Source organism: Telopea speciosissima, chromosome 10, assembly GCF_018873765.1.
Source record: "Telopea speciosissima isolate NSW1024214 ecotype Mountain lineage chromosome 10, Tspe_v1, whole genome shotgun sequence".
Lineage (NCBI taxonomy): Eukaryota > Viridiplantae > Streptophyta > Magnoliopsida > Proteales > Proteaceae > Telopea > Telopea speciosissima.
In genome coordinates, this window is record NC_057925.1 from 30,181,897 (window position 1) to 30,326,075 (window position 144,179).

Here is a 144,179-nt window from a genome sequence, read left to right on the forward strand (position 1 = left end):
GCATAAAGAATATACTTTAAGACTTAAAATTTGCAGTTGAAATGCCTAGATGGAATGATCATGAGGCAGGGTTAAGAAAATGTGTACCTGCATATCCTAGTTTAAACAATGAATTTGGTCCGACCATCGATTGAGTAAGCTCTCGACATGGATAGTTTGGTTTTGGAGGTAATCTATTCTCCTTTTAATTACACAGAAGTCTCTGGCTATCAAGGTTTGGTTATGATACAATTGGGTCTTAGATCAAGGTTCGGTTATGGTACAATTGGGTCCATAGGTATCTACAGTCGTTGATCATCATTTCAAGCTTATGATTCAGGTCATGTATATTGTTATTGTCGTAATAATATTCTTCAATCGGTCTTAGGTTATAATTCATTTGCGACCCCTTTTTGTGGCGTTAACCACCAATGGGGTGCGTAGGTGTGTTGCTTTGCCGCTCCTGGCCCTAAGGAAGGCATTCAAGTTAGTAAACATACATAGCTTTTCTTATGCTTATTTTTGAACTGTGGGGCTCACACCCCAAATCAAATCATTATTATTTCCTAATATTTTTACTATCATTATTATATATTACCTATTATTATAGTATTTTTTATAATTGGTCATAAGTTCACTATAGGGATGCACCTATTAAGTACTCATATGCTTACACAAGTGATTTGGGGGTCCTTTCATTGTATAACACAAGGTAGGTTGAGATTATATATAAAAGTTTCAGTCATACTAACTTGGGTCGATGTCTGCTATTATGCCTGCACCCAATCCTAACTTGAACCTTGGTTGTAGGTCTGGAACCCGAGGTCATCCACCAACACGTTGTGGTGCATTAATCCAGTGGTTGAGAGAAATGATGTAACCCCACTGGTAAGAGTCTACACACCAGTGAGCAGGTAAACACCATCTCCTTGCAGCTGTATAGTTTACCATCAGATGTACAGCTTATGGTAAGTGCCACTCTTTAATTTTCCTAATCCAACTCAAATCTATGACTTATCGGACCTAAGAAACATGTAGGGAAGGTTAATATGTGAAGGCATTAACAAACGGGGTGATTCGACATTGATTCAGCAAAGAAAAACACTGAGGTCGATTTGAATCAACCTGAGTTGTTGCATTGTGTAATTTTGTCCTATGAATGTGGGACCCAGTGTTGCATGTCAGGGATCTCGTTGTTGTGCTCGGGGACCTAGTGGGTGTAATTCCCCCAAGAATTGAGGTGAACGAGACCCGCATAATAGCTGGTGTACACGAGAATTAGGAAAATAATGTGATTTTGGTAATTGGACCCCTGGCCAAACAGGCACTTAGGGCACTTAATATAAAAGCCAAAATCATGACTGAAATCCATTTTCAATTGAAAACATTGGGAGAGAGGGCTGAGAAGAAAAGAAGGAGAAGTAGAGGAGAAGAAGACAAAATTGAAGAGAGGAAGGCTTGGATTGCACAATACTTAAACTAAGGTGAGAATTACCATCCTCTTCACCATTTCTTCCATCTTCATAAGTTTTTTTTTTTTCCTCTTCAAACCCTTACTAAATCCTGTCTTCCAACTATTGTTCAGTTTGTATGCAAAGGATCAAACTATGAATTGCATCATTTGCCTTCATTTTCAATATTTGGAAGGTAAAACCCTAACCCACACTAATTCCTTTCTTCTTTTTCTTTCCTAGAATTAGAACCATGTACAAATTCTAAATTAAAACCAAGATTGATTCATCTATCTTGCACGCATGTGTAATTGATTTGAATTGTTGTAGTTGGAAACCCAACCCAATCATGTATGCCCCAAACCCCATACGTGGATCAACAATCTCCCACCTTATAGACCCAAATTAGGGTGTTAACTATGTAATTCAAGCCTGTGATCTTCTTTGTAGATCAAATGGATTGATTGGAAATCCTTCAAGAAGATCATTTGGACTCCAACAAAGACTGGCAAGAAGAAGTGGCTTCTTTCCATAATGAAGACCTATTCGAAGAAGTGATCGCTACACTAGATGGTGATGAAGATTGGAATCTAAACCTGCAAGCAATGATTTACCCAATTGAAGGAGCTATACCCAATTGGACCCAGTTTTCAAAGTACCACTTCTATAAAGGCGTCGTCAGTTCTAGTCCTAGTCCTAGTTTTCATTTCAATTCTTCTAGTTCCAGTTCTGAGTCCGAGTCCAGTTCTTCTTCTAGTTCTTCTGAGTCCATGGCTGAGTCTAATGTAGATGATGAATTTGATTTCAATGAATTAATTTCTTCTGGCTACATTGTACCACTTCTTGCGTACATCAATAAGGATGAAATGTTTAATGATCCTCCACCTGATCTCCTAAAAATAATACAACAAAATAAAGAAAAAAGAGCTCAACCAATCACTGAGAGCTTTAGAATCATCAACTTAGGATCAGCAGAATTGCTGAGAGAAATAAAAATAGGCTCTTCTTTGAATGAATAAGAGGCACAACCTCTGATTGAACTTTTAAAAGAAGGATTTTTGCCAAATGCCCCCTCAAAATGCCCATTTGTACAAATGCACCCCTACAACTTTACAATTTCCAAATGCCCCCTACTTTCAAAACATTGTAACATTTTAGTTCAGTCTATTAGTCTCCTAGTTTTTTTTTACCATTATGCCCTTGATATGATAGAATGACCAAATTTCCCTCATTAATACTCAACCCTGCAATTCATCTTCCAAGCTTTAGCTATCTCTTCTCTCTTGGCAAAAGTATAGTTGGAATCCAATTGTCTACACCACCGCTTCCAAGGGTTTCAAGGATCATCTACCCAACATCTCCACCCATAATGCATGATTTGTCGTTGTCTTTATGCATGGAGTTTTTGCAAATCTTCATCTCTCAATTGTCAAATATGTCGGCCAATCTAGTCAACTAAGTCGTCCACTCTCTCTATACAAATCTCTAAACACAATCCCTAAATTTAAAATTAACAAATTACAAATTGAGTTGAAATAATTTAAAATTAACAGATTATGAAAGTAGTTTTCGTGAATTTCTGTCTTTCTCTTCTTTCTCTTCTCTCTCTCCGATATTTATTTCTTCTGTTTTCACTTTCCCTTTCTTCCACCCGCTAGATTTTTGGATCTAAAACGAACTAAGATCCGCTGCAAGAACAAAATGGAAGCTGATTTGGTAGCTCAGAAGCAATTTTGTGGAGCTCTTATTAGTCTTCTTGCTTAGAATTGCTTTGCGACATTCATGTCCTCTGAATCAGCCAAGCTCGTGAGTTCTGAAGGTATACACTATGCAGAGAAATTCTAATTTCTTTCCTTCTGTAATTGAACTTTTATCTATATACTTGTTTAGTTACTATTTTTTCTCAATTTTTTTGTTCAAATTCGAAACACTAGAAGCTTTGGGAAAGATTACGAAGTGATTGGGGAAGAGAGATTGGGATTTTAGTGTCACACCCCAAACCACCCCCTGGGAGGATTAGGTAGGTGACCCGAATTGAGTAACGGCAATCCGCCAAATCCCACGGATCTAGAAGCAGTTATTACATTCACGGTCCCACATTCATCACTTTACCACAAGCAAGATCAGAGTGCTGTAGATAAACTACAATTATAATAATCAAAGAGAAAGCATAGCAATACGGGAATGAAGGTGATATATACATATACAAAGTATTTTGAAACATTCCCACCCAGATACAACCCACAAAGAGAAACAAAGCTGACAAAAGTTAAAAGAAAGAAATACATACATATATATACACAGGGTGAGATAACTATACCCCAAAAAGAAAAGAAAACTAAAACTGCACCACAAGCAAGACGGGGATAAACTCCTAACAAAAACAAAAAGGAGTCCCTAAGACAAAAAGCATCAAGTGCACTCTTCACTGGTCTTCATCCATGACCACCAAGAATGTACGCATCATCGGCACGACCTCCGTCGGGGTCCACACCAATACCATCATAATAATCAGGGCTCTCCTCCTCGTAATGAACCTCCATGCCACAACGGCATCCACCTGCAGAATCACCTAAAGAAAAACATGTATAACAGAGTGTGAGCCCCCACTGAGCTCATGAGCGAAACATATCATCATGCATGCACGTGCAACCACAATCCACATGATCCTACATGATATGCAAGTCCAGATTATTCATTAGCCACCTAACAATACAGCTAAGTTAGGTTAGTGCTACTACAATCCCCAATACATGTATCCCTGGTGCAGGCTTGGTTACCCCTTCCCGCGATACAACCATTGAGTTGTCGGAGAAGATCAGTAGGCTATAGCATCTCCCTACCTAGGTCAGCCCAACCGATCCTCTGGATTGACTCCTGTGAGGTAACCGACTCAATATCAATTCACCCAAACCAATGCATAATCATCATATGTGGCATTCCGCCAAAAATTCACCATTCGGTGCTTCCCAAGCTTATAGCCTGAGGGTTCCCAACAAATCTGCCCTGGGGCATCCTAGCTGTGTTGAGGCTTCCCGACGTAAATGCCTCTAGGGTTTTACTGTAGTCCTCACAGTTATCAAACACCTTAACCCCTATTGGCAAGGGTGCATAGCACGGGTGATTAAACTCTAGCCCATGTCTATATGGCATCGTATGAGTCGGGCGGTGTCAACCATATCCTATACTACATGTCAAACCCTGCTCCTGACTGGCTGGAATTTTGATTGAAGAACAAGAACCCCTGACCAGGCAACCAGGAACACTATGGAGCATCACTCCAGTGACTGGGATTAATGAGGAAACTCTGTGCATGTTCCCCTATATACCTGTCAGAAGGTGGACAGCTGACCCCTGCAGCTACACAGCTCATAGCATTATGTATGACCTGGACCCTAGGTAATCTCTCTCCTCCCCATAACTATGGGACCCACCTCTGGAAAAGTGTGTAAAAACCTCTAAATGGCGTGTGGGGACAATGCCCTAACCAAGGGTCAAACCCCTATGCAAGCCCCACTGAGATTCAGCCTTGCTGAAATCTCTGGGCGATGGCACTGGGTGATGCATACAAGGCCCAGAGACATCGCTCAGTGAGTAAAACAGCATATTTTATTGGATTTAAATTATGGGGACCAGCTATAATGGACATGGGCACCCTCCACAGATAGAGGGGAGTCTAAGGGACCACCTCATACCCTTGGTTCACTGTGGACCCCACCAGTGTGCCCAGAATCACTGAAAAATAGTTTAAAAACTCATTCTCAAAAGGGGCCTTAGCAGCCAAACAGACCCTAATGGGGGCTAGGCCTATAAATAGGAATGCCTTGAGTTCATTTAGAGCCCTTAGCACCATTGGAACCATGAGGAGAGAAAGGAGAGAAAAGAGAGGAAGAAGAAGAAGAAAGAAGAAGGAAAGGAAAGAGAAGAAGGGGGGGAAAGTGCAGCCTCTCATCCAAGGCCTGGAACCAAGCTTCCTTAGCCCTGTGTAGTTATAGAAACTCTGCTAAGATCTACTGCTTCCCTTTTTGTGTTTATAATTATTGATCTTTTACTCCCTGGGCAGCCTGGAACAGCTAGGGACTGCAAAGAGCATGGAAGATCTGAGATTTTTATTTAATTTTATAAATCTGTTATGCTATTCATGGAGCCGAATTCTGGCAGTGCACAGCTGCACTGCCAGATGCTCAGATGCTTGGCTGTTTGGAACCCTGGATGCAAGCCATGGCTAACAGACCTAACCCTAGGTTGTAGCAGCCTTAAATCACTATTTTATATCTGTTTACGGCCTTGTAAGTGACTAACATTCAGATCTATTGCTGTGAAAAACCCTATGACACTATTCACTGGGCTGTCTGGGCAGCCTCTGGCAGCCAAGTGGTGGGCCCAATGGAGAATCCACTTGGACCAAAAAGTAGATCACCCCTAGGGGTACCTAGCACCCTAACATGCAGCGGGGATCAGATTTGAGCACTGCCTATGAAGGCCAACTTTTGAATCTCAGCCCTTTGTCAAATTGAAGACTTTGGGCGATGCACTAGGCGATGCAGGCAACGCCCAGAGACATCGCCCAGGGAGTGAAACACTGCTGTTTTGGCATTTTGACTTGGGGAACCTCACCCAATGGCCATGGAACAGTGTGGGAAGGTGGGAAATGACCTAAATGCCCTTCCCCACATCTGCCCTTATATAGGGAATGCTTGGGAACCCAAGTGGGCTCCGCAGGTGATGCCAACCCTGCCAGTGCTTGGTCTTGCAGCACTGTCAGACTGAGGGCAGTACAGTAAACCTGTTATGACCTAGGGTCAGGTACAATCATTGAGAATGACCATTTTACCCCTAGACCACCAACTCTGGATGATCCACCATGATATAGACCTAAGGCCCAGTGCAAGGCCCATAGAATTCCAAGTGAGCACCAACTGAACACTGGGTCAACCCAGTAAGTTTATGTTAACCCTAGGACTACCAGAGATAGGTTGAAAACTTAATATGACACTTTCTAATTTATATTTAGGATTTGATCCCGTGCTCAAGGCCAACAACCAGACTGCTATTGGAACTGAGTACTTAGAACCAGACTCAGGTGAGTGAAATACTATCATATATGTACATGTAACTATGATGCTATGTCGGCTATTAAATTTAAATCATAAATGTTGTGTTATAAAAATTCTGCTCTATTATTCAAACATTACACATTGATTGTCTATTGATCAACACTGTGAATCTTATCTGATGATTGTGATTGTTAGACTAGATGTCGTAGTTGGCTTGGAAATGAGGCCTGTGGTAGCCCATAGAATGGGATGCAGTTGACACCACCTGACTGATACGATGCCATATAGACATGGGATAGAGTTTTATCACCCATGCTACGCACCCTTGCCAACAGGGGTTAAGGTGTTGGATGCCTGTGAGGGTGACCATATGTGTATATGAGAAAAGAAATAAAATGAAATGAAAGGAAATGTGTTTGCACCAGAATGGTGATTATGAGCTATATGTCGCTTTATATGCCAGAAAAGAAAAGAAATGAGAAATGTGATGGATTTCCCTACAGATTAATCACAAAGGGCAGGTCGGGCTGACCTTGGTGAACGAATGCGGGAGCTGACTGGTCCTCTCCGACAACTCAATGGGTGTATAGCGGGAAGGGGTAACCAAGCCCGCACCAAGGATACATGTATTGGGGATTGTAGTAGCACAGACCTGACTTAGCTATATTGTTAGGTGGCTAATAATTAATCTAGACTTGCATATCATGTAGGATCACGTGGAATGTGGTTGCATGTGCATGCATGATGATATATTTTTCTCACGAGCTCAGTGGGGCTCACACTCTGTTATACATTATTTTCTTTAGATGATTTTGCAGATCGATGCTGCTGTGGCATAGAAGCTCATTACGAGGAGGAGAGCCCTGGTCATTATGATGATAATGGTGTGGACCCCGACGGAGGTCATGCCGACGATGCGTGCATTCTCGGTGGTCATTGATGAAGACCGTTGAAGAGTGCACTTGAAGCTTTTTGTTTTGGGGACTCCTTTTTGTTTTTGTTAGGAGTTTATCCCCGTTCTGTTTGTGGTTCTGCTGTAGGTTTTCTTTCTTTTCTTTTGGGGTTGAGTTATCTCACCCTATATATATATGTATGTATTTCTTCTTTCTTTAAGCTTTTGTCAGTTTAGTTTTCCGTGGTGGGTTGTATCTAGGCGGGAATGTTTCAGAACACTATATACATGTATATATCACCATCATTCCTGTATTGCTACGCTTTCTCTTTTATTATAATTGTAGTTTATCTGCAGCACTCTGATCTTACCTGTAGTAATGTGATGAATGTGAACCCATGAATGTAATAACTACTTCTAGATCCATGGGATTTGGCGGATTGCTATTACGCAATTCGGGTCTCCTACCCAATCCTCCCACGGGGTGGTTTGGGGTGTGACAGAGCTGGTATTAGAGCGTGAGGCTCTTCTTACATTCATGGGATGCAGATTAGGGTTAATAAGCTACCAACACTAAAACAAATAAAAATTAAAAGTTACAGGGGAGGTAGCTGCAATTAAGTAAAAGATGCATAATTTTCATTAAAATTTAAATGATAATTGTGGTTGAGCCACTACATAAGTTTAATTGGAAGTATTGCTTCAATAATTACATAAACTGAGAAAAGAAAAAAAAAACTTCTTATAAACCCAACACAAAAGAAGAAGCAGAAATGAGTACATAAGCTAAAAAAAGATAAGTCAGAATCACGTAGCATAAGCACTAGAGCTGGTCAGAAGATGACTAGAAGAACTACTCTGGTGGAGGTAAGTCGCTCGAAGGAGGCTGAGACTAGCGTGAGTCAACATGATAGAATCTATCCCAAAAGTCTAAGCGCTGCTCAATAGATCCTACCCTGCTCTCCAATGATGTGAAGCCTCAATCCATCCTAGTTGCCATGTCAGAAAGCTGGGTACTGAGGCCCTGGAAATGTGACATCATCTACGCCCACTCAAAAGTCCCTGGAACCTGAGAACTGGTGGCACCCGTCGCCTCATAGGCAGGTAAGTCAGTGAACTATGTGCCAACACCCTCAAAGTCGCCCTGACCCACCCCCTGCTCATCAATACCCTACCTCTCTCCAAGCTCGCCTTGGAAGTCTGTCTCAATATCTCTCAGCTCCTCATCATGATCATCACCACCCTGCATCTCCTCCAGTCCGTCAACCCTCTGTTGCATCTCTATCTGCTCCTCATCCTCTAGTGGATCCTCTCTAGGCACCTTCATCTTTAGAATTGAGGTCTTATCAATAGGCCTAGATCTATCTTTTCCCATGTACTCACCCTCCAAAGGCACCCCAAAATGCTGAAAGACCAAGGTGAGGAACTTCCCATATGGAAGGTTCCCATCAGATGGGTTCTGAGCGTGGAACAACATAACCTAGAGTAAAAGGTATGGGAGGTATATTATCGGACCCCCTCTGCCAGCTCCCAGTAAACAGTATGTGATGTATGCCCTCATCATAGAAATACTACCCCTATTACCGCCCTTAGGATTGATGTTGTAGGTTACACACCTACTGATCACTCTAGCACTAGGCTTATAGGAAGCCTCAGACTAAGGTGTGTTTTGTGACCCTGTCAGTGCTTTGAAAACCAACCTCCTAGTCTCCCAAGAAAACATCTCAGAGATGTCCATCCTGGGTTTATAGTAAACCCTCTCTCCTGAGTTGGGGATGCTCAAAATCTCTGCTAGTGAACCAGTGGTCAAACTGATATCCACTCCCTTCACCCTACTCAACAGTCCAAACTCTTGTGCCCCAAATGGCACCAAGTTGCAATAGAAGTACTGAACCAAGTTAGGATAACAAGGCTCGATAGGGGTCAACATAGAGGTCCAACCCAAGTGTTGAACCTAGAAAAGAGACTGTACTAGTGAAAGTCCTCCACCTGGACCACCCGGCCATTCATAATTTTTAGGGACCTAAAATTCTTCCAATCCCTAGCATGCTTGTACCGAGAAAAGTGGAATCTATCAAATTCGGATTCCTCCAAAGAGGAATCATCCCTAGATGAAGATGGGGGTACCGTAGAAGAAGATGATGATGAACGTTCACTTTCAACGTGGAGTCTCTTCTATGCCATGGATTTTCTAGCCATCCAGTAACTTGTGGACATTTTTCTACAAAAGAGAAGAAAAGAGATAGTTAGGGCAAGAAATTTTAGCAAAACCCTAGCCAAAGTAAGAGGAAAGCAAAAGGAAGAGCTAAAATAGGGAAAGCAACCAAGAATCTTACCTAGGCACGCATAGAGTTGCAAAGAACTTGAAGAAATGTGAGGTTTTGGTGTGGAATTTGTCACACAACCCCACAGGAATTTTCCTAGGTGTTTAGAAGAATTTAGAAGAAGTTAGGATTGGAATGGGCCCCTCTCGGACTCATATACCTGCGCCCCGATTCTCTGGGCAATGGCACTGGGCGATGTAGGCAACGCCCAGAGACATCGCCCAGTGAATGTAATTTGCTGGTTTTGATCTTTTGACACATGGGAACTTGGACTTCACCCATATTAGCTTTGTTAAACATAAAAATAAAGATTTTACTAATGTTTTATAGGGAAAAAAAATCATAATTAATTAAATGTATACGAAAAAAAAATTATGAAAATAAGGGAATACAACTTCTACATGGGGAATCTTAGTAAAACACGTAGGGAATTGAAATTTCTTGTTTATGTGTTTGATGTAAGTACCTAAGATATATAAACATATATATACACTTATACGAATTGATGAGTGAAGTATTTAACTATGACGTGCTTGATATTGTAATGTACGAACTGAGTGGAGTGTTGCTGTGCAAAATCGAACATAGATATGTAGGTATGTTGTAATATGTATTTACTACGTGTAGGGAGCATAGATATTACCCCATCCAAAGTTTAAGTCGGCCAAGAATAGGATCTTATAGGCTGTCTAGTCAATCAAACACTTAGACGCTAAGGTACCTCAAGCCAACCCAAGATTAGTTTTATTGATTCTTAGTCATTTAAATTCCAGCAGACATGTACTTAATTCCTTTAATTAAGTATAACCTGATGCTTAGAACCATTTCCTTTGACAGGACCCATTACCTCGGTCAAGGCTAGAGACCCCAGCATCATGATCTATATTAGAAAACTATGAGAGAGATTGAGACGGATACGACTAGTACTACCCAAGCCGAGAACCGGTTGGACTTTTATCTAGCCATTGCTGCCATTAGTGGACCAGGGGAACGAGGCTATTTTATGTCCTTAGCTGAAGGAGTATGAGTACTTGCTTGCGATGGAGTTTGTAATTGGGAAGAAGCTGGAATTACTTGCCTGTTAGACCAGGTAATTAATTAAAAGTCTTTTATTTAAAATTTTGAAATCTCTCATATAGTGTCATGCATAGCATACCGTTACATAAAATATTCAAGAAGAGAAGCAAAACACAAAATGAAAGAGACACCTCATAATAAACCAAGATAAAATATCTAACAATCCACCTTACTGGTGCGGCTCATGAAATTCACTGGAACTACGGACTAGGTGTGTACCTGTTCTAGCTAGGCAATAATTGTTGACCCTGTTGAACGATATTGGAATATTGAATATGCTCCTCTTTTCTGAGAAGTCACAATGGGCAACACAAAAAGAAGTTCTCGTGGTGGCCGCAAAGGGAAGCAACCTCGTACTATACTGGAGGTTGAACTGCCTAATGGGATTGAGGCTCAAAATTCGGAAGCATCGGCTGCTTCATCAGAGGCACCAGTGGCTGCACATGCCACCGCTACAGTACCTCAGCCAAATGTGGTAGCCGGCGATGTGATTGCATTCATGACCACTATGATGCGAACCATGCAACAACAACAAGAATTGCTTGGTCAGATGTCTACACAGTTTGCAACCATGATGCATGAACATGCAGCACCACTACCACCACCCAATCCGCCTATGCTATTTCCACTACCTGTGCCTCAACACTTAGCAGAGAACTCTACCACCAAGGTTATGGAGAGATTCAAGAAACTACAACCGCTTGCATTCTCCAAAATAACTTCTGAGGCAATGCAGTCGAAACGGTGGATCAGTGCCCTAGAGAAGGCATTTGAAGTACTTGAGTGCACGGACGCACAGAAGTTGATATGTGCGGGTTATCAGTTGCAGAATGAAGCCGAAGCTTGGTGGAAAGCTACTAAACCTAACATGGAAGCTACTCACCCGAATACCACGTGGGAGCAATTTAAAGAAGTTTTCTTTAAGAACTACTTCCCAGAGAGCTTCAGGGATAGAAAAGAAATTGAATTCATCGCACTGGTGAAAGGAACCAAGTCAATATTGGATTACCAACAGCGATTTGAAGACCGGTTCCATTTTGCCCTAGAACACCTGAGAGGGGAAGTTAGTAAAGCAAAGAAATTCGAGAAAGGACTCAAGACTGAGATTGGATCAGTACTGTCAATTATGGACATCCGGGATTATGCTCAAATGGTCGACAAGGCAAAGATAATGGAAGATCGATTTAAAGAAAAGGAGAAAGAGAAGGTTGTGACGTCGCCTGGGGTGAACAAAAGGCCAAATAATTTTCAAACATTTGGATGGCCAAATAAAGTTTATCGAGGAACAAGTTCAAGCCTAAATCCGACTCTGTATCGTAGGCCGAACGTGGGTCAGAACCCTTTTCACGCCACATTCAATCGACCTGCTCAACCGGCTACGAGATAAGTGACAACAGCAACTTCACCAGCCCGACCAGCAACAAGTCAAGTGAGCCAAGCCTCAATACCTGTTGTTTCACCCTATAAGTGCTATGTGTGCAATAAGGAAGGACACATGGCTAGAGATTGCAGATCACGTGGGTATGGCAACTCATCAAATCAGCCTTACACTAGACCTTTTCAGCCACGGGACAATCGGACGCGAGGAAAGGTGTTTGCGATGACAAATGAAGAAGCTGAGGCGAACCCTGATGTATTGACAGGTAAGTTTGTTGAACACTACTAAATTATAGGGAATAATTGGCTTACTTCATGTAACCTAAAATACCTATAAACCCTAGGTACCCTGAATGTGTCAACCATACCTGCACGAGTATTATTCGACTCGGACGCAACCCATTCTTTTGTTTCTACCACTTTTGTGAGTAGGATGAAAGATCAACCGAGAGACATCGGGCACCAGTTAGTGGTCAGCACACCGATAGGTAGTATCATAAATTTGAAGGAGGTCTACGACCCTTGTCAGATTGAGATATGTGGGAAGAATCTAGCCACACGATTGATAAAGTTAGATATAAAGGATTTTGACATAATATTAGGCATGGACTGGTTGTCTACCTACGGTGCAAACGTCATGTGTGTGGAAAAGAAGATAATGTTTAAGTTAAAAGATGGGTCAATTTTCACCTATCAAAGTGAACCAAGAAGGAAACCCAGGAGAATAACCTTATCAGCCCTCCAGGCGCGCAAGTTGCTTGACGATGGATGCCAAGGCTTTTTGGCCATGGTGATAGACACGGAGGTAAAGATAAAACCCTTGGAAGAACTTGAAGTCGTCAGAGAATTTCCTGATGTCTTTCCAGAAGATCTGACGCAGCTACCGCCTGACCATGATATAGAGTTCGCAATTGATCTAGTTCTTGGTGCAGCACCAGTATCCAAGGCACCATATCGAATGGCGCCAATCGAACTGAAGGAGTTACAGGTTCAACTTCAAGACCTGCTAAAGAAGGGATTCATTCGACCCAGTGTATCAACCTGGGGAGCACCTATGCTATTTGTTAAGAAGAAAGATGGTAGTATGCGGCTGTGTATCGACTACCGCAAGTTGAATAAGTTGACTATCAAGAATCGATATCCGTTGCCACGCATCGATGACCTATTTGATCAGTTACAAGGAGCAAGACTTTTCTCCAAAATCAATCTTAGGTCGGGATACCATCAATTGAAGATCAAGAGCGGTGATATTCATAAAATGGCGTTCCAAACTTGATACGGACATTACAAATTCCTGGTTTTATCGTTCGGACTAACCAACGCCCCGGCAGCATTCATGGACATGATGAATAGAGTACTCCATGATGTGTTGGATAAGTTCGTAATTGAGTTTATTGACGACATTCTGGTGTACTCCAAAAATGAGGAAGAGCACGCTCGACACATTACCTTCGTGTTGCAGCGGCTGCGTGAGCACCAACTTTATGCCAAGTTTAGTAAATTTGAATTTTGGCTTCACCAAATTGGATTCCTGGGACACATCGTCACCAAGGACGGCATTCAAGTGGACCCAGGAAAGGTGAAAGCGATACTCGAGTGGGAAACACTGATGAGTACCACTGAGATTCAAAGTTTCTTAGGTTTGGCCGGTTACTACCGACGGTTTATTAAAAATTTCTCACAGATTTTGGCACCCATGATAAAACTTACAAAGAAGGGAGCCAAGTTTGAATGGAATGAAGCGTGCGAGAAAAGTTTTCAGGAATTGAAAAACCGATTGGTGACAGCTCTAGTCTTGACCATTTCGGATTGCACCGGAGGAATGGTGGTATATACTGAGGCATCTAGGACAGGTTTAGGTGGTGTCCTGATGCAGAAAGGTAAAGTGGTCGCCTATGCCTCAAGACAACTGAAGGAACATGAGAAGAACTACCCCACTCATGACTTAGAATTGGCGGCGGTGGTCTTCGCGTTAAAAATATGGCGACATTACCTATATGATGAAAAGAGTGAAATTTTCAGCGATCCTAAAAGTTTAAAGTATTTCTTCACCCAGAAGGAGCTGAACATGAGACAGAGGCGGTGGTTAGAATTGGTGAAAGATTATGATTGTGAAATCCAGTACTACCCTGGTAAGGCCAACGTTATAGCTGATGCATTAAGCAAAAAATCTCAGACTGCATCTCTCACTTCCTTAGTTGTAAGCGAGCAGTTGATAGAAGAAGCTCGAAAGTTTGATCTGGAACTCGTGATCGAAAGAACAGCTATACGACTAGCAGCTATGGATTTATAACCGTCGATACGAGAAGAGGTAATTGTGAAGCAACCATTGGACCCTGAGCTAGCCAAGATTATTTGGGAGGTACAGCAAGGAATCCATAAGGATCCGGACTTTTCTTTGGCCCATGATGGCACACTGAAATTTTGAGACAGACTGTGTGTGCCTGATGATTATGATGTCCAAGACCGAATTCTTAAAGAGGCACACAACTCACCCTATACAATCCACCCTGGAAGTACAAAGATGTACAAAGATTTGAAGAAGTATTACTGGTGGGTGGGAATGAAAGCAACCATAGCAATACACGTGTCCAAATGCCTCACCTGTTAACAGATAAAAGCAGAGAGGCATCGTCCGTATGGTTTATTGTAGCCACTTCCCATACCTAAGTAGAAGTGGGAAAGGATCGCTATGGACTTCGTGACAAATCTGCCCAACACCAGGAAGGGCATGAATGTGATTTGGGTGATCGTGGACGGACTAACAAAGGCAGCTCACTTTATACCAATCAAGATAAGCTACTTTATAGAGAAGCTTGGCCAACTATACATAGAAAATATAGTCCGCTTACACGGCGTGCTTGTCAATATCGTGTCTGATAAAGATTCTCGGTTTACCTCAAGGTTTTGGAGGAGTTTATAAAAGGCATTGGGGTCTTAACTGAATCTTAGTACAGCTTTCCATCCGTAGAAGGACGGACAGTCAGAAAGAACTATACAGACTTTGGAAGATATGCTCAGAGCCTGTATTTTAGAAATGAATGATAGTTGGGATGCCCATATACATCTGGTCGAATCTGCCTACAATAATAGTTATCACTCCCCCATTGGCATGGCACCATTTGAAGCTTTGTAGGGTCAGAGATGTCGAACTCCGCTATATTAGAATGAAGTTGGCGAACAAAGATATCTCAGACCTGAGATGATCCAAGCGACCTGTGACAAGGTGGATGTCATAAGAGAAAAGATCAAAGCAGCCCAGTCAAGACAAAAAAGTTATACGGATAACCGAAGGAAGGACATTGAGTTTGAAGTCAGAGAAAAAGTGTTTCTTTGAGTATCTCCAACTAAGGGATTGCTACGTTTTAACAAGAAAGGCAAGGTGAGCCCAAGATTAATCGGTCCTTATAAAATACTCAACAAAGTGGGACCCGTAGCATACCGACTGGCACTACCACCATCATTGTTAGGCATCCACGATGTTTTCCATGTGTCAATGTTGAGAAAGTACATTAACAACCCGACACATGTACTATCAACTGAACCTGAACAGTTGGATGTGGATATGACCTACGAAGAGCAACCTACGGAGATATTAGACAGAAAGGAGCATAACCTCCGCGTAGTTGCACTGTCACCTTTATAAAGGTTCGATGGGGAAACAACCCGGTGGAAGAAGCTTCATGGGAATGTGAAAAATAAATGAAGGAGAAGTATCCTCAACTCTTCGAATTGCAAGGTAAGCAAATTTCGAGGATGAAATTTTTGTAAGGTGGGGAGAAATGTCAAACCCTGCTCCTGACTGGCTAGAATTTTGATTGAAGGACAGGAACCCCTGACCAGGCAACCAGGAACAACTGTGGAGCATTACTCCGAGTGATCGGGATTAATGAGGAAACTCTGTGCATGTTCCCCTACATACGTCGGAAGGTGGATAGTGAACCTCTGTTGCATGACTCATAGCATTATGTATGGCCTGGACCCCAGGTAATCTCTCTCCTCCCCATAACTGTGGGACCCACCTCTGGAAAAGTGTGTAAAAACCTCTAAATGGTGTGTGGGGATAATGCCCTAACCAAGAGTCAAACCCCTGTGCAAGCCCCACTGAGATTCAACCATGCTGAAATCTCTGGGCGATGCAGACAAGGCCCAGAGACATCGCCCAGTGAGTAAAATAGCATATTTTATTGCATTTAAATTGTGGGGACCACCCATAATGGACATGGGCACCCTCCACAGATAGAGGGGAGTCTGAGGGACCACCTCGTACCCTTGGTTCACTGTAGACCCCACCAGTGTGCCCCGAATCACTAAAAAATAGTTTAAAAACTCATTCTCAAAAGGGGCCTTAGCAGCCAAACAGACCCTAATGGGGGTTGGGCCTATAAATAGGAATGCCTTGGGCTCATTTAGAGCCCTTAGCACCATTGGAACCGTGAGGAGAGAAAGGAGAGAAAAGAGAGGAAGAAGAAGAAGAAAGAAGAAGGAAAGGAAAGAGACGAAGGGGGGAAAATGCAGCCTCTCATCCAAGGCCTGGAACTGAGCTTCCTTAGCCTTCTACAGGTATAGAAACTCTGCCCAGATCTGCTGCTTCCCTTTTTGTGTTTATAATTGTTGATCTTTTATTCCCTGGGCAGCCTGGAACAGCTAGGGACTGCCCTAGACAGCCTCAGATCTGCCATGCAAGCATAGAGCATGTAAGATCTGACATTTTTATTTAATTTTATAAATCTGTTATGCTATTCTTGGAGCCGGATTCTGGATGTGCACTGCTAGATGCTCAAATGCCTGGCCGTTTGGAACCTTGGATGCAAGCCATGGCTGCACAGACCTAACCCTAGGTTGTAGTGGCCTTGAATCACTATTTTATATCTGTTTACAGCCTTGTAAGTGACTGAAATTCAGATCTGTTGTTGTGAAAAACCCTATGACACTATTCACTGGGCTGTCTGGGCAGCCTATGGCAGCCAAGTGGTGGGCCCAATCGATAATCCACTTGGACCAAAAAATAGATCACCCGTAGGGGTACCCAGCACCCTAACATGCAGGGGGGATCAAATTTGAGCACTGCCTATGAAGGACGTTGTTGATTTGAAGACTCTGGGTGATGCAGGCAACGCCCAGAGACATCGTCCAGTGAGTGAAACACTGCTATTTTGGCATTCTGACTTGGCGAACCACACCCAATAGCCATGGAACAGTGTGGGAAGGTGGGAAATGACCTAAATGCCCTTCCCCACATCTGCCCTTATATAGGGAATGCTTGGGAACCCAAGGGGGCCCCGCAGGTGATGGAAACCCTGCCAGTGCTTGGTCTTGCAGCACTGTCAGACTGAAGGCAGTACAGTAAACATATTATGACCTAGGGTCAGGTACAATGATTGAGAATGACCATTTTACCCCTAGACCACCAACTCTGAATGATGCATCGGGACATAGACCTAAGGCCCAGTGCAAGGCCTAGACAATTCCAAGTGAGAACCAACTAAACACCGGGTCAACCCAGTAAGTTTAGGTTAACCCTAGGACTACCAGAGATAGGTTGAAAACTTATTATGACACTTTCTGATTTATATTTAGGATTTGATCCTGTGCTCGAGGCCAACAACCAGACTGCTATTGGATCTGAGTTTGCAACTGAGTACTTAGAACCAGACTCAGGTGAGTGAAATATTATCATATATGTACATGTAACTATGATGCTATGCCGGCTATTAAATTTAAATCACAAATGTTGTGTTATTTAAATTCTGCTCTATTATTCAAACATTACTCATTGATTGTTTGTTGATCAACACTGTGAATCTTATCTGATGATTGTGATTGTTAGACTAGATGCCGTAGTCGGCTTGGAAATGAGGCCTGTGGTAGCCCGTAGAATGGGATGCGATTGACACCACTCGACTCATATGATGTCATATCGACATGGGGTTAGAGTTTCATCACCCGTGCTACGCACCCTTGCCAATAGGGGTTAAGGTGTTGGATGCCTGTGAGGGTGACCATATGTGTATATGAGAGAAAAAATGAAATGAATGAAAAGAAATGTGTTTGCACCGGAATGGTGATTATGAGCTATATGCAGGGCTATATGCCAGAAAAGAAAAGAAATGAGAAATGTGATGGATTGCCTCACAGGTTAATCACAGAGGGCTAGTCGGGCTGACCTTGGTGAACGAATGCGGGAGCTGACTGGTCCTCTCCGACAACTCAATGGGTGTATCGCGGGAAGGGATAACCAATCCCGTACCAAGGATACATGTATTGGGGATTGTAGTAGCATAGACCTGACTTAGCTGTATTGTTAGGTGGCTAATAATTGATTTGGACTTGCATATCATGTAGGATCATGTGGAATGTGGTTGCATGTGCATGCATGATGATATATTTTGCTCATGAGCTCAGTGGGGCTCACACTCTGTTATACATTGTTGTCTTTAGATGATTTTACAGATCAATGCCGCTGTGGTATGGAGGCTCATTACGAGGAGGAGAGCCCTGGTCATTATGATGATATTGGTGTGGATCCCGACAGAGGTTGCGCCGATGATGCGTGCATTCTCGGTGGTCATTGATGAAGACCGTTGAAGAGTGCACTTGATGCTTTTTGTTTTGGGGACTCCTTTTTATTTTTGTTAGGAGTTTATCCCCTTTCTGTTTGTGGTTTTGCTGTAGGTTTTCTTTCTTTTCTTTTGGGGTTGAGTTATCTCACCCTGTATATATATGTATGTATTTCTTCTTTCTTTCAGCTTTTGTCAATTTAGTTTTCCGTGGTGGGTTGTATCTGGGCGGGAATGTTTAGAACACTATATACATGTATATATCTGTTGGTGGAAAATCCAACACCTACACACAGGGGCACAACGCAGTGGTGGAGATAATGCGGGCGTGCCAGAGCCTTTGACGCAGGCCCAAATGGAACTGAAAATGGCCTATTCCAACTTTTGACCAGGACAAAACGGCCTATTCTAAGATGAAACGGCCTACTCAGCCAGGCTGAAACGGCCTGTTCTAACTTCCAGCCAAGCCGAAATGGCCTGTTCTAACTGGCGAAATAGCCTGTTCTAAGAGACCGGAATCGGCCTGTTCTGACTTCTAACCAGGACAAAAAATTTTGAGCCTGAGTAGCATTAAGGTCTTTTGGGTGAAAGAAAATTGCGTTGGACGAAGCAAAGGAAGAAGATTGAAAATCAAAGTTGCTTGCTTACAATCTGTGTCCGATTGGAGTCGGTACAACTTGTGGAATCCAACATTGATAAGGTTTTCAACTTGGAATTTACACTACAACTATTCTACGACCAGATCGCATAATCTACCAAAAACGGACTCGATGAAGCTTCCACAACTCTACCAGCCATGGATTGATGGAGCTTGCAACTTGATGTTAATGGTCGTCTTCTGAAACACGGGCCAAAAGACAAGATTGCTGGAGTTGTTCTCCAAGCATCTCCCAAAAACGGATCTGATGAAGCTTCCACAATTCGGCCAGTCACGGACTGATGAAGTTTGCAACTTGATGATGATGGTTGCCTTCTGAAACATGGGCCAAAAGATAAGATTGCTAGAGTTATTCTCCAAGCAAGATCTACATGAATGCCCCTTGAAACACAAGCCAATGAGGCATTGGTGGCTGGAAGCCAACTCTAGCAAAAATTACAGGGAAAGATGAAAGATTACATCTTGAAAGATAAAAAAAAAAGGAATAAAGATAATAGAGCGTTGTGTTGTTGATTGTGGTGTCCTCTCTTCAATGGAGACTTCTGTCTTTTATAGATGGATCCCATAAAGGCTCCCATTTGGTAGTTGCCATAACTGCCGCACCTATGTATCTATAATCCCCTTGTTCCAGTGCCACGTGTCCCTGATTTTGCACATGACCCCTTCGTGAAGTAATTCCAGCTATTGCATCTCCTACTTTTCAGATTGCTACCTAGTGTGGTGGGCCCCTTTCCAATAACCAACTACTATGCACTTTTATCTCAGCTGCCCCTCTCACATTTCAGCCACGTGGCCATGTTTCTTGGCCTACCCTTGGCTGAAAGTGGGAACCAACAATGCCCCTCACAATCCCATTTGAACGAGGCCACATGAGTTCGAGTGGGATTGTGGATGTGCCTTTATAGCCTTAAGTTCGGTCTCCTTTTGTCTTCAATTTAAGCCCAAGACCGATCTTACACACCACAACTGGTCACATACTTCTTGACCGATGTACGTAACAAACTGCCAGCAAAATTCTGCCGCCGAACTCTTTTGACATTTCTCGGCCACTACGCATGAACTGTTCAAAAATATTCATATAGTATCACAAGAAAATGAACTAATTGCCATCCACCATGAGACCAATCCAAAAGAGTAATTCCAAATTAAAACCATTCAGCCCAAAGAACAGTACTATGGGCTTCAACAAATGTTTTTTCTTCTAACAATGCCCAACTCGTCATATGCGTTGCTCGAAGAATTGCTCTTGCTCTAATGGCTCTCTCAAAAATTGGAAAATGGTGTAGACAGCAAGTTGACCTCCACCGTCATCTCTTCCAACATCAAAGTGGGATCCATCCTGTCCTTCATCAAAACACTGGATCTCAAAAGGGATAAATTTTCAGAAGTCATTCCTTGTAGCATCCACTCCATCTTGCAATGGTTATGCACATGACACGCAATACTAAAAGTTGATTAGATCATTGTCCTCCACCATTTTGCAGCAACGTTGACGACTGGTTGCCACGGTGGATGCATCTTCTCTGTTCCCTCTGCTTTCTCTTTCTTAGTTTCATTCTTAACCCCATCGAGGCAGTTGAGAAAAAACTGGTACGTGGCAGAGCCACTTCCATGATCATGTCAACTACCAAAACTACTAAGTGCTGTTTTGCACTCTGGACAATGTCTCTGGGTGATGTCTGCATCGCCCAGAGATTTCAGCAAGGCTGAAACTCTATGGGCATGCACAGGGGTTTGACCCAAGGTCAGGGCCTTGTCCCCACATGTCATTTAGGTTTTTTTACACACATTTCTAGGGGTGGGCCCCACAATTATGGAGAGGAGAGAGAATACCTAGAGTCCAGGCAATACATAATGCTATGAGCTGTGCAGTTGCAGGGGTCAGATGTCCATCTTCTGATAGGTATGTAGGAAGACTTGCACAGGATTCCTTCAACAATTTCAACCACTGGAGTGATACTCCACAGTGTGCTTGGATTCCATGTCTGGGATTTTTGTCCTTTAGTCAAGATTCTAGTCAGTCAGGGGCAAGGTTTGACATTTAGTGTGGATCCTTACAGTGGAAAAGGAAATTGGAGTGATCCTCAACCAATGGGGGAAACCAAGTGTACTTTTGCCAGGAGAGAAGAGATAGCTAGGGTTTGGAAGATGAGTTGCAAAGTTGAGTGTTAATGAGGGCAACTTGGTCATTCTCTACCCTATCAAGGGAAAAATGGTCTAACCATGTACAAAAAAGGTTAGACGTTTGAACATAACATCCTAGACTAACGTACTGGACTAAAGTGTTACAATGTTTTGAAAGTAGGGGGCATTTAGAAATTGTAAAGTTGTAGGGGTGCATTTGTACAATTGGGCATTTTGAGGGGGCATTTGGCAAAAACCCTTAAAAAAATTCATAGAAGTTTTTGCGTGGTCATACGATGACATTCCTAGTATTGACACCAGCATTGTCATGCATCGTCTACCTTTATACCCTGCGATGAAACCAGTAATGCTAAAACTAAGACAAATGAGACCAGAGTGAATCTTAAAAATCAAAAAGAAGGTCACCAAACAACTTGAAGCAGGATTTTTAGAGGTGACGGAATACCCTGAATGGTTGGCCAAAATTGTGCTGGTACCTAAGAAAGATGGACGAGTACGAAGGTGTGTAGACTTTAGGGACCTGAACAAAGCAAGTCCAAAGGATGACTTTCCCCTACCTCACATTGATATACTCGTAGACGGCCAAACATGCCCTTTTATCTTTCATGGACAGCTTCTCAAGGTACAATCAAATCAAAATGACACCAGAAGATATGCAAAAGACATCCCTTAGTACTCAATGAGGAATATATTGTTATAAGGTTAATGTCATTTGGGCTCAAGAATGTCAGAGCAATCTATCAGAGAACGACAACCACCATTTTACATGACCAAATGCAGAAGAAGGTCTATGTTGATGACATGATCGACAAGTCGAAAGAATGCGAGGGACATCTTGAAGCCTTCAAGGAAATTCTTCAAAAGAATTAAAACATATAAACTAAGGTTAAACCCTAGAAGTGTGTATTTGGAACCATAGCTGGAAAACTCTTAGGGTCCATAGTCAGCCACAAGGGTATTGAGGTCGACCCTACCAAGATTAAACCCTAAAATAAGGTAGAATTTTATACTTCAATGGCACAATGTAGATATTTTCTCCTATTTTGGGTTAATATATTTATTTTATATTATAAAAAAACAAGGATACTCTACACCTTCTCACATTAATTTTTTAATCAATATTTGTTTCTATAAAAATATAAATAAAATGAAGGTGAGAGAAATGGGCCTCTAGAGCCTGCACCACTATTCGTAATCTCGGTATCAACTAGATCGGATCGGGATCGAATCGGCTGGATTGGATTGGGATCACCCAAAACAAATGGAATCAAGACTTCTGCAAATCTTATCCGGAAAGAAAAAACTTGACATAAAGTAAGAGGGAATAGCAGACAAAACCAATTGAATAAGAACTTTGCGGCCCGCTAAGGAAAGGAGACTTCCTTACCAGGAAGAAAGCCAGGGATCTAACTCTTTGAAAAACAGAGTCAAGATCATAGGATGCCATGATGACCTGCCCCACCTTGTATTTGAATGTACAAACCACCCTCCATACAATTCCAAGACTCCCATCCAAACACCATAACCCATGAGTGAACAAATTCTCTCTTCACTATGGATGACAAAAATACCCGGTACATAAACAATATGCACATGCAAAACTCACGTGAGACTATTTTTAGCATACATATTTACAGGTTTCAGGACGAAAACTACGCTAAGAGCAGCTGATGACCTCAACCAGAGGTCCAGGTGTGGCGGAAAACAAAATATTCCTACTCAAGAAAAGACGCAACAGCTTTTCCCGTATGCTAGCTACTCCAGAAATGTGAGGAATCGTCAATTACATGGCCTAACGACGATGGATTCACCACCCGCCACCCCCACCTACATTCACTCCCCCATTGGCACTTCCAGACCAACCATTTTCCGGTTGAGCTGAACCAATATTTTTGGAATTATCACCCCACCTACAATTTGCAACGTCAGAACCAGAATCCACTGTACCAACACCACGCCAACCTCCACCTCCACCTCCACCTGCCCAGTCACCATTACCCCCACTGTCCCCGCTGCCACCACCACTAGCCCAGCCCCCAGGGAAGGCTTCTCTGCCGGGAGAGTTCTGAACTTTGGCACCAGGAAAATTGCTCCAGCCATCATTCCCATCCTTGGAACCTGAGCTCCATCTGGAAGAACCATTACCAGAATCTAGTCTTTCATTACTACTGCCATTTCCTCTTCCATTATATGAGCCGCGGTCCCTTCCACGGCCACCATATGGCCTAGGAAGCCGGCTTGGGTGTCCCTCCCGACCACTACTATTCCTATAATCAATTTTATCTGGTCAACCAACAAAGACAGATGCAAATGTTAAATTCCATGTTCAATTCCGGTACAATAATTACTCAAGATGCCCTAACAGTCATAGAAATATTTGTTGCCAATACATCTTCCTTAGGTAAAATAACTAGTAAATGCACGCATACATCATCTGGACAAGTAAATTAAGAATTATCAACAGGCAACACAAGAAAAATAGAAAAGTTCAAATGAATAGCAAAAACAATCAGGCTCAGAAAAGCATTATTGCAAGGGTTCTTTTGGTTGATGAAATGGCCGTTCTGGTCACTATATACATCAACGTCACCGAAATGCCCTACTAATATCATAATAATATCCCCCTTGCTCACATTTTCTACATGTCCTGCTTGGTTCAGCACTCAGTAGCAGTTTTCCGAAGTGTTATGGAGTTAGGTATAACTCGTTCTCAAAAGCTAACGGTTAAGGAGAAGATCCCCAAGTACCCCCCACATTCCCCATTCATATCTAATGTGTGAGTATTTTTTTCCGCTTTCTGTGTAGAACCCCAACAATCTCCCCTCCACCTAGTAACCTACCAAGATCTTCCCCTCCATACGGGAGCATCCGAAATCACCAGGTTCCCACACCCTAGCTTTGCCCCAAATTTGGTCATGTCATAACATTGGTCCCGATACCACTTGTTGGAGACGAATGTGCAACCACCAGGAATAACCCAAACAAACAATCACAAACAACCCAGGAATTTTAACATGGTTTGGCAAGATGAGGTTCCATCCCAGATTTGTTAGATGGATTTATTGCTGCATAAGGTTTAAAGTATCCGCCGATACTAAACGATACGTATCGTATATTTAAGGCACCAATGAGATATGATAAGAAACCTCAAATTGTATATATAATCAATTTAATGCCCTTGTCGCATCATATTTTATTATCCTTTTTAAACATGACATTTTACATATTACTCAGTGTTTTATGCTTCAAAACTGTGTTTTGCATATATCCCGCGCATTTCCATGTGTTTATTGACCATTTCCATATGTATCTAGCTTTTCTTGCATCTCTTGAAATCACCCTTCTGATACGATACCCGATACCGATACTTTAAACCTTGGCTGCATCTCTTCTGTTAACATCTCCATCCTTGTGAATGGCAGTCCAACAAGCTTCTTTCACAACAGAATTGGCATCAGACAGAGTTTCTCTGTCTCCATAGTCCATACATCTTTACTCTGGTTATGGAGGTATTCTGCAGGAGCATCTAAACTAGAGTGGATCAGAGGAACGTTGAGCTATTCCCCAAATATAAGGCCTCCCAGATTTCTCACCTAGCTTTTGCTGATGATCTGAGGATCTTCCCTAAGGCAACGCCTTCCTTGCTGCAAGCCATGAAAGGTGCTCTTGGTGCTTTTACAGCCATATCAGGGCTTAGAATCAACAACACCAAATCCACCATGTCCTTGACTGGAGTATCAAATGCCCTTAGGGACACTTTTAGAAGATCATGGGATTCCATGTTGGCTCCCTTCCAGTTCAGTACTTGGGTCTCCCCCTCATCTCATCCAAGCTGTATGCTAACTATTGCTCCCCATTCTTGACAAGCTTCATGTGAGCCTCCAACTTTGTAAAGCCAAGATCCTCTTTGAAGTTCTGCTACTGTTTGATTTTAAAAATCCAATCTTTCAATTGATTTCTGAGATTTCCTTCTGTTAAGTGTTAGTCTCGGTTTACTACTGTGGTCCTGTTTTCTATTCTTTATTATTAGTATTAGCTAGAGCAACGGGTAGTTTGGGTACTGCTGTATATATTCTTAAGTCGGTTTCTGTACTTGGCACTAATTATAAATACAAGGTTAAAGCCCACGATTGAGGTATTCTGTGCAAAACACTCTCTTCTCTCGACTTCTTCTTCTCTCCTTCATTCTCCATTGTTACTGGTTTTAGTGCTTTGGTATTTTGTCACATGGTATCAGCGCATTAAGATCTAGTGATTCTCATATTCCTTTCATCTAGAGAGTCTTCCTTGAGCTTCACGTTTCTGATCCACAGCAACCAATGCTTTATGAGTGCTTTGTCTGAAAGCTTAGTTGATAAAATAATGAAAAACTCACGTTTCCTATTGCTATGAAACCCCCCCCCCCCTAAAACCTTCCATTGTTGATGATTATTTATTGATGCTTGTGGTACCCTGCTCTTCTAAGGTTTTAGGGCAATTTTTTAAGCTCCCCTTATATCTGCCCTTCGTCCTTGATTTGATGCTGATCAGAGGCTCAGATACAAATTAATTGAATTTCTCCTCTTAGATGTGCTGTTTGATACCTGAAATTCCAGGCAGAATTGATTATTGCAATTACTTCAGATCAGGATCAAGAATCGGCCTTATTGTTTAAGGCTTGTGAAGACCATCACAGGTAGATACTTTGACCTGAGTTTGGACCAGATCTGAGCCCTGATTTTGCTGCATTACGAAATTTTCACATCAACCTACGGTGCTCTGTTTTGATACTTCATCGACATATCTGATTTCTCCACATTCTGGTACTTGTTTATCTGAGTTTCAGGTTCAGCATTGATCTCTTCTATTAATCTCAAGTGCATTATATTGATGTTCTTCTTTTACATACTAATGGCAGAGTCCAAACCTCCTGTGGGCAATGTGAATGTCCAGATAACCACTACCAACTTGAATGGTGCTTCCAATTATCTTCTCCAGGCACAGGCAGTCTACATTACAACCAAATTCAAAATGGATTATTTTACGATGACTCCACCTACTCCCAATGCTGATAATTACAAGGATCGGCAACTAAGAATGCTACTCTACTTTGTTGGCTTTGGAACAGCATGGAGCTCTTTATAGCTGTCAATGTCGTGTTTCATAAGACTGTAAAGGGTGTTGAGGATGAACTCAAAGAGAGTTTTTCTCAAGACAAAAATATGTCAAGGATATATGACTTGTATGAAAAGTTCTCCTTTAAAAAGAATAAAAAGTCTATTGGTGACTACTACAGTACAATTAAAGGCATGTGGGAGGAACTCAATGTCTATTAGCCCATCTCTACGAACATCAATGTTCTAAAATCTCAACACCCTGTGTTCCTTGATGTTAAGTTTCTGTCTGGATTGCGCTCCGATCTTCAACCTATCAAGAGTCAAATATTAACTGGCGAGAAGATCCCCTCTATAAGTGAGGCTTATTGTAGAATTCTGCAGGTTGTCTTCTTCTCTGGTTAAACTTGATTCCACTCCCTCTTCCAAGGATAATTCAGCCTCTGTTGTTAATGGTAATGGTAGTGGCAGTGGTCGTGGTAATGGTGCTTCTGGCAGAAGTCGTGGATCAGTGGGAGGTAGTGGACGTGGCATGGGTGGTCGTGGCAATCCACCTTCTGATCCTGTTGTTTGCCGATGTACTCATTGAGGTCGTCCCAATCACACAATTGATAAATGTTGGATGAAGCATGGCAAGTCTCAATGGGCACAACAACAATTTGGCAATGCTACTGTTTTTTATGGAAATACTGAAGTAGTGCCTCCTAATGACACTAATCATGGTCCTACACCGGGCAATGGTGTCTCATCCCATACTGATGTGATCGATCAACTAATGAAATGAGTTCAGCAACTTGAGACATCCTCTTCCACATCCATTGCTACATTAGCTCATTCAAGTACACTTACTAGAGAGCTCACCCTATTTTGGTGGCCTAGTTCCTGATTTAGGTCTTATCTCTCCTAGACAACCACCTGATGCAGGACATTTGGGGGCTGCTCCTACTAGTCCTAGCCCAGGCCCAATTGGACACTCCAAGAGATACCATCTCAGGCCCAAGCCCAAGCCCTACCAGCCCTGCATTTAGTTTATTTTTGTTTTATCTTTTATTTTTAAAGTTATTTGGTAGTTATTGTTGTAGAAATAGTTATTAGGGGGCAGTTATTGTTGTAGAAGTAGTTGTTAGGGAGTTATTTTCTTCTTCTTTTTTTGATTTTGAGTTTTCAAAAGAATGTATTTTGAGAGGAATGAGAACAGAATTGAATAACCAAAGAATGAATTGAGTTTCTGGCTGTGTGCGTGTGCACCCTCCTTCCCCCCCCCCCCCTTCTTCTTCTCTTTTCCCCCCTGCAATTCTGATTTTCCCTCTTCGTCTTCTTCTTCTTCTCACGGTTTCTCCTCTTTTCCCCCTGTAATTTTGATTTCCTCTTGGATTCTCTTTCTTCCTTTCCCCTCCCCCCATTACCACCTCTTCCTCAGCCCATTCCTATTGAGGTTTTGGATCCCAAACCTCAAAAAACTACTAACAAAACTCCAAGCGTACAAGCGCCTCCCAAAGCAACTATCATCTGCTGTTGCCATTCCTCCGAGCTCATCATCTGACTCTTTGCCTGGAGATTAGTTTGGAATCAGAGGTGAGAGAATGAATTGACTTATCATTAATTATAATTTGATTACAACCCTAAGTGGGAAAAAAGGGAAATAATATAAAATCCTAATACAATAAGATAAAATACCGATCCCACGATTCTCAACACTCCCCCTCAAGTTGGTGCAAATATATCATACACACCCAACTTGGAGACCAATGGGTGAAACACCTTACAATTTAATCCCATGTGAACACATCAGCAAGCTGATTAAAAGAACTAACAAATCGGACACAAATAAGGCCTTGCTCCAACTTTTCTTTAAGAAAGTGCTGATCAATCTTGATGTGTTTGGTCCTGTCATGCTGAACTGGATTATGGGCAATATTGACGGTAGCCTTGCTGTCATAGTAGAGGCGCATAGGGGCTTCAGTAGTAACACCTAGATCTCCCAACAATCCTTTAAGCCAATTAATTCACAGAATCACAGATGCCCTAAGCCATGGCAGATCCCCTTCCCATCTTGCTTTTATCTCTTCCTTGTCTTCTGTGTCTGTTCCATAGGATTGGAAGGAAGCCATTAAAGACCCAAAGTAGAAGGCTTCCATGATAGAAGAAATGCAAGCAATGGACAAGAATGGTACATGGGAATTTGTTTCACGTCCCCAAGGGAAGAAATTAGTTGGGTGCAAGTGGGTGTTTACAGTCAAGCAAAGGGCTGATGGGACGGTTAAAAGGTACAAGGCTCGTCTGGTAGCCAACGGTTTTACCCAGGCCTATGGGATAGACTACCAAAAAACCTTTGCACCTGTGACAAAGATGAATTCGGTTAGAGCTTTACTGTCATATGCTGCTAACCTTGGATGGAACCTACAATAACTAGACGTAAAAAATGTCTTCTTGAATGGTGAACATGAAGAAGAGGTTTACATGGATATTCCTCCTGGGTTTTATTTAACTTCCACAATTGGTAAAGTATGCAGGTTACAAAAGTCCCTTTATGGACTCAAACAATCTCCTAGGGCCTGGTTTTTGGTTTTGTCGGTTCTTAGAGGCCATGAAGAAAATTGGGTGTCATCAAAGCCAAGCTGATCATACTCTATTTGTGAAGTGAAATGGATCCCAAATTACAGCCCTGATTGTGTAGGTGGATGAGATAGTGATCATTGGAACCCATCTTAAAGACCAGTTAGCCACCGAATTTGAAACCAAGGATCTTGGACCCCTACGATATTTTCTCGGGATCGAAGTTGCAAGATCAGACAAGGGGATTTTTATTTCTCAACAGAAACATGTACTTGACCTCTTGAGTGAAACAGGTATGCTTGGTTGTAAACCTGCTGATTCTCTTATTGAAGTTAACCATTATTTATGCAGTATTGTGGGAGATACTGTTGGCAGGGAACAATCATAGTTCGAGAACTCACAAGATCTCACCAAGGTTCTCGATTTTTGGAAAAGTCGAGACGATACTGCCTGCGAGTCTTAAAAGTGCAATATCTCGGCGAGATCTCTGATCTCGGTTTCGACCCATTTTTTAACCCACCTACCACTTAAATACCTCACCTAACTGGACAGAACTCGACATATCTCGACGAGATCTCGGATCTCGGGTCCAGATCTCGGGTTGACCCAAAGTTGAGGCTTCAAGTTGGAAAAAAAAAAGCACCAACTCGGCGAGATCTCGGCAAGATCTCGATTCATCTCGGTTTTTCCAATAGCCGAGTTGGTACTGAGACCCGAGCTTTAGTACCTTGGGAACAATACCAAAGGCTTGTTGGTCGGTTGATTTATTTATCTTACACCAGACCTGATATTGCCTATGTCGTGGGCATAGTTAGCCACTTCCTTCATGATCCCACGACATCTCATCTCGATGCTGTTTATCGGATTTTGAGGTACTTGAAATCTGCCCTTGGGAAAGGTCTCCTTTTTTCAAACAATGGGAACCTACGGCTTGAGGCTTTCACTAATGTTGATTGGGCTGGATCCATTGATGATAGATGATGCCCTGCATCACAGACCCTTTTCTGAAACCAACTTAGTAGACATAACTGAACCATGAATAAACAAACAGAGTTCAGTCAGTCCAGAACTAAAGCAACAACAAACAGTGAGGTTGAACCACTTCAAAGATGACAAAATAAAATATAACATCATAGAGGGCACAGCATAAAGATGCAATTGACAACTAAAAACAAGATAGTCCATTGAAGGAACTATGAGCATTCAATAGATAACAAGCAACAAATCAGTAGCTACAACTTTTTTGTACAGTATAGTCTACCCCATAGTTGTCAAGGCGGTGGAGGGGTTAAGCGCTTAGGCGACAAGGCGCCCGCCTAGGTGTTGCCTAGGAGACCAAGGTGCCCCAGTGTTATTTTTTATTTCCCCTCTTTTTTAACATTACTTAGTATGCTACAATATATACATTGTATCATCAAAAATCAACATTAAGCCACATCAAGTCATCAAAAATCAACATAGAACTGGAAGACACCATAACTGAAGAAGCAGGCTATTGGAAGTTTGAAACAATCAAAACATACATTTGGTTTATACTGTTCTTGGAATTGGTCATTGTCCTGGTATACCTAGTCTCACATTTGGTTAATACTGTTGTTAGAAAATATGATCTATTAGTAATTAGACTGCTCTCAATTTAGAAAAATGTTCTTGTTCTCTAAGAAGTTTGACTGGTAAAACGATTTTATTTTTACCTGAGACTTTTTGTATTATGTAGAGCATAAAACCAGCTTTCCAACAAATCCAAGATCATTTAAATCTGATTTATACTTTAAGAGTTATGTTCCAGTCAAACCTTTTTGGTGTGCATGAATGCTGTCAAAAATCGCTCTTGAATGAAAATATTTTTTTAAATATCAAAACAAATGAATATTTTACCGCTCTTTTGGGTTTTAGCAATATTTTACCATATTAAGATTTATGGAATTTTTAGATTTGAGAAAAATCCCAACCATTAAAAAGTTGAAAATTTCATCTACCGTCAAAAAATCAATTTTTGTTGTTGAGCTGAGAGTTGACTTTTATTCTTTTGGAATTTGATTTTTTAACTATATTTATTGGATTCAAATAAAGGGGTATTTGCTTATGTATAAATAATATCATAAGTAAATGAAATAACAAAATGATATTTGGCATAAATAAGGGCCAAACTGGGTTCAATACCATTAAGGTGACAGTCGCTTAGGCCTAAAAAATTCAGCCTGGGGACGGTAGGCGCCGCCTTGACAACTATGACTATACCCTAAGAAAATAGGATCCTAGTCGACTGGTGTTTGATAGCATAAGAAAAGTAGCTGCAGGAAAATACTATAAACATAGGGAAAAAGATCTCTACTTAGTAGTGATTCCTGCGCCTTCTCACAAGGACCGTGAGATGATGCCTCAGCCCCCTGGGTAGATACCCAGGGGTGCTCACCCATTGGCCCAGACGCTTGTGTAAAGACCATGCGACCAAGTAGAGATCTCTTGCCCATAAACATATTTTGGGACACTGATGCTACTTACAAAAAGCTACAATCTAACTTTTAGGATAGAAAATTACTAGAGCAATTGCATTCGGCTGACAATATGTAAGAAAGTCCAGGACATCCACAGTAAAAAAAATGGGACAATTTTTTTCGTAATCCAAAACATAAAAAATTGGACATGGTGAAGCGTTGAACTTGTGAACAAGAAAAGCAAAAACTGCTCAAACTGACTATCGATAGAAGACAACAGAAATAATAAATACAAAGAGCAAAACTCAGTGTTGCAGACTTACCCATTCTTGAACCCGGTGTGGAAGATCTCTCTGTGTTCGAAGTTGAATTACCTCTCCAACCACCGTCATTGCTAGCAGTTGAACCCCCCCATCCACTGCCAATAGATATCCCCCCAGAAGAACCACCAGTTGCAGGGCTCTTAATTGGTACCATAGCGGCAACCGATCGAATTGATGGCGTTGTACCTGGAGGGGGATCATCTATGTGTCTTTGGAAATATGACACAAGGTGGTTAATGTCCTCGAAATCTCTCTGTCGAAACCTGAATCCCTTGGGATACAAACCAACATACTCGTGACGAGGATTTGTGCTTCGTATATAGGACAAAAGAAAAGTGCCTGGATGCTCATGAGAAATCCCAAAACAGTAAACAATCTCATGGGATGTTCTGATTTCTCAACTCTTAACAAGTCATCAATCTCTGCTTTTGAGCCCTTCTTGAATTTGCGGTAACTAAGCATAGCCTTCAAGTTCGTTACCAGTGGGTCAACATAGCAATCCAAAACCTACAGTTAAGGCAGTAAGCATAGGTATATTAGATGTCAACCCAACATGATGATGACCAAAATATAAAGCAACTATACAACTGATACATCCAAGATTCACCGGACCAATCAGCGGCCGCCACGTGTCACAGGGCTACCCGCTCCAGAACTAAGGGAAACGAACCGGGGACCCACCACCCGGGAGCGGCCAACACCCAGGCGCGGCCTGCACCAGGCGGGGCTACACCCAGGCGCGGCCTCACCCAGGCGCCGCCTCACCCAGGCGCGGCCTGCACCCAGGGGCGGCCTACACCCAGCGGCCACCACTCAGGCACGGCCTCACCTAGGCGCGGCCACACCCAGGCGCGGCCACCACTCAGGCGCGGCCTCACCTAGGCGTGGCCACACCCAGGAGCGGCCTCTCACCTAGGCGTGGCCTGCACCCAGGCATGGCATCGTGGACATAGACATGAGGTGCACGGACATCAGGGCTACTCATCTATGACCCGATCATATCACTACAGACTCATGTCACCACCAGGACTCTAGGCCACCGCTTAGAAGTCATGTCACCCAGACGGATTCAAGCACCAATGATGTTATCACCACACGCGGGTATCTATCCACCAAGGATCTTGATACCACCAGGACACCCCTCCCACAGGGAGATGGCCAATCAGGATAGAGCCCTGTTACCCAGGGCCTCTATCCACTCAACGACACAATCGCCATCAAACTGGGACTCTCCACACCGCCATACACTACTATAAAAGGCAAGGTACACAAACCCATCAAGGGAGATCAAAACTCATAGTGAATAATTACTATGCATTTGTTTGGTCAGGAGATCTAACTTTGGCATCGGAGAGCCCTAGGCTGGAACCACACCGGTTCTCTCTATTGACCCCTTGGTCCACTTGCAGGTGACGGCACTCGTAGGACCGCTCGACGATTTCTTGATGCAACAGATTGGCGCCGTCTATGGGAACGACGCTAGCCATTACAGCTACTAGCTCGCTTTCATATTCATTCAATGGCACGAAGGAAGACTACCACCACCAACAACGGAGCAAGGAATGGATCACCACCCCCAGAGTGCTCTCGCCGCAGAGCCAATGACCAGAACCATGTCCCTCTGGAGGAAGAGATCCCCCTTAATGACCAGTTTGTGGTCGACAAGCCCAACAATGATGAGGCAGACAATGTGGTGGTGGAGGTGATACCTGACCCCAATGCTCCAGCCACTGTGGGTCAGATCAACGACCTGCAACGACAGATCCTCGATGAACAACGACTCTTTCGAGAATACTTGACACAACGTGCGATGTCTCACCATCGAAGGACTTCATCATCACCAAGGGTGGAGTCCATACCTCGACAAGAGCCGAACCCTAGGAGATCATCTCCCAGGGGCGTGAGATCAGAGAGACTTGCGCAATGGGCAACCCCCACTCCGCAGTGGGGGGAGCCTTCCTAGCGTCCCAAGAGAACATGAGACCTCTCGCCACGGTCAGAACATGGGAGGACGCCAACACCCAGGGTGAGGGTGTCTAGCCCGCAGAGATCGGTCCGGAGGTCTGTGTTCGACGGATGACTTAAAGAAGGTCACATACCACGACGAAGCCTGACCTACAGAGAGGAAAGCCCCTCACCTTCACGACAGGGTTCATCACGGCGTGACCATTCACCATCCCGCCAACACTCAAGGCGGGAGGGGACATCCAGGAGAGAGCGTGAACGGGGTCACAGCGAACGTCCAGCCAGGCGCGAGGGACAGACACGGGATGAGGAGCTCGATCGAAGACTCCGTGACCTGGATGAGAAGTTGGAAGGGTTGAATAAGCAGACCAAAGGCGAGACACATTCTATACCTGGACAACACCCATTCTCGACGGAGATCATGTCAGCCACGCTACCTTCCAGGTTTTGACTACCCACCTTTGAACTCTACAGTGGTACCACTGACCCTAATGACCACATCAACTACTTTAACGGCATGATGATGCTGTATGGTGGGTCGGACATGGTCTCCTATCGAGCATTCCCTGCATCCCGCAAGGGAGCAGCCACATCATGGTTCTCCAGGCTATGACCGAGATCTATATGCTCGTTCACAGAGCTATGCGAATAGTTCGTCACCCGCTTCCAAAGTAGTGTCAAGCAGAAGAAGACCACCGTCAATCTACTGAATGTGGTATAGAAACCTGAGGAATCTCTCAGGGCATATGTTAGCAGGTTCACCAAGGAGTCCCTGGAGGTTCGAGACTTGGACGACCAGACACAGCATGCAGCCCTATCAGGAGGCATCAGGGACCTAGACCTGATAAAGGACTTGTCACGTCATGAGACCAGGACTATGAAAGAGCTCCTGGAGCGGTGCAACGAGTTTGCAAATATGGCCGAGGTACTACAAGATAGAACAAAAATAATCAAGGCCAAGCCGCAGGACAACAAGAGGTCAGCACCTGATGACCGCAAAGAGGGTAAGAGGTCGAGGATAGAGCATCGACAAGAGAAGAGCGACCGCCCATCTGGGAGGACAGACCATCGCCCAGAGAGAAGTGAGAGGGCAAGCACCCCTGAGTTCACACCACTAAATACCACCAGGTCCCAGATACTCATGCGGATCCAAGACCGTGACCTACTCCATTGGCCACGACCCATGCTAGCAGGACCAGAGAAGCGAAACCCTAACAAGTATTGTCTCTTCCACAAAGAGAATGGGCACGACACAGAGGAATGCTATCAATTAACTTAGTGTAGCAAAGATGCAGATGTTGAGATGGATGAGTGGCAAAACTAGGAAGGACATTGCTGAATTTCAGTATACTAGCTCAGTGAACAGAAAAAAACGTTGTCCTCCATTTGAAATACTTCTTGGAATTCAACCTCGACGACCTATCGATCTTGTTCCAGTTCCACCCAAGCTTGAATCAGCCTTGAAGTTGATGAATTCGTGCACCTCATTACAAAGGTGCATGCAGATGTTAGGATAGCTTTGAGAAATAATGTGTATAAGGCTACAGCTAATTGTTATCGACAATACACGGGAGTTCCAGCCGGGTGACATGACGATGGTTCGTGTTAATCCGAAGAGATTTCAATCGGGTGAAACGCCACCCAAGAAAGATGGGTCCCTACAACATGTTGAAAATAGTAGGACAAAATGCTTATGTGCTTGACTTGCCTAATAATATAGACAAGCAATATTTTCAACATGACTGATCTCTATCCATATATATGGGAAATCACTCAAATGAAGGTGACACATAACATATGCTAAGGCTGCCCCAATTACATCCGTTTGTTAATGACATTGAACTATTGAAGCAGTCTTCAATGACACATACACGATGACTAGACATGGAAACGGTTATCATGTTTTCCTCGTTAAATGGAAAGGTAATCCAAGACACAACTGTACTTGGATTCACGCGGATGATTTGAAACGCCTCGATCAGGATTTATAAGAGCATTACATTTCTTTCATCCTTTCGTTGTAGATAGTTGATTTCAATCCAGGGAGAGCTGATGCAAAATTGAATACCCACCAACATAGGAAGTCCAAGAAATTTCAGCCCAATCAATTTTAAAGGCTTGGGTCCACTGTGTTTTATAGTTTACGTTGTTTCTTTTTTGTTTTAAGTGCTTGTAATTTAGTCGGTCCCAGTTGAACCGGTGGTTCAGTTGGTCCAATTTAAGTTAGATATTTTATTTATGGGAAAAAGTTCTCTGTCCGGGAGTGTGGCCTATGCCAGCACTCCCATGAGTCTATCTCTCTCCTCTTCATGTGAAAAGACACCTCTGCCCCCTTATTTTAAGGAGGAGAGAGATAGACACATGGAAGTGCTGGCGTAGGCCACACTCCCGTACAGAAAACTGCTTCCCTTTATTTATTGTCTTTTAAGTGTTTTAGTTTGGATCCACCTCCTTTCTAAAGGCTATCTAGACTTTAAAGAGGACTGGCAAGTTGTAAGGAGTCGGCTAGGGGGGTTTCCAGCTTGACTCCAACTCTACTTCGTAATTTTTTATAAATAAATGTGGAGGGCACTAGTAGCTCAAGATTTTGGCTATTGAGAAGTTTTGTTTTCTGCTCCTTGCGTGGAGAGCTTCTTCCTTGTGATGAATCAAGGTGTGATTGGTGATGAACCCAATCGATACCTTGCCGCGGGAAACCCAGGTACTGATATTCTTTATTTTGCTTCTTATTAAGGTACCATTCTGGTCTTATATTCTTTGCAATCTGTTAAGCCTTGGTTCCAGCAAAACATCAGTCCTACCATCACCACGATTGTTGGATCTAAGGTGCTCTATATAATGCTGATTTCCATTCTGAGTTCAGATATCTAACATGGTTAATGTTCTGATCATTATTCTGAAGTTAGTTTCTGATTCTGTCAGTTAAATCCTACTCCTAATCCAAGTAGAATTTGGATATTAATGTTTGAAGCCTATTTCGAGCCTCATAATTACTGGTCTGTTGATGCTGAAAGCCTGAAATTAACATCATAGGGTCATTCTGTAGGGCATATTGCTTCTGTTTTCTGATCAGCCATACGACTCCTGGTTTGACCAGATATGACCGGTCCTAGTGCCACTAGGACTTGTCCATATCCGCAAATCTGACCACCGAATCCTGCTGGAATTCTACCACTAAAAGTGAAGCTCAACCAAATTTTTAGTTGATCTATTATGTTGATTTGAATTTATGCAAGTTCTTTCAAATCGGGATTTTTTTCCACACTGGTTCGATCTGGTTTTGGTATTGGTTTTAACATCTAAATCAGACCCACATTAGGTCTCCTCCACCCTGAGGAAGTATTTGATGTAGTTTTGCAAAGTTGTATTTATACAGGAAAGAAGATTGCATGGGACTGGATAAAATCTTCTGTTATGATTTCTTAAATGATTTCCTAACAATACAACAAAAATCAGGCCAACCATTCCTTACAAAACTAATTCAGTTTTAAGGGAGAAAAATAAAAGCTGTATATATCAATACAAACCTCATAAATATCATCCTTCAGTCGTGTGCAGGATAAATTCACAGCTCCCAGGACCACGACCTCGACCTGTGGTTGGTGGTCGGTCATGAACTTCAGGACACGTCGTTGGTCATTTTTTTTGCGTTGCTGATCATTAACATTCTGAAACTTAATGCTGAGTGATCCAGTGTACAAAACATCGAGAACTTCACCCGATGAATCCAACAGCACAAAAATAGTTGATGGTTTACCAGGACCCCAACAGCAAGCCATAACCCTTGGTGCAGCTTCATCATCGGAAGCAATATCACTTTCTTTCCGTTGATATGGTGCAACAGAGACCTTGTTCCACAAGTTCCTCCCATATTCCACAAGCAGCCAGTTTTTTGCTCTAGCAGTCAACAGTGACCTAGCTTCTTTCTCCATGGAAGGAAGTAGAAAATTGAAGAATGCATCTTGCAAGATCAACTTGCGCTGCTCATTCCAAAGTTGGGCAGATTTACTAACACCATCACTAAGATAATAATCATTAGCCTCTCTTATTAGCTTATTTAACATATATTCTGGCAATTTAATGGTTACTTGAAGGAGTTTTTCTTCTTCAGCCTTCTGGATTAAAAGCCACTGGGCATCCTCAAATTTCACTAGTGGCATCTCATGTAACCACTTTACTCCTCCAAATTGATGAAAAGGATCTATAGCCACATTACCATCAGGTGTAGGACTCGTGGAGACGACAACTTCCTCCATATAAATACTACGAATGTGTTTCCTAACACAAGGCTCACAGCTGATCTCGACTGCTGTCTAGAAAAAGGAGGGGGCTTTAAGCACATAAAGCACAGAAAATATTTGCACAAGGACATAGAAAAAAAAAATGTGAATGCCTACCATGTGCCTGGCACCTTTAAGCACAGCCTGAGGAGTTTCAAACATTGCACTTGTAAAATTGGAAGCTATTTCCTCTGGAGTGTCTTTCGCATCCTCCAATTCATCTAATTCTCTCTACAATCAAGGGAACCGCGAAGGTTTAAACTTTAGGCAAAAAAGGATTGCAATTTACAAGTAAAATACATTAAGCATATTTGTAATGCCATAAAGCAATCCAAATTACTCTGAATTTTTATTTTTTTTGGTGAAAGATTACTCCGAATAACAACAGGAAGACTTGTGCTCCCAAAGAGCAGCCTAGTTCTTGTACTATAGTTAAGGCTTGCCTCTAATTTGAACAGTCTCTACAATAAAGTATGGCTTGAATAGTCAAAGTTAGCACCAAATTTGGAGGGACCGTATATAGTCTCCAAGCAAATTAGCCCAGGGACGTATCGCTTGTAGACTCCGGGGGGCAAGAAGGTACCGAGGCCTTGGAACTCGGAGAATTTGAAGAAATTTTTTTAGTAAAGTATTTAGCTCGGTTCGGCTTTGAGCGAGCACATCCAGATGTACCTTGCCTCGACCAAACAATTTGATTCAATAAATTGAGTTTCTCCCACATTTACGAACGCATTCTGAGCCTAAAAATGTCGAGTCATAGGACCAGTCCTCATAGACTGGCTAATGTCGGAAGATCGACCCTCATAGGTCGGTAACAAGGTCATAAGACCAGTCCTCATAGACTGGTCGACGTTTGAAGACCGACCCTCATAGGTCGGCAACAAGGTCATAAGACCAGTCCTCATAGACTGGCCGACGTCTGAAGACCGACCCTCATAGGTTGGCAACAAGGTCATAAGACCAGTCCTCATAGGTAGGCAGATCGAGAAACTTAAACTCCCTCCACGGTCGAGCCGAATAGAGCCTAAAACCAAGCAAAATTTCAAAGGCATTAAGCTCGGCCGTAAAGGGCGGCTCGAACGTACAGCCATCAGTACAGCAACTGACCCAAGCTGATCACTAAAAACCAAAAGGGAAATTTCCCAAGGATATGAGGTCGGACAAAGATCCCGACCCCAGTTCGATGAAGCATTGCATGGCCAAATGGCCAGGTCGAGCCAACCACCCAAGGCAGCATTGCTAGAAGCAGCCGAGTTCTTGACCTCGGCCAGGGGTGCTGCTCAGCTTCGATGCTCGGGCGAACAGAATAACGTCAACAAAAAGAAAAGAAACAATGGCTGAGCTAAAGCACTTAGACGAATTTGAAGGAAAAGAGATGTTTCTTCATTAACAGTCGAAACCTCGACGCAGTACAAAAAAAAATAAAAGAAAAGGAAGAGGAAGTTGGTTCAAAACCCCACACAGGGGGACATGTACATCAAAAGAAATAAAAAAAAGGAGAAACTTCAAATGGCTGTCTCCTCGGCAACATCCTTGGAAACAACCTCGATGACTTCCATAGTGGTGTGCTTGGCGGGGATATCCTGCTGCTCGATGCCGAGGACGGAGGGGTCGGCCTGCATAGGGTCCTTGGCTGGTGGGGTCTGCGCGACCTCGGTCCCTTCCTCGTCTCCCAGTTCCTCAACTATGGTATCTGTATCGTCATTAAACTGGGAGAGATTAAGGTCGGGATAGGTAGCTCGAAACTCTATCAGTAGGTCGTCATGGCCCGTACCATACCCCTAGGCATAGGAAGGCTTCCTCAAGTCATGGAAAATGTCCGCGTACTCCTTCGACATAAGATACTCGGTCACCACCGTGGCTTGAGCCCCCTTCAGGTCGGCCTCTGCCTTTTTCTGGGCTTGGTCCAGCTGGGCCTTCAGGGTCTCAACCTCTTTTTTCTGCTCTACCGCCGCCTCCTCCAGGCTGTTGACCTTGGCCTCGGCTTCGCCAAGCTTATCTGTGGTCTCTCGGTGGGCCTGGATGGTAGTGCGCACATCCTCGTTAGCTTTCTCGACCTAAACTTCCAGGGAAGTGTTCGCAGTTAGAAGCAGCTCAAATTGGAGGAGGGTCTCCATGGCCTTGGAAAACCCTTACAAAAGACATATGAGTGTTAGCAAATCCGACCACAACAGATCGGACCCCTCAGTAAGAGCCGAGCAGGAAACTTACCATATTAAAGTCCTGGAACAGGGTGGAGAGGAGCTCAGGATCGAATAACTTCTTGAGCATTTCCTTATCCATGGGGAGCCGACTTGCATTGAGCCACTCCTTAGCGTGTGTGGTCGACGTCAGGGCAGAGTCCCCTGGGAAAAGATGCCAGTCCGACCAAAGCAGAGTGTTGCTGGCCGAGGTCCTCCCCTGGACTAGCCAAGAGATGTCTGTGGGCGAGGCAACGGGCGGAGGGTTACCACCCATCAGGTTGACTGAGATCCTATGGCGCTTGGGGTCCCTCGGTGGGCTCGTCTCGCCTTTTTGACCTTTCCCCTTTTGGGGGGGCTCATCCGAGCCTTGCCTTTCTCAACCTCAAGGTCAACCATGGTCTCCGTCAGGCTCGGCAGCATAGCCTTGCCCTTAGGCGCCTTCGAGGTCTCGCCTTGGGACTTCTTGTCGACGGCCTTTTGCCTTCGTGCCACAATGGTCTTAGCCCTAAGGTGAGCTATATCCATGGGAGGAACGTGATCGACCACTGCAAAAAGGGAAAGACCCGTTAGAAAACACCCAAAAAATGACAAGTACATGACTCAGCTCGGATACCCTACCAGGGGTCAGGTTCCACCTCTGAAGAAACCCTTCGTCCTAGAGCTGGAGGATATCGAAGGGCGGATGCTAGTGAATCAGGTCTAGCGAGGTTAGCTCGTTCTCATTCAACGGAAAAATCCTATTAACATATTCGAGGTGGGTCTCCTTCCACTCAGTTCAGAAGGGGCAGTTCATGATGGAAGCGAATAAAAACTGAGGCTTCCACCACTTGTTGGAGGTCGGCGTCCTGACCAGGAACTTATATCCACTCAGAGCCGACCCCTTCCGAGTCCGGCGTGTGAAGTAGTACTACCCCTTCTCGGATGACTTCTTCAGAAAGTAAAGCCGAGAGAAGAGGGCCACGTTTACAGCTCGGCCCATCTCGCAAAAGAGACATGGATGCCGTATAGCGTCAGCCAAGAGTTTGGCACCAGCTGACCTGGGGATAGGTGGAAGTGGTCTAGAATTTGATCCACCAGGTCGAACACGGGGTGCCTGAAAGCATACTTGAAGGGTATCTCGTACAGGGCGACCTCGCTGGGCCGAATGAAGTAGGCCATCTCCCCGGGGTTGGGGACCCGGAGCTCGATCTCCTCGGGGATGGCATATGAGGCTCTAAGGCGCAAGAGGTTGGCCTTAGTAACCATGCTCTCGATGGTGTCGACACTACCTTTCTCCAGCTCGGGAATGTCGTTGAAAGAGTTGACAGAGCCTACCCCTCCTCGGAAGCCCTCTCCTCATCCGACTCATCGTCTGTTGAAGACGACCCTGAGCTCTCGGCTCGGCCTTCATGAATTGGCTAGGCCTCAAGCCCAGACTCCGGGGGCAGGGGGCCTCAGCAATGTCGACCTGATGAGGCTCTGCTACAGCGGGCTCATCCGAAGTCGAGCCCAATAAATCTATGGTGGGGGAGCGAGCAAGAAGCTCTCGGCTCAGACTCGCACCCTCGGTTGCCCTAGCGAACACCTCACCCACTTGACTACTACCAATTGACATAATGGGCAAAGGAGACTTACTGGTTGAAGAAGCTTTGGAGACGAGCTGAGCACGAGCTAGAAAGCTGAGAACGCCGAGCACTGGATGAGCTGATGATTTCGAGCTAGCCGAACACTTAAAAACTTGAAACAGTGAAAAATGAATGAAGAAGAGTCGCTTATTTATAGCCTCTGGGTCAAAGCGATCCGACAGCCGAGGAGAGTTCAGCGTCGTTCAACAATCCAGATCAAAAGACGATTCAAATTCCTGAGCACCATTATGGAGCCGCGTGACGTGGCACTGAGACCCCAACTGTCAGTCCATACAATGTCAAATCAACGAAGTAGAAGAGCTTGGACTCGATCTCGGGAGGAAACAAGCATTCAGCAGAGGCTCTACTCATCAAGGCCGAGCCGACCCTTGATGAGTGGGGGGCCTGTGAAAAGTCATGAATCTCCCAACCAACCAGAGGTCGCCACGTGGGTGTGCTGAGACCGAGGCCCTGGGCCGAGCCAATCACGCCCCAGACCGGGCCAAACCGTTCGCCTAGAAGGAAGCAACTCTTCATTTCTGACCTGGCCAAATACATAGGCCGACTACCCAACCCATAGAGGACCAAGCCGAGCACCCGGTGCTCGGTGCTGTACCTTGTTCAAAGCGAGTAAATGGTCCCCTCAGCATGGCCGAGGCTCAGCCCAGCCAAGCCACGAGCCGAGTCCATATAGGTCGGCCCAAGACCGACAACCATGATTCGGCCTAGCTCCAGCATGGCCGGGGGAAACTCCCATACCGCATATACCCATGCCACGGTCGCCCGAGGCCGAGCACCGAGGCCGAGCCCTCCACCACCCACCGGGGATCACGGAGCCACGTCAGCACAACCCGAGAATCGAGGGATAAGAATTGAGCCACGATCTCAATGCAATACCGAGTCACACTCCCATTAGGACTCTTACCTAAGTAAGAGTCTGACTCCGAAAATAACTCTCCACTTCGCTCTACGTGAGAGAGCCTTCCAAAAGAAGAACTCTTGCCATGCTAGGACTCTCCCAACCGCCTCACCTCATCCTATAAATACCCAGGTATGGAGCTCTAAGGCTCATCTCACTTTTTACTAGCTGTTACGATGCTGCATTGGAGACCTGACTTGAGCGTCAGAGATTCCTAGGTCGGAGCCACACCGGCTCTCTTGCGCTCACTCAATTTTTGCAGGCTCATCCATGGACGAACCGGGCACCTGAGGTTTTCACACGCAACATTGGGCACCTGAAGTTTTCAAACTTGGGTTTCCAACTTGGAGGATTACATGGAGGAGACCAACACAAGAGTAATGGATCTTGAAATGGAACTACAACAGATCTAACAAGATGTGGTGTCATTGCGTTAAGAAGTCCAAATCGATTTTGATTCTTTAAACTCAAGACAAGAGCGGACCCTCACAGCGGTCCAAAACTTGACTATGAACCTTTGCTTCCTATCTCTTGACACTCCAGAAGCAACTCCCCAAGGTCATCCACCTCAAGGTTTCACACCTCAAGGCTTTCGACCACCTTTTCATGCCACCTTCCCTGGAGAGTCTAGTTCTATTCCCTCCATTCCATCTTTTCTCGGGATGGCTTCTTAGGATCAACCTAACCACGATGCCCCATAGTTTTTTTTTTTTATTGTTAACACTTTTTGGTAATGTCAAAAGGGGAAGAAAAAGTGGAAAATGATTGTAGTAATGTAATCTTGAAAGTTTGTACTATCTATGCAATCATCTCTTATTTATGAATTTCAATCATGATATGCAAGATTATTTTATTTTCCTTACTTTGATATGTTATTTGTCATCATCAAAAAGGGGGGGAGATTGTTGAGGAAAGGACCTCACACAATCCTTTATGGTTTTGATGATAACAAATAAAACCTTGTGTACTAACTCTTGCTCTAGATGCTTAATAAGTCTAGATGAATGAGAAGCCCTCTACAAGAGCATGGCAACAAGTGAGGGGGAGAGACTAAGCTCAAGAGTACATACACACAAGCAACACAAGCACTTCAATTCATGCTTGGAAGGAATTCAAACTAAGCTATGACATATTCAAGCCATGAAGCACTTAAGACTTGAAGACCTGAAGCAGTATTGAAATTGTATTAAAATTGTAAAAAGATGTATTAAGGTTTAAATCAATGTATCACACACACACATGTATGCATACATGAAGAAAGACCTTAGGAGGTGAAACATAACCCAATTCCATGTGCCCATGCCAATTGGACATCACCCCATATCAGTCCTTTAAAAGACTTGTAGAAATCACACAAATCTGCTGATTCGGTATACCAAATCTAAATCTGGCATGCCAGATCATATTAACTTTCAGATGTAAGGTCACCGAGAGCAAACAGAATGCTCTAGATTGCATTCAGTATACTGAATCATGATCTGACATACTGAATCATGATCCAGCATACCGAATCCAATTATGACTGTTATGTGACCTTTGAGTTAAAGGCTATAATTAGGTAATTTGGTAATCTGGCACATCGGATAGAGATCCAGCATACCGGATTAGCTCTGTCTTTTGAAATCCAACCTTAAGATAGATTCCTAATTAAATTAAGCCACCTAGCCTATAAATAGACTATTGCTTAAGGCTCTAAACACCATTACTAATCACAATTAAGAGCCATCAATACAAGAACATTGCAATAACTTCAAGTGAGAATTCAAGCATTCATTCAAAGCACAATCTCACACAAGCTCCTTCATTACACTTAGCATTAAGCTTCAAAGTTGAAAGATAGCAAACACTACTAAAGTTAAGGTACCTCTAATCTTTAGTACTCTTTATTTTATATGGTTGTTTGAGTCATCTTACTTGGAATCAAGAGTAGTTTGAGTCTTCTTGCTCGAAAATCAAGATCACTTAGTTGGTTGAGTTCTCTTACTCTTAATCAAGATTTGTACGAGTTCTCTTGCTCATACTCAAGATTTGTTTTAGTGGAATTCTCTCTAAGGTGAGAGGAGTGGATGTAGGCAAATTTTGGCTGAACCACTATAAATTTTGTGAGTTATCTTTATTATTTTCTTGTTTCTCATTGATAACTTTTTAATTCCGCATTAAAAAATTTGTTATATTCCACTACATTCACCTATTCACCCCCTCCTCTAGGTGCATTCACACTAGATGCACTCTTACTTATTTTGTATAATTGTCAAATTTCCAAATGGGAGTTAGGAGAAAACTCCCAAACTCTCACGGTTTTGGGGAAGGATTTGTGCTATGCTTTGGATGTGCTTATTCCCCTTTCCAAATACTCCCACAAGCATGTTATTTATATGGTTTATGTTTGATTATTGTTGTTGAATTCAAGTTCATGGTAAGGTTTATTGGGGATTCTCCCCTTAGACCCAAGTTCAAGGGAGTTACATTCCCTAACACTTTTCTAATTTCACAAACTTACTTGAATTGTTAAGTTGCAAAAAAATTTACACGAATTTCTTTATACTCTTGTTAAGGTTAGAATAACCAAACACATGTATTATCTTTTTATTACTTGTGTGTAGGTGAATAGAGTGGAATGGCTCCTAAAACAAGGGGAAGCAAGGCTCCCGCAGTAGCACCAGCATGTTTTGATGCTAGTCTATTTGTGTCTGCTGAGGCAGAGAGGTTGTACACCGATGACAGGAAGATCCTAGTGGGGAGGGAATCCATCACTGATGAGTTGGTTTCCTTCAAGGTGAGGCAGGGATTTGATAGGCTGGGGTGGTTTAGCATGTTGTCTCCTCCTACTCTATTACTACAGGTTGGTCAGGCACTTTTACTCCAACTTGTCAGTCATCCAGGAGGACATGGTAAGCCTTTAGGTCAACTCTTTTGTGAAGGGAGTAAATATTTCCTTCAACGAAGTGAAGTTGGGGGACATACTTGGAGTGAGCTTTGTTGGAGATCGAGTCTACCACCCACCAGGGAGAGACCCACTCTCCTATGTGTCCAAGACAGAGTATAAGCATCTGTATTCCACATTGACCAATGAGAAGTATGATTACTGGGTGAACTTGACCGAGTTTGGTAGGTCGCAGAGGGTCTTGACTATGCTGTCTAAGACCAACCTTGTCCCTATTAGGGGCCACAGTACCGAGCCCTTACTTATCGCTGCTACCCTAGGCTATTCCCTGTATGTGGGAGTTCAGGTGTGCCTGCCCTATGGCTATCCTTAGGCACATGGAGCAAGTTCTGTTCAAGTCTAAGAAGAAGAAGACCCTACCCTACAGGAGATTTCTCACACACATTTTCTAGCATTTCCAGGTCAACCTGGAGGATGAGCCAGCATCAGAGAGCTTTGATGAGCCACTTAGGCGCAATTCCCTAGCTCGAATGTGCATTCCATATGATAAGTTCAGTGATGGAGAGCCTGTTGACCCAAAGGGAGATGAGGGTGAGGAGGAGAGTGATGAGGAGGAGGAAGAACCAGTATAGTTTTTTGCTGGAGACTCTAGTTTGGGGACCTCTGACATGAGTGCTATTCTAGATGCTCTTGGTTAGCTGAACACTCACATGACCAAGCTCAACTCAGACATGGTGCAGGGGTTCGCGGGCATACTGGGACAGTTTGCTTCATATGACCACCGCTTTGAGAGAGTAGAGAAGGGCATCCACAACATCAACGCCTACCTGTACTATGAAGGCAATGATGAAGAGGATGAAGACAATAATGAGGAGATGGGGGACTAGGCCCCAGGACTGCAGGAGTTGTTATACATTTTATTTTCTTTTTGGTGTTATTTTAAGATGGTTGTTTCAGAACAATGATTTTAATTTAGCTTTTCTTTCTTCCCCCCCCCCCTTTTTTTTTTGGTAAGAAGTTATGGTGCCCAGTTATAATTTTGGAGTTCCTTTTTGGGATTGTAAGTAGTGTGCTCACCTCTAAGCGAGGTTGAGTAAGCAAGAATAGCTGGATGTAAGTTGAACATCTATATATATATATATATATGTGCTGTTTAATTCTACTATTGTCCCTATTATCTTGCTATGGTTCTCGGATTCCACCCTAACTAGTCTTCTCCTTATGTGTTTCACACATTCCAATTATTTTTGTTGAAAATTTTAATTTAGACCCTATTGTGTAGAGTAAATCAAGAGTCCTTGATAGACTATATCTGGTGCAGAGCATCGCGCTCTGATATCACGCTGATACGCCCCCCACTCCATAATAGGAATAAAGCACAGTCAACGGGTGACTAGGATGGCACGCATCATCCTCTTTACTACCAAGATCAATGGTACAATGTCCCAGCCCATAGTCAACAATTAAGGACAAGCATAATGATTACAATTTATAAAAAATGAAAGAATATTCCATTCAAAATAGAGTAAATACAAGCGAAAGCGACATAAATAGCAGTTACTATATCTTCAACTAGCTAGGTGATGTAATAATAGTTTAACACTATTTGCCAATTGACCATGACGTAACTACTCAAATGAATAATAAGTATTACAGACAAATGTTCATAATGGGCACAAAGCCCCAAAAGAATAAAAAAAAAGGGGATTATCCCCAACAACATCATGGCCCGTAGGCCCAATCATCACAGGGGCATCCATCGCCGTGTTCGTTCGACACAGCCAGACATCCACCACCTGCATCAAAATCTAAAAGAGCGTGTACATAAGGGGTTAGCTCCACTGAGCCAGTGAGGGGAAGGGGAATGCACAAACACACAATTACATATAGTCCATGATGAATATAATGTTAATAGATTTTCCACCTAACACACACTCTAAGTCGGGGGTATATGCTACTATGACAACTCAGGAGACACTGTAGGTCACTTAACTTATCGCCACAATGAAACCTTTATTATCACCAGGGAGCCTACACTAGTCGAAGCCACCAAGCCCACCCAGTGGCAGACCCCGATGATCAGTGGTCATCCCTGACTTGGCCTCTCTCCCCCACAGGCAACAAGGAGCCTCGATCACCCAACACCTAAACCCTTGTTGGTAAGGGTTATAGCAGAGGGAAATAAATCCTAGCCGCAGATATACTACATGCAAGTCCTATAGTCCCGAGAGGTATTCCACATGCATCAACGTCCCTTTCCATCTAGTACCTAGGTACCAGCATGGCATGACGAATACATGGCAGGATGACAATCAATAAATCTCATAAGCATCTTTGGGGCTCCGACACCAGCACACCCGGCACAGTAACCCGATACAATAATGTAAAGTAAAATATATTCGCATCACATTCATTTGTAACCAATATAGTTCATATGCAAGAATGCAGCATGATCATAATGGATGCAAGCATAAGAGCAATTATATGATCTATATAGATATATATATAATAAGCGCAAACATCACCCAAAATCCACTCATAGTTTGCTTGATTGTTGCTTGGGGTGTTTGATAAGAATTACCTCGGTGCACGTACTCTCATACAGGTTACGAAGTCTGGGGATGCATGAGAATAATGTTAGAAGAATATAGCTGGGTCCCATGAGGGGTCTCGATAATTAGTTTGAAGTTTAAGTCAAGACAGCATAGATGGACGCAGGGACGAAAGCAACTAGGTGAGTCCGTTCCTGGCTCCATCTAAGCACATAGTGAAAATAGATGGGACGAATTCACAGATGAAACCTCTAGGCGAATCCGTTCATGCATCCGTCCGGACCTTTGAGACATTCCCTAGAGCGAACGAAATTACAGATGGAACCACTTAGGTAAATTTGTTCCTGGCTCTGTCCCAACCGATCAACCAGGTTATACCGAATGGATCAATGGAAGGAACCACGATGATGGATCCGTTCGTGGGTCTGTCGAATCTCTTTTTGAGGTTTGGAAGGATTTCCATCTCCAGCCTTCCACACATGAGACCATAAGGTTCTTAGGGTTAGGGAGATGAGTCCCAAGCTTCATTAGGGTCCAAAGCACCTAGCCCAACATGGGCCTTAAGAGATTTCAAGGGGTTTGGAACCATATCCAGAGTTTCCCAAACCCTAGATTTAGGTCTTGAGGTTTGGTACAACAATTCAAGCCAATCAACCATGAAAGGCATCAAGGAAGAGAGAAGTAGGTCTCTAATTAGGGAACCAAAGAGGGGTATTGGGTTTCTAAAAGGAAACCCTAAGTTGGAATCGATCCATAAGGGATTCCCAAGTTTGAAATGGAAAGAGAGGGAGAAGGGAAGAGTACACACCTAAATGATGAGCCAATGAATGGCTTCCACCTCCAATAGCTCCCTCCAACCACCTCCTTCAAAGCCCTCTCAGCCCTCATAAATAGCACAGGTGCTCCCCAAGGAGACACACTAGGTCGAATGAGTCCTTTCTTCAGCAAATCTTATAGCTAGACTTGCAATTCTTTTAATTCAATGGGTGCCATTCGGTATGGTGCCTTAGATACTGGTACCGCACCAGGAATTAGATCGATTGCGAATTTCATCTCACGTTCTGGCGGTAGTTGGGTCAGGTCTTCTAAAAAAAGGTCAAGAAATTCCCTAATGATGTCCAGCTCTTCCAATGGCTTTATCTTTACCTCAGTATCCATTACTGTGGCCAAATAACCTTGACATCCTTCATTCAACAACTTTTGCACCTGAAGGGTGGATAAAGTTATTCTTTTGGACTTCCTCATCAGTTCACTTTGGTAGGTGAAAACCAAGCCATCATCTAACTTGAATGTGATCTTTTCTGCACACATGACATTTGCTCTATAGGCGGATAGCCAATCCATGCCTAATATCACATCAAAGTCATTCATATCGAACTTAATTAGACGAGCGGTTAAGTTCTTTTCACAAATTTCCACCAGACAGGGGTTGTAGACTTCCTTTAAGCTTACGACACTACCGATCGGTGTACTGACTACTAAATCATACCCAATGTCCCTTGGTTTCACGGTCATCCTGCTCGTGAAGGTGTTGGAAACAAAAGAGTGGGGTGTACCAGAGTCGAATAGTACTCACGCGGGGGCAGATGAGACAATCAGGGTACCTAGGGTTGGTATACAATAAGGAGGAAATTAAGTTTTCTTACATCCACAGGTTCCTACAATTTAGTAGTGTTAGATGGACTTACCTGTCATCACTTCAGGATTCGCCTCCGCTTCTTCGTTAGTTAGTGTGAAAACTTTTCCTCCAGTCCGATTGTCCTATGGCTAGAAAGGTCGAGCGTGGGACTGGTTTGGCAAGTAAGTGTTGTATCCATGGTGCATGCATCCCTGGCCATATGCCCTGCCTTATGGTATACATATCATCTGATGGATAGCATGGCCGGTGGTGAGGCCAGGCTTGCTTGGCTCGCTGCAGGTCAGGCTGGTGAAGCTGCAGTTGTCGCTTGACTTGTAGTTGGTTGGACAGGCCGACTGTAAATGGGGTGGAATGAAGGTTGGCCCACATCTGGACGACAATACTGAGTCGGGCTAGGGCTTGAACTAGCTCCTCAAAAAACCTTGTTTGGCCATCCGAAGTTCTGATAATTGCTTAGCCTCTTACCCAAGCATGGCGGCATTGTAGCTTTCTCTTTCTCTTTCATTCTGTCTTCCATAGCCTTTGCTTTGTCGGCCATTTGAGCATAGTCCTGAATATCTAGGATTGACAGAATAGACCCGATCTCTAGTTTAAGTCCTTTCTCAAACTTCTTTATCTTACTAGCTTCCCCCTTCAGGTGTTTCGGAGCAAAATGGAACAAATCTTCGAACTGTTGCTGGTAGTCCAGCACTATCTTGGTTCCTTGCACAAGGGCAAAGAACTCAACTTCCTTCTTGTCCCTAAAGCTCTCAGGGAAGTAGCTCTTAAAGAAGACTTCTTTGAATTTCTCCCAGGTGGGATTTGGATGAGCTGTTCCAAGATTGGGCTTGGTTACCTTCCACCACGCTTTTGTCTCATTCTGTAGCTGGTATCCAGCGCATATCAACTTCTGCGTATCCATACATTCAAGTACGTCAAATGCCTTGTCCAAGGTGCTAACCACCGTTTCAGCTGCATTGCCTCAGAATTTATCTTGAAACGTGCTAACGGTTGGAACTTCTTGAACCTCTCCATCACCTTGGCTGTAGAGCCTTCCGCTATGTGTTGAGGCACAGGTGGTGGAAAAAGTATTGACCAGTTGGGTGGTGGTGGTGGCACTACTCACTCTTGCATCATGGCCGCAAATTGTGTAGACATTTGGCCCAACAGCTCTTATTGTTGCTGTATGGTATGGTGTTCACCTCTCCAACTACCATACCTGGCTGAGGTACAGCGGCAATAGCTTAGGCAGCCATTGGTACACTTGGCGAAGTAACCGATACTTCAAAATTCTGAGCTTTGGCTCTGTCTGGTAGCTCAACCTCTGGGATAGATTGAGGGCGTCTTCCACGATGACCACCTCGGTTGGATCTAGTGTTGACCAGGATTGATTTTCTAAAAAAAGCTACATGTTCAATATTGCCACACCCTTAATGGGAACAATCATAATTTTCTAACTATCACATGTACATTATCAATTCTACAGTCTCAGTGTAATAAGTGTTATCATTCCAGTAAGTTGTGTTATTCTCCAGTTATCATTACTAAGGGTTTTATGTCTACAAGGTGTTTTATGCCATGATATGTTATGCATAATGTCATGTTAAAGATTTATATTAAGCAATGATTTCTTAGTTTTATACCTGTACCTAGCATGCAAGTCTCTCCAACTTCGTCCTGGTGATAAGAGCCTGTACATGTAGGTACCCTATATCACCCCTAACCTCGTCTGCTAAGGAAAGATAGATGGCACGACCCACTGGTCCACTAGTGTCTGCGAGTGCCAAGTAAACAATCAGTTACTTCTTGGCCCAGGACTGTATCTCTTGAATCCAAGCTAATCTCTTCCTCAATCGTCTAATGTAGAGCATGTTGCGGGGGTCTTTTAGCCCAAACAACACAATCAGGTCCTGCCATGGAGAATTTCTAAGTATCAGGGTTCTATGGTTACTTATCTTAAAATCTTGTTCAGCACCATAGGTAAATAAAGCAATCATAGAGAAGAACTCAAATGGATCAGCTCGAGGTTACACAAAGTGTTACAGTGTTCTACTGGGTCCACACATCTCTCAAGTAAGAATAGATGCAGTGCTTAAAGTTCTTAATTGCCTTGTAGCCTATTAGGTTTAACTTTGGTTGGGCTGGCTATGGGTAAGGTAAGGCCTACTTGCAGGGACAATGCTTTAAATAATGTCTAAATTCCCAAGACTTTGCAACCACATAACACAATATGCCTACTATGTTGGAGTTTTGCACAGCATCACCCACACAGAAGTTCCTACATACAACCATATATTACTTATACATAATAATTATGCCTAGATTAGGCCATATACAAAGAAAAGAAAATTCATCACCTTGAATTTCTTGCTTCCCATTCTATCTTGCATACACCTATGTAATTTTGCTAAATTATTGATTTATTGATTTATTGTTATTTATTATTATTATATTATATTATATTTTTTCCCCTGTAAATTTTAATTATTACATGTTTTATTTCCTTGTGAATTATTAATCCTATTCTGTTGTCCGTAAATGTAGAAAGAGCTTCTTGCTCTAATACCAAGCTCTGTCACACCCCAAACTACCCCCTGGGAGGATTAGGTAGGTGACCCTAATTGCACTGTAGCAATCCGCTAAATCCCACGAATCTAGAAGCAGTTAATCCATTCACAGACACACACATCCACCATAGTACACAATGCAAAACTCAGAGTGTCGCGGAAAGCTATATTTACGTTAAAGCATTTTAAAAGAGAAGTAAAAACAAGAAAAGGAAATATATATACATAACTGTGCTTGTGCATTCCCTCTCTCAGTCCCAAAGACAACAACAGTACCTAACCCTATCAAATACAGCTCTAAACAAAAGAATATAAACAGGGCAAGGTAACCCGAGCCCCAAAAACAAAGCTGTAAAATAAAATGGGGAAAAATTCCAACAAAACAAAAGGAGTCCCCAAAGACAAAAATGAGTCAGCAGCAACACCCTTCATGGGTCATCCTTAGCTATCACTGAAAACACACGCACCAACGGTATGACCTCCGTCCGAGTCCATACCAATATGGTCATAACCACCATAGCTCACCTCTGGGAGATAAGCCTCCCCACCACAGTAACATCCACCTCTAGGATCGTCTAACAGAAAAACATATATAACAGAGTGTGAGCTCCACTGAGCCCGTGAATGAAATATCACCATACGTGCACATGCAATCACAACCATATGAGTCCTAGATGAGGTGAAGTTCATTTTACTTATTAGCCACCTAATATCACAACTAAGGCAGGTTAGTGCTACTACAATCCCCAATACATGTATCCCTGGTGCGGGCTTTTAATCCCTTCCCGCAATACACCCATTGAGTTGTCGGAGAAGACCAGTCAGCTCCCGCATCGGTCACCAAGGTCAGCCCGAGCAGCCCTCTGTGATTAACCAGTGAGGCATCCATCCTTTCATCACATTTCTTTTCTCTAGCTTATAGCCCATAATCACCTTTTCGGTGCAATATCATTTCTTTCTTTTCTTTTCTTTTCATTTCTTTTTCTTTTTCATATGGTTACTCTCACAAGCATCTAACACCTTATCCCCTGTTGGCAAGGGTCCGTAGCACGGGTGATGATACTCTAGCCCAATGCATTTATATGGCATCGTATGAGTCGGATGATGTCAACCGTATCCCATACTACGGGCTACCACAGGCCTCATTTCCAAGCCGACTACGGCATCTAGTCTAGCAATTCACATACAGCATTCAATGTTCAATGCATTCACCAAACAAGTATTCTTTATTCAAAAGGATTCACAGTAATTGAATTGAGTGAACAATATAATTGTATTGATATAAGTTGTGTTGATATATTAGCCGTGTCGCATGTACATACACGGTGTAATTTCACTCACCTTATTCTGGTCCTACTGGTTCAGCTGTTGGTTCTATTCTGGCCGGTGTCTGGCTGTGCACCTCGAGCATGGGATTAAATCCTAATTTATCGGATCACAAATATGTGTCAATTAATATTCAAAGCTATATTAATATGCTAGTGTTGGTCTAGGCTTATTGGTCTGACTCTGTGTTTAGTCTAGTGTTACTTGAAATTCTCTGGGCCTTGCACTGGGCTTTCAGGTCCATGTCCCGGTACATCATCCAGAGATGTGGAATTAAATCTAACTTGGTACCCAACAGTATTGTCAGTTAGTACATGGTCCAGACAGTCATATAAACCAGTACCCAGGTTAGCAGTTCAGTTGAAACCATTCTTGGCATGGTTAACTGGCCCTGTGGGTCCCACTTGGGTACCCAAGGTATGGATATCATCAAACATATGTGAAGAGGGGTATTTTGGTTATTTACCACCTCCACACACAGTACATAGCCCACTGGTGAACGCCCACAGAGACTGGACATCAGTTCAGCCCAAAATATATCTCTGGGCATTTCACTGGGTGATTGGGCCAATCGCCCAGAGCCTATTTGAGTCGAGTTTTGAGCTAAATTTTTTGGATTCTGCAGTATAGTTTCGATCATGGATGTATGTATGATGGTCATGGACCATATTTAGTGTATGATCCACTGGGTCCAAGGGTTTTGGGTTTAGTTTACCCGATTGGAAACCAGGAGTTGATCTGATAGCACAGAGAATCGCAGCCTAGGCTGTGCTCAAGCTCAAGGATTCGGTTTGGGCTGCATGCAAGAGTAGTTCTATGTATACTTTCATGGTAGGATGTTGTTCCTACACTAAACTAGGCAAGGATCATCTTGCATACACAGATCCATGCCCAGACTGCCCATTCTGGGTGCAACTGGACAGTGCAGTCTGGCACAAAGACTGGTTTCAGTCTGGCACAGAGACTGGTTTCAGTCTTAGCTGTAAAATAGCAGTATGATCATGTATTAAATGCTTAGATCTTATATGCAATAAGTTTGCATGTTAGATCAAATGCATCCTAACGCAGCCCCAAGGTGTTCTGGGGTGTACTTAGCCATATACACCATCTCAAAGCAGAGATTAGCAGGTAAATACTGAGGACAGCAGCATATGGTGGTAAGATTTATTACCTGAGGATGGTATACTGCAAAGACAACGTACTAGATGCTGCCCTGTGATCTCCTCCTCCTTTCCTCTTCTTCTCCTTCTCTTATTCTCCCTCTCTTTCTCTCCTTTTTCTGTTTCAGCTACGACAGTAAACAAAATGAGTACTGCCCCCTCCTCTATTTATAATGCTGGCCCCACTAGGGTCTATTTGGCCTTGGGCCCCCTTCTCTCAAAATGCAGTTTTAACTAAATTATGGGCTATTCTGGCTGCATAGGTGGGGTCCACATGGTTCTAGGGGTGGGTAATGGTTCCTTAAATCCCCATTTACCCCTAGAGGGTGTTCATGGTCTGTATGGATGGTCCCCACATGTCTGGAGTCCAAAATACTGATTTCAGCCACTTTGGGCGATTCTTTGGGCCTTTGAGCCAATCGCCCAATGCATCGCCCAAAGAATACAGCATTGTTGTATAAGCCCTGTGCTTGCACAGGTGCTTGGCCTAGGGCTTGGGCCTTGCACCAACACCTCATCCAGGGTCTGATACACATCTGAATAGGTGTGGGCCCCACATTTATGGATAGGAGAGAGAGTATCTAGGGTTGATGCAGTATAACATGTTGTGGGCAGTGCAGCCGCATGGATCTGCAATCCATCTTCTGACAGGTATATAGGAGAACATCCTCAGGGGTTCTCCACTGAATTCAACCATTGGAGTGATGCTCCACAGTGTGTTTAGGTAACTGGTCAGAGGTCCCTGTCCTTCATCCAAAATTCCAGTTAGTCAGGGGCAGGTTTGACATGTGGCACCGTATGATTAAATTCTTACTTAATGAGCAAGATTGCCTAGAACACCTGACCACTGAGATGGCCCCACTCGAAGTGGGTATTATCGCCTGTCACCATCAAGATAAAGAGGCTTATGACAATTGGTTTAAGAAAGATCGGAGTGCTCACTTTTCTATGTTAAGCTTGAAACACGATGATCTCATTGGCCAGTATGAGAAATGCAAGACAGCCAAGTCCATGTGGGACCAAGTTAAGCTTGACTATGGCGGTACATCAACTACCAAACTTAGGTCCATGAGCTTGAAGTTTAAGCTGTATCGTAAGGACCCCAAACACACTATGGTTGAACACCTCAGGGTCATGAAAGGCATAATCCAAAAATTAGATGATGTTGGGGTATGCCTTACCGATGAGCGACAAGTACAAGCCGTCATCAGGACGTTGCCTAATTCCTGGGGGTAAATGAAGATAGTTCTAACACATAACGTTACTATCAAGACATTTAATGACATTGTCACTCATGTGGAACTAGAGATGGAGCGCCTAAAGATGATCCAATCACATGCCCTTATCGCCCAAGCGGGGTAGCACAAGAATGGGTCTAAGCGCAAAAGAAAAAGGAATAGTGAGAATTAGGAGCAAGCTCAGAATGCTGCACCAACTGGGCATAAAACCACCAAGCACTGGCATGGCAAGCAAGGTGGAAAGAGAGACATCACCAAGGTCAAGTGCTATAACTACCAGAAGATGGGGCACTTCGCTCGTGATTGCACTGAAGCGAAGAAGGTACCCTTTCTACCCCTCTCTCCCTGTACTTTTGTCTGTACACATGTTTTGGTTGCCCAAGCCTAATTTGACTGGATTGTGGATACATGAGCAACAAGACACATAGCTCGTGATCGAGGGGGGTTCATAGATTATAGAAAGACTCCGGATGGTGCCCAGAACATCTACATGGGGAATGGCTTGAGCGAAGCAATTCGAGGAGTTGGTACTTATCAGCCCACCTTGCACACTGGGTGCATCTTGCCATTCATGAAGTGCTAAACGCAACGAAAATCCAGCATAATCTACTTTTCGTTACTGCACTTTTGACTTTTGGTTATTCCTTTATTTTTGTTAGTGACTCTTTTGAGATACATTTGGATGGTAGTATTTTTGGATATTGCAGACTTGAGAGTGATTTTGTTAAATTTTCCTGTTGTTTCCCCTTCATCTTTTGTAGTTGATTCTAATACTAGTCCTGGTTCAATTACATGGCATGCTTGACCAGGACATATAGGTCGAGATAGGATGGGACGGCTAGTTCGAGAAGGCCTTTTTGGCTCACTCGCTGAAGTTAACCTACCGACATGTGAGGCCTGTTTACTGGATAAGGCCCACCGAAAGCCTTTCGGAAAGGTGAAATGGTCAACCCAGACCCTACAGCTTGTCCATTCGGACATCTGCGGACCAATGAATGTGAAGGCACTTCATGGTGCTTCCTATTTTCTCACCTTTATCGACGATTACTTGCTATTTGGTTATGTCTATCTGATCGCTCACTGCTACGAAGCGCTACATTGCTTCAAACGCTTTGTAGCAGAGGTTGAGAATCAACAAGGCAAGAGTTTAAAAACTCTACGCACTGACCAAGGATGCGAATATTTGTCAGATCAATTTAAAGAGATGTGTGAGGAAAAAAAAATCACCAGATAGCTTACTATTCCCAACACCCCACAACAAAATGGTGTAGCGGAGCGGAGGAATAGGACGTTTTTAGATATGGTTAGGTTGATGATGGCGCAGGCCAACCTCCCAATATCATTTTGGGTGGATGCTATGTTGACCGCTATCTACGTCCTTAATTGCGTGCAATCACAGTCAGTTCCTTTCACTCCCCATGAATTGTGGAAAGGCGCAAAGTCCACTTTGGGGCATATGCGACCATGGGGTAGTATAGGATATGTTCATAGTACCTACCATAAGTTTGGAAAACTTGGCCTTAGAGCTAAAAAGAGTATCTTTATAAGGTATTCCGATACCTCAAAAGGCTATGTAGTGTACGGTGAACATCAAGACGGAGGAATGACAGAGAGTGAGTCCCGCAATATGGATTTTCTTGAGACCGATTTCCCTAGCATCAGTGACCCAGAGACCTTGATCTCTTTGAGATAGAGACTGATGAAAACGTTTCACCTACTCTTGGCGAGGGTGAGGAATTAAACACTCATCAAGAGATTGCCAGAGAGGGTGAGAGTGATCATCAGCCCAGTGGGAGTGTGCTACCTAATGAAAACATCCAACCTATGGATCAAGAACCCTCTGTGCGTAAAAGCACACGTGGACATGTTCCCCGACGTCGTTTTGAGATTGAAGGGGATGTAGCCCTCTTTTATGCCCCGACGGACGAGGATGAGCTAACCTCAGTGAGTGAGGTGCTCTCTTCTCCAGCTAAGAAAATGTGGCAAGCTGCTATGGAAGACGAGTTGAGTTCTATGAGCAAGAACCAAGTCTGGGAGTTAGTTGATCTTCCACCTGGGCACAAGGCCATCGGGAACAAGTGGATCCTGAAGGTCAAGTGAAAGACAGATGGATCAATTGACAAGTATAAGACACTTCTTGTGGCGAAGGATATACCCAAAAGGAGGGTATAGACTATGATGAAACGTTCTCCCCTGTGGTGAGAATGGCCTCCATACGCCTCATTCTAGCCATTGTCACAAAGTTGGTTTTGGAACTCTACCAAATGGACGTTAAAACTGCTTTTCTCAATGGAAAGCTAGATGAGGAGATCTTTATGGCTCAGCCTGTGGGCTTTGAGAAGAAGGGACATGAGTGCAAAGTATGCCATTGTAGGTGCAGCGGACGGAGGGTCGTTGGCGTGCACCCGGGGGAAAGAAAGAAAAATTGGAAAATGGGAGTGGCCACCTAGATTTAGGGTCTAGGACCCATGAATGGTGCCCCTCCTTCGCAGAAGAGGCACTAAATTAACTCCAATTACTCAATGGATGGTCTACCCCAGATCTTTGGGTAAGTGCCAAGTTACGGGCTGGGAAGGTGTTAGGCACCCAGCAACCGCCTGGTCGACGGCCGGTCTTCCTAGACCAAATTTTGTTGTGTATTGTTGTATTATACATATTATGAACCTAATTAAACTATTTTTTCTTGTGTTTTATTCAAGGTAGAAAACCCAACCCTCAATACAAACTTACTTAAGAGCCGTAATGGCCAAAATTATGAAAATGCCCCTAGAGGGCCAAAATATGTACAAAGACATGAAATCATACTTAAACGCTGAAAAGATTAAAATATGACTAAAATTTATTAACAGCATGCATATGAATCAACAAAAACATATAAAATGCTATGGAGATGCAAGGCGGTAAAAATTACCAAAATGCCCCTATTAGGGCAAAAAAATATAAATATGCATGAAAATGCAAGCTTATACTTAAAACATGCTTATGAAAATTAAAACATGCAAAACAAGTGGCATAAACCTTTCCAGGGCCCCAAACATGATTCGGTCGCAAAATGACCAAAATGCCTCTAAAGGGCAAAATGGTAAAAATGCAAGAACATGCACTTTCAAGTAATTTTAGGCATTTGGTATGTCATTAAACATCCTAAAATTCCAAATAAGGCTACTGGATGGTACATTGGGCCCACATTTGGTAAAATTACCAAAATGCCCCTAAGGGCAAGAATGAGCTTTATGCATGGTTATGACACATAATATGCATGTATGCATATGAAAACATCCTAAAACATTCTAAAACAAAATGTCATGCATAAAAGCATCTTTTTCTGATTTCTTGGCATTTGTCATTTTTTTGGGTTTTCACATATGAAATCACCATTATGTCCTTATGGTGAGAAATGGCATGGATGACATACAAATCAAACTCAGACGTGGTTAGGGATCATTCTCTGTAATATGATACATTACAGAGGACACTCCATATCCTTGCCTGTAAAGAAAGTCATCAAAAAAACATTTTTTGTATTTTTGGAAGGTAAAAACATGGATTAGAAAAAAGAAAATACAAAATAAATATTAAAAGTCCGAATCAGAAAAAACTAAAACAGTGACATATTAAGATAAACATGCTCTTGAGATCCATGTCAGTGGCTAAGCCTGAATCCTATTTTGTGGGCCCCACTCTTGCAAAACCCCAAAATACTCATAGGGGTAAAAGTGTCCCAAAACACATGATTTGGAGCTTAGGAAAATTAATGGACGTCAAATACAGTGGGAAACATATTCCCTAAAAATTCCAAGATTTTATCGATCTTGTATTATTTTTAATATTTTTGTAACTGAAAAACAGCCTCTTTATGTAAAGAAAATCAAATAAAATATATATAAATATATAAATATGTATAAAAATACCCTTGAAGCGTGGAAGGGCCTAGACTCAGCGTGGGTAACTTTTTTTGACCGTAAATAGTTGCCGGAAACCTCTAAAAGCCGTTCCAAATGTGGTTGCTTCGAATGGAAAAAGTGGTGAGCAAGGGTTATTTGTGGAATTTTATATATCTACGGGATCATGTTCTTGGAATATATCTAGTATGGATTTAAAGAGGGGAGCATGGGCTTCACGAAGGCGATTTTCTCATGATTTTTCTCTGTCTGTAAACCCTCCAAATGGCCTCCTATTTATAGGAATAAATGTGTTCGACACAATGACTGAATGAACCCTGGGCATTTAATATAAGTTGACAAAAAAGGGGGTTGGGGCTGACAGGCTGTGGCCTGTGCGCTGGCAGGCTGCGGCCAGGTGCATGGCCATGGCCTGTGCACATGGGCCTTAGGCTCTGTAGCCTCTACCGACATGGCTAGGCTGCCGACAAGCCCAAGCAGGCTGGGTCAGGCTGGGTTGGTCCGGGTCGGGTTAACCCGGTCTGACTCGGTTCAGTAAACTTTTTTTATATTTTTATATAATCCTTTTAAAGATTCCATTTTAAAGGGTCCACATTCAAACATCAATATCTTTTGATCCAGATGGCCGTTTTTTGCACGCCATATATCGACGTGAAGGTCGCAACACGTACTTTCCATCCGTGTGGCTGATGTAGCCAGATTTTGACTAAAAGTGTCATGGATACTGAGGAAAGCACATAAATGGTGTTTCACACCGATCAAGGTTCAAATGATACCAGAATTACATGAAATTTTAAGTGTCAGCACAATATGACCAAATAAAGTTATCTAAATGGTTTCAGGTCACATCAGGTGGCTCGGGTACCAAGAACCATGCCAGGGGTAAAACGATCATTTTTATAAAAGTTATCCGATTTGGTCAAAACTTTCCATGAAAGCTTAATATGACCAAATGAGGTCATCCAAAGTGTTTCGGACTAAATCGGGTGGTCCAAATACCGAGAAACATACTAGGGGCAAAACGGTCAAATTTATAAAAGGTGTTGGATTTGGGTGAAACTTCAAATGTGGACTTAAAATGGTTAAATACGGCTATGTTAGGGGTTTAGGCTCTATTTGGGATAGTTTGGTTACAAAAAATGGGGTAGGGGTAATTTTGTAATTCTTACCATTCAGTCACCACACGAGTTACGACCTTGACCATCATTGCCAAGACACACTTCCAAGGTGTCAAAATGTGGTGTCTACAGAATGCCCCCATTTGTCTGAGGGCACGCAGTGAACGAAAGTCAAATGAATGACTCCGCAGTTTGTCACAGGGGAGCTAAAATACAACCTACACCTTGCTCAAGGATGCAAGCGTTAAAATGAAATTCTGAAAAACAAAAGCCCCATCGGCAAACAAATTCCAAGAATTTCAAAAAGAGAAAAATAAGCAAAGTAGATGGGAAAAGAAGTTGTTAAAGATCAGCAATATGAGATACCCAATAACCCAAATAGGCGGTTACCCGATTGAAAACCCGATAAATCCCTTAGCTATTCTAAACGTCCGGCAAATGTTGCTTAATTTAAAGGGAGGAGGTCAGATACTTACCTGAATCTCCAAGAGAAAGCAATGTTTTTTTTTGGTAACCTCATGGCCTTAAACCAAAAGATCTGTGGGTAGTCATATGACTTTGAACCAAATGATCCGGGGGTAGCCGTGCGATGTTGAACCAAAGGATCTGGGGGGTGATAACCCGTGTTGGCAGCGGTGTACAGCTTTGGACCTGAAGAAGGTGGCATCTTACAGTTCCTACGCCAATTGTTAATTAACAACCGAGGCTGAAACCTCCGAAAATCCAAAAAAAGAAAGCCCCCGTGGCAAGCGAATTCCAAGAATTTCAAAAAGAGAAAAATAAGCAAAGTAAAATCGGAAAAGAAGTCGTTAAAGATCAGCAATATGAGATACCCAATAACCCAAATAGGCGGTTACCCGATTGAAAACTGAATAAATCCCTTAACTATTCTAAACATCCGACAAATGTTGCTTAATTTAAAGGAAAGAGGTCAGATACTTACCTGAATGATCCGGGGGTAGCCGTGCGATGTTGACACTCTACTAGGTCAGGAAAGTAAATTGACACTCTACCAAGTCAAGTTACAGGTGTAAACATAATTCACTTGCAAATTGGGGTTTTTAAACATGAAATATATTCAGATTCAATCAACATGCAAACTTAAACTAAATTTGGAATAAGTACAGATGCGATCAACATGCAAGCATGAAATATATACAGATGCAACCAACATGCAAAACTATTATATGGAACAAACACAGATGCAATCAACATGCATGCATGAAATAGATGCAGATTGGGGTAAATGACCACAATTAATAGAAATACGGTCTAACAACATGTTCATGCAAGAGAGTGTAATCCGTCACCAGGGGACGAGGATTGGAGAAACAAGAAGGAAACCCATCAATGAGTATTGCCCCGGATCAAACTGCCTCTGACCCACTCAACATGAATTTAGAAAATTCCAACTCCCCAATTTTGCTATGAAATATGTCAAGTCTCTCATCAATTCCTCTAGGGGTGTAGAAGCATGGTTTTATATGGAATTTCCTGATTTAGCCTGAACCGGAAATAGAAGCAGGGAAACATGTGTGAGTCATCCGCATTACTCTGCCGTAACCATTATCCAAAGCATACATTTCTTGGTTCTATAACGGTTACCAATGATGATCTCATTTGATTGCCCCAGTCAATTCCCCACCTCACGGTGGTCCACTACATAGGGGTGAAACCAACCATAGCATGTTGTGATCTTTTTCTTTTTTTTTTTTTGGAATACTCTCCTTCTACTATTGATGGTATTCAAGAGTGATCCGTTTAGGTTGTTATCATCAAAAGATAACTCGTCATGTCTGGACCCACTCAAGCCTAGAATAACTAGAGGATACACTTTTGTAAGATACCGCAGAGACATCTGATGGGTCCACTATGGACAGAGAGACTAAAAAGAATGGTGAGCTTGTGGGAGAAATCGCACCAGTAGAAAGTAATCAGTGGTTCGAAGGAAGAAGGATGGCAAGTTTGCAATAGCAAGCTCGTTGACTCTAGAGGTAGATAGAACTCTTTGGGAATTCCGCTGATCTAGGGAGTGGTGGAAAGAGTTCAACTAAGATGGTGAGAGGATTAGATGATGAAAATAGCAACGAATCCGTCATTCATTCCCTTAAACGGAAGAGTTGGTGAGAAAATTCTTATAAGGCCCTAAAATGATGTGCAATGTGGCAATGATGGATAATGAAGTGAAAATGATGTTTGGTATAACCGAGCTTGAAAGCTGCATACGTATCCCAAGTGGGGAATCAGGTTGAACATAGTTCATGCCTGATGATGGTTAAAAATGAGGTTTGATGGAAAATGTGATGAGTGGTGTGACCGAGCATGAAAGCTGCCTACGTATCCCAAGTTGGGAATTAGGTCAAACGTAGTCCGTGCCTGATGATGATTAAAAATGAATTTTAATGGAAAGATGTGATGGAAGGTATGATCGAGCTTGAAAGCTGCCTACGCATCCCAAGTCTAGAATCAGGTCGAACGTAGTTCATGACTGATGACGTTGGTGTCAAAGCTTTGATAATTAAGTTCCATCATAGCTGAGTGAGCTCGAAGCTGTCGAATAAAACTTCCCCGTATCTAGCCTAAAAGAACTTAGCAGATTGTAATGGAGCTTTGGACTTGGTTGCAAAAGATGGTAATGACTCAAATATGCCCCTAGGGTCTAACCAGAACTTGGTAGTGTTTGCTCCAACAAGTTAACCGACAACTTGGCATTCCTGGCCTCAAAGGTTTAACCAAGAAGTTTCTAACCCTATGATTTGCTGAAGTGATTGGCAATTTTTCCCCAAAGGCTTAACTAAGAAGAATGGCATTTTTTGCCCCCATGGTTACTTGCAAGATCTTTCCCAACTTCACTTGAACCGATGCATCTCATTGATCTTTGATTCTATCTTCTTTTTTTCCTTTTTTTTTACTTTTTGCATTTTTTTTTTTTTTGTTTTACTTTTTAATTTTTTATTTTTTGAGATTGCACCGGCTTGGGTTTTGAAAATCTTTTCTTTTCTCATTCCTGGGGGCCTCATTGCCTTTGTGACATTAGGTTTCAACACAAAGATTTCTCCTAATCAATCCCTAGAAGATATGGGGACATGCTATAAGTAGGAGGGTATTTGGATTATGGGTTGTAGGTAAGCTGAGATGAGCTTTCAAAAAAAAAGCCAATAGGGGAACTAGCGGATTCAAATGTTTCTGGATTCATTTGGGAAAGCAAACGGCCGAAGATGGCCTCCCTTAATAGGTTCAATGCGGTGAAATCCCTTCTAAGCTCCACACTCGTTGTAAGGGGATAGGATGTATGGAAAGCTCAAGATCTTTTATCATCAAGACTTTGACACCCAAAATGGACAATGAATGGCTGATGAGTTTTTTTTTCTTGTTTTTTTATTCAGGAAAACTACGCAACGGGCCATCGCAAGATTCATCATCAAAAGATAGGAAAAAAAAGGAGAATAAATAATCTACTCAAAAGAAGCCATTTATTGAAAGTAAAAAAAGATTACATCAAATGCAAACTCATTAGGACTGACACGACACCAAAAAGGAAAGGTGACATCTTTCACAAGAGGAAAATAGAGAGGAAAAGAAAGATCAACAACATGACTGCCTACAACACTAACGAACTCAGGCCCAGACATGGCCAAGACCTTCAGGTAAGGAAAGCAACCCCATGGGATGAACAGAATCATCTAGGAAGCTTCAGTCGGAAAAGGCACCCACAGTAGGGTGGATCAACAAATGTGCGGTGAGAAATTGTTTCCTGCATCTCCAGCAACTTCTGTGTCAAGAAGCTAATGATGTCCAAAACCTTCAAACGCTCTTGTTGGGCCTAACATTACTGCTTAAGTGAACTACTTATCCTGCTTGGGACATTCATACATCTTCGCATCCAACAAGTCTTGCATTGCATGTTTCAGGTTGGTACAATTGTTAATTGCGTGACCCTTCTGATCGTGGTAATGGTAGAATAAGTTTGGGTCATACCACTTCGGTTTTGGATCCGAAAGTGGTATGGGTTCTGCCTTCTCAATCAAACCGGCTTCGACCAAACTGCTAAAGAGTGTCCCCAAAGGCATCCTTATGTCCGTAAATTGTCTCTTAGGATGACGAGATGAAACTTGCTTCAGAATACATTATGTCGCTGTTACTGGAGGCTTCGGAGATTGTTGTAGCTTTGGATCTCCTACATCTCGTTGCTGAAGCTTATTAGAGGATGATGCCTTCTTGAAATGGAAAACCTCGCCTGTGTTGGGATCCTCTCCCTCAAACCTTTTTATGGAGGAATTGCTCCCAACAAGCCTAAACAAAGATTGTCTGCTGTCATCTCTTGAATCACTGAATTGATATGGACTTACTCGCTTGCATTTCCTAACTTGTTGCGCAAAGGAGGATTGTGCCCCTTTAAATTCTTCATAGGGCTGTGCAATCCTTTCAGACTATTTGGTTCATGGCGAGGCCTCTTTTTCAACTGCTTCTCCTTTCTCATTCTTGAGGGTGCGCTCCATACGTTCCAGTTTTTCCATTAGTGCTTTCTCTAGTTGGGTTTTTGGTGTTTCCAGAGTGGGATCAGAATGCATCATCCAAGCACAATCTTCTTCCAGAGTTAAGTCAGGGCAAGCAATCTTGGGAGTATAAAGACAACCTCGTTCAGGTGTTAGCTTGGCCAAATTCATCTGCTTTTGTATCATGATGGTCAAGTTGGACAACATCTACTCTATATTGGTCACTCGAATTTCCAACGAATCCATGCCAGTGAGAGGGTGACTTCGACTAGAGCTCATGCTCAAGGGTCAGTTCAAAATTGGTTCAAGTTTGGAATGATTCCCCCACCTTTGAATTGAAATAGTGTCAAAAAATGAAAAAAATGAAATGGTGAGATGGTAACAGATACACTCTCCTTTTCGAACATAGTTATAGACAATACACATGCACAACGTGGTTCTAGCACACAAAAGTTAGCCCAAAAGAGAGTAGCACCAACTCAGAGGCATACTGGAGAAAAGAGCACTCAAATTGGGTGAACTCTCTCATGATAAATCAATCCAGGTGGTCCAAACAAGAATTTCATCCAGGCAATACTACCTTGAGACAGTCACCGAAAACTATATGGTGGATAAATTCGGATCTTCCCCTAATACCAGGACAAAAAAAATGTGGAACCTTTACTAGGTTGAGATCTACGCCACATTGGATTGATTATCGAGGAGTAGGCATCACCCTACAGTTCCAATGTTGTGGTGTGGATGTAAAAACCAACGCTGATGTAGTTATAAACACTTATGCCTTAGCATTAAAGTTAAATCCTTATTCATCCATCGGTAGACGTGAGATTGAAACCGGTAAAACCAACAGCGAAGGAATTCCGAAACGGACCGCAGACAAAGTACAGTCAATTGTGGCACTCCTATGCATTGGGTCTATGTTTAGTACATGATGCATGCATAGGGTAGGCTATAGGACAAAAAAGGTTACCCTTGACAGAATCGATATACCTATCGCTCGTATGTACGAAGCGAGTCAAGGGTACGTGGTTCCTTTGATATACCAGAGGTACGATATCAAGGGCTGTGGCTTCGCCGCAGATTACCCATGACTACATAAGGGTTCCAACGACTAACCACGGGGTTGAGTGATTCCATGCAGTGAGTGTGTGCACGAATGTGATGCAGGAAGTGGCTATCATCCAATCTCAGAGTACTTAGTATGATGTGCCCCACCTCCCCGGGGGTAAAGGCACAATAGGGAATACCCTCGTCGTTTGATTTCACTCCGAGCACGATGCATGATACAATTAGTACTATCACAATATATACAAACAATTCTGTATAACACAAGTGTACAACAAAGAGTGGTCAATCAGAAGTCTGACAGTCCCCAGTGGAGTCGCCACTGTAGGTGCAGCGGACGGAGGGTCGCTGGCGTGCACCCGGGGTAAAGAAAGAAAAATGGGAAAATGGGAGTCGCCACCTAGATTAAGGGTCTAGGACCCATGAATGGTGCCCCTCCTTTGCAGAAGAGGCACTAAATTGACTCCAATGACTCAATGGATGGTCTACCCTAGATCTTTGGGTAAGTGTCAAGTTACGGGCTGGGAAGATGTTAGGCACCCAACAACCGCCCGACCGACGGCCGGTGTTCCTAGACCAAATTTTGTTGTGTATTGTTGTGTTATACATATTATGAACCTAATTAAACTATTTTTTCTTGTGTTTTATTCAAGTTAGAAAACCCAACCCTCAATACAAACTTACTTAAGAACCGTAATGGCCAAAATTATGAAAATGCCCCTAGAGGGCCAAAATATGTACAAAGACATGAAATCATACTTAAACACTGAAAAGATTAAAATATGATTAAAATATTTTAACAGCATGCATATGCATCAACAAAAACATATAAAATGCTATGGAGATGCAAGGTGGTAAAAATTACCAAAATGCCCCTGTTAGGGGAAAAAAATATAAATATGCATGAAAATGCAAGCTTATACTTAAAACATGCTTATGAAAATTAAAACATGCAAAACAAGTGGCATAAACCTTTCCAGGGCCCCAAACATGATTCGATCGCAAAATGACCAAAATGCCCCTAAAGGGCAAAATGGTAAAAATGCAAGAACATGCACTTTCAAGTAATTTCAGGCATTTGGTATGTCATTAAACATCCTAAAATTGCAAATTAGGCTACTGGATGGTACATTGGGCTCACATTTGGTAAAATTACCAAAATGCCCCTAACGGCAAGAATGAGCTTTATGCATGGTTATGACACATGATATGCATGTATGCATATGAAAGCATCCTAAAACATTCTAAAACACAATGTCATGCATAAAAGCATCTTTTTCTGATTTCTTGGCATTTGTCATTTTTTTGGGTTTTCACATATGAAATCACCATTATGCCCTTATGGTGAGAAATGGCATGGATGACATACATATCAAACTCAGACGTGGTTAGGGATCATTCTCTGTAATATGATACATTACAGAGGATGCTCCATATCCTTGCCAGTAAAGAAAGTCATCAAAAAAACATTTTTTGTATTTTTGGAAGGTAAAAACATGGATTAGAACAAAGAAAATACAAAATAAATATTAAAAATCCGAATCAGACAAAACTAAAACAGTGACATATTAATATAAACATGCTCTTGAGATCCATGTCAGTGGCTAAGCCTGAATCCTATTTTGTGGGCCCCACTCTTGAAAAACCCCAAAATACTCATAGGGTTAAAAGTGTCCCAAAACACATGATTTGGAGCTTAGGAAAATTAATGGATGTCAAAGAGAGTGAGAAACATGTTCCCTAAAAATTCCAAGATTTTATAAATCTTGTATTATTTTTAATATTTTTGTAACTGAAAAACAGCCTCTTTATGTAAAGAAAATCAAATAAAATATATAAATATATATAAAAATACCCTTGAAGCGTGGAAGGGCCTGGGATCAGCTTGGGTAACCTTGTTTGACCGTAAATAGTCGTCGAAAACCTCTGAAAGCCGTTCCAAATGTGGTTGCTCCGAATGGTAAAAGTGGTGAGAAAGGGGTATTTGTGGAATTGTATATATCTACAGGAGCATGGGCTAGGGATATCTAGCATGGATTTAAAGAGGGGAGCATGGGCTTCACGAAGGTAATTTTATAATGATTTTTCTCTGTCTTAAAACCCTCCGAATGGCCTCCTATTTATAGGCAAAAATGTGTTCGACACAATGACTGAATGAACCCTGGGCATTTAATACAAGTTGACAAAAAAGGGGGTTGGGGCTGGCGGGCTGTGGCCTGTGCGCTGGCAGGCTGCGGTCAGGTGCATGGCCATGGCCTGTGCACATAGGCCTTAGGCCCTGTAGCCTCTGCCGACATGGCTAGGCTGCCAACAAGGCTAGGCTGCCGACAAGCCCAAGCAGGCTGGGTCAGGCTGGGTTGGTCCGGGTCGGGTTAACCCGGTCTGACTCGGTTTAGTAAACTTTTTTTATATTTTTATATAAACCTTTTAAAGATTTTGTTTTAAAGGGTCCACATTCAAATATCAGTATCTTTTGATCCAAATGGCCATTTTTTGCACCCCACATATTGACGCGAAGGTCGCAACACGTACTTTCCATTTGTGTGGTTGACGTAGCCAGATTTTGACTAAAAGTGGCACGGATATCAAGGAAAGCACATAAATGGTGTTTCACACCGATCAAGGTCCAAATGATACCGGAATTACATGAAATTTTAAGTGTAAGCATAATATGACTGAATAAAGTTATCCAAATGGTTTCAGATCACATCGGGTGGCTCGGGTACCAAGAACCATGCCAGGGGAAAAATGGTCATTTTTATAAAAGTTATCCGATTTGGCCAAAACTTTCCATGAAAGCTTAATATGACCAAATGAGGTCATCCAAAGTGTTTCGGACTAAATCGGGTGTTCCAAATACCGAGAAACGTACCAGGGACAAAACAATCAATTTTATAAAAGGTGTTGGATTTGGGTGAAACTTCAAATGTGGACTTAAAATGGTTAAATACGGCTATGTTAGGGGTTTAGGCTCTATTTGGGATAGTTTGGTTACAAAAAGTGTGGTAGGGGTAATTTGGTAATTCTTGCCATTCAGTCACCACACGAGTTACGACCTTGACCATCATTACCATGACACACTTCCAAGGTATCAAAATGTGGTGTCTACAGCCATCTCAAACATTCCATCTATGGCCTTAAGCAATTGTCTAGGCAGTGGTACATTAGATTTCACCATGCCATTACCACTGCGGGTTTTGACATGATTGAAGTGGACCACTACGTTTACGTTAAACGGTCCCAGGCAGGGTTTCTTATCCTATCCTTATATGTTGATGACATCTTGTTGGCTGGAAATGGCATTGAAATGATTATCACCACTAAAGAGTGGTTGTCCTCAACTTTTGAGATGAAGGACATGGATGAGGCCAACTTTGTGTTGGGCGTGAAGATTGTGAGGGACCGTGCTAGGACACTTCTTAGTTTGTCTCAAGAGACTTACATAAAGAAAGTCCTGGGCAATTCCATATGAACAACTCAACACCCATTGACACCCCAATGGACAAGACATGCATTTTTAGCCTAGACCAATGCCCTAAGAGTGATGAAGAGAGAAACCAAATGTCCAATATACCCTATGCAATGACAGTAGGCAGTCTAATGTATGCGTTGATGTGCACGCATCCAGATATTTGCTTTACCATTGGCATGGTGAGCCGTTACCTGAGTAACCTAAGGCCGGTTCATTGGCAGGAAATAAAGAGAATACTTCGATACCTATGTGGTACTACAGACCTCTTGCTCACCTTCAGTGGTTCAAACTTGGGACTGAGAGACTATAGTGATGCTGATTGGGCTAGTGATAGAGACGAGCGCAAGTCCACTTTGGGGTATGTGTTTGCCCTGGGAGGCGGGGCTGTCACTTGGAGTTGCAAGAAATGGAATTGCATCGCCCTATCCATGATGGAGTCAGAGTACGTTGCATGTTCAACAGCTGTACAGGAGGCCGTTTGGCTCAGGAGGTTCTTGCAGAGACTTAGTGTTTCTGCTCACTCAGATGACACTGTGCTTATACACTGTGACAGCACGACAACCCTTGCATTTGCAAAGGACCCCAATTTCCATGGTAGAGCCAGGCACATTAACATATGGTATAACTACATCCGAGACATGGTAACGTGAGGTGAAGTCGTTCTGCAGCATATCTCCACTAGGAATATGTTGGCTCATCCATTGACTAAGCCTAATGCCTAAGATGTTTTCCTAGTTCACGTTAGGAACTTGGGACTCAGGCGGATTTGATATGTATTTTCTTTGGGAACACTTTGTTTATGATGGACATTTATCGGTATTTCTCTTACATTTATTAATGAGCATATATTTATTTGAGTAATCTTGTGTGTATACATTCATTGTTTGTAAAGATGTCACCAGGCATGTAAATTGACCCACTCACATGGGTGATTCGCCTCGGCGTTGGGGCATAGCAAGCTAGATGAGCTCATGAGCATGTATGCTCTAAATCACCTTAGTTACAGCTAAGGAGAACTTTACTTAGACCAACGTGGAAGACACCACACTTCCAAGTAGCCTGTTAGAAGCCAAATGTGAGGCTCTAGGCAAAAACCATGAGGGTGACTGCTCTAGAGACTCAGGTTAGGAGGTTAGAGTAGCGACTAGACTAAGATCTGTATGACATTTATTTATTGCATGTTACATGCCCACCCTAGTGGGAGTTACGCCATAGCATGCATATCATACTACATGTGCTCATGCCAACCGATAATGAGAGTGATCGAATGGATCCCTGCTTTGTCACTGTGTGAGCCAGGTGGATTATATTAATCCCATAGTACCCTTATTACCTGAGACGATGTCATGAAAAAGACACCCAATGACGCTACTTTGACATTTTCCTTAGGATCATGGATGATGCGGTCCAGCGGGAATCGATTGGGAAAACTGTTGGGGATATTTGAATTGACATGAGGGGCTCAAGAAAAACCATTGGACGTTACACCTTTGTTATGTGACTCATTGCCCAAGCAACGTGTCGTATTTGTGATCGATGCAGTCATGAGTACATTGTACCAAGGATTGACACTGCTTATCATAAGGGGTCGAGAGTATTAGATCACGTGTAAGTGGATCGTTTGGGGTATTTTGAGATTATTTGTGAGTGATGTACTATGTTGGTCAGATGGAAGCTTGATATAGTACTCCTACCCTGTATTATCTAGATAGGTCACATGCCCCATTTCTTGTATGAAGATTTACATAATTGAGAGAGACTTGGATGCAATAGTTAAACTATTGCGCCCCATGTGAGCGAGTGGGAGATGTAAATAGAACACGAGCCAGGCCCGGTCCAAGCTGCTCGCAAGGGGCAGGTCGGACCCGACCTGACCCATTGCGCATGGAAAGAACCAGCCACTTAAGTGGCTGGGACTCTTCCCCCCTCTGAGTTTGATTCCCAGTGGGAGTCTACATAGGGGCAGGGGTCTTAGGGTTTTAGCTTTAAATAGAAAGCTTGTAACCTAAGACAAAATGATCTGTGAAACCAAATTCTCCCTCTCTCCAGTGTTTGTGTTCTCTTTAGGATTCCATCTCTTCCTAGGGATTTGTGGTATGGAGTTCTTTGTGGAGAAGCCTGTCGTGATCGTGGACTTTCGCTTGTGTGCTCGTAACCATAATCTTGGCTTTTGATCCTTCTTCCACTGCATTTTCATACACATTCAGGTATGATCCAAACCCTAGTTTAATTGGATCCTGGTGTATGTGAACTAACAACTAACATCAACTCCACCATCAGTCCCGAGTAAAACAAGGCTCTCCAAATACATTTTTGTACCAAAAGCATATGGTGGATACCTAAGACGAAGCTGGTGATACTCATTCTTCACTACATCAGGTATGAAAATACCAATATCACTTTCACCCAATACAACATCTTTCTTCAGAATGCATAAAGGTTTAAACAACCCCTGAATCCCAGACGATATTGGTTGTGCAACTGAAAATACTTTAGTCCATGATTGTTCATCACCATAAACCTTCATGACCCAAATGTCAAAATTCTTTTTTTTTTTTTTTTTTTTTTGATAGGTTGGGGGGATGTAAGATGTGAACCAGGAGACTTGAACTCAAGACCTCCTAGTAGCAATGGCCTTTACACACCACTAGCTACCAAGTGCACTAGGCACTTGACCACAATGTCAAAATTCTTATCAGCCTTGCAATGAAGAGAAAGAAAACCACTCAATTCCCCCAATCCCATGGGGTGATTGGTATCATCTTGGCTAGAGCTTTTAGGTAGAAATAGCTCCCTGAACTTCTCATCCCCAAAATGAAATGAAATGGGTACTACCTTTAAGGAATCTGGTATGCCACTTGTCATCCAATGAAGAGCTCCATTGACCAGTCCATGTGATATGAGTAATTAATCTTGTGCAAGGTGCCCTTAATTAATCTCCAATAAGAATTAATTCCAAGCGTGTACACAAAGATAGCGGAATGAATAGGTTGTTCTATCATGAAGTGTGCAATCATTATCACCTTGTATTCATCGGTTCTAGGATTGTAACTGAACCCAAAAATAGTTAAAATGGTAGAAGAAGAAGATGATCTCCTAGTAAGGATTTCTGGGTAAGGCAGCCTCTTGTATTCCTTGGTGGTTGGGTTCAACAAATACAAGCTATCAAAACCAGATAAACAGAGTAATCCATTACCTATAATCTTCAAGAACATGTCACAGTTGCCATCTCTAAATGGTAAAACAACTTGTTTCTGCATATGATTGTTTAGTTGTCCTCTAGTTTTGATGTACTGCTTTCCACATGACCCAACATTTGTAGAGTAGAATCTACCAGCATAAGGAAATACTAGTTTGGAGACTTCTTTGATTTGGGTTGATTGATGGAGTTGAAAGTAAACATCGACGGCTATCGTCCACCACCGTCCAAGACCACTGAAGAGCGGCCATCGTCCAAGACTTTCCCGTACCAATGGTAGGATTGTCAAGACTGTCTTAAATTCTTTGTAGAAAAACGAAGGTGAAAATTCCTATAAAAGGGAACCATCCTTCTTGTATTTTGCATCCCAGTTGTAGTAGTTACATAGCAATAGAAGAGTTTGTATCCTAGCTGTTCCTTTTTCAATAAAGATATTTGAAGTTTCTTCTCTGTTACTCTACAAATCTGGTATCAGAGCCAATAATTGGGCTTGTTTTTCTTCAACCGATCATCGTTGTAGCGTCTCCCCAACGTTGCATCTCTCTCTCGGAGGTAGTAACCTTCAAGTTAGAAATTGTTGATTGTGAGTTCTTGTAGCCTTTCTTCACCCCAAAGTTTGTAGCTGCCATGGGACGTGAGCTGCAACCGCTTGCTCCTCCAGTATAGTTCTTCAATCATTTGTTCCTCCTCCTGTACCTGCTATCATTGTGAAATGTTTGTTCTCTAAGCTCAGCAACTTAGTTCTCTGCCATGCTCTTATTTCTTCAACTTTCTTTTGTGAATAAGAAAGAGTAAAATGGCTTGCCATCTACATTTCTGGTGAGAGTTATAGCTTACTTGGTGAGAGTTATGGTTGCTGGCTTTTGTCATTAAAAGAAGGAAGTGAAAGTGACACTTGCCTCTTGTACAAGAGTATGCATTAAAGAGAGTGTGTGAGAAGTGTATATGAGGGAAGTGTTGACTATTTCTTGTTTTAAAAAAGGGGGGAGTGAGTTGTGGTGACAATTTTTTAATTGTCTTGTCAACTTTGTGTTGGTGGAGTTCTTTTACAAAGAAGAGAGAAATTGAGAAGAGAAAAGAGACATAGATAAAAAGAGAAAATGATGAGAAGTTGAAATAATTGAGAAGAGAGGAGAAATTGGGGAGAAAAGTATTTGAATTATTTTTTCTTTGGTTCAAATGGATTCACTATAAGTGAATCAATTTTGCAGCCAAATGGTCAGGGACCATTATTCTGTTCACGCACAGTCTAGGACTGTGAAGCCAATTGGTCGGGGACCAAGCTTGCTTAGTAGTGGAAATCAACTTACCATACTAAGTCAAAAATGGCAAATTTGGAGAGTGCAGCTAGGATCGAAAAGCTCACCAACAATAACTACGATTAGTGGAGGTCCTGTCTTGAGTCATAACTACAAGGACAAGATCTATGGGAGATCGTTGATGGCAGTGAGACTGCACCTCCAGAAAATGATGCAACCATAAAGAAATGGCGTGTAAAGGCTGGAAAGGCCATGTACGTGTTGAAGATGACTGTTCAAAAGGAGCTTTTGGAGCACATTAGAGAAGCCAAGTTACCCAAAGAGGCTTGGGATTCATTTACTGCATTATTTTTGTGAACAAATGATGCACGTCTTCAACTTCTGGAGAATGAGCTGGGATTTGTTTTTCAAGGTACGATGACAATAGGCCAATATTTCATGAAAGTGAAATCACTATGTTATGAGATTTCACAGTTGGATCCTAACTCTAAGATTAGTGAGCCAAGGGTAAAATGAATTATAGTTCGGGGGCTCAAATCGAAAAATAGTGGTTTCATGACTGTAGTCTGGGGTTGGCTGACTTAACCGTCTCTCTTGGAGTTAGAGAGTTTGTTATCAAACCAAGAAACTCTAGCCAGACAAATGGTAGGAGTTTCAACAAAAGATTAAGAGGAAGCACTCTTTAGCAATCAATGGAGAGGTAAGCCAAAGAAAGAAGCCACTTTGTCAAACAGACAAAAGGAGAGAAGTTATCAACAAGGGGGAGCTCATTACAGTTGATATGGATCCAATCGACAACCTGAAGATTTAACGTGCATAAATGTTGAATGCTATAACTGTGGTAAGAAAGGCCACTATGCTCAAGATTACCGCTCAAAGAGGAGGCCAGTGGAAAGCAATTCTGTGATATCGACCACTTGTCAGGTTGATAAGAGTAAAGATGAGTGGGATGTGCATGTTGCCTGTTGTACCATTGAATCAATCAGTCAAACTTTCCCTAGAGAAGAGGTAGCTCTTATAGCAAATGCTGGAGAAATTGACTACAATCACGATGGGATTGTAGATTCTGGATTTTCAAATCACATAACTGGAGACAAGGAAAAGTTCTTCTCCACGTCAAAGTACAAAGGCAATCGAGTCATTGTTACTGCTCATAATGCAAAGTTGTCGATCACCCATATTGGTAAGGCCACTTGCATTCCTCGCTTCAGCCCTGATGAAGCTCAATTGCAGAATGTCTGTCTTATCCAGGTATGAAGAAAAATCTTTTATTTGTGTTATAATTAACGACTTCTGACAACTATGTTGTATTTGGACCAGAAGATGTGAAAGTCTTTCAGAATATTGAGACATCTGAAGCACCAATTATGCAAGGGCGGCGATTAGAATCTATCTACATGATGTCAGTTGAATCAGCATACGTAGAGAAGACCACATGCAGTGAGACTGCAGATTTGTGGCATGCACGATTAGGACATGTTGGCTACCATAAACTCAAAGTGATGATGGCCAAGTCTATGGTGAAGGGTCTTCCAGAACTAGAAGTCCAAACTGATACAATCTGTGTTGGGTGTCAATTTGGCAAGGCACATCAATTACCATACTCTGAGTCCAAGTACAGAGCCAAGAATCCCTTAGAGCTTGTTCCCTCTAACGTGCTTGGTCGAGTGAAGCAATCTTCAATCAGCGGGATGCACTACATGCTGACTTTCGTAGATGACTTCTCAAGGTATGTGTGAGTATTTTTCTTAAAAGAAAAATCAGAAGTATTTTTGAAATTTGTAGAATTTCAAGAAAATGTGGAAAAAGAAGTTGGACAGAAGATTTAGTGCTTACGCACCGATAATGGTGGAGAATACACGTCCAAAGAATTCACTGATAACGGTGGAGAATACATGTCCAAAGAATTCACTGTTTATCTGAAAAAGCATAGAATTCGATGGCAGTTGACTTGTCCGACTACACCACAATAGAATGGAGTAGCGGAAAGAAATAATCGACATCTTGGCGAGATATGTCGAAGCATGATGCATTCCAAAAATGTACCTAGTCATTTTTGGGCCGAATGCATGAAGACGGCGTCACATGTGATCAATCGATTGCCGCAACCTAAGCTGGGATTTGTATCACCGTTGGAGAAATTATAGAAATACAAACCCAATGTAAGTCACTTTCATGTATTTGGTTGTGTGTGCTATGTATTTGTACCTAACCATCTATGCATCTACGCAGCAAGTTTGAAAAGAAATCGCTTCGTGTTGTTGGTGGAAAATCCAACACCTACAGGACGACGTGAACAGTGATAAATGTAGGGCATGCTAGAACCTTTGACGCAGGTTCAAATAGACTGGGGCTAGCGGCCTATCTGACTACAAACCAGGGACGCTGAATTCCCTCGTTCCTGAGTTATCTCCAAGGACTTTTGGGTTAGACTATATGGCGACAGATCCAAGAAGAATGCTTGTAAAGATCCAATTGAGAAAGACGACTGAATTAAAATAAATTACTAAATTAAATAATGAGGAATACACTAACCACCTTAAGCCAGATCCAAACTCCTCCAAGGCAGAATTTTCCAATGATCGGCTTAGCGAGACAGCAAGTACACTCTAAGGACTGAAAAACTAGACTGAAAGCAAAGTAAAGCGACAAAAGTAAAGATAAATGCCACGGGTGTTGAATGTGTGTGTCCTCTCCTTCGTCTGCAACTACTGCCCCTTATAGTAGCCCCTCTGGCAGGTTCCCTATTGGACTCTAACTCTTCTCTCCCATCTCCACGTGGCAAAAGATGTTGCCTCTTTCTTGGGCCCCACCATTTTGAAAGAGACGTGGCTCACCCCTCTCTTCCCTAATGTTGAGGACCTCCTCCCTCGTGGTTGAGATTCCCTCCTACGGTTGGATAGTATCCGTCTTCTTCTCCATGCTCTGTTGACGTGGCTCCTCTCCTAATGGCCCTTGGCCGATGCTACTACCATGGGGCCCAATCCAAAATTACCCCTAACAATCGCCCCTCATAACTCCCTGAGGTGGTGCCACGTGGCCCATCCTAGCATCGGGGAGTTGTGTATCGTCTTCGTCCTAGGTCTTGGTGCCTTCATAATGATGCAATGCCCTACACTTCCTACTAGACCTGCTCTCTTCAGCCAGTATGTCCCGTCCGATGTAACCGCTTGGCCTCTTAATTTGCAGTCGAAATAATTGCGCTTTTGAATTTTGAACTTCCCGGACTGGCGTAAAAAACCTCTTCATTTTCTTCTTCTTTAGAATGCCATTCCTTCAGATTTTTACCCTTGTTTCCATCCTTCTTCTTCGATCGCCCATCTCTAGCTCCTCGCCATGGACAAGCTTCCTCCTTACCCTATGCCTTCGCAGAGAGAGCGCGAGCTTGAAAAGGTTTTGAAGGTGAAGCAAGCACAGGTCCCACCTTTGTCTCAATTTGAGGTACTAATTCCCTTGCCTGAACCTCCCTGATACTCCCTTGGTCCTGCCCAGCCTGACGTACCAGCTCCGGTCCCCAACTTCCTTTACCATACGGATGAAGCAGCCTTGCTCTGTTCCTTTACCCCACTCTATGCTAGGCCCAAGCCCTTTAGTTGCCTGTGGTCCACCTACCTCCTGGACTGGGAAGCCTGGGTGGACCGCATGACGTCACTGGAGCGTGATCATCTTACCGCCCTGGGGATCCTTGAGGCCCTGGAAATGTCTAGTGTTCCCATCACCCCAGATATCCCTCTTCTCTGGGCTGCTCTTCATTTTTGGTCAAGTTCTTGCAATGCCTTCCTTTTCCCTTGTGGGTCGATGACCCCCACTCTTCTTGATATCGGGGCCCTTACCAGCCTCAAAGCCATGGGCCCTAAGCTTCACGGGGCCTCCTGTGGTCACATGGATTCCAGGGGTAATGAGATCCAACATGGCCTTGACATCAGCAAGAAGGCTAGTTACAGCATGTACCTCTCCTCTATCTGGGGGTCCGGAGAATCGATCACTGAGGCCGAGTTTGTGGGTTTTTTACTTTTTTGAATCAGTCGGTATTTGGCCTACGCGAAATCTTATAAAATCTCCAAGACCTACCTTCGCCTGGAGAATGCCCTGGCTCGGGGTCGTCTACTAGACATGGCCTCTTTTGTCCTGTCGTACCTTTACAGAGGATGCAGTTCTATCGCCAGTATCAACTTCGAGTCCGGTGGTGGCCCTTTTTGGCTTCTTCAGGTCTGGTTATGGGCCTACTTTCCTGCTTTCTACACCCCCTCCCCTCTCTTCGAGTGCCGCTCTATCGGCCTCTATTTTATGCCCGAAATAGCAGAGGGGGAACGTCCTACCCTCCAGGAGTACCACTCCTTCTTCCTTAGTCTTGAGGAATCCCAAGTGCCTGTCCTTTTCATGCCGTTTCATCTTCATCCTAACCTCCCGTCCTGGCTGGTAGACGCATTGTCCAACCCGTGGGCTGCCCCCTGAACTTTGGCGCAAGTTTGTGGTTTGCAGGGACTTGCATTTCGGATTCACAGCAGAACGTTCTGGCAACAATACATGTGGGGTGGAGGTGTATAATCCCCAGATCTGTGCCAGTTAGTTTGGGCTTCGACACTCCGTTCCCCTGCTGTGTTATTTTTTTGAGAACAAGGGTGGACCTACTCAGCCTATTCTGAGGACGTCAGCACACATCGAACTTGTCGCCAGTAGGAGCGATCTTGTCATGTCCTACTTCTACCCTGAACTGTTTGATCCGGAATCCTCTGCCACTCAAGAATTTTTGGCCTGATGGTCTTTGTGCTATGCTAGCTTTTCTACTGAGGCACTCCCTCCTGTTACTGATGATGTTGATTCTAAATCAAAAATGCAGATGGAGGAAGCTTCCAGCAAAGGCAAGGCGGTGGTCTCCCATAGCTCAAGTAAGTCAATCCTAAACTCCATTCTCCGCTAAGAAGAAGCCTTTGGAGTGAAGTATCACCCAGACCGCATAATTATGCAGCGGCGCCACACCCTGGAAGTAGAGCGCATCTGAAATGAGATACACCAAGCATTTCTAGACCGCCCAGCTAACGCTCGCAAGGTAGCTAGGAGGGCGTATGTGGACATGAGCAGCTTCGAGCTCTCGTTTATGGCTTTTCTGGACCGGTAGCCTGCCCTCCCTAACGCGGGCCTGGGCGTGGCCGAGCTTGTCAAGCCCCGCCTGTGGATGTGGTCCGGTGGGGTTGAATTCACCGGCTCCTATGCTGATGGCTACAAGGTTGCTCATACGAGGCAGGCTGTCCAGGCCATTAATCCTGCCCGGCACGATATCCCTGTACCTCTACTGCTTTTAGCCTATGGACGTCTCTGTTACTAATGGCCTGTTTCCTGTTGCATAGAAGCTCATCCTACACAGTTCGTGCCTTCCCGGACTACTGGTACTGATGTCTCCCTCAAGTGACTGGCCCCGTCTTTGGCCCCTTCAAGCTCTTTGTCTAAAGAATCTCTTCAGAAAAAATAGAAGCCAGCCCCAAAATCGTCCGGCCAGCAGCCTCAGCCTCTCCGAGAGGATGCCCCTAGCAAGGAGGTTTCAGAAGCACCTTCAGGTCTGTGATGCTCACGGCATCGGCTTGTGAAAGCTTACCTACCGGCCTCTCCAACCCTTATGGACGTTCCCTCAAGATCAAAGGAAAAAGAGCAGGAAGGCACCCTTGTCGTGGGCTCCCATGATGAAGCACTTTCCAAGGCTCCAACTCCTGTCACTTCGTCCCCTTTTTCAAAGGTCCTTAGTACTGGTGAGCAGGTTGGTACTTCAAGCCCTGTTTTAGTTCCAATCCAGAGCACATCTCCTGATTTAGCAGTACGTCCTGATGCAAGTCTTCTGGGATGCATTATCCTTCCCTTTGACTCTGCTTTTCCTGACTTTTTCCTTCTCCTTTTGCCAGGACTTTAATTTTGATTCAATTATGGCTGAGTGCCTTACTCCCCTAGGGGAGTCGCTGCCCGTTGGTACTCTGGCCCCACCCCCTTCGGCTGTTGAGGATGCCAAATGCGCTTTTATTGAATTCATAGAGCAACATCTTCCTACCACCGATGGCCTGGATCCCAACCGTTTTCTCACACTTAATCAGCCTCTTCAAACCCTGGCGGCCTGCACCTTCCTCCCAGACTTGGAGAAGTCGTGGATAGGTAAAGCTTCCACTATGATCCCAGACCTGACTGCCAACGTGCCACAGGCTTTAAAAATAGTCTGTGACTTAGAAACAACCATTACTAAGGGAGACGGCATGTGCGCCACATGGGAGCAGACCAAGGCAAAGCTCAAAGAATCCAGTGCTATCAACAAGTGCTTCCAAGATGAAATCATCGCCCTGGGCTCCGACATTGCCCGTCTGGTGGGGGTCTTTCCCCAAAGAGGACTTTCTTTAAGCCTGCGTGCCTGGCTAAATCTAGGGTGAATGTCCCCTAGTCCTGAACATCTCCTTTGTTGCAACTTTTTAACTTTTATGTCTTTTGGGCTGACCATCTTGGCCAACTTCCCTTTTGTTCTGATTGGCCTGACCGCTTGGCCGGCCTTCACAACCCTTGTTGATCATGTTACCCCAAACCCCACATAGTGGGGTAGAACTTTTTTAGAAACTTGCCATTAATGGGCTTCAAGTGAATGTTTCCTTCTACTTCTTTCAGCCTGTAAGCTCCCCCTTTCAATACTTGATGAACTATGAACTGGCCCTCCCAAGTGGGGGACCATTGCCGTAGACAGGATCCTTAGTCCCTATTGGGAGGATGACCTTTAGGACCATCTCGCCCTCTTGAAAAATTTTGGGTACCACCCTTTGGTTATAAAGGGCTGCCACCCTTGCCTTTTGGGCGAGAATCTGGTCTAGGGCCATGAATCGTTCTTCATCCAGGTCCTCCAGCTCGGTTAACATGGCCTCCTTGTAAGCAGCGGGAGTCATCCCCTGCTGGTATGCCACCCTTGCAGACCTGACACTTATCTCCATGGGGAGGACTGGGTCATGCCCATAGGTAAGAGCGAATGGCGTGGTCCCAGTACTGGTCCGTTGTGACATCCTGAACGCCCATAAGACTTTGGACAATAACTCAGCCCATCTCCTTGGGTTCTCATCCACTACCTTTGCCAAGTAGTTCTTCAACACCTTGTTGCTTGCCTCTACCTGACCATTTCCCTGGGTATAGTAGGGCGTAGAATGGGTTATGGTGATCCCATAATCCGTGACAAACTCAAGGACCTGGTCGCCAGTGAAAATGGACCCATTATCGCACGTGATGGTCTCGGGCAGCCCAAACCGATGGACTATCTGGGTCTTCAAGAATCTGATAACCTTGGTCTGGGACATTGACTTCATGGGAACTGCCTCCACCCATTTGGTAAAGTAGTCTGTCGCTACTATTATGAAGCAATGCCCTCTCGTGGCTGGGGGCGCTACCTTGCCAATCAAGTCCATTGCTCAACCCCTAAATGGCCACGGTTTGACTATTGGACTAAGTTCCACGGTCGGGGCGTGTTGTACCGGGCCATGCCATTGGCAAGCCTGGCACCCTTTAGCATACTTTATGCAGTCTGCCAAGATGGTTGGCCAATGATAACCATGCCTTCTAATCAACCATCACATTTTGGGACTGGCCTGATGTGATCCACAGATCCCCTCATGCACCACGGCCATGACCACCATTGACTCGTTGAGGCTGACACACTTCAACAACAGGTTGTCCTTTCCCTTTTTGAATAGTTCTTCTCCTACCAAGACATAATGGAGCACCCTGTACTTAGTTCTCCTGTCCATGCTAGGGTGCGGATTCTTTAGGTACTGGACTATCGGGGTTCGCCAATCTGGCTGTGTGTCTTCCACCTGGTTCACCTCCACTTGGTCCATGTCTAGCACTGACGAAGCTAACTGCTTTTGTACGACAATGGTTTGCTCCAAGCAGTCCTCCGTGGGGCGCAGACCTGATGCTATCTATGCCAGGACGTTGGCGGTCTGATTTTCATCCCGAGGGACATACCTTATGGCCGCGTCGTCGAACTTGGCCATCAGGTTGGTTACCAGCAGATGGTGGCGTACCAAGTGCTCACTTCCACATCGGTACTCCCCTGCCACTTGCTTAACTACCAGTTGGGAATCTCCTGTCACCTATACCATCTTGGCCTTCATAGCCAGGAGGATCCTCAGTCCTATAATCAGAGCCTCGTATTCGGCCTGGTTGTTTGAACATGCGAACCCCATATGGACTGCTAACTGGGTCTTAACCCCTAGCGGGGATAGGATTGCCACTCTTGCCCTGATCGACTGGCTAGTTTTTGACCCTTAAAAGGCCAAGAACCAGGGGGTGATGCCAACGTGCATGACGTTTTTTGCCTCCTCTTCTCCCCCTTCGCTCCTTGCAACCCTCATTGGTGGGTGGTCTGCAAGGAAGTCAGCAAGTGCTTGGCCCTTTACTGCCTTCTGGGGCACATACTGGAGGGAAAATTCTACCAACGCCAATGCTCATTTCCTGACTCGTCCTCTCAAAATCGGGAGAGTAAGCATGTATTTAATAACGTCGGTCTGGCATATGACTTCGACCATAGTTAGTAGGAGATAGTATCGTAACTTTTAGCAAGACCAGAACAGTGCTAGGCACAACTTTTCCATTAACGTGTCGCATTGCCCGATCTCAGTTAAGGCCCGGCTGAGGTAAAACATGACCTGTTTGATCCCAACCTCATTATCCCGGGCCAACAGGCTAGCCACCATTGAATCTGTAGCAGCGATGTATAGCTTTAGCGGCACTCTTGCTTGTGGTGGGGCCAGCATCGGGGGCTCTACCAAGGAGTCCTTGATTGCATCAAATGCCCCCTGATGCTCGTTCGACCACCGAAAATCTTCTCCTGGCTTCAGCTTGAGTAAGGGTGAAAACACCCTAGTTCGTCCTGCTAATTAGATATAAAACGCCGGAGGAAGTTGACTTGCCCTAGGAACCTCTGTAACTCCCTCTTGTTTGTTGGAGGCCTGGCCTCTCGGATGGCCTTGGTTTTATTTTTATCCACTTCTATTCCTTTCCTGTGGACGAGGAAACCCAGGAAATTTCCAGCCGCCACTCTAAACTCACACTTGAGTGGGTTCATCTTCAGGCCGTGAGACCTCATCCTTTCAAACATCTTCCGCAAATGAACCAGATGTTCTCCCTCGGCCTCAGATTTTATCACTACATCATTAATGTACACCTCGGCAAACTTGCCAATCATGTCGTGGAAGATGGCATTCATGGCCCTCTGGTATGTTGCCCTAGCATTTTTTAAGCCGAATGGCATTACAATCCATTCGTAGGCTCCCAACGCTCCAGGACATCGGAAGGCCATTTTTGGTACGTCCTCCTCAGCTATGAAGATTTGATTGTAGCCCGCGTGTCCATCCATGAAGGAATTATCTGGCTCCTGGATGCAGAGTCCACCAGCATGTCCATTATGGGCATTGGGTATTCATCCTTCGGGGTTGACTTGTTAAGGTCCCGAAAGTCGATACATACTCGCAGTTTGCCATTTTTCTTAACTACGGGGACTATGTTGGATGCGGGCAGGCCGTATGAATCCGACCTTGAGTAATTGTTCAACCTCATCTTTCACCTTTAGGACGACGTCAGGTGCCATGCACCATGGCAACTACTTTACCGGCCTAAAATTATCTTTAATGGGCAACCTATGTTCGACCAGTTTTCGATCTAGGCCTGGCATCTGGGAATAGTCCCAAGCAAAGCAATCTTTATATTCTTTCAAAAGGGCTACAAGTTTCTTCTAAAATACAGTGCTAAGTAAACTACTAACAAAGGTAGGACATCTGTCATCCTGTTCTCCTAGGTTGACATCCGTTAACGGGTCCTGTACTTTGGCCGGTGTTTCCTCCAACTTTGGTAGCGCGTGCTGCAGATCTTCCATTCTGATTTTTGTCTTGAGCTCCTTTCGTTTCTTGGCCGTCACTTCAACCACGAAGCCTTCTTCAGCAGACATCCTCCTTTCCAAGCCTGAGACTAACAACCTCCGAAGGATGCTTGCTACTATTCCATTGGTTGTCTTAATCATGATGACCGGTGGTAAGGAATCGCTCGTCCTATGCTGACGACGATTCTAACCGCTCCGGCGCTGCCCTCGCCTGAAGGATTGGTTGCATCACGATTGCTGCTGTGACCAAAGAAGTTGGTCTCCCGCACTCATCCACCCCTGCAAACTTGATCGGTCCAATGCCTCCCTGTTTGAGTTAAAATAAAATCGCAACCGTACGGGTCAATCGTAGCTATGGGTCGAACACGAGGAGATATACGCCACTCTATTTAACTAACTTAAAAGTAATGCAAAGTGAACCAAATTAAAGTGTTAAATTAAACTAATTAAACTAATGAAAATCAATGCATCCTAACTCATAAGCATCTAACCTATCAAACTAAAGCGAATTGAAATGAATAAAAATGCAGCCACACATACTAACCACATAAAAAGAAATAAGGGAATAAAAATGCATCCATAAACCACAACCATATAAAATTAAAATAAAAGAAATAGAGGGGGAAGAAGAAGAAGATATAGAGAGATAGAGGAGATGGAGAATGAGATTGAGAGTTTAGATAGTAAAACCTGGATTTGCTTGTATGAATGTGATTGAAAAGCTTGAATAGTTGCATAAACTTAGCATGGCTTCCTCTTCTAAATCTTCAAGTCTTGTCATCAACTTAAGAACTTAGACTAGAAGGCTTAAAACCTAAACTAGAATTAAGAAATTACAACCCAATTGAAGACTTAAATTGAAATTAAAGCATAAGCTAAACCTATTATAACCATTAAATGAAAATCAAAAAAGCAAACTAGAACTTAGAAAAGCCAAAAATCACAAATTAGAAGGAGAAGAAGAGAAGAAATTTCACTAAGTGAATGAGCAATTTTTACAAGAGAGGTAGGGGGTATTTATAGGTGGAAGAGAGGAGAAGAGAGAAGATGGAAGTGTAGGAGAAATATTCCCTAAGAAAAGAGAATATTCTCTTCTCTTTCCTCTTTTACAATGCCTTGAATCCTAAGAAAAAAGAAAAAAATAGAAAGAAGAAGAAGAGAAGATTGTTTACATAGACCTTCTATTTCTAGAAAAATAAACTTCCAATTCTAACAAGTGCTTCTTTTTCTTTGTAGATATCTTCTCCAAGCAATAAAATCAAAGCATCTTTGATTTTTCAATCTTCCATAGATGAGAAAATATAAATCTATCCCAAGTAGAATTCAAGAAGTGCCCTTGAGAAGTTGGAGGAGAGAGAGAGTAAGGGTGATGACTAGGATTCCTTCAAGAATAAATAAAATACCCATTCTGTCCTTAAGAAAACGTGGAGTATGGGGTGCTTATATAGGCCTCACCATTGTGTTCCTTGCGAAAAATCACCCAAAATAGACCCAAATTTCTTCCAATTCGGAGTTGGGGAGCCCAAGATATCTCAAGTTGAAGTTGGACTGTCTAGAGCCTACCAAATGGAATCTTTCGGGTACAGTAAAGTAACTTCTAATAATTATGTTAAGGCCCCTAGAATCTGAACTTCCACTTCACTTTGTCCCCGTGTGACTGTCAATAATTATAAATAAACCCCTGTAGACCATTTTTGTACGTCATTACGGAAACGGCCATAACTTCTTCGTTTCAACTCGGAATCAAGTGTCGTTTGAACCGTTGCGAAGCTGACTCGATGGGCTATGCATCCATACTATTAACACCTCAAAAAAGCTTAAAAACATCTCCTTAGCATCATCTCCTTCATTTTCACAATAATTCACCTAAACCCTGAAAAGCACAAGAAAGCACTGAGTAACTCTGTCCAATGTGGTAAAATGTATGCTTTATGCCCTAAGATTTCACACATAAATGTGCTCATCAGATTCCCCCACACTTGAACGTTACTTGTCCTCAAGTAAAACAAAAGATAAACTAACCTAGACTGCAAAAAAAAATCCTAACTCACTTTCGTAGGAATCACAGTTGCACTTAGCATGTGCAACAAGCCTTTCAACCCCTAGGTTACCCCTAGTGGACGAGTTGTGTCTCGTGGGTGTTTGCAGTGAATATACACCCAAAATTCAATAAATCAAAAAGAATGATGTAAATTTTTCTCATGGCATAAGTAAGATAGGGCACACAATCTTAAAGAAATACTCAACTAAAGTTTAAGGAGCCAAAGGTTCCCCCACACTTGAATTTTATCACCCCACATCAATTCAAGTAACAAGCATGCATCAAGGTCAAGGGATCTCCTCATATTTTCTGAACACTACTCACCTTCAAGTAAACCACTCATAGCACTGATGGAACCAAAGATTTAGGCATTGAGTATTTTTTACCATACTTTCTTTTCCAGGCATTAAGGCAAAAGCTTTTTTTTTTTTTTTTTTTTATTTTTCTTTCTCAACAACAAACTCTTTTTCTACTCTACTACTATTCTCTGAATGACATGGTGGAGCATACACCAAACACCCAAATACTTGGTAGCTTTGTTTTTTGCATGTATCCATAAGACATTGAGACATTGATGCAAGAGTTTTTTTTTTTTTTTGAGTTTCCTTCCAAGGAATTTCGATCAAGTCACCCTGCTTCATGAGGCACAGTACCCTGTCTAGTCCCAAGGAATTCCACTTTCTTTCTTCTTCTCTCTTTTTTTTTTTTTTTTTTTTTTTCATTCACTTTCACTTTCATGCCTTGCCACAAACAAATTGGTCTCAACTACTAGCCAAAAGATCAAAGGGGTCCATAAACACATAGAGGAATCTAACTATCACATGAAGTAGCACTCATATTTTCAAACTCAATCCCCATCACCGGATACAAACCAACTACCATCCTTGAAAAGGGATTTTTTTTATTATTTCGCATGCTAGGGCACCTAATTCCTTCTCAATCTTGCTTTGCAAATCGAAGAGACCTATGCACATAACCAAAAACTATCACCACAATCAAAATTCACAAAATTCACAATTAAAGTCTAACACACCCCCCCCCACACTTAATTCATGTAGTATCCTCAATGCATACAAAAAATAAAGAATAAAGACAAGAGAGGGGATACATACCAGGATATCAAGGGTCAAGGTAAAGAGGCTCATGGAGATCCATGACCTCTTCTTCAACTGGAGTAGGCATCTCTATGTACGGCTTCAATCTTTGGCCATTGACCTTGAAAGTAGCTCTTGTACTTGGATTGAGGACTTCAACAGCCCCATGAGGATAAAATTTTTGAACAATATAGGGGTCATCCCATTTAGAACGCAGCTTACCTGAAAAGATATGCAAACGAGAATTGTACAACAAAACTTTCTAGCCTACCTCAAAAGATTTTCTCAAAATGTGCCTATCATGGAAAGCCTTGGTTTTTTCCTTGTAAATTCGGGCATTCTCATATGCCTCATTCCTAAGCTCTTCCAACTCAGATAGTTGGAGTTTCCTATGGGCACCTGTAGTGGGTAGGTCAAAGTAAAGCTTCTTGATAGCCCAAAAGGCCTTGTGCTCAATCTCTACAGGTAAGTGACATGCCTTTCCATACACCAGACGGTACGGAGATTGACCAAGATCGATCTTGAAGGCTATCCTATGGGTCCACAATGCATTTATCAATCGGTTAGACCAATCCTTGAGGTTTGGGTTGATGATTATCTCAAGAATTTGCTTGATTTGCCTATTTGAAACCTCAACCTGGCCACTGGTCTGGGGATGGTAGGGTGTGGCCAACTTATGGACAACACCATGCTTTCTCATGAGGGCCTCAAAGGGCCGATTACAAAAATGCTTGCCTCAATCATTAATGGTAGCCTGGGGAGTACCAAAACAGGAGAAGAGGTTCTCCTTCAGAAATTTCACAACCACCTTGTGGTCAATAGTCTTACAAGCAACTGCCTCAATCCATTTGGACACATAGTCCACAGCAAGTAATATATATAGGTTACCAAAAGAGTTAGGAAAAGGCCCCATGAAATCAATACCCCATACATCAAACACCTCAACCACCAGAATTGGGTTGAGGGTAGCATATTTCTCTTAGTAAGACACCCTAAGGATTGGCATGAAGAACATGCCTTGCAATAAGTAAAAGCGTCTTTAAACAGACTAGGTCAATAAAATTTACACTGTAAAACCTTGGCCGCAGTCTTATTAGGCCCAAAATGGCCTCCACAAGCCTGATTATGGCAAAAAGATAAGACAGATTGTTGCTCATGATCAGGGACATATCTCCAGATTACTTGATCCGGGCAGGTCTTGAAAAGATAAGGATCATCACAAAAGAAATACTTAACTTGTGAAAAGAAACGATTCTTATCTTGGGTGGACCAATGTGCAGGTGACACATCCATAATCAGATAATTAACAATGTCAGCAAACCAAGGTTCACTAGACACTGCCATCAGATACTCATCAGAAAAATTCTCATTGACTGAAGAATCAACAGTCAAGGAATTAGGCAGCCGGGATAGATGGTCTGCAATCAAATTTTCACACCCTTTCTTATCCCTAGTTTCAAAATCAAATTCTTGTAACAAAAGGACCCACCTAATGAGGCGAGCCTTGGCATCTTTCTTCTGCACAAGATATTTGATAGCTGCATGATCAGTATAAACAATCACATGTGATCCAACCAAGTAGGGCCTAAACTTCTCTAAAGCAAACATAACAGCTAAAAATTCTTTCTCAGTGGTGGTATAATTAAGCTGTGTATCATTAAGAGTCCTACTTGCATAATAAATCACATGGGACAATTTGTTGATTCTTTGCCCAAGAACAGCTCCTATAGCAAAATTAGAGGCATCACACATAAGCTCAAATGAAACTGTCCAATTTGAAGCTTGAATAATGGGGGCTGAGGTCAAAGCTCTTTTCAATTGCTCAAAACTATCATGACACTCAGAAGAGAAATTAAATGGGCAGTCCTTTGCCAAAAGAGAAGTGAGAGGTCTAGCTATCTGGCTAAAGTCCTTGATGAATCTCCTGTAAAAACCTGCATGGCTAAGAAAAGATCTAATATCCTTCACACTCTTGGGTGGCTGTAAATTGGCAATAAGGTCTACCTTAGATCTATCAACCTTGATTCTTTCTTTGGACACAATGTGACCAAGAACTATGCCTTGCTTCACCATGAAGTGGCACTTCTCCCAATTCAGGTTCAAGTTCTTTTTTATGCATCTTTTAAGAACCAAAGAGAGATGATGCAAGCAATTAGAAAAAGTAGAGTCGTGAATAGAAAAATCATCCATAAACACCTCTAAGAAATGCTCTACCATATCAAAAAAGATACTCATCATGCACCTTTGGAATGTAGCAGGGGCATTGCAAAGCCCAAAAGGCATACGCCGGTAAGCAAAGGTTCCATAAGAGCATGTGAAAGTAGTCTTGTGTTGGTCCTCTAGAGCAATGGGAATTTGGTTATAGCTTGCATAACCATCAAGAAAACAATAATATTCATGGTCAGCTAGTCTCTCTAACATCTGATCAATAAAAGGCAAGGGGAAGTGGTCCTTCCAAGTTACCGCATTCAATTTCTTATAGTCAATGCACACTCTCCATCCCGTTTGGATACGGATTGGAATCAACTCATTATTAGCATTCTCAACTATAGTGACTCCTCTTTTCTTAGGCACAACCTACACAGGACTCACCCATTGGCTATCAGAAATAGGATAAATGATGCCATGATCCAAGCATTTTAGGATCTCTTTCTTGATTGCCTCTTTCATCACAGGATTAGCCCTCCTTTGGGATTCCCTAGAAGGTTTGGAACTCTCCATCAGATGTATATGATGTTGAATAATGGAGGGGCTAATACCTTTGATGTCAGACATGGTCCAACTTATGGCTTCCTTATGGTCCTTTAGGAGCTTAATCAACTCTTCTTCCTGAATAGAAGTGAAATCAGAAGCAATAATAATAGGAAGAGTATGATCATGTCCTAAGAAGGCATACTTGAGGTTGGAGGGCAATGCCTTCAACTCTAATGTGGGGGCCTCAATAATAGAGGGTTTGGGAATGAAAGTGGATAGGGGTCCAAGGGGCTCCAAAGGTGGTTGGATGCTCCAGACCTCAGATAAGGGGGTATCATCAACACCCTCCAATTCCTGTATACATTCTTAAAATCCTGAATCAAAATCAATCTCAAAGAACGTATCAATATCATCAGAAAATCCTTGAAGCATATGCACCTCATCATCTATATCAGGCTGCTTGCCCAACCTAAACACATTGAAGTCAACAGAAGTATTGTCAAAAGATAATTTCATGAGACCATTCCTGCAATTGATTAAAGCATTACTAGTAGCTAGGAATGGCCTACCCAAGATGATAGGGATTTGGTCTTGAAGTTGGTAGTAGGTTGGGTATCTAAAACAATAAAGTCCACAGAAAAAATAAATTCCCCAACCTTCAACAGGACATCCTCAATCATTCCCTTAGGAACTTTAACCGACCGATCTGCAAGCTGAAGAGTGATTTTGGTGGGTTTCAGTTCTCCCAATTCCAGTTGTTAGTAGACATGAAAGGGTAAGAGGTTCACACTAGCACCAAGGTCCAATAAGACATGATCAATAGTAGTATTGCCTATAGTGCAAGAGATGGTGGGGCTATCAGGATCCTTATGCTTAGCTGCTACTGGCTGCGAGATGAGAGAACTGATGTTAGCAGCCAAGAATGCCTTTTTGGGCACATTGGTGGTCTGTTTTTGGGTGCATAAGTCTTTGAGGACTTTAGCATAAGCGGGGATCTAGGCAATGGCATCCAACAAGGGGATATTCACCTGAACCTGTTTGAACACATCCAATATCTTCTCCACAGAAGGAGACTTTTTGTTAACTAACCTATTTAGAAAATGGGCAGGTGGGGTATAAATTCTTTCAGGGTTGGTCTTTTTAACTTCCTCAACAGAATTCTCTTTGGTTTTCTCAACCAAATCATCTGGAATATCTTCAGGTTCATCAGACGAACCTGGAACAGTAGGCACTTTAATGGCCTCTTCAAAAGGGGGAGAGTTAACAGGAGTATGAGATGGTAAAGACTGAGGTGCATTAGCCTGTTGATACTCACGGCCACTGCTTAAAGCATAAATAACATTTACCTATCTGGAGGACCCTTGGTGCTGTTGGTCTTATGCAACATTGGTTGGAGGAGCTTAGGTACCTTGCTGAATATGAGCCTGATGCCTAGGATTTGGCTCAAGTTGGCTAGGTAACATCCTTGTTTCCCTCTCATGCAGGATTGTGACAAGCTTGGTGAGTTATTTTTCCATGTTATTATGGCTTGTCATGAGAAGAGCTATCTTGTTGTCCATCTCATTCAGTCTTGTTGCCTCTCCTGTATTGGTAAACCCTGGGGGTTGCTGATAAGGTGCAAGGAGAGGAGGCCTAGCAGAATTAATAGAAGGTCCTGGATGAGGATGAGGGGGAAAGGGATTAGGAGACATTCCTTGGCTTTGTGGTGCATAGTTGGGCCTTTGGGCACCAAGCTGGCCTTGATGGTTAAAGTTGGATGGGCTAGCTTGGTTCCCTTGATTCTAGGAGAAATTGGGGTAATTTCTCCATCCTGGATTGTAAGTATTGTTATATGGGTTATTTTGGTAGAGAGCACTTACATTCTTAGTGCTGAAATTGCCCACCAAGGTGTTAGGGCATTCCTCAGAAAGGTGTCCAAGGGTTTGGCACCAACTGCATACCGACACATGGTTGACCTGGTTGACCTGGTTGACCGGATTAACTAGTATAGACTCTTTAAGAACTATGGACTCCAACCATTTTATGAAGCTGTCAAGTTTGGCCTCCTTGGCTGACAGACCCTCAATGAGATACCCCTTAGTGGTTCTTTCAGCCTCTTGGGAAGATTCCCATTCCCTAGTCTTATCAGCCAAGTTGGTTAAGAATGTCCATGCATCATTCTCCTCAGAAAAAGAAGTAAAGCCTGTTGGATACATGGACTCTACAAGTTGCTTGGTCTGATAATCAATACCCTCATAAATAATTTAGCATAGCTGCCATAAGTCAAAACCATGGTGAGGGCATTCTAAGAGGAGGCCCTTGAATCTTTCCATGAATTTAGAAAAGGACTCATGTGGTTTCTGCCTGAACTGGAGGATGTCACTTTTAAGCTTATTGGTCTTGTGAAGAGGGAAGAATTTTCTCAAAAAGACAATGGTGAACTCATCCCATGTATTAATGGAGTTTGTTGGCAATCCATAGAGCCACTTCTTGGCCTAGTCTTTCAGGGCAAAAGGTATAAACCTAAGCCTAACTGCATCATTAGTTAAATTCTGGACCTTAATTAGAACACAGACCTCCTCAAATTCCCTAAGGAAGAGATATGCATGCTCATTAGCCATCCCATGGAAATGGGGTAGCAAGCTAATGAAGTTGGTCTTGAGTTCATAGTTATTCCCTATAACAACAGGCAGACTAATGCATGAGGGTTGTGCAGCCCTGGTGGGGTAAAACCTATCCTTAAGAGTCCTGGGTTGTTGGTCACCCATGGTCAAAGGTGGTAGAGAAGGTGGTCTTCTAATAAGACGATTACTTGAATCATGAGTCCACACCTTAGCCACCTAAACAGATATGAGGTCTCCTTTAGAAAAATTATACAAAAATAAAACACTTAAAAAAAAAAAAAATAGAAACAAGAGGGAGCCTAAGGTAGATAGTGCATCTCTATCCCTCAAAAAGCGAAACAATGGTTCAAAAGCTGTAAGGATGCCATATAGGTTGACAGCAAGGGAACCCGTATAGTCTTCTATAGCCACCCACGTGCGACTCCAATATAGATTCTGATGTAGAATGGAGGTCTACTCTACGTTTATGTTTCCAACACTCTCACTATGTCGCTTTTCCAACACTCTCACTATGTCGCTTTCCTGTTATCAAGAGTGGTCACCTCCAAAGATAAGTCACATGTCAATCCACCCAACCAAGTCAAGATGTAGTATCATAGGTAACTTAATCCTATGAGGGACACCAAAAGATGGAGGGTTGAAGCATATGAAGGACTTTAGATTGGGCGCACACTATTTGAAACAGAAGAGAAAGAAAAGGTTTTTAAAAACTATTTTTTTTTTTTCAAAAAAAGAAGAGAAAATAATAAACTAAAACAATTCAAACTACTTAAAAATCAGATAAATAAAATGGACAATAATCTCCCCGACAACGACGCCAAAAAACTTGTTTGAATTAAAATAAAACCGCAAGCGTACGGATCAATCATAGCTACAGGTCGAACACGAGGAGATATACGTCACTCTATTTAACTAACTTAAAAGTAATGCTAAGTGAACCAAATTAAAGTTTTAAATTAAACTAATTAAACTAACGAAAGTCAATGCATCCTAACTCATAAGCATCTAACAAAATTAAGGGATTAAATCGGCATCCTAACACATGAGCATCTAACCTATCAAACTAAAGCGATTTGAAAGGAATAAAAATGCAGCCACACATACTAACCACATAAAAAGAAATAAGAGAATAAAAATGCATCCATAAACCACAACCATATAAAATTAAAATAAAAGAAATAGAGGGGGAAGAAGAAGAAGACAGAGAGAGATAGAGGAGATGGAGAATGAGATTGAGAGTTTAGATAGTAAAACCTGGATGTGCTTGCATGAATGTAATTGAAAAGCTTGAATACTTGCATAAGCTTACCATAGCCTCTTCTTTTAAATCTTCAAGTCTTATCATCAACTTAAGAACTTAGACTAGAAGGCTTAAAACCTAAACTAGAATTAAGAAATTACAACCCAATTGAAGACTTCAATTGAAATTAAAGCATAAACTAAACCTATTATAACCATTAAATGAAAATCTAAAAAGCAAACTAGAACTTAGAAAAGCCAAAAATCACAAATTAGAAGGAGAAGAAGAGAAGAAATTTCACTAAGTGCATGAGCAATTTTTACAAGAGAGGTAGGAGGTATTTATAGGTGGAAGAGAGGAGAAGAGAGAAGATGAAAGTGTAGGAGAAATATTCCCTAAGAAAAGAAAATATTCTCTTCTCTTTCCTCTTTTACAATGCCTTGAATCCTAAGAAAAAAGAAAAAAAATAGAAAGAAGAAGAAGAGAAGATTGTTTATATAGACCTTCTATTTCTAGAAAAATAAACTTCCAATTCTAACAAGTGCTTCCTTTTCTTTGTAGATATCTTCTTCAAGCAATAAAATCAAAACATCTTTGATTTTTCAACCTTCCATAGATGAGAAAATATAAATCTATCCCAAGTAGAATTCAAGAAGTGCCCTTGAGAAGTTGGAGGAGAGAGAGAGTAAAGGTGATGATTAGGATTCCTTCAAGAATAAATAAAATACCCATTCTGTCCTTCAAAAAACGTGGAGCATGGGATGCTTATATAGGCCTCACCATTGTGTTCCTTGCGAAAAATCACCCAAAATAGACCCAAATTTTGTCCAATTCGGAGTTGGGGAGCCCAAGACATCTCAAGTTGAAGTTGGACTGTCCAGAGCCTACCAAATGGAATCTTTCCGGTACTGTAAAGTAACTTCTGATAATTACCTTAAGGCCCCTAGAATCCAAACTTCTGCTTCACTTTGTCTCCATCCGACTGTCAATAATTATAAATAAACCCCTGTAGACCATTTTCGCGCGTCATTACGAAAACGGCCATAACTTCTTCGTTTCAACTTGGAATCAAGTGCCGTTTGAACCGTTGCAAAGCTGACTCGATGGGCTATGCATCCATACTATTAACACCTCGAAAAATCTTAAAAACATCTCCTTAGCATCATCTCCTTCATTTTCATAATAATTCACCTAAACCCTAAAAAGCACAAGAAAGCACCGAGTAACTTTGTCCAATGTGGTAAAATGTATGCTTTATGCCCTAAGATTTCACACATAAATGTGCTCATCACTCCCCCATAAAGGATGGCATCAGCATGGCTCGCTTCTACCATGAATAGCCTGCTATCTACTGTCACTACCCTAATATCACCTTCATTGTGCCAGAAGATGAGGATCTGGTGTAGGGATGATGGCACGCACGCGTTGGCATGTATCCAGTCTCATCCAAGGAGGGCGTTGTAATGGGCCGATGTATCCATGATGACGTTCTTTGTCATGGAGGTACATTCCCTGACCTTCAATTCTATGGGCCATACGTCCTTTGGCTTTGTAGCGCCCCCCAAGAAATTCATCACGGATACTTCAGCAGGAATAAGGTCCAATTCATCCTTTCCTAAATGCTTCATCATTCGGGCTGGGAGGATGTTCACAGCGGCCCCATTATCAACCAACACCCTAGAATTGGGCTTGCCCTCCATATGTGTGTGAACGTACAAAGGTTTCAAGTGCTGGCACATCTCCTTTGACGGTCTGCCTAGGACGTCTGGCACTCGCCTCCTAGCAATTGGGGTATGAACCATTCATTCAATTTCTCTAGTGATTACCGTCTGAACATTTTTTGGCAGCTGATCTTCTCTGTTTGGGACTATTTCGATGTCCATTACTCCAGATGTTATCTCCTCCAGGACGTCTCCCTCTAGCTGACTTTCCTGTCTAGGTTGATACTCGAATATCCGAGGGAGAATATACACCATAGAGACCTGAACTTGTGTTTCCACCGAGCCAAACATCATACTCACGAACTCAGCAAAGTCCATTTCTTCCTCGGGTGTACTTCCTTGTGTGGCAGAATGCCTGTCCCCCAATTGTTCCACTTGTGCCGCCTCCTCAGCTGGTTGGTCATCATTCTGGTTTGGGGAGTTACTTACCAAGACCTAGAAGTCGCTCTCCTCTGTCTTATAGTCTGACACTTCGGACTCCAGGGCCTGTCCCTTGCCCCTGGGGTCTTGTTCACCATGCCTAAGAATGGTGACCAAAGGCCATTCTACAATTGCCTCCTCGTTTTCTTGTCCTGCCCCTGGTAGAATTCTTCTTAGGGTGGCTTGCTTCCATTGCCACCTCCTTCTTTGGGTCCCTGTCATTTCCATCACCCTTGGTTCAGCTGGGAATTTTGGGTGTCTAGCGACCGTCCAATTGTTCATCCTGATAGGCCTGGGGAGGACAATCCTTTGCCTTCCTCCTGGCCTTGACTGGCTTTCAACGAATCCCAGATCTCCAGAATTGTAAGCCAAGCGGTGCTTCACAGGCGTCCTGCCTAAACGGTCTCTAACCGAAGGTCGTGATGTTGTCTGCGATTCGATAGTCCGTGTTGTGCGAGGCCAACTTTCAGCTGTTTTCCTTGTAATCCTCTGCTGGAGTGGGGTAGTATACAGCACAAGCGCCGGTCTATCCTTCCTGGGACTCTGGTCTTCGATCAATCGCTTGCAGTAGGTCCATACCCCCCATTTGAAACATGTGGGATTCTTTGGGTGATGAGGCCCCAGGGCCGCTGCTATACTCCTTGAACTTGCTGAATGGCTTTGGTCGGGCATTACTCTCTTGATAACCTTCATCCTGGAGTCCCCTTAGTGACCTGTTCTGCCTGGTGCGTTTATGGGTAGCCCGAGACGTACTAGCGGTCAGCCTGTTTCCCTTTGCCATAGTTGTTGTCTTAGCTGGTGAAGCGGGTGTGAAGACGGTCTGGGTTCCAGGGCTGCTCTTCTGAACCCTGCTTCTGGGCTGTCCCGAGTCTATGCCTGTAGGTTTAGTGGGGTTGGCTATGTTTGCTGCTTCCGCCCTGGCCATCTTTGACAAGTCCACACTGATTATGTTGACTGGGAAGGGGTTTTTGTCAATGGTCATCACTCCTTTCTCCCTTTCAGGAAACTTGATTCGTCCTTCAGTAATGGCTTTCTGCAAGGCATTACGCAACACAACACAGTTAATAGTCATGTGAGTCTGAGTATTATGCCACTTGCAATACTTTTGGCCTTTCACATCTGCCTCTGCTGGGATCTGATGCCCTGGCGGCAGTTTGATCTGCTTATCTTTTAATAGTTGGTCGAAGATAAGCTCGGCCTTCGATATATCAAAGGAGTATTTGACTCCAGCATCAAAAGTCCACTAGGGAGTTGGCTTGGGCTGTTCAACCTGTCAGTCGCTCACGGCCTATTTGGCCAAGGCCTTGCAAACGTAAGGCTTTCCCTCGGCTATTTTGGCCGCATCAACCTCACAATCGAGGAAGCTGACCATTTTGGATTCCCTCGCCCCTAAGAGAGGGTAACTGCCTGCTACGGCCTCTTTGTAATAGGTTCCCAGAGAAGATGCCTTCTTTTGGTCTTCTTCTTTTAAGAGGGCCTCATAAGGGGCCGCTTGTACTACCAACTGCCCAAGATCTGCGAAGTTCTGGCCGGCGAAATGTTTTCTCAGTTCTAGGTTTAGTCCACTTAAGGCAATCTTTGTGTACTCACCCTCGTGGAGGAGGGTGGGACACTTGTATTTGGCCAGTTTGAACCGATTAACAAATTTGTCAATGGTTTCTCTTGGCTCCTGGCGCATGCGGGCCAGATCGCCAATAGTGGTCTCAGGCTCAATTCTATAGAACTGGGTGTGGAACAATTCCTCCATCTCCTACCAGTTCTACATCGAATTGGCTAGTAGGTGAAAATACCAAGTAAAGGCGATGCCTGTCAATGAATTAGGGAACAGTTTGAGTTTTATGGCATCATTCGCCCCCAAGTTTCCCCATTGAACAGTAAAGCGGGCGATGTGCTCAGTAGTAGACGTGTTGTCCTCCCCTGAGAACTTTGTAAACTCCGGTATCTTTCCATTTCTTCCCAGATCAATATTGTCCAGATACTCTGGATAAGGTTTTCGGTAGACCGGCCTAGCCACCGATCGGTAGGCTGGGTCGATGCTGCTTTAAATTAGGCGCGTCAATTCCTCGTAGTCGAGTATCGGCCTATTCCCAACGGCCACCTCGGGATTCATGGCCTGGTTAGGGGGTGCCACCACTGCCCATAGGCCTGTGGTAGGCCACGTTGGGGTGCTTCCTGCCCCCACTGTGGTCAAGGGCTCCTGTCGTGGCCTAGTTCCGATATCCTCCTATGGGGATGGCATTCGCCCCTGTGGCCACAGGGGAAGGCAGTGTATTTGCCCCCATCTGACCAGCGTCGGTTTTGAAACCATGTTGCATCATCGTGACCCCAAATGAGGCCTCGATAGGTGCTGGCAGTGGCATGTAGGCCAATCCGGCCTGCGCTCCGTTCGCCCCTATTGCGTTGGTGAACGTAAAAGTGGGACCTTTGCTGGTTCCAGCTTAGATATGGAACAAAGGATTATCGTATGCCATAGGCTGGTCTCCAGGGATGGGAGCCTGGCTGGAACTTCCAATGTAGGCGTACTGCTGCATACGGCTGGTCTGGCCTGTGTCTAGTTCAGGCGCAATGGTTTGAGACACTGCCGCCTCGGGTGGTACAAACCCCAAGGGTTGGACCAATCCTTAAGGAACGGCCTGCCTCTAGGTCGTCAAGACCGTAATGAGCTGGTCTAGATGTGAATCTTGGCCAGTGATGAAGTGGTCAAAGCAGGCCTGCTAGTTTTCAGCGCCCTATTTCTGAGTCTGAATAAGGTTACCGATATCTTCAGCGACCGGCCTAATGGCGGTCACCAGGTGTCTCATATCCGCGATTATGGGCTCCAAGGCATCATGCATAGCGGCAGCGAACTGATGCGACAGTTCACCACTGCTGCCTGTTTCCTGGGAGTCAGAGCCCTCGGTCTCCTGGCCGTCTCGAGCGGCCAAGGGGTTGACCATCTCATTAGTTATCTCTCTTGTAATCTGATTCCTGTTCACTTTCTTCTTCGGTCCCATTGTAAACCTAAGCCTATGAGGGTCCCACCGGGCGTGCCAAAATGTGTTGATGGAAAATCCAATACCTATAGGATGACGTGAACAGTGATAAATGTAGGGCGTGCCAGAACCTTTGACGCAGGTTCAAACGGACTGGGGCTAGCGGCCTATCTGACTACCAACCAGGGACGCTGAATTCCCTCGTGCCTGAGTTATCTCCGAGGACTTTTGGGTTAGACTATATGGCGACAGATCTAAGAAGAATGCTTGTAAAGATCCAATTGAGAAAGATGACTAAATTAGAATAAATTGCTAAATTAAATAATGAGGAATACACTAACCACCTTAAGCCAGATCCAAACTCCACTAAGGCAGAATTTCCCAATGATCGGCTCAGCAAGACAGCAAGTACACTCCTCTAAGGATTGAAAAACTAGACTGAAAGCAAAGTAAAGCGAAAAAAGTAAAGATAAATGCCAAGGGTGTTGAATGTGTGTGTCCTCTCCTTCGTCTGCAACTGCTGCCCTTTATAGTGGCCCCCCTAGCAGGTTCCCTGTTGGACTCTAACTCTTCTCTCCCATCTCCACGTGGGAAAAGACGTTGCCTCTTTCCTGGGCCCCACCATTTTGAAAGAAACGTGGCTCACCCCTCTCTTCCCTAACGTTGAGGACCTCCTCCCTCGTGGGCGAGATTCCCTCCTACGGTTGGATGGGGTCCATCTTCTTCTCCACGCTCTACTGACATGGCTCCTCTCCTAACAGCCCTTGGCCGATGCTACTACTATGGGGCCCAATCCAAAATTACCCATAACAGGTGTATATTTGTTGGATATAATACTAAACGAAAATGGTGGAGGTGTTGTGATCCTATCACAAACAAATGTTATACAGCTCGAAATGTTGTGTTTGACGAAGCATCATCCCGGTGGTCACCACAAGCAGTCGTACTACCAGATTCAAAGGACTTGGAGACCAATCTCCAAGAAATGCTAAAGCAAGATGCCCAAGTGGACGAACATCAGACTCCTCAAGAATTTGTTGAAAATTCACCAGAAGCAAATGATCATGGATCTCAATCCATCTCATCAAGAGCATAGGAGAGATCACCAAACTTATAGCAAACCGGTATCCATCAGCTAAGAACACCATAAAAACTTCGACCAAGTCAGCCTGAGGAAGAAGTTAGCCAAGAACTTCGACGATCTGCTAGATTAAGAAAGCTAAATCCAAAGTATGTTGATGCTGGTTTTGCTGAAGAAGTCAAAATACAGGAACCAACTACATATGAAGAAGCATGCCAAAGTAGGGAGTGGTAAAAGGCAATGGAAGAAGAGATTCTGGCACTAAAGTAGAATCAAACTTGGGACTTGGTTCTAAAGCCCAAGGAAGTTAAGCCCATCTCACGTTGTTGGGTTTACAAAGTAAAGACACGTGCTGATGGATCAGTAGAAAGGTACAAAGCTCAATTGGTTGCTCAAGGTTTCTCACAACAATACGGGCTAGATTGTTATTAGACATTTAGTCTGGTTGCCAAAATTACAACCGTACGAGTGTTATTGGCACTTGCTATAAGCAAGTCATGGATGCTATGATAGATGGATGTAAAGAATGCATTTCTTCATGGGGAGATTGACTGTGAGGTTTACATAGAGCAGCCTCAAGGTTTCGAATGTCAAGACCGACAAAGCTACGTGTGTAAATTATGAAAGGCTTTGTATGGATTGAAGCAGGCACCTCGTGCATGGTACGAAAAGATAGCTGAATTCTTAGTTCAAAGTGGATATTCAGTTACACCTGCAGATTCAAGCTTGTTCATAACAGCTCAAAACAGTAAGATATCAATCATACTCGTTTATGTAGATGACCTGATCATCACAGGAGATGATGAAAGTGAAAACCATCAAATCAGGGAGAATCTATCTGTACGATTTCAGATGAAGGAGCTCGGGGAGCTTGGGCATTTTCTTGGACTTGAGATTGATCGAGTCAAAGAATGATTGTTCTTATGTCAACAAAAATAGACAAGAAATCTCTTACAAAAGTATGGCATGGATAAGCAAGCCCATCTCTACACCAATAGAAATCAACACTAAACTAAGTGTTGAAGGGGAATATGATTTGGAAGATTCGACCATGTACAAGAAACTAGTAGGAAGTCTGATTTACCTAACAATGACTCGACCTGATGTCAGTTATGTAGTTGGCCTGGTAAGTCGTTTCATGCATAAGCCAAAGAAGCCTCATCTGGAAGCCGCTAGTCGTATTTTGCGATATGTGAAGGTAACTGCTGATTTTGGTCTCCTATATAGAAAAGGAGAAGTGTGCGAGCTATTTAGTTATTGTGATGCTGATTATGCAGGTGACTCAAGCATGAGAAGGACAACGACTGCATATACATTTAGTCTTGGATCAGGACCAGTCTCGTAGTGTAGCAAGCGACAACTGACAGTATCTTTACCAACCACAGAGGCAGAGTACAAATCAGCAGCAATGGCGGCACAGGAAAGCACATGGTTGATGCAATTAATGAATGATCTAAATAACCAGTGAATTATTCGGTATCACTATATTGTGATAACTTATCTGCTATATGGTTGGCAGAAAACCCTATTTTTCATGCAAGGACCAAACACACGGAAGTGCACCATCACTTCATTCGAGAAAAAGTCTTGCAGGGAGAAATTATACTTCAGCAAGCCAAAATAGATGAACAAGTTGCTGACATGTTCACAAAAGGACCTAGTTTTACCAAGCTTGTCAAGTACAGAGAAGAACTAGGCATGACAAGCAGGCTTGGAAAAAGAGTCAATGTTGAGGGGGAGAATTGAAAGTAAACATTGATGGCTACCGTCCACCACCGTCCAAGACCACTGAAGAACGGCCACCGTCCAAGACTTTCCCATACCAATGGCAAGATTGTCAAGACTGCCTTAAATTCTTCGTAGAAAAATGAAGGTGAAAATTCCTATAAAAGGGAACCATACTTCTTGTATTTTGCATCCCAGTTGTAGTAGTTACATATCAATAGAAGAGTTTGTATCCTAGCTATTCCTTTTTCAATAAAAATATTTGAAGTTTCTTCTCTGTTACTCTACAGGAGTTGTATTTTAATGAAATGTGGTTTGGTAACTAGATTTGTAATACACTGATTTTGAACTAGGGGTAATTTGGTCTTTTTACCTAAAACAGGATTGACGCAAGTTGAAGTGTAGGATCTTGGACTTACTGGGGTGTACATATGATAGTAAGTAGTGTGCCCTAGTGTAACACCCTTAATTTGAATTATTCCTTGCCTAAATGTAGAATTAGGGTTTTGGTTATAACATATATAATTTGATTTGATAAATAATTTATAGTTAGTAACCTAGCCTAGTGCTTAGACATTTAATTTAATTTGTTAGAGGTCTAAGGTTCTATTCTTTAAAGGTGCAATTAAATATTTTATTTTATTTATAATTTTATAGGGCTTAGAAGGGGCTTCCACGATTCTAACTTGGGAGGTCTTAGATTTTAGCTAGGGAAGTATTATGGATTGATAAGGAAAGGTGAGGTGGTAATCTCCAATTGGCTGGAAACTCAAACTTGGAGAAAAAAAGTCTTCATAAAGTAAAATCCCAACAAAAAAGGAATTTAGCTAAACTTGAATTAACTAATCTAAAATTTAATTTAAAAATCTAAAGTCAAGATTCCTTTTAAAATATTTTCATTGGAGGAAAAATAAAGAGATCTAGTTAGAGACTAAATAGAATTCTTCTCATCTCTTTTTTTGTTAGTCTCTTTTTTTTTAGTTAGAGACTAAATTCGATTCCAGATGCGGTCTGGAAGAGAATTTGGGCGATGGATTCCCTTCCAAAGATCAGGTCCTTTTTTTTGGAGAGTGTATGCTGAGGGTGTGGCATCGGGAGCAGGGCTCCATCGAAGGAAGATTGACGTTGATCTAGCATGCCGCAGGTGTGGTTTCCCCTCTGAAACTGTAGACCACATTCTTCTGGAGTTGTTTGGTTTGGCAGTACTCTTTCATATTCACCCCCAACGGATCAAGGTCCTATCTTCTCAAGGTGGTTTAGTAACTGGGACTGTTTATTTCAGCAGGATAAGAAGTTAGCTAAAGAGTCACTGGCTCGGGCCTCTTTCATCTATTGGTACTTGTGGAGAGCACGCAATGATCTGGTTTTCAACACAAAAGTCTGGACTCCTCATGAGGTTATTTGTGTCGCGGAGGTAGCTTTCCATGAGTTTTGGGGTGCCAACATGAGATCTACTGCGGCCAAGTGTTCACAGCCATTGACGCCTACTTTGGTGGGTGCCTGGCGTCCCCCTCCCGGCGAGGATTTGAAGGTCAACTGTGATGCTGCTTTTCAGTAAGGGAAATCAGTGGGCGGCTTGGGTTTCTTCTTCCATAATCATCTTGGGACTCAGGTTTCAGCCCTCTCGGTGCCCTGTCGCTTTTCCTCTGTGGTTCATGGTGAAGCACTTGCGGTTCGTACTGCTTTGTCCAAGGCCATCTCCATGGGTGTGTCTCATCTTCTGGTGGAGTCGGATAACAGTGAGGTTGTTAATTATCTGCAGGGCGCTGTTTGCTTACCCCCTCTTGAAGCGGCAATGGCCCTGGCTGATTGTAGATCTTTATGTTCCTCTTTTGTTTCGGTTTCTTTTCACTTTTTTCCAAGGGATCTGAATTCTGTTGCAGATACCCTGGCTAGGAAGGCCCTGTCCATCATGTGTACGACAGACTGGCCGAGTTCCACTCCTTGGCTTCATCAACTCTGTATGCTTGAAACCCAGTGCGGGCCACATGATTAGTAAAATTTCTCTTTACCAAAAAAAAATCTCATAACCAAATCCCAAACCCCTTCCTTTTTATCATAAATTTGAGAGGGAGAGAGAAAGGAAGAGAGGAAAATTCGTGGACTATAGAGAGGAAGAGTAGAAGAATGAGGAGAAGGAGATTCGGACTGTGCAGAACTAGCCACTTAACGTTCAATTTTGACCCTTTTTGGAGTCAAATTAGGAAAATCTTATTTCATAATAAAACATAGCCTCATCTCTTATCTTTGCAACCCAACTTGAATCAATCCAAAAGGATATCTAAGCAGAGAAATATTGCTGAGTTACTGAAGGTAGGTCATCCATTAAAGTGGTTCTGAATTAGGAAGAGATATATCAACATCATTGAAGTATTGATTTGCAGTCACTTATAGAAATCCTAATCACTTCACACAAGGCGAGTAGATCTTCAACCATTATACTTGATATTTTCCTTACATATAAAATTTGTTTTAAATCAGGAATTTTGTTTTACATTGAGATTTATCATGCCAAAAACATATTTCATTCATGCTTTTACTCAAATAAATTGAACACACATGATTGCTTGCAATAAATGGTGATTTCATTATGATTTAATTCACATATGTGTGTGCAGAATTTTTAATAATGTCATGTTTATAGACTAATGAATCAAATGCTTATTTGTTGATAGTATGATGAAGGTCTATGAATGATTCTTCATGATTATAACCTAATGCATGATGTTTTTGGATAATGCATAAAAATTTGACTTTATTTAGTGTTTACTTTTAATTTTCAATGATGTTATTGTTGGATAAGTGATTACGAAGATTTTGCCCAACCTTCCCTATTATTGTTTTTCACTTTATGTATTGATATGTTGATGAAAGTTACTGTTTTTACACTTTATTTTTATTCTTTTCAAATAGCATGTGTTAGGGTGGAATTGGGGAGTTGCTAACCCTAAGTTCTGAACTTGGATGTATAGCTTTACATTATAAGCAAACCTTTGATTATTATTTTTGTCATTTACCTTACCAGCATTAGTGAATATGTTGGGGTAAGGATACGTTGGCGAGTTTTTGAGCTACAAGCTTACCCTTATTGGAGCTATATGGCTACTAGAAAGAGGGGTGATGATCAAAAAACTCTCCAGGAGGACATTGCTGGTAAAACCTTCAGGGGCTTTGATTCGGTCTGGGGAAGTTTGATTACTAGTTTCTCCATTAGTTTCTTGATGTTGAGAAGGGATAGTGGTGTTGTAGTTGATCATAGCTGGAGTTCATACGCCGCTATCATGAAAGCCTTAACCAGTGTATGGTAACTAGTTCACACTAGTCCATTAGGGAGTGATGTGTTTGTTATTTTACGTTCTTTCGATATATCTTTTATTGATTGTTGTCATATATACTTTTCATTACGGTAATGGTCATAAGCAAATCTGGTTATGATCATTTTGTTTTGTTTTTTTTTTTCAGATCTATATATACATATTACTGTATGTCTTTACATTTTGTATTACTTGTGCATGCTTTCACACCTGTATAGTTGTTGTGGATTTACTTGCTCAGCTTTTCCTGAAGCTTACCCTCACCACTTTTCAGATGAACAACTTTATGAATGCAAACCTGGATGTGAGGATGTACTAGAGGAGGAGGTCCAAGAGGACGAAGCGTTTGGATTAGAAGAAGACAACTACTATTATAAACTTTAAACTTTTTTTAAATTTTAGAAGAACTCATAGTTTGTTTGAGTTTAATTTAAGTTTTGGAGATTGTAACCTTTATTTAAGAATTTTAAGTTTAATTTGGAAGTTGTAATAGCTTAGTTTGACTACCCTATTTTAATTGAAATCTTTAATCTATATATTTTAGACTCATGTTTGTGTTTTGGTTCTACTCTGGTTCATATCTCCTTGACATAAACAATCTTGTAGACCGTCAATGTCCCTAAACCGCTAGGGTGGCTTTGGAGGCATTACAAGATTGCACCAATGCTTGCATACGCACCTGAAGCGCATCAGGGATTTCACAGGTAGCCTTGACAGGATATTTTCTTCAACTTCGTTTGGGAGAATAGTCCACGTTATCTTCCTACTTGGCTGATTCGCTCTCCTTTTCTTCAATTTTCTTCTATTATTCATTTTTCTCAAACGTTTGCTTTCTTGGACGCAGTTGCAGAAGCAGGAGAAAGACAATAAGAGGAAGGCGGGGGGGGGGGGTTTGGGGGAAGAAAAGGAAGAAGCAAAAGGGTGTTGGCCAGCACGGGGCAGAAATGACTACTCAAATGAGAGGGGAACGATATCAAAACCCAAAACCCTCCTTTATGTTTGAATCAGAGGTGAGGTGCGCATTGGACTGTGTAACCATCATGTAACCGTCACCTCACTGCTAGAGCTACTGTGGGAGGTGATGGGAAAGACCCTTGTGATAATTTTATGTGCCAGAATTTGTAACCGGATCTACATGCCCGCCTGTGGTAGGCGATACGCCAATCCAATTTTAGACAACTAAAGTTGTTAACACTTGAATCGTGATGGTAGTTTTGGGTTACTTATTAAATTTAGTAGCTGACTTTACCATTCTGCCTCTCACGCTTCTCTATCTTTCTTGTTCATGTATCTAGGACTATTCCCTTTAACTAATTAAGTTTGTTTCCTTATCCCTCCAAAAACAAAATCTGTCTTTCGTTTCTCTTGATTCTCTTCAAATTTACTATAAGAAGATCCCAAGTTCTCTTCTCACTCACAGCTTCTGTAACTCTTTTCCTTCTGTTCCAATATTAACTGAGAAACAATGGCAGGCCTTGTCTACAACTTCTTCCCAACTGATAAACTTCCTCCTTTGAAGTTACCCATGAACGTAGACAGGACTAGTCTTCAACAAGAAGTTGTTATTCCTCAGAGAGTCATCAACTACAACTTCCCCACTGACTTGGTTTCTTCCTCTCACTTGGGCCTTACTGTAGATATGAAAATGAGATATCAACCTGCCCTTCATCAATCAGACATTGCACCTGCAAAGGAAGGAACCATCAAATTCAAAGCCGCTTCCCTTCGAATTCAGCAAGTTTACTGAAAAGCTCATCCCCTTGTGGCTGTTAGCCTTAAAGCCAAATCAAAGTAGAGATGGGTTACCAACAACTGTTTAGCTCAGTTGGTGAGCCGTGGTGCGCTTCATGCCCATGCCCACCAAGAGGTCTCAAGTTCGAGTCTCTTGGCTGGTATCTTAACCTCTCCCCGGTTCGATCCCCCCCCCCCCCCCTTCTATCAACTATATATGTAAAGCTCCCAATTAACCAAAAAATAGAGATGGGTTGGTCCTTACAAGTGGAATAACAGCTTCTTGACCAAAATTTTTCTCTATTTCAGGATAATTTCCAATTTCCAGCAACTGTTTGAATTGAATCTTTCCTCTTGAATGGGCTTTTTTTTTTTTTTCTCTCTTGCTATAATTAATCATGAAACAGCATACCCAAGGTTAGTATAAGTTTATATCATTAGATTGGTGATATAATGACTCATTACGTAAATTCAGGTTTAATGGATCTTGGCAGCTCCCAAATATCATGCTTATTATTAATCCGATCAGTGATACAATAATACAGAGATGGTGTTTGCTTGGTACTTTATAAGCCAAAGGTCCCCTAAAATGAATCTTTGGAGCACTGAAGAATCATCAGGTCAATTCATAATTTATAAGAAATTTGGAGTTTTATCAACCTATCACACCAAAAAAGATAACACAATTAACCGACCTTTTGTTCTAGTAGCTCGGAAAACTACTTGGGTTTACTGATAAGCACGGGAAAATAATTGTGAGAAGACTTGATCAATACCATGAGAAAATTAAACCATATCAAAAGTCATATTGTGTGGGATATCATTAAGAAGTCAAACCACTGTAAATATTGTTGTGTAATCATTGTCTCTTTACTTTCCCCCCCCCCCCCCTCAATATTAGGATTTATCTTTTGATTTGCATAGTAAATTTTAATTTAGGCCTATCATACGGTATCAACTAATTCACCCCTTCTTGGGTAGGCACCGATTCAACAAAATGGAAGCCCCAACCCGAAGCCCAGCAAGGACACTCTTGTGTTGGGTTCTAGGCCTAAGCTCAGGTCATGGGCCAAAAATTCCATCCCAAGCCCATAAACTTTTGAGTGGCTTCAAGTTTTTTTGGCCCAAATTTAATCTCTACTTGTAATGAAATCTGGTTTACCCTAGGGGTGGGGGTGGGGGTGGGGGTGGGGGAAGAAATCTTTCTCCTTCAATAGGAATCTTACTCCAATTCTATTATCTTTTCTCAGCATTATTCATCACTTTTCTTTTCTGTTTCATTTATATTTCTTTATTCCTTAAAATAAATGAAAATAATCCCCCAGTGCAATAGAAAATATATCTTAAATTTAGCTTAGATAGAGTTCCCTTCTCATTCTATGCTTGGAAGTAACAAATCAATATTTATTTTGAATGATTTTTTTTCACTAGAAATTAAATTTTCTTTTATTATTGCCCTATATTTGGAACAATATCCATATAGCCGACAAACAAATCATTGCCCTATATTTGGAACAATATCCATATAGCCGACACTATTTACTTGGGATAAAGCTCAATGGTAGTAATAGTTGTAGCTTCGTAGCAAAAGAAACTTTTTTTATATGTAGCGTTTGAGATATTTGTCCACCCTTGTGTAGTTGACGGACCCTGATTCTCTATTGCCAAGCCCGGTAGGACCCTACTGCTAAGACACAGCAAGGTGGTAAATTATCGCCTTACCCCTATCCGGGTGCCTTACCCAAGTGGGGGTAAGGCGATCATTTACCGCCTTATTGTGTGTTGGCAGTAGGGTCCTGCAGGGCCCTGTTGGGCAGCTCGATAGTGTAGAGGATCCAACTTGGTAGTTGAATTGAATACAGATCCTCTACGCTCTACGGCCTTGGCTATAACAGCCATCTTCTGGCCCTTGCAACCTGCAAGTGACACGTCAACGCATAAAGAAGAGTTAAAATCCAACAGCTTCTTTTGTAAGAGTTTGAAAAAAAGAGTTAAAAGCGGTAAAGTATATGGCAACTCAATCCGGATCGGTCGGGCTTACCAAACCCAGCTCGGTTTACATCATTAAAACAAAAGAAACTGGATTTAGATCTTCCACGACCTAGCAGATAGCCGCCATCATCCTGCCCAGCCCTCTGAGAGAGCCACGTGGATTTAGGGGGGCATCTAACGGTTAAGTTCAAACTGGTTTACTTTAACGAGTAGATGCCACTAAACCGGTGACCAACCCAAATATCCAGGCAACCCGTTTTGGTTCGATAACATGAACCAACCCATAGTGTAGGTAAATCCCCAAATCACATCGAATTCATCACTCTGCAATCACCAACTTCTTCTTCTCCGTCAAACTCGTCACCCACGAGCCAAATCATGGCCGACTTCTTCTTCTCCGTCAAGATCTGCAATACAAAGGCGAAAGGCGTCTTCTTCCTCCGTCGCTCTGCAACTCTGTGTGTACTACTGTGTGTCCGTTTCTCCTTGTGAAGAATCCTTCAGGTTGAAATCTTCTGTGATGCATCAAATAAAGCCCAAGTGAGAGTCTGATTCTCTCTCTCTCAGTCTGGCAATTCTGTTTAAACTCAAAGTGCTACACAGGTGAAGAAGCAGAATCAAATAGTGAAAGTATTAATTAGATTATTTATTTAATCATTAATGGATAATTACAATTAGCACCAAATCCATTAATTAAATAAAGAGCCAATTAAATTAATAAATTTCAAATAATTCCCTATATGATAATAATTTATTATATACAACCCCCCCCACTAATCAACACCATCATTATGGAATCTAGGGCATGTACACATGTACTGTCAAACCCCAATCCATAGTACATGTCCATATAAGAGCGTCTGTGCATCTGATCGGGTCTCGCAAAACTCGATAAAATACTTTGTTCAAATAATTATAAATAATGTATCATTTTATGTAAAATAGATTTTTGTAAAATCATTTTCAAAACGGCACTGGATCCAAATTCTGATCCGACCATGCACAGACAGTCTCTATCTTGGTGTTCCCCAATAGGGCAGTGGTAACCGTGTTGGATAACTACTTCACTCACAAAGTGTTCACACATTCCTAGAACACCGGCTTTGACTCGCTTGAGTCTCAATCATTAATGAACCAAAGAATGCGATCACACTTTGTAGTGACAGGGTTCCCTCAGGTATAGGGTGTCGGTGACACATGTCTATCCCTTCCTACATCTGGTAGTAATACATGAGGGAATCGACAAAGTAGATTCTTCGCCAATGCACACATCAAACATGTGAGCACTCGCATTCGTACCCTGACATCACATGTCTAAGCATACCCAATGCGACGACCATATGATAAGGGTGCCCAGCCCAAACCTTAGTCATGACTACCATTTTAAGTATAACTTACGGACACATAATGCTCAAAAAGTTTATATCGCATGTGACAATATTAAACTAAAATATATAAATGTTCAATACAAAGGTGAACCGGGTTGAACCGGATTGAACCGGGTTTGATGGACACACACTTGTCCAACAATCTCCCACTTGTACATCAAAGCCAATTCCCCATACATTTTAAACCCATGCCCTCCATGTGTTTCTCAAACACACTTGGTGACAAACCCTTTGTCATGGCATCAGTCAGTTGGTCTCACTTCTGGAAGTGACGTTTCTGAGCTATCTGATAGCTCTTTAATGACTACTGGTTCGGACCTCTGCGTCATCATTTCTTCCTCCAGAAATGTGACATGTTTACTTACAATGACCCTTTGGTCAATCGGGTCATAGAAATAATAGCCTATCATGCCTTTAGGGTAGCCTAAGAAATAGCATCTCGAAGTCCTGGATTCTAACTTGTCTGTCTATTGCTTTCGCACATGTGCTATGCAACCCGATACCCTAAGGTGTTGAATACTGGGCTTTCGCCCTTTCCACAACTCAAAGGGTGTCTTGGCTACAGACTTAGATGGAACCCTATTCAAGATATATATCGTTGTCTCTAAAGCGTACCCCCAGAAAGAGAGAGGCAGCTCACTATAAGTGAGCATCGTTCGGACCATATCCAATAGGGTTCGATTGCGTTGTTCGGATACACCATTTTGTTGTGGTGTGTCTGGATTAGTTAGCTGACTAACTATCCCTTGGGATATGAGATGATCTTTAAACTCATCTGATAGATACTTTCCTCCATGATCTGATCGTAAGGACTTGACGCATTTATCGAGTTGTCTTTCGACCTCGGCTTGAAATTCTTTGAATTTATCAAAGGCTTCCGATTTCCTACGCATCAAGTATATGTAACCATATCTAGACTAATCATCGATGAATGTGATAAAGTACTCATACCCATATCTTGCTTGTATGTTTATGGGTCCACACACGTCAGTATGTATCAACTCCAACAGATCTGTGGCTCTAGCACCTTTATTGCTAAAGGGTTTCTTAGTCATTTTGCCCTGAAGGCATGACTCACAGGTGGGGAATGGTTCCACCCTCAGACTCTCTAAGGGCCCATCCCTCACCAATCTACTGATTCGATCAAAATTAATGTGACCTAATATTAGATGCCACAGGTATGTTGAGTTCACTGGAGCTGCTTTCCGTTTCAAATCAACATTTGAAACTGCATTCGTTCTAACAGGGCAATCTAGGAAATACAAACCACTTTGCATATATCCGGATGCCACAAAGGAATTATTAAAATTAATAATTAACTTAGAATTAAAGGAAAAACTATATCCGTCCAAAACAAGTTTTGAAACTAAAATTATCTTTCTCTTGAAAGAGGGTACATAATAGTAATCCTTTAAAACTAAACTAGCAAAACTAAATTTCAAAATAAAAGTTCCCACAGCCATCGCCATGGTCTCAGCTCCAGTGCCCATCCGAAGACGCACCTCATTTCTTTCTAGGTTCCTTGTCTCCTTGAACCCCTACAAATCATTGCAAATGTGAACAGTGGATCCACTATCCACCAACCAAGAATTGGTCGGTTCAAAAGATAAATTAGGCTCATAAAGAACGTGAACATCACATATACCTTCTTTAGCAGCCTCTGTTTCATCCGGCTTCTTGTCTTTCAAAGTTGCTAGGTAAGCACGACAGTTTCTTTTCCAGTAACCCTCCTTCTTGCAATAGAAGCACTTGCCTTTGCCTTTATTGCCAGACTTCCCACCCTTGGCTTTTAGGGTCTTACCCTTACTTCCCTTTTTCTTCTTCTTCCCGTTTGAAGAAGGCTTTGCCTTAGTTGCATTGACCTCAGCCTTGTCTTTTTTCAAGGACGCTTTAGCCTCTACCAGTGCATTAGCAAGCTTGGTGAGCTCCATCTCCTTCTCGGACATCTTGTAGGACATCCTAAAAGGTGCGTAAGCAGAAGTGAGTGACGCTAAGATCACATCAGTCCTATATCGTAGGCTGAAATCAGTCCTCATGGATTCCAGTTTTTCAAACAGATTGATCATTTTCATTACATGATCCATCACTAGAGTCCCTTGGGACATCTTGGAGTTATGGATTTGACTCACCGCATCAGAATGTGCGTGTGTCAACTGTCTGTTGAACAATTCAGCAAGCTTATCCATTTTATCCCCGGCAGTGCGTATATCCTTGACTGAGTCTACAACTGACTTTTCCAACGATCCTAGGATATAGAGTGATGCCTTGGAATCCCTCATGAGGAACTCCGACATCTCTTTATTTGTCTCAAAATCGTTCGAGTCGGGTTAAGGAGGAACTTGTTCATCTAGAACTGTGTATAGTCCTTCAGCAGTCAAGGGCAACTTAATGCTCCGGTACCAATCGACATAGTTTGTACCATTAAGTTTGTATTCGCTAATGAGTGTTAACAGGTTGGAATTAACGGTAGCCATCGTATATTAATCTACACATGCACAAGTAAATAACCACATGCTAATAAATAACCATTGAAAATAATAAATTGAGCACACACATCAATGGTCTTTCATGATTTGGGTTTCTCTCATAACCTAAAAGATGAATTGGATACCTACAACCCTTGCATGCATAACTTACCCTGTCGGGAGTCATTATACACACCATGGTAGTGTGGACTAAGCTGTCCGCCTCATGGACTTCCAATATTTTTTACCACCTGGGTGTCGTATCCCGATCCTGTCGGTTGACATACACCCAAGTCATGTACTTACTTATTGCATTAGTTAGAATCATGGAATCATGAAAAATGGCCCACTGTCGCAGTGCCCTCTCACTATCCATACCCTAACGTATCTTGATAGAAGTAAATATAGATAAATGTGTGACAGAGGTCCTGACAATGTCCTGTCGGCTTATGCTGGGTCATGTCACACACTTTTTACATTTATCTTCAATAGGAGGCCATGGACATGTCTACCGATTAAGACTAGTCCATATCATACATGTATTATTAATTAAGAGGGATTAATCAACTCTCACACATCATGGACTTAAACATTCATAATTAATCAATATTAATTAAAAGTGATTATGGGATGACGGCATTTTTTATCAGAAGCAATTAAAGAACCCTCCCAATAAAAATAAAACTAATAACTTTGGGTGCATTTATCATGCCATGGATGCCATGCCTCGATCATCTCCTCCGCCCGATCACGTCTTCAAAGTAGGTGACTTGCATCTCCATAAGCTTTGAGCGCCTCATGTGGATCACCATCTACATGCCCTGGGAGTCCTAACTCCTCTAAAATTACAATGAAAACTTAGAAAAAATTCTATACACTTTCCTTTCCATAATAATAAAGAAACCCCGCATGGAGAAACCAACCCACCATTTGGGCTGCCCATGGGGTGGAGTACATTTGTTTATAAAAAAGATAGGGGGAGAGAGAGAAAGAGAGAGAAGCATCACATCCACCTATAACCCCATGTATCACATACATAAACAATCCATCCATTTATTAGAATGTCATTCCCATAATCACATCATAATATAATTTCATGCATGGGCATTAAGGCAAGTAAACAAAAATTATAACATGAAATCCTTCAATTATTGAGCCATCACATCACATGTGATAACATGTATCCAAGCCCATAAATTAAAATCACAATTTTAATTATAAGTGGGTGGAGGGAAGAATCCCTTCACCCATCTTCTTCCTCCAAAAACAAAACATGTACAAAATTCTATTTTGAAAAAATCTTTTTTTTTTTAATGTGAAACTAGAGGGAAAACAAGGGGGGTGCATGCAGCCCACATGCGCAGGTTGCAGACACTCCCTGCGCAGCCTTTAGGCCTAAGGCCCACGGGCAGCAACCCATGGCTGTAGGCCGTAGGCTTGCTGCCTGCAGGCTAAAGCAGCCTACAGGCCTGCAACCCGCAACCTTGCTGCCCGCAGGCAGCAGCCCATTAAGGCATGCGCACAAGGGCAAGGAACAAGGGGAGGGCGTGCGCAATGGCTTGGCAGCGTGTGCTCCCCCCCCCCCACATATAAAACATGATTAAAAAATTTAAATTAATAAAATTAATAATCACTCCTTAATTGGATACATGCTTCAATAATTGAAATAAATAAAACAAACCAAATCCATCATCACATGGGTAGGTTGTTACACTAACAACCTTGTAACTACCCATATGCACATGGGAAGGTTGTTACAACAACCATATTCTAACCACCCATGTGCCAACTTGTATCCCACTCATGATAATCATATTAACCATTAATTATTCAATATTCATGGGTGGGAAAGGCGGCTCTGATACCACATTGTTGGTCAAACAACGGTCCAGGGATCAAGCCATGGTTCCCTAGGAAAACCAATATACTATAAAATTAGGGTTTTGCACGCCCTGGGTTATCCCATGGTGTCCCATGGGTGCCCCATTAAATTATAGGGTTTCCCATGGTCGCCCATGGGAACCCTGGTGCATCCCTATTAGGGTTTCTCCTTCCCTATTGCGTCCCATAAAATTAATTATTACAATAGGGACGGAGAAATTCATCTCTAGTCCATCACATGGCAAGAGGGATCCATCCCATACTCGAATGCGCAGCGGAATTAAATCGATTCGAGTTTCTTTCGCATCCCATAAATATTAATAATCAATAAACTAAAGAAATTAATAAAGAACTGCTAACCTGGTGAGCCTTAAGTGTTGCTCCTCCAATAGACAGTGGTTCTTCCTCCAGTGAGCGCTCCAAGCAAACAGATCTGAACCTCCAATGGTGCTACCAAGGTTCTACACGTCAATCCTAGATGCCCTCAAACTCCTCAGCACAGATCTAGGGTTTCACAAACCCTAGCTCTTAAACACAGGTGAGAGAAGCAAGAATAAGAAGAGAGATCACAAGAGCGAAAGAGAGAAACCAAAAATGTAGGAGAGAGAATGTCTGCTAAAAAATGTGGAGAGCTTCTCCTCCCTCCTGCATGTTGGTCCCCTATTTATAATAATAGGGTTTAATTAAATCCTAGATAGGTTTAATAGAGCCCTAATGAGAGTCTGACTCTCTCTCTCTCAGTCTGGCAGTTCTATTTAAACTTATCTAGGATTTAATTAAACCCTAGTGAGAGTCTGACTCTCTCTCTCTCAGTCTGGCAGTTCTATTTAAACTCAAAGTGTTACACAGGTGAAGAAGCAGAATCTAATAGGGAAAGTATTAATTAGATTCTTTATTTAATTATTAATGGATAATTACAATTAGCACCAAATCCATTAATTAAATAAAGAGCCAATTAAATTAGCAAATTTTAAATAACTCCCTATATGATAATAATTTATCATATACAACCCCCCACTAATCAATACCATCATTATGGAATCTAGGGCATGTACACATGTACTGCCAAAACCCAATCCATAGTACATGTCCATATAAGAGCGTCTGTGCATCTGATCGGGTCCCACAAAACTCGATAAAATATTTTGTTCAAATAATTATAAATAATGTATCATTTTACGTAAAATAGATTTTTGCAAAACCATTTCCAAAACGGCACTGGATCCAGATTCTGATCCGACCATGCACAGAGAGTCTCTATCTTGGTGTTCCCCAATCGGGCAGTGGTGACTATGTTGGATAACTCCTTCACTCACAAAGTGTTCACGCATTCCCAGAACACCGGCTTTGACTCGCTTGAGTCTCAGTCATTGATGAACCAAAGAATGCGATCACACTTTGCAGTGACAGGGTTCCCTTAGGTACAGGGTATCGGTGACATATGTCTATCCCTTCCTACATCTGACAGTAATTCATGCGGGAATCGACAAAGTAGATTCTTTGCCAATGCACACATCAAACATGTGAGCACTCGCATTCGTACCCTGACATCACATGTTTAGGCATACCCAATGTGACGACCATATGATAAGGGTGCCCAGCCCAAACCCTAGTCGTGACTACCATTTTAAGTATAACTTATGGACACATAATGCTCAAAATATTTATATCGCATGTGACAATATTAAACTAAAATGTATAAATGTTCAATACAAAGGTGAACCGGGTTGAACCGGACCAAACCGGGTTTGATGGACACACACCTGTCCAACAATCTCCTACTTATACATCAAAGCCAATTCCCCATACATTTTAAACCCATTCCCTCCATGTGTTTCTCAAACACACCTGGTGACAAACCCTTTGTCATGGCATCAGACACATTTTCAGTTGTGTCCACTTTAGAGATACTCATGTCACCCTGTTGGATAATCTCTTTGATGAGGTGATACTTCCGTTGCACGTGCTTGTTCCTCTGATGAGCCCTAGGCTCCTTAGCTTGTGTAATAGCCCCTCTGTCGTCACATAACAGGGGAATAGGGCACTTGACAAGATCAGGGACTACCTCCAAATCTGATAGGAATTTCCTCAGCCAAACACCTTCTTTTGCTGCATCACAAGCTACAAGGTATTCTGCTTCAGTAGTAGAATCGGCTGTAGACTTTTGTTTCGCACTCTGCCACATAATGGCACCTCCACCCATTAGATATACCATCCTAGACGTGGATTTTCTGTCATCCTAGTTAGTTTGAAAATCCGAATCTGTGTATCCCAATACTAGCAACTGATCAGATCCAAAAACCAAGAAATATTCCTTAGTCCTTCTCAGGTACTTGAGGATATTCTTGACAACACTCCAATGCTCGCATCCAGGGTTAGATTGATAACGACTTACTATACCTACTGCATAGCAAATGTCCGGCCTCGTACACAACATAGCATACATAAGACTCCCTACTGCTGAGGTATAGGAAATTCTCTTCATCTCTTCAATGTCTGTCTGAGACTGAGGACATTGAGATCTAGAAAGACTGACTCCATGTTTGAAGGGAACACTTCCCCTCTTGGAGTTCTCCATACTAAATCTGGCCAGGACTATGTCTATATAGATAGCCTGTGATAAGCCTAGCATTCTTTTCCGACGATCTCTTATGAGTTTGATCCCAAGGATATGGCTAGCTTCACCAAGGTCTTTCATTGAAAACGTTGTGGATAACCACTGTTTTACTGAAGAAAGAAAACCTACATCGTTACCAATCAGCAATATGTCATCTACGTATCAAACAAGAAAACATACTACCCTCCCACTGATCTTATTGTAAACGTATGGTTCATCCATGTTTTGATCAAAACCAAATGATTTGATTGATTGATCAAACCTGATGTTCCAGCTCCTGGAAGCCTACTTCAACCCATAAATGGACCTCTGATATTCACACACCATTCTTTCTTCCTCCAAGGAAGAGAACCCCTCTGGCTATTCCATATAGATTTCCTCTTGAAAGAACCCATTTAGAAATGCAGTCCGCACATCTATCTGCCAGATCTCATAATCAAAGTGTGTGGCGATAGCCAATAAAATCCTGATGGATTTCATCATCGCTACTGGTGAAAAAGTTTCCTCATAGTCTATACCCTCTTTCTGGGTATAACCCTTTGCCACCAGTCTCGCTTTGAATCTCTCGACCTTTCCATCTGCGCCCTTCTTCCTCTTGAAGATCCATTTACATCCAATCGGCTTGACACCAAGTGGTGGATCGACTGGAGTCTAGTCCTTGTTGGAATGCATCGAATCACTTTCAGAGCGCATTGCTTCCAGCCACCTAGTGGCATCAACATCCTTTAGAGCCTTAGAGTATGTCATCGGATCATCATCCGATTCAACCGATACCATGTGGAACTCTTCCACTGTTTCCTCTTCGGTTAGAAGAGTAAGCCTGGTGGGTGGTCTAATAGTCCTCCCACTGTATCGAGGTTCTTAAAGTGTAAGTATTTCAGCGGGTATGTCAGTTGGTCTCACTTTTGAAAGTGACGTTTCTGAGCTATCTGATAGCTCTTTAATGACTACTGGTTCGGACCTCTGCGTCATCATTTCTTCCTCCAGAAATGTGACATGTTTACTTACAATGACCTTTTGGTCAACCGGGTCATAGAAATAATAGCCTATCGTGCCTTTAGGGTATCCTAAGAAATAGCATCTCGAAGTCCTGGATTCCAACTTGTCTGTCTGTTGCTTTCGCACATGTACTATGCAACCCCATACCCTAAGGTGTTGAATACTGGGCTTTCGCCCTTTCCACAACTCAAAGGGTGTCTTGGCTACAGACTTAGATGGAACCCTATTCAAGATATATATCGTTGTCTCTAAAGCGTATCCCAAAAAGAGAGAGGCAGCCCACTATAAGTGAGCATCGTCGGGACCATATCCAATAGGGTTCGATTGCGTCGTTCGGATATACCATTTTATTGTGGTGTGCCTAGATTAGTTAGCTGACTAACTATCCCTTGGGATATGAGATGATCTTTAAACTCATCCTATAGATACTCCCCTCTACGATCTGATCGTAAGGACTTGATGCGTTTATCGAGCTATCTTTCGACGTCGGCTTGAAATTATTTGAATTTATCAAAGGCTTCTGATTTCCTACGCATCAAGTATATGTAACCATATCTAGAATAATCATCGGTGAATGTGATAAAGTACTCATACCCATATCTTGCTTGTATGTTTGTGGGTCCACACACGTCAGTATGTATCAACTCCAACAGATCTGTGGCTCTAACAGCTTTATTGTTAAAGGGTTTTCTGGTCATTTTGCCCTGAAGGCATGACTCACAGGTGGGGAATGGTTCCACCCTCAGACTCTCTAAGGGCCCATCCCTCACCAATCTACTGATTCAGTCCAAATTTATATGACCTAATCTTAGATGCCACAGGTATGGTGAGTTCACTGGAGCTGCTTTCCGTTTCAAATCAACATTTGAAACTACATTCGTTCTAACAGGGCAATCTAGGAAATACAAACCACTTTGCATATATCCGGATGCCACAAAGGAATTATTAAAACGAATAATTAACTTAGAATTAAAGGAAAAACTATATCCGTCCAAAACAAGTTTTGAAACTGAAATTATCTTCCTCTTGAGAGAGGGTACATAATAGCAATCCTTTAAAACTAAACTAACAGAACTAAATTTCAAAATAAAAGTTCCCACAGCCATCACCATGGTCTCAGCTCTTGTGCCCATCCGAACACGTACCTCATTTCTTTCCAGGCTCCTTGTCTCCTTGAACCCCTGCAAATCATTGCAAATGTGAACAGTGGATCCACTATCCACCCACCAAGAATTGGTCGGTTCAAAAGACAAATTAGACTCATAAAGAATGTGATCTCCTCTTTCAATCCATGGTTTTCAAGAGTGATAAAATTATGAGATTTTCTGGGATGATGTTTACCACTATGTTTGATATTCATTAATTTTCTCAAGCTCCAAATCATGGTTTTTGTGACAATTTTGTCCCTATGAAGAATTTTGGATTATGTAAAATCTGAACATGTGGGTGGGTATTTGGACAAAGTTATTGTGACCATGTTAAAGATCATATTTTGATTAGTAGTAATGGGCATTGGTTTGATCCAATTCGGATCTGTGATGGGGATTTTGTATTTTTCTTTGTTTTCCCTTCTTTTTCAGCATTTCAGAAAATATTAAAAATAGTATAAATGCATAAAAATTCACAAAAAAAATTATGGGATGCATATTTCATCATGCTTGATTTTATGGAATCATTATCCACTGTCATGCATGTTTGGTCATTTTTATATGTGCTCCCCACCCCATTTAGGGATATAAATGCCATTGTTCTAATTATAATGAAAAATCCTAGAAAAATCAAAAAAAATGTTTTTATGCATGACATGCTGTTTTAGAATGTTTTAGGATGTTTTCATATGCATACATGACCATCATGCTTGATAAATATGCATAAAAAATCATTTTCGCCCTCCAGGGGCATTTTGGTAATTTACCAAATTCGGACCCAGACTATCAATCTGGAAATATCATTTGGTGTGTTCAGTCATTTTAAGATGTTTAACATCACTTTCGATGCCTAGAATGATTCAAAGTGTCTTTTTTACACTTTTACCATTATGCCCTTAGGGGCATTTTGGTCATTTTAGGACCAAACCTTGTTTAGGACTTCAGAAAGGCTCCTGCTACTTTCGCTGCATATTTTAACATTAATAAACATGTTTTAAGCATAAATCAGCATTTTCATGAATTATCATGCATTTTCTATATGTTTGTCATAATAGGGGTATTTTGGTAATTTTTACCACCTCACATTTCCTTAGCATTTCATGTGCTTTTGATGATCCAAATGCATGATGTTAATGTTATTTAATCATGTTTTGGTTATTTACAGCATTTAAATATGATTTCATGCCTTTGTACATATTTTGGCCCTTTAGTGGCATTTTCGTAATTTTGGCTATTTTGGCCTATGAGCTGTTTTGCTTATCAATGATCGTCTTTCTCCATGATATAATTAAACTTGGTTTTCTTGTTTACAGTCAACTATGTTTTTGACCATAGAGTTAGGCTTTCTATTTAGGTAAAATCCATTAATTAGCTTAACTAGGATGCATAATGTACATAATCATCTAGCCTAGTGATAGTAATTAGGATTAAAAAAATTAATCTTAATTAGTCTAATTAGGCTCATAAATTTCAACCAAGATAATAAAAAATCTTCAAAAAAATTAGTTTAATTAGGTGCATAATATGTATAACACAATAGTACACAACAGAGTTTGGTCTAGGAAGACCGGCCGTCAGCCGAGCGGTTGCTGGGTGCCTAACACCTTCCCAGCCCGTAACTTGACGCTTACCCAAAGATCTGGGGCAGACCATCCATTGAGTCATTGGAGTTAATTTAGCATACCTTCTGCGAAGGAGGGGCACCATTCATGGGTCCTAGACCCTAATCTAGGTGGCAACTCCCATTTTCTTTCTTTGCCCCGGAGTGCACGCCATCGACCCTTCATACGTTGCGCCTACAATGAGCCATAAGAGTTAATCCCATATCGACAATAAGTCAGATTTTACGTTCTGCACACCCATTTTGTTCGTGGGTATGAGGACATGCAACACGATGTTGGATTCCTGCATTTTGAAGGGTGGTATTTAATCGGCGAAATTCTCCGCCCCAATTAGATTGAAAAACCTTGATTGGACGGGAGAATTGTTTCCTAACCAATTGTTTAAAACGTTCAAATATGGAACAAACCTCAAAGCGCTTGATTAGAGGATAATACCAAGTAAATTTTGAGAAATCATCTATAAAAATGATGAAATAATTATGAGAAGTAGAAGAATTTTGAGGTGCAGGACACCACACATCTGAAAAAATTAAATCCAAAAGTGCAGTGCTATCAGTCCCAGTCAAAGGAAGAGAAGTTTTATGAGACTTGCCCATGAAACTGTTGGCCAAACAACGGTCCAAGGATCAAACCATGGTTCCCTAGGGAGACCAAGATATTTATTCTTAGGGTTTTGCACACCCTGGGTTAGCCAATGGTGTCCCATGGGTGCCCCATTTTAATTTTTAGGGCTTCCCATGGTCGCCCATGGGAACCCTGATGCATCCCTGTTAGGGTTTCTCCTTCCCTCATGTATCCCATAAAATTTATTATCACAGTAGGGACGAAGAAACTCATCCCTAGTCCATCACATGGCAAGGGGGATCCATCCCTAACTCGAATGCGCAGCGGAAAAGGTCGATTCGAGTTTCTTTCGCATCCCATAAATATTAATAATCAATAAACTGATGGAATTAATGAAGAACTGCTAACCTGGTGAGCCTCAAGTGTTGCTCCTCCAATAGACAGTGGTTCTTCCCCCAGCGAGCGCTCCAAACAAACAGATCTGAACCTCTAATGGTGCTACCAAGGTTCTACACGCCAGTCCCAGATGCCCTCAAACTCCTTAGTACAGATCTAGGGTTTTACAAACCCTAACTCTCAAACACAGGTGAGAGAAGCAAGAAGAAGAAGAGAGATCACAAGAGGGAGAGAGAGAAACCAAAAACGTAGGAGAGAGAGTGTCTGCTCCAAAAACGTGGAGAGCTTCCTCTTCTGCATTTTTTTGGTCCCCTATTTATAATAATAGGGTTTAATTAAATCCTATATAGATTTAATAGAGCCCTAGTGAGAGTCTGACTCTCTCTCTCTCAGTCTGGCAATTCTGTTTAAACTCAAAGTACTACACAGGTGAAGAAGCAAAATCTAATAGGGAAAGTATTAATTAGATTCTTTATTTAATTATTAATGGATAATTACAATTAGCACCAAATCCATTAATTAAATAAAGAACCAATTAAATTAGCAAATTCCAAATAACTCCCTATATGATAACAATTTATCATATACAACCCCCCCACTAATCAACACCATCATTATGGAATCTAGGGCATGTACACATGTACTGCCAAACCCCAATCCATAGTACATGTCCATATAAGAGCGTCTGTGCATCCGATCGGGTCCCGTAAAACTCGATAAAACACTTTATTTGAAATAACTATAAATAATGTATCATTTTATGTAAAATAAATTTTGCAAAACCATTTCCAAAATGGTACTGGATCCAGATTCTGATCCGACCATGCACAGACAGTCTCTATCTTGGTGTTCCCCAATCAGGCAGTGGTGACCGTGTTGGATAACTCCTTCACTCACAAAGTATTCACGCATTCCTAGAACATCGACTTTGACTCGCTTGAGTCTCAGTTATTGATGAACCAAAGAATGCGATCACACTTTGCAGTGACAGGGTTCCCTCAGGTACAGGGTGTCGGTGACACATGTCTATCCCTTCCTACATCTGGTAATAATACATGAGGGAATCGACAAAGTAGATTCTTCGCCAATGCACACATCAAACATGTGAGCACTCGCATTCGTACCCTGACATCACATGTCTAGGCATACCCAATACGACGACCATATGATAAGGGTGCCCAACCCAAACCCTAGTCGTGACTACCATTTTAAGTATAACTTACGGACACATAATGCTCAAAAAGTTTATATCGCATGTGACAATATTAAACTAAAATGTATAAATGTTCAACACAAAGGTGAACCGGGTTGAACCGGACCGAAACCGGGTTTGATGGACACACACTTGTCCAACAATCTCCCACTTGTACATCAAAACCAATTCCGCATACATTTTAAACCCATGCCCTCCATGTGTTTCTCAAACACACCTGGTGACAAACTCTTTGTCATGGCATCAGACACATTTTCAGTTGTGTCCACTTTGGAGATACTCACGTCACCCTACTGGATAATCTCTCTGATGAGGTGATACTTCCGCTGCACGTGCTTATTCCTCTGATGAGCCCTAGGCTCCTTAGCTTGTGCAATGGCCCCTCTGTTGTCACATAACAGGGGAATAGGGCCCTTGACAAGATCAGGGACTACCTCCAAATCTGATAGGAATTTCCTCAGCCAAACACCTTCTTTTGCTGCATCACAAGCTACAAGGTATTTTGCTTCGGTAGTAGAATCGGCTATAGACTTTTGTTTCCCACTCCGCCACATAATGGCAACTCCACCCATTAGATATACCATCCCGGACGTGGATTTTCTGTCATCCTTGTCAGTTTGGAAATCCGAATCTATGTATCCCAATATTGTCAACTGATCAGATCCAAAAACCAAGAAATATTCCTTAGTCCTTCTCAAGTACTTGAGGATATTCTTGACAGCACTCCAATGCTCGCGTCCAGGGTTAGATTGATAACGACTTACCATGCTTACTACATAGCAAATATCCGGCCTCGTACACAACATGGCGTACATAAGACTCCCTACTGCTGGGGCATAGGGAATCCTCTTCATCTCTTCAATGTCTGTCTGAGATTGAGGACATTGAGATCTGGAAAGACTGACTCCATGTCTGAAGGGAACACTTCCCCTCTTGGAGTTCTCCATAGTAAATCTGGTCAGGACTTTGTCTATATAGGTAGCCTGTGACAAGCCTAGCATCCTTTTCTGGCGATCTCTTACGAGTTTGATCCCAAGGATATAGCTAGCTTCACCAAGGTCTTTCATCGAAAACGTTGTGGATAACCCGCTTTTTCTTGATGAAAGGAATCCTACATCGTTACCAATCGGCAATATGTCATCTACGTATAAAACAAGAAAACATACGCCCTCCCATCGATCTTACGGTAAACGCATGGTTCATCCATGTTTTGATCAAAACCAAACGATTTGATTGATTGATCAAACCTGATGTTCCAGCTCCTGGAAGCCTGCTTCAGCCCATAAATGGACCTCTGCAATTTGCACACCTTTCTTTCTTCCTCCAAGGAAGAGAACCCCTCTGGCTGTTCCATGTAGATTTCCTCTTGAAGGAACCCGTTTAGAAATGCAATCTGCACATCCATTTGCCAGATCTCATAATCAAAGTGTGCTGCGATAGCCAATAAAATCCTGATGGATTTCTTCATCGCTACTAGTGAAAAGGTTTCCTCATAGTCTATACCCTCTTTCTAGGTATAGCCCTTAGCTAGCAGTCTCGCTTTGAATCTTTTGACCTTTCCATCTGCACCCTTCTTCCTCTTGAAGATCCATTTGCATTCAATTGGCTTGACGCCAAGTGGTGGATCGACTAGAGTCCAGACCTTGTTGGAATGCATCAAATCAATTTCAGAGCACATTGCCTCCAGCCACCTAGTGGCATAAACATCCTTTAGAGCCTCAACGTATGTCATTGGATCATCATCCGATTCAACCGATATCATGTGGAACTCTTCCACAGTTACCTCTTCGGTTAGAAGAGTTAGCCTAGTGGGTAGTCTAATAGTCCTCCCACTGCGTCGAGGTTCCTCAGGTGTTGGTATTTCAGCGGGTATGTCAGTTGGTCTCACTTCTAGAAGTGACGTTTCTGAGCCATCTGATAGCTCTTTTATGACTATTGGTTCGGATCTTTGGGTCATCATTTCTTCCTCAAAAAATGTGACATGTTTACTTACAATGACCTTTTGGTCAACTGGGTCATAGAAATAATAGCCTATCGTGCCTTTGGGGTAGCCTAAGAAATAGCATCTCGAAGTCCTGGATTCCAACTTGTCTGTCTGTTGCTTTCGCACATGTGCTATGCAACCCCATACCCTACGGTGTTGAATACTGGGCTTTCGCCCCTTCCACAACTCAAAGGGTGTCTTGGCTACAGACTTAGATGGAACCCTATTCAAGATATATATCGCCGTCTCTGAAGCGTACCCCCAGAAAGAAAGAGGCAGCTCACTATAAGTGAGCATCGTCCTGACCATATCCAATAGGGTCCGATTGCGTCGTTCGGATACACCATTTTGTTGTGGTGTACCTAGATTAGTTAGCTGACTCACTATCCCTTGGGATATGAGATGTTCTTTATACTCATCCGATAGATACTCCCCTCTACGATCTGATCGTAAGGACTTGATGCATTTATCGAGCTGTCTTTCGACTTCGGCTTGGAATTCTTTGAATTTATCAATGGCTTCCGATTTCTTACGCATCAAGTATATGTAACCATATCTAGAGTAATCATCGGTGAACGTGATAAAGTACTCATACCCATATCTTGCTTGTATGTTTATGGGTCCACACACGTCAGTGTGTATCAACTCCAACAAATCTGTGGCTCTAGCACCTTTATTGCTAAAGGGTTTCTTGGTCATTTTGCCCTGAAGGTATGACTCACAGGTAGGGAATGGTTCCACCCTCAGAATCTCTAAGGGCCCATCCCTCACCAATCTACTGATTCGGTCCATATTTATGTGACCCAATCTCAGATGCCACAGATATGTTGAGTTCACTAGAGCTGCTTTCCGTTTCAAATCAACATTTGAAACAACATTCGTTCTAAGAGGACAATATAGAAAATACAAACTACTTTACATATATCCGGATGCCACAAAGGAATTATTAAAACGAATAATCAATTTAGAATTAAAGGAAAAACTATATCCGTCCAAAACAAGTTTTGAAACTGAAATTATCTTCCTCTTGAAAGAGGGTTCATAATAGCAATCCTTTAAAACTAAACTAACAGAAGTAAATTTTAAAATAAAAGTTCCCATAGCCAACACCATGGTCTCAGCTCCAGTGCCCATCCGAAGACGCACTTCATTTCTTTCTAGGTTCCTTGTCTCCTTGAACCCTGCAAATCTTTGCAAATGTGAACAGTGGATCCACTATCTACCAACCAATAATTGGTCGGTTCAAAAGACAAATTAGACTCATAAAGAACGTGAACATTACATGTATCTTCTTTAGCAGCTTCTGTTTCATCCGGCTTCTTGTCTTTCAAAGTTGCCAGGCAAGCACGACAGTTTCTTTTCTAGTGACCCTCCTTCTTGTAATAGAAGCACTTGCCTTTGCCTTTATTGCCAGACTTCCCACCCTTGGCTTTCAGGGTCTTGCCCTTACTTCCCTTTTTCTTCTTCTTCCCATTTGAAGAAGGCTTTGCCTCAGTTGCATTGATCTCAGCCTTGTCCTTTTTCAAGGACGCTTCAGCCTCTACCAGCGCATTAGCATGCTCGGTGAGCTCCATCTCCTTCTCGGACATCTTATAGGACATCCTAAAAGATGCGTAGGTAGAAGTGAGTGACGCTAAGATCACATCAGTCTTGTATCGCAGGCTGAAATCAGTCCCCATGGATTCCAGCTTTTCAAACAGATTGATCATTTTCATTACATGATCCATCACTAGAGTCCCCTGGGAAATCTTGGAGTTATGGATTTGACTCACCGCATCAGAATGTGCATGTGTCAATTGCCTGTTGAACAATTCAGCAAGCTTATCCATTTTTTTCCCAACAGTGCGTATATCCTTGACTGAGTCTACAACTGAATTTTCCAATGATCCTAGGATACAGAGTGATGCCTTGGAATCCCTCATGAGGAACTCTTGCATCTCTTCATTTGCCTCAAAATCGTTCGGATCGGGTTGAGGAGGAACTTGTTCATCTAGAACTGTGTACAGTCCTTCAGCAGTCAAGAGCAACTTAATGCTCCGGTACCAATCGACATAATTTGTACCATTAAGTTTGTATTCACTAATAAGTATTAACAGATTGGAATTAACGGCAGCCATCGTATATTAATCTACACATGCACAAGTAAATAACCACATGCTAATTAATGACCATTGAAAATAATAAATTGAGCACATGCACATCAATGGTCTTTCATGATTTGGGTTTCCCTCATAACCCAAAAGATGAATTGGATACCTACAACCCTTGCATGCATAACTTACCCTGTCGGGAGTCATTATACACACCATGGTAGTGTGGACTAAGCTGTCCGCCTCATGGGCTTCCAATGTTTTCGGCCACCTGGGTGTCATGTCCGGATCCTGTCGGCTGACATATACCCAAGTCATGTACTTACCTATTGCATTAGTTAGAATCATGGAATCATGAAAGATGGCCCACTGTCGCAGTGCCCTCTCACTATCCATATCCTAACGTATCTAGATAGAGGTAAATATAGATAAATGTGTGACAAAGGTCCTGGCAATGTCCTGTCGACTTATGCGGGGTCATGTCACACATTTTTTATATTTATCTTCAATAGGAGGCCATGGACATGTTTACCGATTAAGACTAGTCCATATCATACATGTATTGTGAATAAAGAAGGATTAATTAACTCTCACATATATTGATAGATTTAAACAACATAATTAATCAACATTAATTAAAAGTGATTATGGGATGACGGCATTTTTATCAGAAGCAATTAAAGAACCCTCCCAATAAAAATAAAACTAATAACTTTGTGTGCATTTATCATGCCATGGATGTCACACCTCGATCATCTCCTCCGCCCGATTACGTCTTCAAAGTAGGTGACTTGCATCTCCATAAGCTTTGAGCACCACATGTGGATCACCATCAACATTCCCTGGGAGTCCTAACTCCTTTAAAATTATAATGGAAACCTAGGAAAAATTCTATACACTTTCTTTTTCATAATAATAAAGAAACCCCGCATGGATAAACCAACCCACCATTTGGGCTGCCCATGGGGTGGAGTACATTTGTTTATAAAAAAGATAGGGGGAGAGAGAGAAAAAGAGAGAAGCATCACATCCACCCATAACCCCATGTATCACATACATAAATAATCCATCCATTTATTAGAATGTCATTCCCATAATCACATCATAATATAATTTCATGCATGGGCATTAAAGCAAGTAAACCAAAAATTAAAACATGGATTCCTTCAATTATTGAACCACCACATCGCATGTGATAACATGTATCCAAACCCATAAAATTAAAATCGCATTTTAATTGTAAGTGGGTAAAGATGGAATCTCTTCACCCATCATCATCCTCCAAAAAACAAAACAAAATAATAAAATTTTGTTTTGAAAAATCTGTTTTTTTTTTTATTTTTTTTTATTGTTAAACTGGAGGGAAAACAAGGGGGTGCATGCAGCCCACTTGCGCAGGCTGCAGGCACTCCCTGCGCAGCCCATAGGCACAAGGCCCATGGACAGCAGCCTGCAGGCCTACAGCCCGCAGGCAGCAACTCACAAGAGGATGCGCACAAGGGTAGGTTCATAGGGGAGGGCGTGCGCAGAGGCTTGGCAGCGTGTGCTCCCCCCCCCCCCCCCGCATATAGAATATGATTAAAAAATTTTAAAATTAAAAATTAGTAATCACAACCTAATTGGATACATGCTTCAATAATTGGAATAAATAAAGAAACCAAATCCATCATCTCATGGGTAGGTTGTTACACTAACAACCTTGTAACTACGCATGTGCACATGGAAAGGTTGTTACAACAACCATATTCTAACCACCCATGTGCCAACTTGCATCCCACTCATGATAATTATATTAAACTATTAATTATCTAATATTCATGGGTGGAAAAGGTGGCTTTGATACCACACTGTTGGCCAAACAACGGTCCAGGAATCAAACCATGGTTCCCTAGGGAGACCAAGATATTTATTCTTAGGGTTTTGCACGCCCTGGGTTAGCCCATGGTGTCCCATGGGTGCCCCATTTTAATTTTTAGGGCTTCCCATGGTCGCCCATGGGAACCCTGGTGCATCCCTGTTAGGGTTTCTCCTTCCCTCATGTGTCCTATAAAATTTATTATCACAGTAGGGACGAAGAAACTCATCCCTAGTCCATCACATGGCAAGGGGGATCCATCCCTAACTCGAATGCGCAGCGAAAAAGGTCGATTCGAGTTTCTTTCGCATCCTATAAATATTAATAATCAATAAACTGATGGAATTAATGAAGAACTGCTAACCTGGTGAGCCTCAAGTGTTGTTCCTCCAATAGACAGTGGTTCTTCCTCCAGCGAGCGCTCCGAGCAAACAGATCTGAACCTCCAATGGTGCTACCAAGGTTCTACACACCAGTCCAAAATGCCCTCAAACTCCTCAGCACAGATCTAGGGTTTCACAAACCCTAACTCTCAAACACAGGTGAGAGAAGCAAGAAGAAGAAGAGAGATCACAAGAGGGAGAGAGAGAAACCAAAAACGTAGGAGAGAGAGTATCTGCTCCAAAAACGTGGAGAGCTTCCTCTTCTACGTTTTTTTGGTCCCCTATTTATAATAATAGGGTTTAATTAAATCCTAGATAGATTTAATAGAGCCCTAGTGAGAGTCTAACTCTCTCTCTCTCAGTCTGGCAGTTCTGTTTAAACTCAAAGTGCTACACAGGTGAAGAAGCAGAATCTAATAGGGAAAGTATTAATTAAATTCTTTTTTAATTATTAATGGATAATTACAATTAGCACCAAATCCATTAATTAAATAAAGAGCCAATTAAATTAGCAAATTCCAAATAACTCCCTACATGATAATTATTTATCATATACAACCCCCCCCCCCCACTAATCAACACCATCATTATGGAATCTAGGGCATGTACACATGTACTACCAAACCCCAATCCATAGTATATGTCCATATAAGAGCGTCTGTGCATTCGATCGGGTCCCACAAAACTCGATAAAACACTTTATTTGAAATAACTATAAATAATGTATCATTTTATGTAAAATAAATTTTGCAAAACCATTTTCAAAACGGTACTGGATCCAGATTCTGATCCGACCATGCACAGACAGTCTCTATCTTGGTGTTCCCCAATCGGGCAGTGGTGACCGTATTGGATAACTCCTTCACTCACAAAGTGTTCACGTATTCCCAGAACACCGGCTTTGACTCGCTTGAGTCTCAGTCATTGATGAACCAAAGAATGCGATCACACTTTGCAATGACAGGGTTCCCTTAGGTACAGGGTGTCGGTGACACATGTCTATCCCTTCCTACATCTGGCTGTAATACATGAGGGAATCGACAAAGTAGATTCTTCGTCAATGCACACATCAAACATGTGAGCACTCGCATTCGTACCCTGACATCACATGTCTAGGCATACCCAATGCGACGACCATACCCTGCCCAAACCCTAGTCCTGACTACCATTTTAAGTATAACTTATGGACACATAATGCTCAAAAAGTTTATATCGCATGTGACAATATTAAACTAAAATGTGTAAATGTTCAATACAAAGGTGAATCGGGTTGAACCAGACCGAACCGGGTTTGATGGACACACACTTGTCCAATAGAAACAAGCTGGGCATTTATTCATAACTGAAACCAAACAAGGTAGTGCCTATGAATTGATAAGAGAGCGGACTGTGCGGGAGTGTGGATGTCCAAATCGAGCATGCCAAGCATCAGATGAAACTGCTTCACCAATATGGGCTGCCTTGGATGCTTTATTGATGGAATGGAGGTCGTGGAGATGATACAACCCGTCCTAAAGAGCTCCTCATAGGAGTGGCTTCTGTGTCACCCGATCCTTCACAACAAAGAAAGATGGGTGAAATTCAAAATAGCAATTGTTATCTTTAGTAAATTGATGCACAGATAACACGTTTTTAGTGATGGTGGGAACATGTAAAATTTTTGATAAATGAAAAGATTGATCAGAGGTAGAGTGAAAGGTGGAGGATCCAATATTACTGATGAGAAGACCCACACCATTACCGACGCGTAAAGAATCGTTACCATTATAACCAAAGGAGATATAACCAGAGGAGATGTGCAGATTGACAAGATCCGGTGTTATGTGATGTGTCGCTGTTGTATCCGGATACCACTCCGGTATTGAAGGAGAAGGAGTCGGTAAAATCCCAGCCATGTTGGCTGTAGGTGGTGCAGCATTGTTGCTTTGTGAGTAGCGAAAGTAGCATTTTGCAGCAGTATGATTGAACTTGGCACAAATCTGGCAGCGATCCCTCTTCTTATTCTTTGAGTTGTAATTCCGTGGTGCATTGGTATTGCCATTTGGTGGTGGAATGGGAGCCAAATGGGCTGAAGTAGGAGAAGAGGCCTGAGATGGAGCAGGCTGCACATGGGAGAGATTGACTTCAGCAGAGAGAGCGTGCTTGAGGCAAAGCTCATGGCTGAGCAGCAAGCGATGAAGTTCATGAAATGGGATTGCTTCAGCCCTAGTGGCCAAGGCCGCAACGATGTCGTTGTAATCTGATCCAATGTTTTTGAAAATAATATCATTGAGTTCCTCCAGTGCTACGGGTGTGTTGTCAGGCATGTTTTCAGAAACGGATTTTGAGCCTTTGGTAGTATTTTGCAGTTGACTGTGTAACTGGAGGACACTGGTGTGAGATAGTGTACCAAAAGCAGCCTGAAGACTGAGCCATACCTCAGCCGCGGTCGAGAGACCCACCACGTATGGAAAAACTTCTGGAGTTAGCAATGAGAGTAGCCAACTCATGACCAGCTGGTCCTTGCGAACCCAATCAGTATAAGCAGGGTTGGGTTGAGGATCGGTGGTGTCGGCAACGATACAGGTGGAGGGAGGAGGACTAGAACTGGAATCAATAAAGCTAAGCAATTCCTGGCTGCGTAGGAGAGGATTCAGTTAAGTTTTCCAGAGGAGATAGTTTTCTGGAGTCAGCTTTAATGTGAGATAATGCTGAATGTTTGGAGGAGAATAGGTGGAAGAAGAAGCGGAAGACATAGAGGCGTCGGTGTTGGAAGACATGTTTTCACCAGGAAAATTTGAATGGTCGACTGATACCATGTCAATGAACAAATATTGTTTTCGAATCTGCCTTACCCTTATCGTTGGGTTTAGGCTATATTTATAATAATCCATGTTACAAGAGATAAGCTCACGCTTGTTTATGTTACAAGAGATAAACTCAAGTTTATCTTGAGTAGATGAGGAGGTTCTACAAGTAAGGGATGTACAGTTGGATCAACTCAACGGTGGGTACATTTAAATTTGAATTAAATTGAATTTGAATTAGTGGATAACGTATTGCTTAACAAAAGGAAATATCAGTTTCAAATGGGCACTTTGAAGACTCTTTTTAGGGGTTTATCCCCCTATCACTCCAATATACAAATAATAATAATATAATCACAATTCACAACTCCATAACTAAATTAGAAGACTCTTTTTAGGGGTTTATCCCCCTATAACTTATTTGTACTAAGAAATGACAGGTATAAGCCAAACAAAATATATAAGTAAAAACCATACAATGGAACATAAGAACTGAAGAGAAACTAAAAACGAGAGATCCCAATGAAATTTAATAGCTACAATCATCGTCCACCTTTTAATGATTCAACCGCTTCATTAGTCAAACTGTTGTACCCAATAGCGTTGTGACTATGTGAGGCTAATGGTTCAACAAACAAACAATATTCCACCTCCTCGAGGTTCTGTGCAACCGAACGGTGGGTTTGATCCCTCCTCAACCCCTATAGCTCCATTGCCACATCCTTCAATGTAGGCCTTTCTTCTCCTTTTAGTCGTAAACATCTTTCTGCCAGTTCTAGGACTGCTTGGAGTTTCTCTTTGCACTCTTCAGTAATAACCCCATCATCCAGAATATCTCAAACCCTACCCTCTTGGACTGAAGTGACAAATTGCATGGCTAGATTTGTCTGTGTACCAAGCTCATCAGAAAAGATTGCCTTCTTTCCAGTTAATAGCTCCACAAGTACTACATCAAAGCTATAAACATCACTCTTTGTTGTGAGTAGATTTAATTGAAGGTACTCTTGATCCAAGTAGCCCCATGTCCCTTGTATTAGTGTACTAATTTGGCTATAGTCTAAAGGAACCAACCTTGATGCACCAAAGTCTGACACCTTTGCTATATAGTTATCGTCCAAGAGTATGTTTAGAGACTTAATATCTCTATGAACGATAGGTGGCGAAGCTGCAGAATGCAAAGCAATTGCATCCGATGTTTCTGCAGCTATCCTGAGACGATTATCCCATGACATTGGAGAGTTGCATCCCTGATCACCATGGGTATGGTGGTCTAAGGTTTTGTTCCTGACAAATTCGCACACCAATATAGGAACTTCGATTTCTAAACAGCAACCGCATAGCTTTATGACATTTCTATGGTTAATTTGAGAGAGAATAACCACCTCATTTATGAATTGCTCGACCTGAGTTTTGTCAACTTCTTTTTTATTTCTTAATGGCAACAACTCTACCATCGGGTAGAATTCCTTCGTATACTGTACTATTACCTCCTTGACCAAAGATCTTGGTCTGAGCATAGTTGCTAGTTGCTTCCCTTAGTTCTTCTGCTGTAAAGATATTGGCAGCTCCAGCAAACCCTTCATGGGAAGATATCAGTTGCTTAAACAATAAACCTCAATTTTGCTTGAAGAATTTCTGCTTGAGCTTATTGCTTTTGTCTTTTTTGAATTCCCCAGAGGACCAATAAGATACCAATAAGTAGAAACAGCAATCCCAAGCTGGCACCTGTAATGAGACACTAAACTTATTAAAGACACTTGAGAAGTTGGGGTCAAAATTAGGGTGCACATGTAGTCTAAGGGTATCTCTGGTATAATTTGTATTTGTCTTTATTTGACTAATTTTTATTTTTTAAGATGTTTGATATGATTTATGAGTCTTATTTTGTGATTTGTGATTATTTCTCCGTGAGTATTTGTGTATAATCTGCTCCAGGTAGGGGTAATATAGTCATTTACTTTCATTATTAAAACAAACGTTTCACATCCCTTATCTCTCTCGTTGGGCATCCACTTCTCCGTCTCTGCTACTTGTATAACGGGACTCTAGATCGCCATTAAAAACAATGTTGAGGTCGAATCTCTTCTCAGCAAAAGCATAGAGTACCTTTCAAAGTGGATTCTCTATTTTCCTACCTATACTCCCTTTAATTTATCAGAATTTACAGTGCAATCCATCAAGTTCTTTTCTTCTGAATTCCTGAGTACAAAGGAGAATGACCAAGCAGTTTCTCCACCAATCTAAGGGATTCCTGAGTCAATGAAACCCGTACCAACCATATCACGATTATTCCCTCGTACTATAAGACAAATTGTATGTTTTAAAGTTGGAACAGCACCATATGTGATAAAACACTGCCTTGTAATAGTATGGCCATAATGCAACTTGGCCTAGAATCCATTTTCCTTATTCACAAAAGAGAGAGAGAGAGAGAGGATTTTTTATGTGTTAATGCAACTAGTTTAGGTCCACGAAAATGGACATTTATGCATAAAAGATATCAAGTAGAAAGGTTACAGTATTAGAAAGGTCACAGTACTAGTAGATGACTTTTATATTACCAAACCTGAACCACTGAATGAGTTGATGCTGCCATGATAGAGAGAAGAAGAAAAAATAGTCAAAAAAATATATATAAAGTGAAGGTTCCTACACTTGTCCATGATTATTATTGCTTCCAAACAAAGCATATTCATCACCTTTTCTTTTCTGATAATTATGTCTAGTTGAGAAGCAGAGATTTCCATTGAACCTTAGCTAAATACCCATGATTCGACAAGGATTATATTATAAATACACTTCTTTACTAAAAAAAATAATATAAATACACTTTAAGTATTCAAGAGTATTTTACCTACAGTGACCTGAATCACTGGAAATGGCTTACGAGCACATCCACGTCCATTCTTTTTCCCATCTCCATCATGACCAGGTGGGCAAGAGCAGGTGTAACTCCCATTCAAATTTGTACAAATGCCATTGTAAGGACTGTTAACTTGATCTGCACATTCATCAATATCTGCAACAAATATACCTACTATTTTACTTAGCTTGTGGTTTTCCACCAAAAGGGTAAACAAATGTACAAAAATGATGTATAGAATCAAGATTACCTTGACAACCATATGGAAGGTAGGGGTTCCCTTGGTAACGTTGAGAACAATTGCAGTCATACCTAAGACCGTTCCTAGAGCTAAAGCAGTAGGCGTTTCTGTCACAGGCGTAACTGGCGTTGTATTTCCTAGTTTCTTCACAAGATTGACCGTTTTTATGCCCTATTGCCCAATCTAAGACAATCGGGACATGTGTGAAACACCGTTTTTGTTGACATTGGGGTTGAAATGTAAGAGATCCGAGACTCAAAACTTATAAAAGTTCTTGTCAACCAGAAATACGAAGTTGCATGGATAGATAGACTCAAACTTGATAGTAGTGTTAGGGACGCTAAGATAAAAGATTTTTATCTCGAAACTCTTGAGGCCTTTTGCAATGGGGGTTTGGCAACAACCGAAGCCGGAGCAAGAACCTTCCATAGGATGAACATCTTTGCCTTTGCAGATCGCGTTGCACACACTTTGCGTCGAGTAGTCATGACTATAGTCAGAGAGTTCTCCTAGGCATTGGCAACCCACAACTGTGAACATGTTGTGTGTGTCAGAGAAAGTAGTGAAGGGTCCTCTTGTATAATTGATATTATGTACGCTCTTGCATGCCCTTGTCGTGGCCCCTTCTGTCATAACATAGCTGGGTTACTTTGTTCATCACTTGCAGTTGGCCTTGTAATGAAATGTTTAACACCTCCATATCACTATAGAATAGTTTTGGAGGTGTATACCTCCATATCACTATAGAATAGTTTTGGAGGTGTATCATCATTACAGGTTAGCAGAAAATTTTCATCACGGCAACATTCTTTCGCTCCAAAGCCGAAGGGATAAGGAACTGTGATACTACCACATTTTCCTTGCAATTGGATTTCGGCATTGAAAAGGTTGATGTTGCCACCGCCGGCCATAACAATAGTATGATGACGAACCAAAGCCACACAAGTGCAAGATCTATTAAGGCTTTAGTCAAATCAGAATGGCCGCCCTTATATCGGTGATGAGAATGCATAGTGATAACACCAAAAAAAGGATGTGTGAGGACCAGTAAATCTGGATTGACCATGTTGGTAGTTAGTATATGTGAGATTGAAAAAACACAAAAGGAAATGCATATTAAGTCCCAAACCCCACAAGATAGGAACACACACACATACACAGAGAGGAAGAGAGAGGACTAACTCTTTATCTCTTGCAGAAGCTTCCGACCTGTAGATCCCTCAGGTACAAAGGTATAGTCTGCAAGAAATTAAACCTAGAAAAAAAAATGATCAAATTCAAGGGTTAGAAAGGATCAAATATGATTATTGTAATAGAAAATGGCATAAACGACTTCAATTCCAGATAATACCGTAAAGGTTTAGCCTATTACTATTAGCCTCGCAGAAAGGAATAAAGCAGGAGAGACTAGAGAGAGAGAGAGAGAGAGAGAGAGAGAGGTATAGTTGTACAAAAGCATGTATTTGTGGTTTACTAAAGCAACCATCTTCTCTCTCCACAACAAAACAAAAAGTCATGGCTGGTGCAAAGTAAGAGAGAAAGGAAGAGAGAAAGGCACCTCCATGGGTCTCTCTACGGAGTATCTACTTCGTATCTAAGGCTCATGTAGGAAGTAATAGAGACTGGATAGATTTTTCACGAAGCTTTCAACTTGGATATGGGAACCACCACACCTGATTCTGTGGCTGTAGACTCAGAAATTTATTCATTTTTGGGTCTAATCGAGTTGGCTAGAGCTCCCGGAAACTACCCTCGTGTGTTGTCACTCCTTTCTTCAATTCTAGAGAGATCTGTCCAGAAGAATGAGAAGTTACTAGACACTACATACAAAGAAGAAAGATAAAGTTACCATATTTCATGGTTTAAGAGAACCTAGCCTGGGCACTCGGAATTACATTGATTGTATCTTCAAGTACTCAAGCTGCAGCCCTTCCTGGTTTGTTGTTGCTTACATCTACATCGATAGATTCATCCAATGGATGGATGTCCATCTCAATTCCCTCAATGTTCACCGGCTTATAATTACAAGTGTGATGGCAGCAGCGAAATTTTTTGATGATGCATTCTTCAACAATGCCTATTATGCAAAGGGGACCAGGATCCTCTGCAGTACCGGCGGGGCGGCAATGCGCATCCAACGACACAGCAGAGGCCAAGTAGCACACATTATACCCTTGGGAGCACCGGAATAAAACCTCCAGATCCAACCGTTCGTCCCACTTGAACGGCCCAGATATCAGGAGAGAGAAGAAGAAAAGACACCAACGTTGAAGACAGGAAAGCTACCTTTACAAAGAAAGGCGTTAGAACACTTTATACCCTTGGAAGCATCGGAATAAAACCTCCAGATTCAACCGTTCGTCCTACTTGAACAGCCCAGATATCAGGAGGGAGAAGAAGAAAAGACACCAACGTTGAAGACAGGAAAAGCTACCTTTACAAAGAAAGCACCGGAAAGCAAGAAAGTTTAAATTCAAAGAGGGAAGTTAGAACACTTTATACCCTTGGGAGCACCGGAATAAAACCTCCAGATCCAACCATTCGTCCCACTTGAACGGCCCAGATATCAGGAGGGAGAAGAAGAAAAGACACCAACGTTGAAGACAGGAAAAGCTACCTTTGCCAACGTTTGCACGTGGGAGCGAAATATGTCCTCGGTATCCTGCACTGGTTCGTATATAGCTCGGGTTATGTGTGGACGATGCTGGTAATTGATGAATCAATTCTTTCCGTCCTTTGGAGCCATACCTCCTCTTGGGACAACGTTACCCTCCGTGGGTCTTTTATGATTGCACCGCCATTTGCCAATGTTTGCACGTGGGAGCGAAATATCTTTCGATTTTCACGTCTTTTGAGGGAAGCTTGATGGGATGTCATAAAGTTTGAATTTAAACTTTCTTGCTTTCCTGATGCTTTCTTTGTAAAGGTAGCTTTTCCTGTCAAGCCTCCAGCCAAGCCCTTTCACCCACCTTCTTCTTTTTCTCCTTCCTTCTTGCTCTCTTCCACGTTTTAGGGTAGGTGGGAGGAGTTATGAATAATGAATGCCCATAGGTTCTATTTATAGTAAGTGGGATTTAGAGTCCGTTTGGTTGGGCAACAAAATAGGCCAAAATTCATTCTTGGGTCAAATTAGGTTAAATTAGATTAAGTGAGTCCACCCTTTGGTCCCACAAGGAAAAATAGATTATTAAAGGGGGTCCACTAGATATGGGAACACAAGTCCCTTCTTTCCCAAGGTAAGTGGGACCCACAATAAAATATTCCATCAATCAGCTAAAATAGCCTAGGCGTTTCTAAACTTGACCCGCACTTCGAGGACATTGAAGGAAAAGGTAAACAAATAAAACAAGGGGATAGGAACTTACTTCTCAGCTATCATGGTTTGTCCCCCATGACCCCGAATAATTTCCCCATAGCATTACTAAATTCATCACTGAACGAAGTGTCCAACTGAGGCGATGGTCCAGGGTACTCTCCTCGAAATTCTTTGCTTCCCGAGCTAGTACTAAGAGGATAGTCGATAAAGTTGCCATCAACGAATTTCCCCCATTGCCGATTGAGGAATCTTTCCTTTACAGGCAAACCCGTACTATGGTCAATGATTTTGTAGCTGGGTTTGACCACCAGCGAGAACAACTCACCAGCATACATGGCAGCGGTAACTACACATCACGAAGAAGAAATAATAATTAATTATAATCCCAGGTGCGGATATAACAATTTTCCTCAGAATTCTCTAACTTGTATAATTGCAACAGTTTCTATGTTGAGTTGTGCAGCAATGAGGTATACCTTAGGTGAGGTTGGTGTAATTTAATATTTTTTTATTTTTTATGTTGGATTAAACTAAGATGGTTTTAATTAATGTAGGTGAGTCTTTAGCTCAAAAAGGAAGAGCAACTGGTCTTTTACCAGGAGATGATCATTCAACTCCATCAAGGCTTTCATGTTAACTAATTAATGGATTTTATTTCAAATTTTGGCCTTGAAATTAATGTTTTCATTGTAGAGTTTATTTATTTTATCTTCTTTTTTTTTTTGTTTGGGTGGGGAGTGTTTAACGTAGGACAGCCAGAAAATCTTGAAGTCTGAAATGGTCACTTTGACCTTGGCCTAGCCTGTGTATGTCCATGATGCCTGCTTCCTTGACTTTGGCTTCCATTGCATGTTTTGGTCCTTGAAGTCTGTTATGGTCACTCTGGTTTGGTCATAGTTTTATCCTTTCGTTTTTTTTCTTCTGTATTTATATTGTTGGAACAAATTTTATCTTCGTTATGATGATTAATGATTCATCTGGAAAAATGTTTGGCATTTGAGGATTCGAAATGGTTTTTGGATGCCCACCATATTGTTGTACTAAAGCTATGTGATGGACACTATTAACTCAGTTCAGTAAAGCTTATAAAATTGGATTGATGGAACTACAATCCTTTGAATATGACATGTTGTTACTATAATCTATTGGGGAGCTGTGATATAGGTGCATATGGCATTTTAGAGGAGTGTTGATTACGTTTCCAGGTCCCATAACTCCTCTATTCCTTTCATTGTTAACTAAATGAGTTTTTTTTTTTTTTTAAACATCATAAGAACTTCCATTTCACTGTTTTTTATTTTCTTTCCATGTTGTCTTCAGACCGAGCTATTTTTGTTCAAATAAATGATTACTCTCTTCTGTTGCTTCCCTGTGATACATTGATTTGGTTTCTAACAATCATCGCCTATGTTGATGCTACACAGAAAATCCGTTATTCAGATTGCTTTCAATAGTTTTGAATTACCTATAACACCACCTCCATGCAGCCATAAAAGCATTAGATGAAACATTGTCTGATATATTAATTGGAACTTCGAAGGATGGAAGAAGCTAAAGCTCATAAGCCAGAACTAGAACCCAGAGCAGCATGATCATGCCAGCCTCAAAGGTACTTGAGGGCATCAGCGAGTAACATATTGATAGTACAAAAAAATACTCTTCATTGCAGGAGGGGAGACCTTCATCAAATTAGGGTGCTCCTAAACACAAGAAAAAGAGGTCAGATCTTCAATCATCATCACTGACATAGAGCTTTGTTCTAATTACTTTAGGTCTATCAGGGACTTAACATTTCAGCTTTCAGAAACTGATACAAAACCTCTTCATCAAATATATCATAGAAAAACATTTTCGGAAGAATAATGCTTGTATGATTGTGAGAAAAGTCCAACTAAAATAATAAGAAGAAAGAAAGAGCCAACAAGCAGGATCTATAAAGAACATAAATTCTCGCACTGTACATTCATGCTTTCATGATTTGGCTTCATTTGATTAGGACATCCATACATTCAAATTGACACTTAAACCCATCACCCAATGGTCACATTGGATGATGCTTCATGAACTTTGAGTATGCTTCCCCATGATTGTTAGCATCCGTGGTCAACCTATCTTCACCATGATTGTTGGTATCTATGGTCAACCTATCTGATATTGTTGAAATTTAGACTACATGTAGAAGGAATAAACCAAAAAAATGCTGTGTTTTTTGAAAGATATATGAACCGGCACTACACTATGCAAGAATGGATCTATTGGAAATGCCCAAACAGGTATGTCTATGGCCTTGTATAATCCATCATGAATTGGTTTAGCTGATTCTGGAACCAATTGTGAGGGGTCAATGAAGCTAGAGACAGGAAGATTTGGATTAGAGGCAATTTCAGCAAGATACCCATCAATCAGTTTGCCATCATTCAGCCAGGACCCTCTAATGTAGTCCTAGAATAGGAATTAATCCCACTAGGAACCAAGTAGAACCAAGCTTAGGGTAAGCCTGCTGTTTAGGGCTGATTAGGGGCTGTTTTAGGGCAGAATTAGGGTTTAGGATGGGAATTTGGGAATGGGGTTTATAGGGTTTTAATCTGCAGGTTTAGAGGGTCATTATGATATAAAAATATCTGGATTTGGTTAGGTTTCAAAATTCTACAGATTTAGGGTTAGGGTTTCGGGTTTTGTAATGAGGAAAAACAACTAAAATTATGGTTTAAAGTAGGATTTAGGGGCAGGGGTTAAGGTCAACTGTTAGAGGGGCTAGGGGGAAGATTCGGTTGCAATATGGAAGGTTTCTGATGGCTGAATGTGTCCCAGCAGAAAATTAGGGTTTTTAGGGTCAATGGAGAAGAGGGATCTTAGGGTTTGGATGGACAGAATGGGCAGCAGCTAGGGTCGAGTGGAGATGGTTATGAGGGGAAGTTATGGTCCAAATCTGATCAGATTCCAATGGAGGAGCAGATCTGAATCAGAGTTTAGAGTCTTCTAGGGTTTATGAAAATAGGACAGAAGAGAAAAGGAATTGATTGGGGAAGGGAAGAAAGGATAAACAGAAAATAATAAATTCAAACTCACTCTCGAATCCTCTAACAGCAGTTTGAATGGTTGAAGGATGAAGCCACCTTCGAAGAAAGAAGATCCTCCCAGCCGTCACGGCGTAAGGAGTCAACCGGATTCCACCAGTCCCTTTCCACCTTGATAGAACCACAAGGATGCACACTCAACAGAGCAGCACTCAACAGAGCAGGGCAGCAGCTATGGCAGCAAACAAAAAGCTTTTCATTCATCAAATTCGTGTTCTAGGCTTTGCCCCCTTACAACCTTATATAAAAGACTCAAAAATAGACTTCTACTCTGAAAAGGAAAGGCCTAACCCAATCCCTAACCTATTAGATAACTTAAACTGATTAGGAAACTAAAATAGACTCAAAATAGAGTCCTAATGACTTAAAAACAACTTAAACTACTTAAAATAAAGAAGATTCCCTACTAGCCAATAAGATATAAGCATAGTACTATATCTCGCGATATATCGGTATCTCGGGCCTACCGAGATATCCGAAATATCCGAGATATCGCGAAATATGACCGAAATATTGCATTTTTTCTGCAATATTTCGGGGGTCCATCTCGGGGGGTTTTTGGCCATATCTAGGCCTGAAACTTCATGGACAGCCTTATTTAAGCTTAATAAACACATTTAAACCATAAAATTGTAAAAATGTGAATTCAAATTGGTGTTTTGGGCTTGCACCCTTGATTGACATACGGTCACCGACCCTAATGTATAAATAGTTAAATACACATAGATTAGGCAGTTAATATTTAAAAATAGTATTTAACTTCATCACATATCAAGTTAAAGCCAATACACATTGATGAGTGCCATGATTCTCATAAACTCCATAATATTCAATAACTCGCTTAAAGCCTTAAAGGCAATACACTAAGTGTCAAAGTTAGTAAGTCACAAGACTCGCAACTCGCAAGTCACAACTCACAAGTTCATAGATCAATGAAATCACAACTTAAGTTACAAATTACAAGTGCTAAAGCGCTAATAGTAGTTCTTTGTGCCTCCCTGGATCAATCCCACTCATGCCTCCTGGAGTCGACGTCCATTGCTCTCTGTTTGAAGGACATATGTGGACCACGGTATAGAATCGGAGAAGAAACGAGTGTAGTCATCCACAAGTGTCACGTAAATGGAATCATCAACATACTGTAGGTAACCTATCCTAGGATATAAACTAGGGTTACCAATCGATCCGATCGTGAAGAAGATGATCCTTGTGATATGATGTTGGCGCCGGCAAGAGGCGATGGCATTGGCTGCATGTATGGTGGTGAGGTTGGTAGTTAGGTCCGCTAGGGTATGCAAAGATGTTATTTATAAAAGATGATCCAGTATGTCCCGGGACTGGGATGGTAGTCATAGTCCCCTACCCCACTAACGCCCATATGATGATGATCCATATCTATATCCATCGTAAGGTTGTGATGCACCATAATCCGATGCCAATGGAGTGGTATGTGCGAAAATTAAAATAATTATTTAAGAGCAGAAAAATAAATCCGACACCGTGAAGCCGTAGATCGGCCATTGGTGTCTAACATATATTTAATTCATTACCATCTAAGTCATATTACCCCTAATTATTTCCTGTTTTAATTGTAGGAAAATGAATTTTTAAAACCAGAAAAAAAAAAAAAAAAAAAAAATACATATGGAAAAAAATTTCAACTTTGTGAGGCTATAGATCGGCCTCATTGTCTAACATATATTAATATCATCACCATCCAACAAAATTTGTACATAGTCTTTTCAAAAAAATAGTTTTAGAGGAATAGAATTTACCTTAAATAGTGGAAAAAAGCTTGGATGATGAGCTTAGATGACCCTCCGATGAGTTTACCTGGCGAAAATCCGACAACAATGTGCTTGAACAATGGCTAGAGTGTTGGATGAGAGCTTGGAAGAGTGGAAGAATAGGCAAAAGACTGAAATTCCTTAGCAAATGCAGCTCTCGGTCGAAATATGGACCGAAATTTGCGAAATATTGTATTAAAGCCCCCCTTCACGTGACACTTTAAGCCAAAATACCATATTTCGTCGATAT

At 42.2% G+C, this 144,179-nt stretch overlaps 1 protein-coding gene, 1 non-coding gene and 2 pseudogenes across 2 annotated transcripts; 1 reads left to right on the plus strand and 3 right to left on the minus strand.

Moving 5' to 3' along the window:
* Positions 1 to 8,550: 8,550 nt before the first annotated feature.
* On the minus strand, positions 8,551 to 65,726 carry LOC122643472 (annotated as a pseudogene).
* A 15,679-nt stretch (positions 65,727 to 81,405) lies between these two features.
* Positions 81,406 to 82,155, minus strand: LOC122643473. The gene has a single exon (XM_043837090.1). The coding sequence runs from the start codon at positions 82,153 to 82,155 to the stop codon at positions 81,406 to 81,408; it is 750 nt and encodes a 249-aa protein (XP_043693025.1).
* A 10,565-nt stretch (positions 82,156 to 92,720) lies between these two features.
* On the plus strand, positions 92,721 to 92,827 carry LOC122644417. Its single transcript, XR_006330347.1, has one exon. It is a non-coding gene; the product is annotated as a small nucleolar RNA R71 (small nucleolar RNA).
* A 40,619-nt stretch (positions 92,828 to 133,446) lies between these two features.
* On the minus strand, positions 133,447 to 135,818 carry LOC122643474 (annotated as a pseudogene).
* Between the last annotated feature and the right edge of the window lie 8,361 nt (positions 135,819 to 144,179).

Bases quoted from the DNA above. Each gene is read 5' to 3' on its own strand.
- LOC122643473 (XM_043837090.1), bottom strand. From the start codon at position 82,155: ATGGACTTGATTGGCAAGGTAGCGCCCCCAGCCACGAGAGGGCATTGC.